At 46.1% G+C, this 140,921-nt stretch overlaps 10 protein-coding genes, 2 long non-coding RNA genes and 1 pseudogene across 28 annotated transcripts; 5 read left to right on the forward strand and 8 right to left on the reverse strand.

Moving 5' to 3' along the window:
• Positions 1-3,749: 3,749 nt before the first annotated feature.
• On the reverse strand, positions 3,750-5,632 carry LOC120659243. Its single transcript, XM_039937316.1, has 2 exons — positions 4,968-5,632; positions 3,750-4,249 (listed from the first exon to the last, which is right to left on the reverse strand). Exons 1-2 carry the CDS (start codon positions 5,527-5,529, stop codon positions 4,194-4,196), a joined length of 618 nt encoding a protein of 205 aa, XP_039793250.1. The 5' UTR covers positions 5,530-5,632; the 3' UTR covers positions 3,750-4,193.
• A 10,808-nt stretch (positions 5,633-16,440) lies between these two features.
• LOC120659244 (T-complex protein 1 subunit epsilon-like) lies at positions 16,441-21,188 on the reverse strand. Its single transcript, XM_039937317.1, has 9 exons — positions 20,853-21,188; positions 20,054-20,372; positions 19,058-19,406; positions 18,634-18,766; positions 18,493-18,545; positions 17,946-18,048; positions 17,326-17,492; positions 17,126-17,239; positions 16,441-16,876 (listed from the first exon to the last, which is right to left on the reverse strand). The coding sequence occupies exons 1-9, from the start codon at positions 21,049-21,051 to the stop codon at positions 16,706-16,708; spliced, it is 1,608 nt and encodes a 535-aa protein (XP_039793251.1). The 5' UTR covers positions 21,052-21,188; the 3' UTR covers positions 16,441-16,705.
• A 4,075-nt stretch (positions 21,189-25,263) lies between these two features.
• Positions 25,264-27,130, reverse strand: LOC120659245 (F-box/LRR-repeat protein At3g03360-like; the record flags this gene model as incomplete). Its single annotated transcript, XM_039937319.1, has 3 exons — positions 25,264-25,779; positions 25,894-26,028; positions 26,156-27,130. Coding segments are annotated over 3 exons (1,470 nt in total), but the record flags the coding sequence as incomplete, so codon positions are not given.
• Positions 27,131-35,802: 8,672 nt separating this feature from the next.
• Positions 35,803-39,388, forward strand: LOC120659247. Of its 4 annotated transcripts, XR_005668951.1 has the most exons (10): positions 35,803-35,995; positions 36,694-36,752; positions 36,842-37,096; positions 37,204-37,261; positions 37,364-37,488; positions 37,997-38,059; positions 38,137-38,261; positions 38,394-38,491; positions 38,746-38,840; positions 39,017-39,388. XR_005668951.1 is itself a non-coding variant. In XM_039937326.1 (9 exons), exons 1-9 carry the CDS (start codon positions 35,944-35,946, stop codon positions 39,088-39,090), a joined length of 909 nt encoding a protein of 302 aa, XP_039793260.1. In that variant the 5' UTR covers positions 35,803-35,943; the 3' UTR covers positions 39,091-39,388. The 4 variants fall into 4 exon arrangements, 2 of the variants coding, with proteins under 2 accessions (XP_039793260.1, XP_039793261.1); XR_005668950.1 differs by having other exon boundaries at positions 38,394-38,840; positions 39,017-39,379; XM_039937326.1 differs by lacking the exon at positions 38,746-38,840.
• A 545-nt stretch (positions 39,389-39,933) lies between these two features.
• On the forward strand, positions 39,934-59,859 carry LOC120659246 (U3 small nucleolar RNA-associated protein 25-like). 8 transcript variants are annotated; one of them, XM_039937320.1, is made up of 23 exons: positions 39,934-40,094; positions 40,197-40,286; positions 40,381-40,573; positions 41,018-41,159; positions 41,778-41,883; positions 43,690-43,790; positions 43,877-43,999; positions 46,317-46,397; positions 46,626-46,771; positions 47,400-47,472; positions 51,041-51,100; positions 56,592-56,630; positions 56,711-56,799; positions 56,955-57,019; positions 57,239-57,285; positions 57,394-57,453; positions 57,679-57,750; positions 58,196-58,225; positions 58,408-58,502; positions 58,613-58,718; positions 58,818-58,880; positions 58,976-59,047; positions 59,496-59,859. In XM_039937320.1, exons 1-23 carry the CDS (start codon positions 40,055-40,057, stop codon positions 59,568-59,570), a joined length of 1,968 nt encoding a protein of 655 aa, XP_039793254.1. In that variant the 5' UTR covers positions 39,934-40,054; the 3' UTR covers positions 59,571-59,859. The 8 variants fall into 8 exon arrangements, 6 of the variants coding, with proteins under 6 accessions (XP_039793254.1, XP_039793259.1, XP_039793255.1 ...); XM_039937325.1 differs by having other exon boundaries at positions 40,381-40,521; XM_039937321.1 differs by lacking the exon at positions 51,041-51,100.
• Positions 59,860-60,318: 459 nt separating this feature from the next.
• LOC120659075 lies at positions 60,319-63,651 on the reverse strand (annotated as a pseudogene).
• Positions 63,652-64,109: 458 nt separating this feature from the next.
• On the forward strand, positions 64,110-79,650 carry LOC120659077 (disease resistance protein RGA5-like). Its single transcript, XM_039937140.1, has 4 exons — positions 64,110-64,843; positions 70,727-71,258; positions 76,699-77,945; positions 78,662-79,650. Exons 1-4 carry the CDS (start codon positions 64,110-64,112, stop codon positions 79,128-79,130), a joined length of 2,982 nt encoding a protein of 993 aa, XP_039793074.1. The 3' UTR covers positions 79,131-79,650.
• LOC120659251 lies at positions 67,763-70,062 on the reverse strand. Its single transcript, XR_005668957.1, has 2 exons — positions 69,435-70,062; positions 67,763-68,171 (listed from the first exon to the last, which is right to left on the reverse strand). It is a non-coding gene; the product is annotated as an uncharacterized LOC120659251 (long non-coding RNA).
• On the reverse strand, positions 78,357-90,382 carry LOC120659249. 2 transcript variants are annotated; one of them, XM_039937329.1, is made up of 7 exons: positions 90,059-90,382; positions 89,842-89,937; positions 89,138-89,178; positions 81,118-81,229; positions 80,628-80,708; positions 79,696-79,987; positions 78,357-79,119 (listed from the first exon to the last, which is right to left on the reverse strand). In XM_039937329.1, exons 1-6 carry the CDS (start codon positions 90,275-90,277, stop codon positions 79,907-79,909), a joined length of 630 nt encoding a protein of 209 aa, XP_039793263.1. In that variant the 5' UTR covers positions 90,278-90,382; the 3' UTR covers positions 78,357-79,119; positions 79,696-79,906. The 2 variants fall into 2 exon arrangements, with proteins under 2 accessions (XP_039793263.1, XP_039793262.1); XM_039937328.1 differs by lacking the exon at positions 78,357-79,119 and adding an exon at positions 79,245-79,695 and having other exon boundaries at positions 79,783-79,987; positions 90,059-90,378.
• A 1,660-nt stretch (positions 90,383-92,042) lies between these two features.
• LOC120659250 lies at positions 92,043-96,840 on the reverse strand. Of its 5 annotated transcripts, XR_005668954.1 has the most exons (9): positions 96,466-96,840; positions 96,287-96,365; positions 96,098-96,187; positions 95,939-95,996; positions 94,751-94,833; positions 94,468-94,600; positions 94,352-94,384; positions 93,810-93,882; positions 92,043-92,949 (listed from the first exon to the last, which is right to left on the reverse strand). It is a non-coding gene; the product is annotated as an uncharacterized LOC120659250 (long non-coding RNA). The 5 variants fall into 5 exon arrangements; XR_005668952.1 differs by lacking the exon at positions 94,352-94,384 and having other exon boundaries at positions 94,468-94,512; XR_005668953.1 differs by lacking the exon at positions 94,352-94,384.
• Positions 96,841-103,977: 7,137 nt separating this feature from the next.
• LOC120659252 (disease resistance protein RGA5-like) lies at positions 103,978-109,302 on the forward strand. Its single transcript, XM_039937331.1, has 2 exons — positions 103,978-104,865; positions 108,269-109,302. Exons 1-2 carry the CDS (start codon positions 104,042-104,044, stop codon positions 109,038-109,040), a joined length of 1,596 nt encoding a protein of 531 aa, XP_039793265.1. The 5' UTR covers positions 103,978-104,041; the 3' UTR covers positions 109,041-109,302.
• A 14,941-nt stretch (positions 109,303-124,243) lies between these two features.
• Positions 124,244-127,111, forward strand: LOC120659254 (F-box/FBD/LRR-repeat protein At2g04230-like). 2 transcript variants are annotated; one of them, XM_039937334.1, is made up of 3 exons: positions 124,244-125,282; positions 125,928-126,003; positions 126,670-126,969. In XM_039937334.1, the coding sequence occupies exons 1-2, from the start codon at positions 124,299-124,301 to the stop codon at positions 126,000-126,002; spliced, it is 1,059 nt and encodes a 352-aa protein (XP_039793268.1). In that variant the 5' UTR covers positions 124,244-124,298; the 3' UTR covers position 126,003; positions 126,670-126,969. The 2 variants fall into 2 exon arrangements, with proteins under 2 accessions (XP_039793268.1, XP_039793267.1); XM_039937333.1 differs by having other exon boundaries at positions 124,252-125,282; positions 125,824-126,003; positions 126,670-127,111.
• An 89-nt stretch (positions 127,112-127,200) lies between these two features.
• LOC120659253 (mitogen-activated protein kinase kinase kinase 5-like) lies at positions 127,201-133,616 on the reverse strand. Its single transcript, XM_039937332.1, has 11 exons — positions 132,970-133,616; positions 131,582-132,229; positions 131,413-131,500; positions 130,964-131,026; positions 130,725-130,888; positions 130,042-130,117; positions 129,909-129,968; positions 129,176-129,295; positions 128,176-128,385; positions 128,011-128,087; positions 127,201-127,913 (listed from the first exon to the last, which is right to left on the reverse strand). The coding sequence occupies exons 1-11, from the start codon at positions 133,458-133,460 to the stop codon at positions 127,700-127,702; spliced, it is 2,211 nt and encodes a 736-aa protein (XP_039793266.1). The 5' UTR covers positions 133,461-133,616; the 3' UTR covers positions 127,201-127,699.
• Positions 133,617-140,921: the final 7,305 nt, after the last annotated feature.

The raw sequence follows: 140,921 nt of genomic DNA on the forward strand, positions 1-140,921 counted from the left end.
GTCACCACCCAGAACTAAAACTCTCGGGGTTACACCCGGGTGACAACCCTTGACTTAAATTCATAAACACAATTGAAAATAATGAATGCCATGATGCATGACATACAACAGAAACTTTCAATTGCAAAGGAAATATAATGACATGATGCATGAGCGTCCTACGTTAATCTCTCAACCAAACTGAACATCTACTCACGATTGTAACAACACTATACATGGCTATTACGAGTAATCCCACCAATATCATTAACAACTTTTATCCTAAGTCAGAAATTCATTTTTAATTTGTAATATCTGTAAATAAGTCATGCTCGTACCACCCCCAGTGTGTTTCGACTCTGATACCAGCTGTGACAGAACCGCCAAATTAAAATTCTAATTAAGCGTAATGACCGTCATTTGAACACATCGGGCACATTAGCTTAATGTCTTAATTTGGCGATCCTTTCTCAACCCACGGCCCGATCGAAACAACACCGGTAATCCCACGCGAAGGCGGGCGCAGATGGTACAAGCACAACAAATACTTGAAAATACAACACGTGACATAATAGGATAAAACACACTTTTACAAACCAACTTCGAATACAATAATTTTACAAATCGGGTTTAAATACATACTTGATATACAAGTCTTCCAACTATTAAAACTAGAATTTATGCCAAGAAAAAGACTATACTACACTGCCCCTAGAGGTTCAGCCTGACACCACTAGTCAGACCGGTGCATCCCACCGGTCAGACCGGTGTGCATGGGTTCCCCACGTAGACACCGGTCAGACCGGTCCCTCCGACCGGTTAGACCGGCCCCAGCAAACAGAGGGGCTGCACACTCCGCCCCAAGGGTGCAACCCGCCAAAACTCTAGTCTAGGGGTCTCGCTCCACCACTTCCCACCCCTCTGCATCTCTGCAGATAAATTTAACGCAGCAGGGGCAGAAATCCACGTCCGAGTGCCCTGGAATAAATTGGATAGCAACAAACCCTAAGCAACTAATACTCAGCAAGATTTACCCAACCAGTGGGTATAACTTAGCCCACATATCTAGACATGCAAGCCATTTGACTGGTGGTTTATTTTGCAGAAAAGCATCTAAAAGTGGATGTTTATTTTCAATATTTTAGCTCCAGGTTCTATATAGATTAACCTCAATCTAATATTTGCACAATTCAACTATTGCACACAAGGTGAAGCAATCATAATAATTCAAGGTGTTCAACATTATTTATATATATATATATATATATAATTCACCATCGAATATTTTGCTACGATGCAGCAAAGAAATCAAGGCCCTCATATCCGCGAGACACGGCGAATCGATTCGATTTAACCTTGCAAGGTGGACCTAACCAACACGGCACACAAAAGCCCCGTCGGACCCCACGCACCAACATTTCCCCTCCCCGTCTCGAACTACAGGAACCAGCCCAACGACATATGGTCAGCCGAGCTCAACGTGAGACCACCAAAAATAAACATATGCATCCTCAATTCTCCGCGACTACTCGACTCGCCCCAGGAGTTGGGTGCGGGTTCCTGTACTTTCGAAACAAAGCAGTACTCGGCTTACCGGTTTCGACTACCTCCTACTCCCGTATGCGGTTAGTACAGTTCAACCCCCGATCAGCACTGCCGACAACGACCGGTCCTTAATCGACACGGACGGAGCTAAGACACCCAGGAACCCTGTCTTGCTGCCATACCTATATATCATTACCATCCCCGTCCGGTCTCCAATTTCCATATCAAATTCAATAACTCTTGTACTGGAATATAATTATACCCTAAATCTCGCGAGTAACCGGAAATTACTCGACTTCTAAATATCCTATATCTCGCGAGTGACAAGAATCACTCGTCTTCTATCGAGAATTATTAGCATAACATTTCTATCATCCTATACATACTAGTATAACTCAAGAAAACCTAGGGATCATGCAACTAGGGTTCCAAACAATTTCTAAACCTAATGCACAAGTAATAGAAACATATATATAGGTGTCATAATTTAAAATAGTAGGATGTGCACCGGGGCTTGCCTTGCGTCTGCTGCTCAGCACTGGGGTGAGTTGGGCCTTGGACCGACTCCCCACGATCCTCCTGCTGCGGGGCTTGCCCCTGTGGCTCCGCAACCACCTCGTATACGACCTCCTCTGCGGCGGCTGCTACACGTGTGCATATGCACATGACATGAGAATGCATGTCCGCAACCACCTCGTATACGACCTCCTCTGCGGCAGCTGCTACACGTGTACATATGCACATGACATGAGAATGCATGCATGATTTATAAAAATTTGAAATAACCAATATCCAAATAAAATTGCTAACTAATTGCACTAAAAACTACTTAATTGACCCTCTCAGCCACTGCCCCACTGGTCAGACCGGTACCCCACACCGGTCAGACCGGTCCTACTTAACCTAGCCACGCTACCGGTCAGACCGGTCCATCCGACCGGTCAGACCGGTCCTGCTCAAACCAAAAGCTGGAATCCATGGTGCAGCGAAAATCACCCACCACTTCTAAAACCCTTCTAGACCCTGGTTCCTAGATACATTTGGACGTTTTTGACTAGAGGAAAATACCTAAAACCATCTAGAAAAGGAGATCGAACCATCCCTAGCTAAAATACCTTAGATGACCTTTTCCCCCGCGAAGAACATGGATCCTCAGCTCCCCAGGGAGGAAATCACGAAGAGGAAGCTCTCCCACGCCGGTTTGATCCTTCCTTGGCCTTATGAATCAAAGGAAAGGGAGGATTTGGGGAGTTTAGGGCTTGGGGCGGGATGAGCTCGGGGAGATTGAGGGAGAGAGCTGGTGATGATAAGCGAGTTGTTGGGAGAGAGAAGAGTGGTTTAAATGATGTGGGCCCAAAACCCACAAAACAGGTTCAACCGGTCAAACCGGTCCGACTGAACTGAGCCAAGAAATTTGATCAGTGAGTTTTGTCGTTTAGGTTTTTCTCAAAACTAATGGCTGGGCTTAGTCTTAATTATGGGTGATTAATATCTGAGGTGTTACAATCGTCGGCTCCGGCAACGAACTCGTGAGGTCTGCACACCCCCACCGTAGGGGATGTGGAGGATTGGATGCATGGGAAGAGGAAGACTGGTGGGCAGGAGCTGCCTGGCCGGCTCCGGCGCCGGAGAAGCGCGGGGTTCGTCCCCGACTGCGAGCTACAACGACTATCAGGTATCGGTTCCATTTGAAGCCTTGGTGCGTGGGAAGTTTCATCGGCTTGGGTTGTGTGCTTGCACCATCGTTTGTGTTCATGGGTGTTTTCCTTACCGTTTAATATAGACATTTTGCTCGAAAAAAAAGGTTTACATTTACCCAGCTTGTAGCTTGTGTTCACCACCTAAAGAGTGTCTGAAGACCACAGGGAATAACTAAAGAGTGTCTATCATGCACCTAAAACTAGAAACCACAGGGCACCTAAAAACCAAGCAATTGTGGTAATAACTATGCATGAGTGCAGTTAGCTGATTATCTTCCTAAACCTATTTTCCTTCCACAATCAATGAGGCAAATATTTCATTCTGAAGTACCAAAAAAATTAATAAGTTTCCTGCAAAAAAATGTGGGTTCAGTAATAAGTTCTATCCAACCAGTTTCAAGCCATAAAGTAACATGGTGGACATGCATATGCTAAGATTCCTGGGAAACAATACTTTCACATAAAGAAGTATATTCATTCTCACATAAAAAGCTGGCTGATTGAATAGTGTTCTGTGAGAGAGAATAAGCCGAAATAAGTTGAGATAAGCTTAAAGCAGACAAACCGAACTGATTGAGATTGCAAGCTCAAGTTCCGAAACAGAGCGAGAGGGGAGAGCGCAAAGCTCAAGTAAGCTTTACACCGACTAGGAAGTTACTAGCTTTAGAGAGAGCTATCAGCGACTCCTAACTACTCCGTACTCCTTACACCAAAGATTCAAAGGAGCTATTCCACCACACAACACCATTATTTACCAGGCACCACCTACGCCAAAGTTCAGGGGCACGCAGACCCAAAGCGAAACTACTAAGGAGCAACTAGAACTAACTAGCCGACTCGAACCACCACGGAAACGGGGCACACACGCAGCCTGAGGGCAACGACATGAAGAAAGCTTCCTGAGGCTACCTCCAAATCAGCGAAGAACGACACTTCATTCTTGGTTTAGAAGACCTTGCATTGGAATTTTCATGTACTCGAAGCACCAACTCCTGGTCCCACACCCGTAGAGACAGCCCCCAGTGCTGCAGAAAAAAACACATATATTCAGCAAACTGAGGAATCAAGTTGCCATCAACTAATTTTTGTCAGCAACCCCAATAAGAAACTGTAAAGGGCTAACTAAACAACTCCAGTTTATTATCAACAGCTCCGCAAGAAAATAACCACTGGACTGCAGAAGCTTAAGTAGGCAATGACCTTTTAGGTTTCTCTCTTGCTGTATACTACCTTGGCTTAGCTAACTTTGGAACAATCATCAGGATTACATAATTTGTCTGTACCATGTATGGTTCTTGGTTGACTGCATCAGCTGAGGATCATTGATGAATGCTTGTTTCTCATCACCAACCAAACAGCAGTAAATTATATACATATGAACTCATTAAGATAGTATTCCCTTAAGTTTAGCAGTAATATCAACATCCATTTGGATGGTGTAAGTAACATAGACAGATGAGATCTAATAAATTAGCATGATTGAGGATAGGGACAACACATCTGGAGTGTTGAGGCTCATCAAAGTTAATAACCTTTTTATTATCTCTGCTATGGCATACCTAAGTTGTAGGAACCCTACCATCTGAGACATTTAGGTAATCAGCTCGGTTTGATATCAGATTGCAATGTTGCACTTTCATGCATTCGTTATTATTGAGCCTTTTGTCCAAATTTCATGTTTGTAACTAAATTATTGCTCGTTTACAACATTGTTATAAAACCAAAATCCGTGCAAAGTTGTACCTGCAGTGAAGAAGCTCATGTAAGGAATAGCAGATTCGATGCGTCTGCCCTCAAAAACCTTCTTCACCTCATAGGTCTTTGTATCAGTCGTATAGAGCACACTGTCCGCCCTCAAGAAAATCACATCGATGCCATCTGCGAAGCCAACCACAACAGGTGGGGTCAAGAAGGCATCATTGGGGAGCAGCGTCTCAAGGTCACTGACCCTGTTCTCTGTCCACCCAGCATCCACTTCAGGACCAGCCTTCTTCCACAGGCAGAGCTTGAATTCATGTACGGTGGCTAATCCTAGCTCATTGTCGAGCACAACATGCCGCCAGATGCGGTATGTAAATGGCAGTGGATCTACAGATATTTCGTTTGATTCCAAGTCATACTTCAGAAGTGTTTTGCTGGCCATACACCCAAAGTAGAGTGCATTCCCCACAAGCAACGCTGGGCATGAAATTGACAAGTTTAGTGGGCTGCTCTGTGGAAATTGGGTCGCTCCATGTACCCGCATCGGATGAATAGGTGCAGACGACCAGCTCCCGAGAAGCATAGCCCAGCTCCACACAAGCATAGCCCATGTAAACCACGAGGAAAGGTCCACGGTGGCAATCGAGGTGGTCGCAGCGGCCGCAGCCGGCGCAGAGAACCGCGGCGTTCCAGCGCACCATGTAGCGCTGCAGAGGGGGAGTGGGCACCTGGCGCTCGCCGTCGGTCGGTGATGGGGTCCCAGACCATGAGGAAGCTCCCCGAATCCCCACGGCACTCGAGGAGGACACGGCCGTGGCGGGCGTCGAGCGCGCGGCAGAGGCGGAGGTCGGCGTCCGGCAAGCGGATGGCGACGGCCGCGGTGGGCACGAAGCGGGCTGATTCATTGTTGACGGGTTGAATCCAGTAATCCAGCATGATGTTGCCGACGAACCCTAGCATGGGCGGCGTGCGGAGGGACCCGTGGTGGCGCTTCCGGAACCTGCGCCGGAACCCGGGGCCGCTGACGAGGCGGAGCCAGCGGTTGCAGACGAGGGCGGCGCGGACGAGGAGCGCGGGCTCGAGCGGCGGGAGGCGGAGGAAGGGCTCCTCCTCCAGCTCCTCCGGCAGCGGCGGCGGCGGCGCCGGCATGCTGGCTTTTTTTTTTGAGATAATACCACCTTCAATTAAGAAATATAGTTGCTACAAACTCCATCCAGAGAAGCAAAAAGCCAGACATACCGTCCTACAGCTTCTTAGATCGAACTTCTAGCTAGTCTATGAGCATCACCATTAGAACTCCGACTTTCGTGAACGAATTGAGCGACCACAAACTGAGCCACCTCTGTCTTGATCTCCATAACGATATGGCCATAAAGTTCCATACCTTGCCCATATATGTTCTTCACCACATTGACACAGTCCGTGGCAATTCTGATCTTCTGCAGATCTAGATCCCATGCGAGAGCAAGTCCCTCCGGGCAAACCATTGCTTCCGCAACCTCTGGCGAGGTAATTCCCTCAACAACCAGAAATGATGCGCCAAGAAACATCTCTGTTTCATCTCTTGCCACCGCGGCCAGGGCTGCAATATCTGAATTCTTGGATAGGGCTGCATCAACATTCACCTTCAACACTCCCCGAGGAGGTGGGATCCAGCGCGGCACCAGAGGCATGATCCTCTCCCCTTGTCTCTGTTTTACCTCTATAGGAGTAGTTATTTCCAGGTCTGATAAGAACCGCTCAATAAAATTAAAGATTATGAGCTCGAAGTGCATTATCATCCGGGAAAGGCAAATGTAGTTGCCGATGCACTAAGTCGCAAAGCTCACCGTCATTGCATTTCAGTTAAACCATTAAGCGAGTCTCTTTGCTATTAAATGGAAAAGCTGAATTTAAGCATTGTACTACATGGCACATTGGCTCATCTAGAGCTTACTCCTACTCTTCGTGATCTCATCATCGCGGCACAAAAGCAAGATAAAGGGGTGAAAGAAATTCAGAGAAGACTATCAGAAGGAGACCCTAAAGTGAATTGCTTCCACCAAGATAGTGAGAATGTGTTATGGTTCAAAACCCGACTAGTGGTGTCAAAGGATTTTGAGCTCAGAAAACAAATTCTAGATGAGGCTCATACTTCTCGGCTATCAATCCATCCAGGTAGCAATAAAATGTATCAAGACCTGAGGCAACAATTTTGGTGGACGAGGATGAAGAGAGAAATTGCCAAGTATGTGTCAGGGTGTGATATCTGTCGAAGGGTTAAAGCCAGTCATCTCAGGCCAGCTGGAACTCTTCAACCCTTGAACATTCCTGAATGAAAATGGGAGGATATCAGCATGGATTTCATCGTCGGATTACCTCGAACTCAAAAGGGATACGACTCCATTTGGGTTGTGGTGGACAGACTAACCAAGTCAGCACATTTCCTGCCAGTCAAAACTCTATATCGAGCAAAGAAGTATGCCGAGTTGTACGTGGATCGCATACTATTTTTACATGGTGTACCAAAAACCATCATCTCTGATCGAGGGACTCAGTTCGTTGCTCGCTTTTGGGAGCAATTACATACTAGCTTGGGAACCCATCTTATTCGGAGCTCTGCATATCATCCTCAAACCGATGGCCAAACGGAGAGAATAAACCAAATCCTGGAGGATATGCTTCGTGCATGTGTCTTAACCTATCCACAGAAATGGGATGAATGTTTGCCATTAGCTGAATTCTCTTATAACAATAGTTATCAAGAAAGCATCAAAATGGCACCATTTGAAGCACTATACGGTCGTCGATGCCGTACACCTCTCAATTGGTCTGAAACCGGATAAAGAACTATCTTTGGGCCCGACATGGTTCAAGAGGCCGAAGAACAAGTCCGTCTTATCCAAGCAAACTTGAAGATCGCACAGTCTCGGCAGAAGAGCTATGCTGATAAAAGGAGTAGTCCACTCGTTTTTGAAGTCGGTGACCACGTCTATCTGAAAGTCTCACCTTGGAAAGGCGTGCAAAGGTTTGGAATAAAAGGGAAGTTAGCTCCCCGCTACATCGGTCCATATCCAATTGTGGAAAGATGCAGTCGTGTGGCTTAACGATTGAATCTTCCAGCAAATCTTTCTGCAGTTCATAACTTTTTCCATGTATCACAACTCAGAAAGTGCCTTAGAGTTCCGACTGAAGTTGTTGAAAGTGACTCGATTCAATTAGAGTCTGATCTCACCTATCCTGAGCATCATATCAAGATTATTGACCGCAAGGATCAAGTTACTCGTCGCACCACCAACCGATTCTATAAAGTTCAATGGAGCAATCACTCTGAAGAAGAAGCTACTTGGGAGAAAGAGGAATTTCTGAGATCCAAGTATCCGGACTTTTTAAACGCTCATCAAGGTACTTCATCTTCGAACCTTCTCACCTGTTTGTATTCTCTCGTGCCTGAATCTCGGGACGAGATTCTTTTAAGGGGGAAAGGCTGTAACACCCCGGTGTTAATTTTGACGCTAATAGCGTGCTTAATCGCTAATCGAGCCTAATCACCATCATTAGCGCCAAATCAGCTTTCGACTTAGCTACGTTCGATCTCATTTTTCTCCTTAATCCGAGCCCCAAATCAGCTTTCGCCCAAAACTAAAGTTGTAGATCTTCTTTTCCTCTACAACTTTTATTTTGGCCAAATTTCAAGTTGCTATATGAAACTTGGAGTTTTATTTGGTCAAAAATCAAGTCAAATTCATTCAAACGTGACACTATTCCTCTCCTGTGCTCGAAACTGTGTCGCCCCGGCGCCCATACCGCGACCGGCGACGCGCCGGCGACGCCACGCGTCGGCCATCGCGGCAGACGTCATCGCGCCTCGAAGCTTCACCGCTCTCCTCGACATTCGTATCCTTTTCCATTCGTTCTCCTCCTTTCCTCGAGCTCAGACGGAGCCGAGCTCGTGCAGCGCATCGCCGAGCCCTGCGCCGACCACCCCTCACCGTCCTGCCGCCGATTCACTGCGCCCTAGCCTCCCTCGCTTCACCCCGCACGCACACCGCCTCATCCCGAGCCCTATTGCGCCGTGCCACAGCCAGGTAGAGCTCCAGACCGCCGGCTGCCGTTGTCATCCTCGCCGAGCTCCGCCGCTCTCCGTCGATCCCCTACCTCCGGCCCTCCTTCGACCAAATCGAGCGCACGGTGAGCATCCACGCGACCTACTTATGCTCCCCGACCTCTTCCCCGCGCGAATCTACCACCGCCATCGCCGGAGTGCCGCCGCGCTGCCGTGGCCGCGCCGCCACCACTGCGCGCGCGCCGTGGGCCGCGCGCCCCGCAGTCGCCGGCCTCCGCAGCTCGCGCCCCCGCCGCCTGGCCCCGCCTCCGCCGCCGGCCGGGCCGGAACGCCGCGCGCCGCCGCCGCCCTTGGCCTGCACTGCCGTGGACCGCTCCGTGCGCGAGCCCTGCCGCGCCGCCGTGTGCGCCGGCCCTGCCGGGCTGCCCTGGCCGCGGGCGGGCCAGGCCGCGCCGCCGGTGTGCCGCGGCCCGGCGAGGACGCCGCCGCCGCCGCCCTGCTGGCCGCCGCGCCGGCCACGGTCGTGGCGCGCGGGCGCGCGCAAAGTAGGGGAAGGGGGTGACTGGGAGCTGGGCTCCCACTTACATGTGGGGCCCGGCTGTCAGGCCCCCCTTTAATGTTTTTCTTTATTGTTATTTCGGCTGCAGACTTTAAAAATGTGTAAAAAAATATAGAAAAATGTGAAAAATGCAAACTAAATTTTTTTTGGGTTTATAAAGTTAAGATCTTCTGAGGAAAAATACTCAAGCTTGTAAAATGTCACTTTTGCCCCTGCTAAAAATTTGGTTTGTGCTTAATCTAGTTTATTTGATACCGGTTGTTCTATTGCTCTAAAAATTATGAAATTTATTTAGTAGATTACTCTTTGTATGTGTAGTCCACTGAAAAATTTTCAGGTGCATAGCCTATGTGCATGTTTGTGGATCTGTTAGTGTTTGATTTCCTTTTCTAGGGCTAAAAGAAATGCTTTTCTATATCAGTAAATGTTGGTAATTTTATTTATGCACTCCTTATTAGTAGTTTTTCATGATAGAAAGGTTGTGCTACTAGATCCTTGTGGCGTGTTAAGTTTTGATCTTTAATTAGTTCCTAGCTTCGGTTGTTATCCCCGATTCTCATGGTTAGTTAAATTTTCAGTCCGTAGTTTATGTTTTCCTTGTGCTCGAGGTGTGCGATTAGTCGTCCTATGTAAGTTTAATAGCCTTGCTTGAAAGGAAACACTTCAGGCTAAACTAGGTTGGAAATTAAACTTGCCTAGCAGCGCCAAGCCGTTCCCTTTATTGCTTGGTTTCTTTGTTGTTCGTTAAAGGGTTGCCAGTCATGTCATCTTTTAATCATATTGCATTGCATCCTGGCCGCCATGCATCGTTTAAGTTAGTGCATGACATTCTTTTTCATACGTGTAGACGCCACGAACGAAGCCGTCTACGAGCTGGTTACTGAGCCGATCCCGGAGCCGCAAGCAGGGGAACCGCAAGCTGAAGCAACCGCCGAGCCAGATCCAGAAGACCTCGTTAACCCCGCTAACCTGCAAGGTAAGCCCCGGAGCATAACCCTAATTTAAGTATTCAATGTTTAATTAAGTAATTGTGCATTTACGTTCTAGGAGTTGTATGGAAATCTAGTATCATGTTCTCCCTAGGTACCCGAGGGTCAATACTAGTATGCAGATGTCGATAGAAATGCTCTGCTAAGTAGGATCCCGGTAGAAGTCGAGTGATTCCTGTCGCTCGCGAGATTTAAGATCTTGTTACTTGTGGCAATGTGGTTTGAGAGTGAATCAATGAGGAAAAAGAAATGAAGACCGGGCGGAGATGGAATGGGTTCTGGATATAAAATGGATGGAAATTAGCCTCCGCCTGTGTCGATTGAGGACCGTACCGTTGTTGGCATTGTTGATCGAGGACTGAACAGTACTAACGATATGCCGGAAGTAGGAGGTAGTCGAAACCATAAGCTGTGTACCGCTTTACAACGATAGTTTGAATTCCGACCTGCTACGCTGGGCGTGGGAGTTGGTGGGTGTTGGATAGGATGCCGCCTTCGGGTTCTCTGGGAGTTCACCGGGAGGGGCCCATCACCTGGGTTTTAGCAGGCGTGGTTCAGATGTCGTGGTAATGATGGAAACAGTTGACGCGCGTGGCCCGACGGGGCTTACATGTGTCGTGTTGGTTAGGTCCACCTTGCAAGGTTAAATCGGATCGATTCGCCGTAACTCGCGGATATGAGAGCCTTGGTCACTGTGTCACATCGTAGTAAGAAAGTGGAATGAGAACGGAATGGAAAAAGTTGGTTTGTGAGTTACTGAAGGATAATCTGATCCACCATGTGTGCTCTAGATACTTAAGCGAATTTAGTTAATACTCGCTATACTAAATGGAGCTAAAATATTAAAAGTAAGGATTCACTGCTAGCAGCCTTTCAGCAAAAAAACTCCAGAGCCAAAAAACTTTGCATGTCTAGGTAATGGGCTAAGTATACCCAGAGTCGGGTAAGCCTTGCTGAGTATTAGTATACTCAGGGTTGTTGTTGTAACCCTTCTGAGCAGGTTGTGTTCCCGCTAACTTCGAGGAGGTATGTGCGTCCTAGATTGGACAACCGCTTCCTCCAGGTTGGACCGTCGAGTGGGCCCCGTCTTCCCCGTGAAGATCGGGCAGGTTGGCATCACATCGGTGGGCAGGATGTGGAGCTCACCTTGTATCGTCGTCGTGGTTACCGTATTGTATTTCGAACTCGGTTTTTAAACTTCCGCTGTGTTTTTGAACTCTGTCGTTTGTATTTAAACCTTTTGTGTAAAACTCGTGTTGTAAATTAATTTGAGGTTTTCTGTATGCTTGTATCACCTGTGCTCGTCTTCGTACGGGTCTACTAGTGCAATTGTGATCCTGGAGTACAGTAGTTAATCGGGATTTACCCGACAGCCTGTCAGATTACACTGTTTTAAGTGCACAGTAACTTAATTAAGTATTAAGATGATGGTTAGTGCATTTAAGCCGGTCTAATTTAGGCTGTGCTGCTACAGCAAGCCATTGCTTCCGCAACCTCCGGCGAGGTAATTCCCTCAACAACCAGAGCTGATGCGCCAAGAAACATCTCTGTTTCATCTCTTGCCACCGCGGCCATGGCTGCAATATCTGAATTCTTGGATAGGGCTGCATTAACATTCACCTTCAACACTCCCCGAGGAGGTGGGATCCAGCGCGGCACCAGAGGCCTGATCCTCTCCCCTTGTCTCTGTTTTACCTCCGTAGGAGTAGTTGTTTCCAGGTCTGATAAGAACCGCTCAATAAAATTATGAGAAGATAACGGGCTTTGAAACATCTCCTCATGAATGACTTTCCTTCGAGCGTGCCAAATCGCCCACATCATGACTGTCAAACGCACAAGGTCTTCATGTCTTAAGTTTGCCACTGCCTTGTGTAGCCATCCCCTAGCATCCTCATGTTGTGCCTGACTTAGAAATTCCAGCACAGGTTCACCTTGCAAAACCCAGACACACTTGGCCATGTTGCACTCCAGCAAGGAGTGGCGCCAGGAATCCGGCCTTCCACATATGGAGCAGTTGTTGTGCTGTGCCATATTTCTATGATAACAGACATCACCGGTCGGGGTCGATTGTTTTGCAAGTCTCCACAAAAAAGACTCGAACTTTGGAAGGAACTTTGACACTCCATAAATCTGTCTAATCCTTATGTTTTGCTCTCATATCTGACTGACCTGGGTTGTGATCAATCCAATCAGTCTTTTGCTCTCGGTTAGACACCAACATTCGGTACGCAGAACGAACTGAGAAAACTCCTTATTTCTCATAGTGCCAGGCCCAAAAATCCTCCTGTCTTCGAGTGGATAGGGGTATACTCCTAATTACCTCCCAGTCCATCGGTATGAAGTGGAATTTCAGTTTATCCAGATCCCAAGACAAACTCACCGGATCAATCAGCTCACTGACCACTGTCGGCGATGTACTGCTCAAGCAGCAGATCGGCCTCATGAGGCCATCTCTTGGTAACCAATTTGTTCTCCACACATCTATGTTCTCACCCGTTCCAATTCTTTTGATCAGGCCTTGCTGTAGAACTCCCTTGCCGTCAATGATAGCTCTCCAAACTCTGGATGGAGATGGGCCAAGTTCTGCGTCAAGAAAGTCTGCATTAGGGAAGTAAACTGCCTTCAACACCCTCACGCTGAGCGTGACCGGCTCCTGCAAAATGCGCCAGGCCTGTCTCGCAAGTAGTGCAAGGTTGAAAAGCTCAATATCTCTGAATCCCAATCCTCCCATATATTTTGGTTTTGTCATCTCCTCCCATGCTACCCAGCATGTCTTCCTCTTCCCCTCCTTACTCCCCCACCAGAAGCCTCGCATCAAACTATCGATATGCTGACACAGCCCTCTCGGCAATCTGAAGCAAGACATGGAGAAGGTTGGCACCGCTTGTGCCACAGCCTTGATGAGCACTTTCTTTCCACCAGCTGACAGTGTTTGCTCCATCCACCCCTGGACCTTCTTCCAAACTCTATCTTTGAGATACATGAAAGCTCCATTCGTAGCAGTACCAACATTCATGGGCATTCCCAAGTACTTCTCACTTAGAGCTTCATTGTGCACATCCAGGGTCTCCATGATTTCCTCTCTGATGCCGCCACTCACCCCCTTGGCGAAGTGTATAGAAGATTTATCCATGTTGATCCTCTGACCCGAGGCCTGACAGTATGTGTTCAACACATCCGTCACCGTCTCCGCACTCTCCCTGTTTGCCTTGAAGAACAGCAGGCTGTCATCCGCGAACAATAAGTGGCTAACCATCGGGGCCGAGGCAGCCACTTTAATCCCACTGAGGCTCGATGACTGAATTTTGGACTTTAACAGGCACGAAAGACCCTCCGCTGCTAACAAGAACAAGTAAGGCGAGATTGGGTCTCCCTGATGGATTTCCCTTGTCGGAACAAAACTATCCAAACGATCTCCATTGAATAAGACAGAAAAAGACACCGTGGTGACCAGTCTCATAATCATCTCAACCCATATCTGGTGGAAACACAGCTTAATCATTATAGCCTTTAAATAGCTCCATTCCACACGGTCATATGCTTTCCTCACGTCCAGCTTCAGCGCACAAAATTTGTTATCTCTTGCTCTCTTCTTCTTCATAAAATGCATGCACTCATAAGCTGTAATTATATTATCTGTGATAAGTCGGCCTGGAACAAAAGCCGACTGTTCCTCAGAAATAATCTCTGGTAGAACAGACTTCATCCTATTCGCCATCACCTTTGAAGCTATCTTGTATATTACATTACATAGGCTAATAGGGCGAAACTGACTCAGTTCCTCCGGGCTCTCCACCTTTGGTATTAACACAATGCATGTGCAATTAATCAAAGATGGATCATCATCACCTCGCAAGACGCGAAGTACCACTTCAGTAACCTCGTCACCACATAGCTCCCAATGACGCTGAAAGAAATGTGCCAGCAAACCGTCAGGCCCCGGCGCTTTAGTAGGAAACATCTGAAACAACGCCCTCTTTATTTCATCTTTATCAAAAGGGCCCACCAAACTCTCATTCATAGCCGATGTCACCTTGGCTAGAACCGTATCAAGGACCAGGTTCATATTTACCGTCCCCTCTGACGTGTACAGCGTCCTATAGAAATCCGTTGCCATAACTCCCATCTCCACTTGATTATCAGTGAATTGACCATCCTGATTTTTCAGCTTGGAGATGTAATTTCTTCTCCGTCGCTAACTCGCCCTGAGATGAAAGAAGCGAGTATTCCTATCACCTTCCGTCAGCCACATGATTCTGGAGCGTTGCTTCCACATAATTTTTTCTCTGTGATTCAACTCCATAATTCGCTCCACCACTTTAATTTCCGCATGAGAAGGTCCCCCAGCCCGCGTGGTGTCTGATCTCATCCCTTCCAGTTCCTCATTCAAAGCTTTAAGCTCGCGGCGAACATGGCCAAAAGAATGAGCTCCCCATTCGCTCAGACTACCCGCCAAGCGTGCCACTTTCTCGTTTAGCTCCTGCAGAGTATGTGCCTTCCCTCCTCCCTGCCACGTTTGAGCCAACATAGCAATAAAATCTTCATGAGATTCCCACATCACCTCGTACCTGAAAATCTTCTTCTTTTTCTTTCGCCGATCACTCTCATCCTGCTCCCATCGGAGCAGTATTGGGCCGTGGTCCGACGCTGCTCCAGTAAGATGTGAAACCCTTGCCTCAGAGAAGCGCGAGCACCAATCCGCCGTGGCCAGAGCTCGATCAAGTCGAACTCGGCAGTACGAGCCACATGCAACTCTCTTTTCAAAAGTCCAGCTCCTTCCCTCATAACCGAGGTCATGAAAACCACACACGTCCACCACCTCGCGGAAGCCCGCGATCTGTGCGTGGCTACGCTCTTGCACCCCCTGGTGCTCCTCCCTCGGCAACACTTCATTAAAATCACCCATGCACATCCAGGGAAGATGTGATGAGGCTTTGATAAATTTCAGCATGTCCCACGTCTTATGGTGCTCGGCAGTTTGAGCATCACCATAAACACATATCAATCTCCAAGGCTCCTTCCCATATTCTGTCACAATTGCATCGATATGATATTGCGAGTACGGTAAAATTTCCACTCTAGTTTTATTATTCCAAAAGATACCAAGGCCACCACTGCGACCTGAACTACTGACAGCAAAGGAATTATCATACCCTAGAGTACCTTTTAACAACTCCACCCATGACTTGTGAATCTGAGTTTCTAAAACACATAGCACGGTCGGGGCATACTTCTTCGCAAGATTGCGAAGCTCACCAACTGTCGCGGCATTGCCCAAGCCGCGGCAGTTCCAGCTCAAGCAACTCATTGGTCCCGGCGGCACTCCGACACAGAGCCCGCCGATGAAGTAGGACAAGTGCCATCTTTGATCTCCTTTGCCTCTTCTTATCTGCCGCCATGATCCCACCCTTATTCCTACTCCCGCAAATCAAGCCGATACTCCGCTAAGGCCGGAAAACTGAGTCAGATCAGTCCCTTGGTCAGCCCGAGCGGAGGACAACTCAACCGGACGCGAGGAGAAGGATTGGTGTCGGTGGAAAACCTTCGTCGGCACAAATCGCCGCCGAAGTCGCCAAGCCCTAGAAACCTAGGTCATCGCCGCCGCGCACCGGCATGCTGGCTGGCTGCGCGAGGCAAGGGTTTGGTCAGCTCGGCTGCTTCGGCCCAAGGCCCAGCCCAACCGCAACCAACCTGTCGTCGACTGGCAGATGGGGCCTGGGCGACAGCTGCGCGTTCCCCGTTCCCCTCCCTCTCGCTCCGTGACACGTGGGTCCCACTATGCTCGGACCCACATGTCAGCTGACCCTGCGGGACTGCAGAGTAGACATCTGGTTCATGCCACTGGTGCGACCTGGGGGCTGCGGCTGCTCATCAGCATTGTAACAGAGTAGGCAACCATCTTTAGAGAGAGAAAACAGCACAGAAGACTTCTAAATCAAGCGTCTAGACTGATTTCAAAGGTATCCTTGGTGCTAACGTGCAATACAAACAAAATTTCGGCAAGCATCACACAAAACCAGGTAGGCAGCTAGCTCATTGTACACAACAAGCAGCCTGGGCAAGCCAGGACAGAGTACACCAACCACCACCCCAGCAGACACCAGTGCAGCCTAATAAACTGACTGCCTATCTGCCACCCAGCAGGCCAGCACAGCGCCACAGCCGTCCGGCTCCTTCCGAGGGTTCATCAGTACTCGGACGGTGAGATGACATCATCAATCTTGAGTATCATCTTCACCACCTGGGTGGCGAGCAGCATCTGTTGCTGCTTGCCGATCAGAGTCTCAAACACGTTCTGTTCCTTCATGTCGTTGGTGCCGACGTCGTTGCAGTCTATCCCGCAGTGGGGGTTGCTCTCCTGAAAAGGTGTGCAGCAATCGGACGTCATCAGAGTCTCCAAACAGCAATTAACAAAGAATGAAACAGCAAGTGCCAAAAGCTACACTACAAAGCGATTAAGATAACAATACTCAAGGGTACCAGCAACCGCATCAGGTATCGTGTAGCCATACTATGAATGAATGCACTTATTGCTTATTGGTAGTATCATGTATCAAGATGCCACAGCAGCTAACAAAACAGATTCAAAAGAAAAGGGTATACATACCTTAACTTGCTGAGCTTTCACTGCAGTTAAGGTATCAATTGGTGGCAAACCACTATTTTCAGCCAAGGCTAGTGGAACAGCATCTAATGCATCAGCAAATGACCTGATAGCATACTGTGAAAAAACACGCACACAATCATAAGGTATAAATTGCATCCTTATTCAAATAAGAAGAGAGAAGCTCCAAGGTCAACACATACCTGCTCAACTCCAGGATGCCGATCTGCAGCAGTTTCAACAGCAATTGAACAAGATATCTCTGCTGAACCGCCACCATACACAATTGAGTTATTGCGGATCAAATTCCTTGCCACACAAAGAGCATCATGAAGACTGCGCTTGGTCTCCTCAATCATCATTTTGTTTCCTATATAGCAGCAGTTAGTTTTATAATAAACTCAAATCAGGAATTATCCTTAAGCATAGGTGATAAATGAAATTAACTATTTAAGACACGATATGAGTAACACTGTAACAGCCAGCACAGTTTTAAAATGTTTGCTGTCCTCCATCAAATGATTATCTAAGTACCACTGCACATACTTGTGTACAATCTGGGTTCCAGATGCAGGGTCAATACTGAAAGTTGTTTGGAGGCAAAATCCTTGATTTGGCAGTGAAATTACCACAAAGCATGAGAAAAAATGAAATAGGAGAATCTCCCCTACTGACCATATAGCATCAAATCTTATGAAAGATTTACAAGCATTTTCACTTAGATTTACAAGCATTTTCACTTTACCCATTATGAATTATTAAGTGCCTCCAAATCAGATTAAAAAGTGATGTTGATATGAAAGAAGGAAACATGAGGACATACCACCACGAATGAAAATAGTTACAGCTCTGGAATTGGCACACTGCTCAATGTAAAGCATCCGGTCCTTTGTAGTTCCAAAGGACTTCTCTCGGACTAATCCAGCCTATTGAAAAATGGCAAGGAAAAATATGTAACAGGTTGTCACTTGCAATACAATAAAGGTGACAGCAGACTATTTTCTATATGCGGTAAAAATTAAAATGATATGGGTCTTTCAACTGGTGTGGTCAAGAAACCAAAGCTGCACCCAACATCCAAGGTACCAATATGGCATGATAGATGTTAATAAAGGTTAATATTCAGCTAATTTTTCCAGCTAAAAATCTAATCACCTTCACAAACTCAACACAAACCAGTAAAAAGTCAAGTGTATATACAATAGCAACTCAACAATAATTTGCTCATTATACAGTCAGAGACAATAAAGCACTTATTTCAAAATTCATATAACTAGAAAGGCAAACACTGCATCCAAAAAATGATACTAGTGTAACCATGCATATACCATATGGCTGAAAATAAACTATATAATACATAAGAGCGATACCTTTCCAAGCTTTTCCAGACTCAACTCTTGGAATCTCGGAACAATCCGTCCTCCTGCAGTCAGTTATGTTAGGTACTGGCGTACTGCCTTCACGAGATACTAATAATAAAAAAAGACAGTGAGATATAGGAGTATGTTTACCTGTAGCAATGGCAATCAACTCCAATTCAACACCACCAACCCATCTGACAGCTGGCAGATTTCTGTGCATCAACAAATGATTGGCTTCATCATCGAAACCCCATTGACAAATAACCAGGGTCGCACCAACATCCTACAAAAAAAATTGAATGGTATTTTAGCAAAGCAAATACCCCATTTGTCCATAATAACAAACGATAACTGGAACAGGATGTATTTCAAAATGTATCACTGCAATTACTACTAAACTATGGGAAATAAATGTAAATGGATTCTAAGCAAAATAACAAAATAAATATTTTGATTACAGATCACACAAGATCAACATGATAGCTATGCATGTACATCTGTACGAAACATTATTACTCAGGTTAGGTATCAACAGCATAGATATTCTATGTTATTAAAACAGTTTAGAGTTTACCTTGCACTTCTGAACCATTTCATCAAAGTATTTCTGCTCTTGCTCGCGCAGCGTCTGGAATTTCTCTACAGTGTCAATGTCAACCTTATGCTTTGTCTTCGGCTTCGGGGGCTCGAATGGGCACGTCAGGATGGCAATCTTAGCATCCTCAATTCTCTTCGGCATTTGCGGGTGGCTCATATCTTTGTCAACAACAACTCCATATATGAGTTCAGTGTCCTCCAGCTTACCACCAACCTTGCCTTCTACTTTAATTAAATCCAAGTTAACATCCTTCCTCTCCAAATCAGCAACCGCAAGGACTGCTTTCACAGCAATCTCTGCTAGTGCCCGCTTGCAACGGTTAACACTGCAGAATAAGAACAATGGAGACATCAGATATACTGTTAAGTACGTGAATCTACTGGAATCATTGCGAAGCAGTAGAAAACATGTTTTATGGTAAAAAATGGCAGGTGCAAAAAATTCACACTAGGTGCAGAACTATATGCTAGTTGCTAATGTTCTAAATACTAAAATACAGGGAAAGAAAGTTCAGATATGAATCAATTATTAGTAACATGAGGGGACTAATGAAATCTTCTAACCTACTCACTCCGTCCCAAAAAACAAGTCATCCTAAGAATTCTAGGACAAATTAACAAGAAGGTAAAATGACCATGGTTGTCCTATTTATTACCCAAATTTGGCACTAAATGATTCTTGCATGCACATGCACTTTCTAAATAGGGTAAGATGACTTGTTTTTTGGGACAAATTTTGAATCCTAGAATGACTTATTTTTTGGGACTGAGGAAGTAGTTCTATTACGCTGGCTCAAATAAAAGGGAAAAGCCTCAGAAGTTTCACGCTTAACAGTATTTTTTTCTGTTGTGCAAAAAAAAAGTGGCACAGAAACAGGCAAAAGAAATTTTCCTCTATGATACTCTGAGAACATATGTAGGGATTACTAAACAATAACCATAAGGCCAAATGAAATTAATAAGTTTGACTTACAACTTGGACGATAGAGTTGTCATGCAGGTCTGAACCAGTGGCTCGATATTGTCTGCACTGAACTCAAACTTCTGGGAGATGCGCTCTAGGTGTTCAAAAGCTATCCTTGACGCCATCTCATAGCCTTCAGCCACCCTAATTGGGTGAATACCGCGTTCCAGAAGCTTCTCAGCCTGCTCCAGGAGAGCCCCCGCCATGACAACAACCCCAGTGGTACCATCCCCGATTTCATAGTCTTGACTGCGGGACAGCTCCACCATCAGCTTTGCAATCTGGTTGTCAACATCCATCTGCTCCAGGATGGTTGCCCCGTCATTTGCTGGCAATTCACAAGGCAAGGCAGAATCTCAATGATGAACTGAGTACAAGAAGATTGAGATAGCTTATTTATGCAACTGAAAGCCAGTGAACACTGAGATAGCACCTCCAGTAAATAAACCAAACTAGAGCTCCAAATCAACAACTCCTCTCCTAACTGAGCCATGGCACAGATCCTAAACTGTAGGGGCGCCTCACTTGCATGGAGGCAGCTAAATTGGGGCAGCAGCTTGTAAAACTAGGGTGATACTGAAATGGGATTATGAACAACTACAGGAAATGGCGTGTCGCCAACAAACTTGACGCCGCCTAGACCGAATGAAGAGCCCCAGGACGAGCAAAGGTCCTGCGAAACCTAGATCCAAGCCCAGCACGCGCCACTAAAACCCTAGCCCCCCAAAACGCGACCCAAGCTAAACTAGAAGCTACCGTACACGTACTGGAGGAGAGGAAGAAAGAAGGGAGCGAAGCAGATGCGTACTTATGGTGACGTCGCCGTCGGGGGACTGGAGCATCTTGTCCATGCCCTTGGGTCCGAGCGAGGTGCGGAGGATCCGCGCGACGGCCTTGGCGGCGGCGATGTTGGCCTTCTGCGCGTCGAGGCCGCGCAGGCGCGTCTTCTTATCCTGCTCCCGGAGGATGATGAAGGGGCGCCCGAACTCGTCGAAGGCGAGCGCCATGGCCGGCGCCCGGTGGATCGGAGGGGCGGCGGCGGGGAGGGGAGGGGAGGCGGCGGAGTGCGGGCGGGGAAGGAGGAGCCGAGCCGAGTGAGGTGGAGTTTCTAGAGGTGGGGGAGTTCTCTATGGGCCTAGATACTCGCTGCTTGTGGGCCTCACCTGGATGGCCTTTGGTGGTGACAGGCCCGCCATTCTGGCCTTTGGATGCGAACAACGCAGCAATTGCAGGTGCAGGCATCGTACACTATCTCAAAAAAAAAAAGTTTCCCCTCAAAAAAAAAGTGCAGGCATGGTACGTGTCAATCTTTTCCTAGTAGGAACTAGGTAAAGGCCCGTGCGATGCTACGGGCATATAATTTTTAAATAAAATAAAATAATTTTAAAGAACTATGGCAAGAAAATAATATGGACATTGTCTAAATCATAAATTTCAGTAGCAAAATAATTGTCAAAGATGATGGAAAGAAAGTCTCAAACTTCTAATACAATTTTCTATAAATCATCTAAATAGAGAATGCTATATCAATTCATGCTCCTCCATTGTAAGGCTAATGTAGCGTCTAAGATAATCTTGTAGAACTTCAGGTATGTTGCAGACATACTGATTTTCTCTGTATGTCAATAGGTGTATTAAGAGGCGCTTCCTCAGTTCACAGGCATCCTGCACACATACTATATCAATAGTTGTATCAAAAACAATTAGGACCCATATACTAATAAGCATGTATCCATGTCCATGCAGAATACTCACCATGCAAGTTAGTGCTTGTAGCCTTTCACCATCCCATGCACGCATGAATAGAAGATCCTCATGAGTATAAGAAAGTGCTCCTCATGTGGTATGGTTTAATTTAAAGAATTTAAATTCAAAAATAGAAGTGGTTCAAGTTAAGTTGCAAATTCATATGAGAATAAAAACCTATAAAAGAAGAAATATTTTTTTTGCTTAAACATTACTCTGTAGTACAAATAAATCATTTGAACATAGAAACGTGTTTGAAATATGCAAACAAACTGAAATAGAAAAGACAGGTAGGGGGTGAAAAGTAAGCGATATACCACTCTCATTTAGCTATGTTTGAATGCTAATTACAATTTATTTCATCTAAACACTTGACTCCCGCTGAACATGAAAGTTGTAGTGCAAAGTGTCTACTTTATATTAGCCTACGCATGATAAGTACCTTTGAAAAATATAGTGAATGCTCAATTAATAGTCAAACTTTGGTCGAACCCTCTTTTCAGCACGAGTTAGAGAATTTCTTATATTTTTGTGCTAAACCTTAAAGGTTGAGGTTGCTTTTCTTTGAATTTTATCCAATCACTTGACATAGACTCAAACCAAGGTCCCATTTAGTTTCCGAAATTTTTCCTGCGCTGCAGTAACTTGGAACGTGGATCGTTCCAATGTTTGACCACTAATTAGAAGTATTAAATATGGATAAGTGACAAAATTCATTTCATAACCCCGGGTGAAATCGCGAGATGAATCTAATCAACCTAATTATATAGTGATTAGATAATGTCGTGCTACAGTAAACAACCTCTAATGATAGATTAATTAGGCTTAATAGATTCATCTCGTGATTTTCCGTCTATCTATATAATTAGTTTATAATTAATATATGTTTAATACTCCTAATTAATATTGTAAAGTGCCCAAAAGTTTTGGGTAACTAAACTGGCCCCAAATATCTCCAAGTGACGTGAGCTTGTTCTTCCATAGAATAAACTAGCACGTAATTTGACCGCTAATTATGGTGTCAAACAAAGTCAATTTACAAAACTAACTTCAGAACCCCGCGCTAGGAACCCTGAAAAATCTAATGAGGTCTTTGACCGCACGATTAGAGAACAGTTACTATAGCATCACTGTAACAAATCATCAATTAATTACCGTTATTAGATTTTTTTGTCGAAAAACATGCGAGCTAGGAAGGAGAGGAAAACAAACAGGGCCACACTCCACTTCCACGCTCCGTCGTTTTTTTATGAGAATCGCTTCGTCGCTAGGCTATCTCCAACCATTCCCCATCTCCAACTCCCCTCAAACGTACTATTTACCATATTTTATTACCTCCCTCCAAAAAATTCCTCCTCCTATAACTTCTCTCCAACCATTCCCCACATATCTATTCCCTTTATATACTATCACTCATTAATTAATTATTTATTTATTATTTTTGAATTTAAAAAATCATACAGTATTTGTACTATTATAATACACATTATCATCATGTTACGGGACTCAAACGGGATTAATATCATGAAAAACGGTGTGATTAAAATATAGAGGAGTTGAAACTCACACCCTACATACGAGATACGAGGGGATTTTCAACACGCCCGTACATATAGGGGGAGTTTGGGGAACCATCGGAGCAAGCCCTTACCAGAGAAGCAACCGGCCTCTTTCCCTCTCCCATTCTTCTTCTTCCTCTGTCCAAGAAAAGCAGACCGCCGCCAGACCAAATCCCCTCGTCGCCAGACCAAATCCCCGCCTAACCGAGCCATTTCCCCCGAATCCCCTACACACTGACCTCCTCCACCTGCTCAACCACGTCCCCAACCTCCTCTCAACCCCCGCCATGGATCTGCTCGCGGGGGATTGAGCCCTGCATGGAGAGAAGTGGATGGCGGGTTCGCGGCCGCAGCTTCTCGAGCGTGGAGAGCAGTGGCTCCTCGCCATCGAGCTCTTCTCCGGGGGCAAGCTTGTCCCGCTCCGCATCCCCATGCCGTCGGTGAGGACGAAGCGGCGACGGCGGTGGGGGCAATGACAAACGCAGTCGGCGCGACTGCCCGAAGCACGAACAGGCGTCGGCGCGGCGTCGACGTCGGTGGCGGTGTAGCGGCTGGGGATGCCCCGGGCGGAGGAGGCAAAGGGAGCGGCGGTGGTCAGTGGCGAGCAGCCCAAGATACCGGCGCAGATGCGGCGGGATCTCCTCCGGCTGCGGAAGCAACAGGCGTCGTTGGCGGTGAGTGCAGCGTCGAAGCCGAGGCCGCTGCACCGGCTCCTCCGCTGCGGGCCAAAGCCGTCGGAGCCGGAGACGTTCCTAACCCGCCGCTCCTCCGCGCGCGCACACACAAAACTTAGACCTGCGGGGGGAAGACCGCCCCCGCCCCCATGGCATTGTTTGAGAGGTGAATGATCTTCTCATAGCAGGCCAAGAAAACTCCCGACATACACAACAGATAAACATTGCAACCAATGCCAAAGACCACGAGTAAATCAAGATTCAGGCCTTGGTGAGACAAGAAACACAAATGCATATTAGATAAGAATTTATGTAGCTTTACTACCCGCAAAAAAAGAATATATAGCTTTACCTCCAAGTGAACCCAGCATCAACCTTATTAAGTTCTTATAACCAGAACACATCCTGAGAATGTGTTCATTTGCTAGGTACAATAACATGATATTGGGGCACAACTTCATGCCATCAATCAAGTACTGATAGTTTTTAATCTCCTGTGTGTCCACATAGGAAGTCAAAAACACAGGAGAAAACTTCCAAAATATACCCTGGAAACGTTGCAACCTTTGAATTCTACCTGGGATCCCAGATAACCAAGGAGTCTATACAGACTTGTAATATAACACGATATTGGAGAATTACCTCACTGGTGAGGTTGTGAATCCTCACTCCTCGGCAGTGATTATTTCCAATCTACCCCTCAACCAAGAAAAGAAATAGAAAAAGAAAGAAGCATAACCTCGCTACTTCTCTCTCAACGAGACAAGCACACAAACCTGATAAAGGAAAAATAAAGAGAACCTGCGAAACCAACTGTAGCATAGACTGAACCCATGTATAACATCAGTACATAACCAACACAATCCATTTACAAAAAAGGTAAATGAATTAGTAAGATATAGAGTTAAATGAAATTCAAGATATAAACGAGATTGCTTCCATTACATCTATGGCAAAGCAAGGAAGCTTAATGCAGGTCATCACAAAAATTCCACAAATGGTTGGAACAAGGTAAGCTTATGTGATATGGGCAATCACTCCAATGAGAGCCATTGTTGGAAATAATCACAATGACCACCTCAACTAGCTCTTCTTCTTCAACAACAACAACAACATAGCCTTTTGTCCCAAGCGAGTTGGGGTAGGCTAGAGATGAAACCCAAAAAATACAAAGGTCATGGTTCAGGCACGTTGATAGCTAGTCTCCAAGCGCTTCTATCCAAAACTAACTCCTCAGAGATATCCCAATCTCTCAACTAGCTCTTCTTCAGTTAAAAAAAATAGCATTTAGTCTGCTGACAGATTACAATATTCTAGGAACAGAGATATCAAATGTCAAAACACTGCAAACCAGAGACTAATCAAGCTTGGGTAAAACAGTATAGCCTAATGAGGCCTAGTCGTGGAACCTTACAAAGGGGTTGTCTGTTGACAAATCATGCGCTAGCTCAATGCCCGCCCAGCCAGGCCGACAGTGATGATACACAAAATCAAATTGTGCACCCCTAGAAGCCCTATTTTTGGTTTGGAGCAGGCTGTGCTGTTTTTCAGTCCACTCATTACTAATCATTCCTTCTTTCTCAAAAACCATTGACTCTAGCACTCTTGCATTCAGTACAAAGAATTTGGCAAAGTTAACATGCGATTTGTTGCCTCGATACCCTAACAACACAATCTTCTTCAGCCGAATATCAAGGGTGCCGATGAGATTCTGGTATTTACGACACCACACATTCTTCTCCCCCGGAAATACTGTCTGCAAAAGTAAAAATGAACGTAAAAACATTGAGAAGCTAGCTTTAGAACAAGTATCGATGCAACAGCAAGTGACAAAAGAATTAACACCCAACTATGAGGTAAGTTTTGTCACCTTGATGTACAACTTCTCCAAGCAGGGGAAGCATTTCATAAAGTTAATAACCACATCCAAACTAAGATGCCCATTCAGTAAAGCTAAAATCTTCACACTGGGCACCACCGTTATCAAGCTAATAGAGCGTGATCCCTGAGCTCAGCACAGAATAGTAAGGGAAACATCATGATCAGTCACAGGATTTGGGATTCCTCGTGAAGGTGAAAGTTTTTTCCGCCAAGAAATTTTAACGAAGGTGAAAGTGAGGACACAGATATACCTGAAAAACTGTGGCACCAAAGTCGAGTCTGGGGAATTTATCACTGAGTGGCCCCAAAGTATCCAATTTTGGAGCCGAAATTACTGAGATGTCCATTGCTCTGCTAACCCCAGATGAAAAATAAAGCAATCTTTCTAGAGAGGGAGCGTCCTCGAGGATGAGCTGCTGCAACCTGCAGTCTCCCCAAGCCGGGTGCACACCAATGCTTCTAAGGCTACGAGACACAATTCGGAGTCGACGGCAGCCGCTGTTGAAAGATAGCAGCAAGCTCTGCAAGACAGGGCAGCCGGCGAGCAAGGCATGCAGAGAGCTCTCCGAGATTGTAACATGTAAAAGGCTCAGCTGCTTGAGAACTGGAAAGTGGAGGGCGGTAGCGTTTCCGTCCGGGAAGCCGCAGCCGCCGAAGCTGGCGACGCGAAGAGTCGACGAGAAGCGGTACACTGATGCCGGTAGCAGCGGCGGCGGTGGCAGTGGACTCCCTCCACATGGAAACCTATCTCCGTAGTGGAAATCGAGCTCCTGGAGGTTGTCGAGGGCAGGAGACCGGAGCCAGTCGTCCAGGGTCGCGGCTGGGCGGTCCACGTCCTGCCCCAAGATGTACCTGGGGATGGAGAAGCGGCGTCCGGGGCCCAGGTGCGCCGAGAGGATGCCGGAGATCGCTCGGCCGACCAAGCGGCCGCAGGGATCGAGGTTGAGGGGAGCGGAACGCCATAGGGGGCGCCACCGGGAGGAGAGGACCTGCGTGCGGGCGCCATCCTTGGTGGGTAGAAGGGAGATGATTTCGCCGAGGACGGCGTCGGGGAGGCCGCTGATGCGGTCGAGGCGCTCCTCCTCTTCCTCCCCCTTCCAGCATTCTCCTCCTGCTACTCCTCGTCCTAGCCGTTGTGACCATCGCCATGGCGGAACGGCTGCCGGCGGCTGGCCGGGATCGGGGGCAAATCGGGAAGGGCAATACGACACTCGGGCTGTGGATAGTTATTGGTATAGATGTCCATCCGGGCCGTCCGGCCCGGCCCGAGCCCGAGCCCGAGCCCGTCCTAGCCCGGTCACCTTCGGGCCGTGCCTGGCCCGGCCCTACTCCTTAGCGGGCCATGTCGGGTCCGCCCACAAGCTGCGTCGACGGCCCAGGCACGGACCCACGGGCCTATTTCGTGCCGGGCCGGACCAAAAAGCCTGTACGCCGCCGCCGTGCTCGTGCCGTCCGCCGCCCGCCGGCCTCGCCGGCCCCACTTGCCGCGCACGCTCCCGCCGACGGCACCGGCCACGCCCGCCGGCCGACGCCGTCGCGGCCGCCCATCTCCTTGCCCGCCGACGCCACGCCCGTCGACCCCGCCCGCCGAGGCTGGCGGTCACGCCCGCAGGCCCCGTCGGACGACGCCACCACGCCGGCACGAGCCCTACCCCTGTGCCTGTTAGGCTAGATCTGCAGAGGAGCTCGCCAGCTCGGTCGAGTGGACTAGGAGCGGTCGAGCGGAGCAGGCGAGCGACGTCGATGGTAGAGGAGAGGAGGGGGCGGTGCCGAATGTGGAGGAGATGAGGGAAAGCAGCGCGCCGGCGCTAGAGGTGGAGAGGAGGGGAGCGTCGCGCGGTCGCGGCGGTATAGGAGAGGAAGGAGTTGACGAGGCAGCCGCCAAGAGAGGGAGTCACCAGAAGACAACGTAAGGGGGTAGAAGGATGAGGCGGGGGGAATTTATGTGGGCTATTGGGCTAGGTTGCCTTTCTGACCGTTGGGGCAGCGGGCCATTAACGGGCCGGCCTGCTCCCCCGTGCCGTGCCGAGCCGGGCCGCCCGACGTGCTGGGGTGGTAGCCCAAGCTCGGCACTATCATGCGGGCCGGGCTAGCCCGGGCACGGAACAGGACGGGCCAGGCCGGGCCGGGATTGGGCCGGGCCAAAAAACCGAGCTCATGGGCGGGCTGCCGGGCCTCGGGTTGCATGGACATCTATAGTTATTGGAAGGGAATTCAATTCCAAATTTCTAAACCGAATCTAATATTTTATGCCTGTGATTGATGTTCATTATTCAGAGTAGTATAAATTTAATTCCTAAACCATCGGGTTATAATTTCAATTTTCCTTATTTATGTAGCATTGCTAGCAAGAGAGTGAACTAGCTTCCCAGTCCCTGCGCTGCGTGGGTGTGAATGCGTAAGCCCTCGTCACCCATCTGGGGTGTGTCTCCTCCCTTTTAAGGGTCCGATACACAAGGGAAGTGAGATGAAAAGAGAAAAGACGATGGTGTCGGGCGTCCTCCGACCCCTTTCCTCCGTCCGCAGGTCCTAGTGAGTCTTGCATTGCAGCTATAGTTTTCCATCAGGCCCGTGGGCCGTGGGCCGGCCCGAAGCACGAGAATTGGGCCCGGTACACGGCCCGGCCCAGCACAGAGGTAAACGGGCCCGGCCCGGCCCGGCACGGGCGTCGTGTCGTGCCTAGGCCACGCCTCAGGCACGTGGGCCGGCCCGGCCCGGCACGGTTAGCGGCCGGCCCGACTCGGCACGTGGGCCGGCCCGTGAGCACGAAGCCCACGAAGCCCGCCAGCCCGAGCAGGCCGACCACATAAGGGGGAGGGGGCGGCCGCGGGCGCCGTTAACCCTAGCCCCCCTCCATTCCCCGCCCTGGCTCCTCCGCCTCGTCTCCTCCGCGCTCCGCCTCCCCCGCTCCTCGCCAGATCCGCTCCACGCCTCCACCCCGAGTCCCCGACCTCCACCGTCCACCCCACCTCTCCGGCCCCTCCATTCCCGTCCGCCTGGCCGTCGCCTCGTCTCCTCCGCCTCCCCCGCTCCTCGCCAGATCCGCTCCATCCCGACCTCCACCACACCTCTCCGGCGTAGATCCGCCGCTCTCCGACCTCCTCCTATCGCGCGGATCGCCGGTAACCCTAGCCCCCTCCATTCCCTGCCCGCCTGGCCGCCGCCTCGTCTCCTCCGCCTCTTCGCCTCCCCCGCTCCTCGCCAGATCCGCTCCACCCCGACCTGCACCCCACCTGTCCGGTGTAGATCCGCCGCTCTCCGACCTCCTCCGCCTCTCCTCGGCCAGATCCGCCGCTCCAGTGGACCTCCTCCGACTCTGCTCGGTCAGATCCGCCGGTCCCCTCAGGCCCTCACCTCCTCCCCTCTCCTTTCTTCTACTTCTTCCTCACAAATCCTCCTCTCCCCTCTTTGCGAGTCTGTGTGGCCTGCAACTCCGGTGAGGGCGTCGACGGCAACTTCGGTCTTCGGTGCTCTGGCCAAAGGTAAGTCAGAACTCGCCTTTCTTCTCCTTCTTCCTCACGAATCCCCCCTCACAGTCTCTCCTCCTTGTGCAGGCCGTGAGGGACCGAAGACCGGCGAAGGCCGCCGACGACTCCTACAACAATGAGTTGCGGTCGATGGGCTTTCGCAGAGATGATGAGGATGACCTGTCTGCGGATGCCGCTGAGCTGTTTGGCAGCAATGCTGCCATCGACCTGGATCCAGAAGGCCTTCCTCAGGGGACCGCCGCTGGATCTGGCACTGGCAGCACGAGCACCGCCGCTGCCACTGAGTCTGGCTCGACCAGGAAGAGGAGGGCGTCCACCTCCAAGGTCTGGAAAGACTTTGATGAGATCTATGAGGTAATTGATGGTAAGGAACATCGAACTGGTGCTAGATGCAAGCATTGCAAGAAAAACCTCACTGGTAAATCAACCCATGGTACTGGTCACTTGAAGCGGCACATTCCTATATGCCTTGTTTTGAAATCTCGTAATGCCATGACTCAATCTCAACTTAAGTTTAATCCTGATGGCTCTGTGCACCTTTGGGAGTACAAACCAGAAGTAGCTCGTACTGAGTTGTGTAGGTTAATTGCTCGTCTTGACCTGCCTATTTGCATTGGTGAGTCTGATGCTTTTGAAGAGTATGTTACTACTGCTCATAATCCTAAATTTGCTAAGGTGTCTAGGCAAACAACCACTAAAGATTTTGCCAAGTACTTCACTGAACGTCGTGCTCAGCTTGTTGAGTGCTTGAAGTCTGTATCCTCTGTTGCTCTTACTTCTGATATCTGGTCTGGCAATGCTAAGGATGATTATCTTAGTGTGGTTGCTCATTTTGCGAATGCTGATTGGCAACTAGAGAAAAGAATCTTAGGTCTCAGATTGATTAATGTGTCTCACAATACTGAGAATATTGTTGAGCGTATTACTTCTGTTATTGCTGATTATGGGTTAACTGATAAAATCTTTGCTGTTACACTGGACAATGCTGCTGCTAACACTAGGGCTATTAATCAACTTAATCATGTTTTGTCTGGTTATGTTGGTAGCTTGTTCCTGCATCAAAGATGTGCTTGTCATATCATAAATCTTATTGTTAAGGCTGGTCTTGAAGTGTTTAAGCCAATGCTTGGAGCATTTAGATCTGCTATATCATTTCTAAACTCATCTAACCAGCGCATTGCTGCATACAAGTCATATTGCATTGCTGTTGGTGAAAGACCTCGCAAGTTTGTCTTGGATATGGATGTGAGATGGAATTCTACTTATCTTATGTTAAAACATCTCCTGCCCCATAAGGCCACATTCTCTGTTTTCATCACTACTCAGCATCCTTTGGTTGATGGTCAGCCAATCCTGACAGACCAGCACTGGTATGCTGCTGAATTTTTTTTTGAATTCCATGAACAGTTCTATGATTCTACTGTTGTTATGTCTGGTGTTTATTACCCCACATCTCCATTAATATTGCATCATGTTCTTGAGATAGCTAGTCATCTAAATAATTATGAAAATGATAGAGACGTAAGATCAGTTGTGGTTCCTATGAAAGATAAGTTTTTGCAATACTGGTGTGACATACCCATGCTCTACTCCTTTGCATTTATACTAGACCCTAGGGCTAAGCTGAAAGGTTTCGCCAATGTTCTTAGACTTCTATCTCAGCTTAATGGTAATGATTACTCATGCTACTTGACTGAGGTAAGGGCTGAGTTGTCTGTTATTTTTGCTAAGTATGATGAGAAATTTGGTGGTGTAAGGTTGCAAAGGGCTGCCCAACCAGGCCCTACAGGTAAGAGAAAAACTGCTTGGGGAAGAATCTTTGGTGGTGAGTCTTCTTCTTCTGGTTCTAATTTGTCTGGTACTACTCTTGGTTCTGTTACTAGTCTTGGTTCTGGTTCTACTTCCTCCTTGCATAGAAGAACCTCTGCTAGTGCTCTGTTGCAAGCTGCAACTTATGGTGCTTCTCTATCATCTGGTTCTGAATTGTCTGCCTACCTGGACAGTGATACTGTTAACCAGTATGATGATGATTTCAATATCTTGAACTGGTGGCATGAGCATAAGCTATCATATCCTGTTCTTTCAATTCTAGCTAGAGATGTAATGACTGTTTCTGTTTCAACAATATCATCAGAATCTGCATTTAGTATGACTGGCAGGATTATCGAGGAGCGACGACGGCGTCTGGGCCCTGAGGTCGTGGAGATGTTGGCTCTGATCAAGAACTGGGAGCAAGCCGATGCAAGACTTCAGCATCTCATAGAGGATGAAGAACTTGAAGAATCATTTGAAAACTTATATCTAGATGTTGAATCTGTATAACTATGTAGTGTGGACTGTGGACTTGAACTTGTGATGAACATTTGATCATTTAGAGCTGGCTGTACTCTTTTCCTTTGTAGGGTTTTGTCCTCACGAGGTGTGAGGTTTTACATACAAAGGTTTTTAACGAGGCAGCACCCAAAACAGCTCAATAAATTTGTTATCATGAAATATGCTTCTGTTTTGTGATCTTTTATGAATTTGAATCTTAGATTTGAAATCTTAAAATCATTCTGAGTTGAGGGAGTGGCGGCCTGGTGCAGATGCCTAGCCGGGCTCGGGCTGGCACGGCCCACGAAGCCCGCCTGGTATATCGGGCCGGCCTGGCACGCCAAATAGGCCCCCGTGTCGTGCTCGTGCACAGAGCTGGGCACGTGGGCCGGCCCGGCCCGGCACGATTAGTTATCCGGGCTAATCGTGCCGGGCGGGATCGGACCCGTGCCGGGTCGGGCCGGGCTCGGCCCGTTGGACAACTATACTTGCATCCCCCGCTGATGGTGACGGAGGGTGTCCGTTCCCTCCCTGGCCCTGTGCCGGTCGCGGCAGACTGGGATGGGTATGGCGTACTGTCGATGACGTAGCTGCCTGCAGGTGATAGCCGATCGGTCATGTCTTTTGTCATGACGTACTGATCCAGTCTAGAAAAGTGGATCCACATGAATCACTCCTTCCAGGCTTGGATTGGATTCGGAGGGTGAGAGATCTGATTGCAACGAGGTGATTTTCCACGCAGCAACGCGGGACTTTGAAATATAGAAGAAAAATTATTTTAACTAAATAAAAGTTAACGACAAAATAGCACTCCTTTCCTCACATCAGAAAACCATAAAAAAAGAGATTGAAAACCAAATATTTTGAAGATGAGCGTAAATAGCACCAAAGACTTTTCATCTCCTTTTTCCTAGATGCTGTTTTGGTTGGGGAGCGGACGGCGGGCATAGATGTTGCAGCCCTGTAGCACGGCGGCGGTGTTACTGAAGATGAAGTCAATGGTACCCTTAGCTACAGCCATGCTGAGTAGGGCAGGTAAGTCTGGACGAAAAGCTCGTGGCTCGCTCGGCTCGGATCGGCTCGTTGAAAAAAATTAACAAGCCGAGCCAAGGTTTTAGCTCGGCATTTTATCGAGCCAGCTCGAGCCGGCTCGCAAGCCGCTCGCGAGCTGAAACGAGCCAGCCCAAGTTACTAAGTCGGCCCAAGAACCAAGCGAACCAGCTGCCCAACGCCCCCCAAAGGCCCAACCAACGAAACGTTGAAACCCTAAACTCCCAGCCCCTCCCTTCCCCTGCACTGCACGGCGGTGGCTGCACCCTGCGCCCCCTCCCAGCCCCTCCCTTCCCCCTGCGCTTCTTGCGCAAGCCGCCACATAGCACCGCCCTGCAGTCCCACACCCCCGCCGGCCGCCGCCACCGGCCCTGTAGCCCCGCTCGCTGCCCGCCAGGCCGCCACAGCGACGCACTGCACAGTCTACACTGCACCCCCATCGCCACCGGCCTGCTCCTTGCCCGCCATGCCGCCATAGCGCCGCACCGCCGCCCTGCACCCCTGGCGCCACCGGCCACGGCTCTGGTTCTATCTTGCCGTCCTGTGCGCCTCCGGCGATCCGGCCTGCCCCCTGCACTGCCTAGCCCCTACGCTACTCGGCGTGATGGCGACCGGGGCTGGCCCCCTCTCCCCACAGCCATGGAGGAAGACCCTCGAGACCAAGCGCAGGAGAACCCAGACTCTAGGCTTTGGCTCGGCTAGCTGGCTGGTTTTTTTCGAGCTGGCTCACGAGCCAAACGAGCTAGCTCGAGCTGCTAAACGAGCCGAGCCGAGCCTGACTTTTAGCCCGGTCTGGTAATGAGCCGAGCCGAGCCAGCTCGTTACCATAATGAGCCAGCTCGAGCTGAGCCGAGCCGAGCCAAGCCGGCTCAATAGCCAGCCTTAAGGGCAGAGCATGCCGGAGGTGGAGTAGAGTTATTTAAACTCAATTGTAGGGACGATTTTTGGGTTTCTTCGTATTGCAGTGACAGCCTTTGGTTTTCTTCAGCCGCTTTCAAGTGTGTTTGTTGTGGTGTAGGAATTATTTGAGCTAGAATTGATGGCTTACAATAGTGACTTGCGGTTGTGCACAGAAAATCAGTACGAGTCATAAATAGAAAGTCCTAGTGGATGATGATGTGCATAGCTTGTATGTTGAGAGAAATAGAATTAATGACTTTTAGTGGGGACTAACTTTATAGGTATTATAGATTATAAATCCGGGCTAGATGAGGAAGAGGGATGCCAAACCGAACTCACTCCCAAAGTTCACTGGAGTCATATCTAAGTAATATTGGATCTAGCAAAAAATACCAACATGTTATTTGAGCTACTGGAAAGTAGGTATTTGTAGTAATAGATCTTAGCCCTTGCATCAGTAAGCACAATTCTTTTTAGGGCCAAGGAAATAATTCTTTCTATAACAATTGATGTTGTTATACCATTTTCTATCAAATGTTTCGTAAAATTGTAGAAGTTTAAGTACTTTTGCATGTATTTTACTATTGAAATATGTGGCTTAGACATGTTAGTGTATGTTGCTATCCTTCTGCAATCATAATCAAATTTAGTTTTACAATAATATTTTGCCCAAATTATATATATGCCTGTAGCATGATAGCATCGGTGATGTATAAAAAAGAAATCCAAAAAAGAAGAAAATCGTGGGCTATGGCCCATGGGCTCTTAGCCTTAGCCCGTAGCCCATGCTTACTCCCCTCCAGTTTCGGATTTTTTTTTTCATTTTTGTATTTAAAAAAAATTAAAATTTCAAAAATATATGGCGGTTTCGAAAAATTTCAAAACTATACCCCTGTCGCCCCTTGCCTGGGCGACAGGGGGACTGTCGCCCTCTGACTGGGCGACAGGACCTAAATGTAAAAAAAAATTACATTTAGGTCCTGGCACCCGGGACGCATTAAATAGCGAACTTGTAAAATCGATATAAAATCGTATAAAAATCGGAAAAATACAAACTCAACTGTTCTGGATTCTATGAAACAATATCTACAACTTTTGTTATATAAAGTTTTTCATTTGATCAATGTATCTTGCTCTATTTTAAATACTAGTTTAATGCACTTTTATTTAAATCTCAAGATCCATCCTTTGGATGTAGGTCACCTTTGGCTAAAGTGTTTCATATGGTGAGCATAGACTTGTACAAAATTGGTAGATCCAGAAAAAATTTCTAGAATAAGTTTTTAAATTAAATCTTGCAATATGTCTAGTTTAAATGAGTTATTTATCCATGCTGCTATACTGAGTTTTAGAAGTCATAACTTTTACAGTACCATTATTTTATTTCCTAAGAGCTATAAAAAAAGTTTGGTAAATTTTAGATAAGCACGACTAGACCAAATGAATTATGACTAAGGTAAATGCACTAAATCAAGAAAAATAGTTCTTGTACCTAGAAAAATTTGAAATAATTCATTTGGTCTAGTTGTGCTTATCTAAAATTTACCAAACTTTTTTTGTAGCTCTTAGGAAATAAAATAATGGTACTGTAAAAGTTATGGCTTCTAAAACTCAGTATAGCAGCATGGATAAATAACTCATTTAAACTAGACATGTTGCAAGATTTAATTTAAAAACTTATTCTAGAAATGTTTTCTGGGCCTACCAATTTTGTACAAATATATGCTTACCATATGCAACACTCTGGCCAAAGATGACATGCATCCAAAGGATGAATCTTGAGATTTAAATAAAAGTGCATTAAACTAGTATTTAAAATAGAGCAAGATACATTGATGAAATGAAAAACTTTATATAACAAAAGTTGTAGATCTTGTTTCATAGAATCCAGAACAGTTGAGTTTGTATTTTTCCGATTTTTCTATAATTTTATATCTATTTTATAAGTTCGCTGTTTAATGCGTCCCGGGCGCCAGGACCTAAATATAATTTTTTTTTACATTTAGGTCCTGTCGCCCTCGTATAGTTTTGAAATTTTTCGAAACCGCCGTATATTTTTGAAATTTTAATTTTTTAAAATACAAAAATGAAAAAACCGCTCCAGTTTCCACCACACAAAAACGGCGGAGAGGAGATAGTTGTTGCCTGCTCCGGTGTTCCCCTGCCTTTTCAGTTCTGATGATGAAAAGAGGTGGTGGTAAAACTGAAACATTCTTCTTCCCCAGCAATCCATAGCTCGGAGCCCCGGTTCTCTGCACAGCTCGTCCGTGTCCGTCCAGCCGCTGTGGATGACGCTCGCAGCGAGCGCACTCTCGTGCCGCCTCCCACTCCCCACCAAAGGTGCGTTCTGTCATCCATCTTCCCGTGTTCTTGGTCCGACTAATTCTCTGCATCCGATAGCTTCACGTCGTGCGAGATTTCATTCTCCACGGTCCGTTGCCTTGATGCGAAAATACCTAGATTTCCCCTTTGCCATTTTGGAGATTGATTGGATTAGATCCGTTGGTGATGTCAGCCCATTCATTGTTGCCCTCTAACGAAATGTTAGGTGCTTTGGATTCATCAGTCATCCACTTGTTCTTGGGATGTTTCCTTTTCTTCAGCCACAACAGTTGTTGGAGAAAAGGGAGACCCACCAATGAAAAAGAACATGCTAACTGAAACCTAAGGGACTAGAATCTTAAAAAAGTTACTGCAGCAACTGGAGGAATCATTGCTGCAAGCGCCTTACTGTAAAGTTGATCTCGATGGAATCAAAATGACATCCTTGGTACAACTGTAATCATACAGACAGGCGGCAATTGGTGCTGTAGCAGCTATTCCGTTACAATTTATATTCATGTCAGAATTAAGGAGGATGAACATAGTCACAAAGAGTCTTAACTTTTTTCTGTGTCAACAGATATTCTTGCCTTCTTGGCATGTGTTTTACTATATGTCTTGTCATGTGCAAATGTATTTGCATATCATTCTTTTTTTTAGAAACTATTGCTTATATCATTCTGGTATCCTTACATTGCCAGATGATACTTGATTAGGTTGGAAATGGCAAAGCACGGTTGCTACATGGAAACATAAGCGTTCTGGCCGACATAATGTAAGCACTGTTCTGCCACGTGACTGACTTTTATTTAGTACCTCTCGATGTATATATGCATGGCATACAGACGTTATTTCATATTGAAGGCGGTCATAACATTTGCGACAAAGAGTACTAAAAGGGAAAGGAGAAATTTTCAGAAGAAGTCAAAAGATTCACTGTTGACAAGTGATGAAGCTTCTTCAGGCGGTGGAGGAAGCGCCAGCACAAGCCTCAAGGTCAATAGCGAGGATGTTGCTGCTACTGATGATCAAATTTCAGGTGCCCCAAGGACTGCTGTTCTTCAGGCATACACTATCACATCAGGCTTGCTGCTTGCTGGAGGACTTCTGCTTCGCCAGGTAAATGCTGTAGTTTTGCAGCATCCTGAACTCTTTAGGATTCCAGATTCCTTACTTTTTTTTTGGCTGAATTTCATATGATAAAAATGACTGATTGTCTACTGCAGGCATCACACCTTGCATCTTTAAATGGATGGCCAATTTCTGATCCTACAGATGTTTCATGTTAGTTTTTTTTCCTCCATCTTTGTGAATAAATGAGATCAATGTAATATTGCTGACTTGGCGAAATGCCTTGTAGTGTAGTAACTACTGTTTTTTCTGCAGTCAATTTTGAAACATGGCATCTCGAGTTGGTAGCAGGGCTTGTAATAGTAATCTCCTCTAGCAGATACATTCTGCTACAAACATGGTCAGATTTCAGAGATTCCAGTGAAGCTGCAAATACACAAGTATATAACTGTGTGCATCCTTTGAAGTTTGAAGATAGTTCTCTTTTGTAGGAGTTAATGGTGTCACATTTTAACTTGCTGATAAGGAACAGTTCTATATCTCATAGAGGTTCTTCATAATGAGAAGCATTCTGTTAAACACTGAAAGATATAGTTGTTTCACAAATTGTATGTTCTAGTCTGTTATCCTAATGAAACATAGAGCATTTTTGACTGCCTGGCACCAGAAGAACCCATTATATTTGTCTGACGAAAAGAACTCAGCACAACATGCAGTCTTTCATCAACTTATTCTTCACTCCCATCACTTTTGCATATTTGCAGCTACTCTGCAGGTGTAGGATACTAGTATCTCTTTTCATTCTATGGTCAACAATTAGAGTGTGATGTCTTCTACTGATGTCATTTTTGGACTGCAACCCTGCCAAGCTTACTCTACATTTTTTAGATACTGCAAATATCTTCATTGAAATACACACTGATCAATTAATTTCTTTTCTCCCATCAGATCCTTAGTTCGCTAGAGCCTTTGGACTACATTGTTGTTGCTTGTCTCCCTGGGATAAGTGAGGTGAGCACATCGATTCAAAAAGATTTCTTAAGAACACTGGTTTGATGAATAAAAAACTTTATGCATACTTATAACAGGAGTTGCTCTTTCCAGGGGCACTGATGCCTATCTTGGGATTGAACTGGATTAGTGCCCTTATAATCGGAACCATTTTTGGTGTTCTTCACTTGGGCAATGGCAGGAAATATTCATTTGCGATCTGGTAAATACTTTTTTGCAGTATTTTCGCATATCTGCAATGGGGAAAGGTTTCATGAATCATTTCCTGCTATCCACATAAGTAACATGGTGATAAGCTTCAGATGTGCTCTTACACATATTTTTATGTTTCCAGGGCAACATTTGTTGGCTTTGCCTATGGTATAGGAGCTATAGCTTCCTCGAGCATTATAGTTCCAATGGCTTCTCACTCCGTAAACAATATTATTGGAGGTTTACTTTGGTGCTTTACCAAGAACTCACAAAAATAAATATATAATACCCTCAGTAGTCATCCCTGGAAGATCTTGCACTAGTTTAGCCTCACCTTACTAGTTCTGTTGTTACTTATAACTACTAGCGTTCCACTGTTGCTTCATTCATGTATTTTCAGTAGCTTGTAGTAATTTTCCATGTTCTCGTTTGCCTACGACCATAAGGAAAATGAAGTTAAACATCACCACTGACCTATGGAAAACAAAATGCAGGGTCATGAGCATTTAAAACTCAACCGTTGAGCCTTTAGCAGTAAATTACTGACGAGTGTTGGTAAAAGCACATAGAATTTCAAATGGAAACTAAGGTTGGTTCTGGAACAAAATTCTCGTATTTTCTTTCCAAAGTTGGAATATTTATTAAGTTTCCCCCTCTTCTGGCTTTCCACAAAGTTTGAGAAACTTACACCTAAACGACAAATACCCTGTACAAATAAGAGAAATCCTTACCTGGCATGACCACCATGGTTGCAACTGATTCCAGGATCAGGAACATGCAGGCCATGTTTTGTTAAGCCCTTGCCATGGGTTGCTTGCTACGAATATGCAAAGCTGTAATGTTCTCTTCTGGGTGATGAAGAATGCTTTTATGTATGTATATATAGGCCTGATAGGATTAGTTACTGCATTGCAGCGGTACTAGCTAACTGTATGTATGAGCTGTCTTGAAACATCACAACTTATGGCCAGTGTATGATCCAATTTTCAACTATCCAAGCACCCAGCTTATAAAAGGATATGAGAGGGCTTCCCTAGCCACTACACCTTATAATGAGCTAGCTGAGTGAGTTGTCCTAAGCTGTAGGTTGCACTTACACCTGCAATTAAAATTCATAATTCGCTGTTTACATTTTGAGTTTTCCTCTGTCTATCTCTCGGATGTCAGCAAAATCTGAAGAAGCTTGTAGCATGCAATATATAGTACTTAAGTAGTTGTATTTCTAATTTGGGTGTGAGATCAATAAAAGCAGAGAATGTCTCCTTTTCCAAAAAAAAGAAAAATTGTTCTTATAAATAACTGAAATTTCATCTCAAAATAGTGAATTCCAATAGTTTAGAAATATAAATTCTAGGCTCCAAAGTTTTGACCCTTTTACGACTTATTATTATTACGAAGTTTTGCAGAAAAGGATAATCTTATCCTACTTTCGTATAGTTTTGCCCTTGCGTTCTGGAAACAAAAAGCTAGAAGCACAACTAGCTCATGCGAGCTTTCAAAACAAGCAGGCTGGCCCAAAAGCAGAAAGCACGCAGACCACCAACCCCAAAGGCCCAAATCCCCCCTACTCAAAGGGCTTCACAATGGGCCCATAACTTGAAGAGAACAGGCCACGGCCCACGTAGCACCCAGCCCTTCACGCCCGCACCCTCTCCTCCCGTCCCCTCTCCCTCCATACTCCATCAGCGCCGCGCCGCCGCCGCCGCCTCCGCCGCCGCCTCCGCCGCCTCCTCCTCTCCGCCTCTGCCGTGTGCACCCTCCCCCTCCGCCACCCTTTGTTGCCGCCGCCATCCTCACGGCAGGATGGGGAAGCGCAAGTCCATGCCTTCCGCCACCGCTCGAGGTACGAAACCCTGCCCCCAACCAATGCGGCGCCACCTCCTTCTCTCTATCGAAGTTGTCTTGACGCGCTCTCCCTCCTTGTTTGCTGCTGCTGCAATCGCAGGAGCCAAGAGCCGGCCAAAGAGGCCAAGGTCCGCGAAGCAGGGAGCCGAGTTACGGGAGGAGAATCCCCAACTGCCGGAGCACGACGACGGTCTGTTCTTCTCGCATTGGATTCTTTTCCTTCCGCTTCCTGCAACAAAGTAGTGCTTGCGCTCGTTCCTACTGAACTTGGGCACCGTGTGCAGCTGAAACTGTAGATACTGAACCGAGAGCGGCGGAGACTGTTCAGCATGAGAAAGAATCTAATGGAGGCTTTCAAGCTGTAGTGCAGGGTGATGAAGATGACACAGAAGATGACCTAGACGCTTCTAGTGGTGATGATCCAGGTGATACAATAAACAAGGGAAACAATTGTTTCGATGAAACAGAGACTTCATGGTTTGTGATGCCCATTTAAGGCTTTTTGCATTTAATTTGTTCAGCATCTATCACATTGCCTTTATGGAGTATTATGGTTCCATGTTTGCATTCAGAATGTTAACTTAATGTCACCTGTTTACTTTATTTCTCTTTTTTTCTTCTAAGCATACAATTTGTATAGTCCTTATATCAGTAACAAGATGATCAGCAGATCACTTCATTTTTTACTACTTCATTCTGTAGCTATTTTTATCTGAGGTGTTATCTTTTTAGACCGATCTGAGGAGGTTACCCTCATTATTTTTATTTCCGGGATAGAATTGAACTTTGCGATTTTCCTTTCAAATTCCATCTATCATTATCAGTATGGAGATGTGACAAAAGATTCATATCCTTTCTATTTGTTGCGATTTCCTGTTCTTGCATCCATTTCACCACTGCCTCCCTTTATCTATTTTGCAGTTCATTTCATCGTCATGTAAGCCGTGTCCTAACAAATGAAGAAGTCAAGGCATTGATAAAGCAGAACTCTAAATTTAAATGGGAAATTCCTGCTGTGGACATTCCAAGGTCCAAATGGGTTGGAACAGGTGAAAAAATGCAGGTAGAGTTTTGGTTAGTCCTTATGTCTTGTATTTTGAATTTTATATGCCAGTCATCTGAAATTTCTAGATGATGGTGTATTTTCCAGTCTTGAGGTATGCTATAGTATGTTTCAAGGACCAATACTATATCGCCCTGGAGTAATAGCTATGCCTAATTCTCTATGAGAAAAACAACTATGCCTAATGGCAGTACCTGTTATAAAGCCTATAGGGCCACCTACTAATGTTTTTTCATAAGTGAGTTGAGTTATTTTGATAATGCATTTGTATTTTGTGCACTTTTTATACACGTCCTCAACTGTCTATCACTCATCTTACAAGCTAGAGCTGAGGAACTGTAAATAAATGTTTGGGGGGAGGAAACATCGATCATTGTTTGTGTATCAAGCAACACTGGTTTCTGTGATTCCTTAATATTTTTATGGTACACGTATCGTGAAGTCATGCAAATTTTGTTGAGCACAAGACCCGCTAAAATATCGCTATTGTTCATTTTGGTTTGTCTAATAAATGCCAAATCATTCAAATAGCTTTGTGATTGGTTATCTTACCTATTGTACATGACAAGTTCTGGGATGATTAATTTTACGGGCAACCTCTATGCTTTGTTTTTTCAGGAAGGTTGTGATGATCATCTTGATGATGTCAAAGGAAAGTTGAGAGACCATTGGCAACATACGCTTTCTGATCATCTAAATTCTCGAATGAGCTTCTTCTCTCTTTGTAAGTTCTTTTTATTGCAATAAACAGCATCTCTTTCTTGTCTGCCTTGATCACAGCTGTGAAGTTCATGGTTCTTTCTTGTCTTTCATACTTATTAGGGCCTGTTTGGGAGAGCTCCAACTCCTATAGTATCCCATAATACAGAGTTGTAGGTTAAAATGAAGTGTTTGAAGCTTCTGTTTTATTAGTCTTAAATGAGAACAATATAGCTCAATGAAACACCAACCCACAGTCTACCCTCAGCTCCTGCTCCAAGAATTGGATCCAGGAATACCCAGATCCACAAATTGGTTGAGCTGGAGTTCTCCCAAACAGGCCTTTATGACTGCTGAGTTTGGCATTGGTAGCAGTTTGCCCTATCTATTTCTGGAGAATATATTATTAATAACACTATAACAGTTATCTTAGCCTAGAGCGAATAAAGTTCCAATTATCAGATTTTGTGATAGGGCACAGCAATATTAGAATAATAAATGTGTGCCTCAGTTCCCTTTATTGCAATAAACAGCAACTCTGCCTGATTGTAGCTGTGAAGGTCCTCGTTCTTTTCTAGAATGATACTTATGGTCTGTTTGGGAGAGCAGAGAGCTCCGACTCACATAACCTACGTAGTAGTCTAAAATGAGACAGTAAGGTTCACTGGGATACCCCGCTCCACAAATTCTTGGAGCTGGAGCTCTCCCTAACAAACCCTTATGGCTGCTTCAGATTGGTGGCTTTAAAGCACTTTACCTTCACTATTTCTGCATTATATGTTATTTAATAACAGATAATATTGACTAGATCGAATTAAGGTTCCTATTATCAGATTTTTTGGTAGGTCCTGGCAGTGCTAAGTGTACAGGTAGTTGTATCATGACTTCATATATCCAGTGCACATGGTTATACATTTTCTTTTACATGACTAATATTTCTTATCAACTAATCCATTGAACATTAGTACATAAATATATGTGCCTATGTAGAAACATAGATATCACATAAAAGGTTTCAAAACAGGTGGTATTAAGAATATCTCTTGTTTTACGGGATAAATGATCAAATTTCACAAGACCACGAAGGACCTCAGGCCCTGCCAAAATATCATCATTTTGACAATCAACCTAGGCTCAAATTTTCCTATATCTTTCTTTGGTTTTAGTCATCCCTTCACAGCAAATGATTGATTCGGAAATGCTATGTTTGAGATAGCAGTCACCATATGCTACTGTAGTTACCCAAAAATCCTAATGTGGAAGAAACCACGGGTTATATGCTTGGCCGCATGGCGAATTTGATTCTGCTAATGTATTAGCTAGATGTGTTGAGCTTAAGTTGCCTGAGTCCAGTCTTAATTGGTCATACATCCATGTCAACCTTACTGATTCAATGCAGCTATTCACCGATCTCAGCAACAATACAAATTATATATTTAATATAACACCTCCGGTTGGTTTGTCTAGAACCTAGCATGAATTAGCTGTTGCTTGGTGCATTCTTTATACTGTTATTTAAGTATTGTTCTTACCCTTGGGGCCTTGTGTTAATATTTGTATATGGAACAATAAAGCACTTCTAGTTCTTAAAGAGTGAAGTTTATGCATAGTGTATGCCTATTCAATCCTTATCCTAATCATATTCAATGAAAATAAGGGCTATTGGTACAGTTTTAGGATTTTCAGTTAATTCACAACCCAACATTCTCCTAGACAGTGATGAATAAGAGAAGGGCTGTATCTTGCCAAATTTCCTCACCAGTATAATGTATGGTATACTTTCTATTTTCTTTTTGTTAGATATAATTTTGTTCTTAATGAATTACTGCAGGTAATAGTTATCGTGACATAATGCATTGTAATAAGAAGCCATTTTATCTGAAACGTAATGGTGTGGATTCCAGTACTATGGACGCATATATTATGCATGCTGTAAGTTTTACTCTCTTTTTGATCATGATATTATTCTTGAATCTCTTATGGTGCTGGCTAATCTGCAAAGCTTACTACTTCTGCAGTTGAATCATGTTCATAGGACACGGGATGTTGTCATTAGAAATGACGCTAAGCTTAGGAATGATGCCAACAGAGACATTTCGGATGATAACACATACCTTGATCAGGGTTTTACGCGCCCAAAGGTATATCACATCAAGAATGTTGAAATATTGAGCATCTGCTAGGTTGAGACATCAACTGAGATTCCATTACTAGATTCTTTTAGTTGTTTATTAGTGTGCTATGCTGCAGTTATTTTGCAACTTTTTCTTTGTGATCAATGTTTAAAATCTCCGGCTATGGCACTTAGCGGCTGGATTCTACAGCAGCTAAAAACGCTATAGCTGGCTATAGCGTCCGCTAATCCAGTTTAGCGGTTTTGTTTAAACACAGCAGAAATCAATGAAAACAAGACAAAAAACAGGAGAGCAATCTGGAATTCACGACCATTACTTGACATAACAAGTCACAAGCTCCAAAATCTGTCACTACCCTTTATACATCAGCTCCAAACTCCATCTATCCAGCATTGAATCTAGCAATCTAATGCAAAGAAAAGAACAATAAGAACAGAGCACACAACAGCAAGAAGAGGAGAGGGAACTTGCACGTCTGTTGCTAAGGCTGGGATAAACACGTAGTGTTACTTCGGTTGGGACAGAAGACGCTGCAGCTTGGTCTTTTCCTTGCCGCCGGTCACAGCCGCCGCAACCACCAGTCGAACTGGTCGCCATCGCCGAAGCTATTTTGGGGGCAGAGGAGAGGTCGTCAACTCACTGGTCTTCGTCGCCACAGGTAGCAGGCGTCATCCCGCCGGTTGCAGTTGCCGCCGCCACCGCCACCGCCTGTCAGAGCAGCAGCTGCCGCCGCCGGTCGGGGAGAGGATTTGAGCATTTGTTTTGGCTAGGGTTGGGTCGTAGTCGAGTGTGGATGCTTTTTGGGCCGCGCCTGCAGGTTTTGGGCCTGACGCTCTTGATTTCGGCCCGAATAAGCAACGTAGCGGCGCTAAATTGTCTGCGTTTTAGCGGCAATAGCGCGCTAACTGCCGCTATTTGCTCCAGCGATTGCATAGCATTAAACTGTTTCTATCTTAGCTGTGGTGCTGCTCAGACGCTATAGCCGGCTATAGCGAAAGCTATAGCCGGCTATTTAAAACATTGTTTGTGATGTGTGTTGGCACATCTAAGTGAATAGTATCTAATTGGGCACTGCACGCTATAGAAATTTATTGTCCATAGATAATTGTGGGAGTGCAATTACACTCCAGTATAAAGTAAGAATCATTTTGGATATGCAGATTTTGATTACTAATTACATTTTCTGTTTTGAGTACAGTATTTGAAAATTGATACAGGTATATTTGTCTCTGAAAGAGAATATGTCCAGGAATTGTAGATTGATTGATAGAGAGTACAATGGAGGTACACATATATAGGCAAGGATCCCAAGGGCTTATAGAAACAGAGCCAATAAAGGGGTGCCTTGCCTAGTCTAGCAATCAGACCTAATCTCCTAGGGTCGGTGGCAGCAACCAACAAGGCTGGTGCGCCTGGCACCCTTGGCCCGTAGGCCAGCCCAACACAGCAGCCCATAGAGGGAATATACAATCTTCTAACACGCCCCCGCAGTCTGATCGGCAGCACCGCGAACGCTCAGACTGGACCTGAACTCACTGAAGACCAACGAAGTTAGCCCCTTGGTGAAGATGTCGGCGTACTGTGATGTGGTGGGCACATGAAGGACGCGAACATCACCACATGCAACCCGCTCTCTGACGAAGTGGAGGTCGATCTCGATGTGCTTGGTATGCTGATGCTGAATGTGAGGGAGAGGTCTTGAGTTTGAATCTTGGTTAGCGCAATTAAATAAAAAAAGTGCTGCTCGCTCCTATTCCATGTCTGAGGCCTGGGGGAGCCTCCACGTGAGGGGGAGTGTTGGAATATAAGTGAATTGCCCACCTGTCCTCATCAGATTAAGCTTTTGGGTTGAACTGGTTGGTGCATGCAACTCAATATGGTATCAAAGCTAGAGGTCTCGAGTTCGAATCCTAGTTTGCACAATTAAATAAAAAAAATTGCTGCTCGCTCCTATTCCACGTCTGAGGCATGGGGGAGCCTCCACGTGAGGCGGAGTGTTGGAATATAAGTGTATTGCCTCTCTCCCATCGGCTTAAGCTTTTGGATTGAATTGGTCGGTGCATGCAACTCAATAGTCTCAAATGTTTGACAACAACATACATTTGCTGTACTCATAAATATATTTACAAATATTAGTAGTCATATTTGTGTTTTGGGGGTCATGTCGTTGCCCAAAATGGCACTTATTATGACTGGATGTATGTAAACCTAGCTGGCATGTTATCCTATGGTGGTCATATAGCGTTCATTTCCTGTACTATAAATCCAGTCTTAAGCTACCCTCATATCTATCCTCATTTCTTTTGTCTAAATATATATTTAGGTTCTTTTCTTGTTACCGTTAAAAAGTTTTGCACGACGCATTGTGAAGAGATTGATCCAGCTTTCCCCGTTGCAGCAAAAGGTAGAATTTCATTATTCTTATATTTATATATGCAGTGATTTGGATTCTGTTTTCTTCGAGATATGAAGCAAATTTGTAAAATGAATTCTAATCGCCCCTTTGCATACATTTGATCCTGCATAATATTGTATACTATATTGCTATCTGCTGATACTGTTATATACAACTATGCCTGCTCTTATATGTTTTTGTTTCTGGGACTAAGTGATATCTTTCTCTCTTCTGCAGAATGCCATGGGACCATTTAAAAAGGAGTTTGGTGAATCAGATGATGAAATGGAGGTGCCTGAACATGGCACAAAACCTGCAGACTTTGACCTTCTTTTTTCTGGAGATATCGACGATCACTTTCTTTTTGGCATAAAATTAACGAAGTAAGTATGGTATATAATAATCAAGATTATTTAATTTGCTTATAATAAAATTTCAGATTCAGAGTTTCAGACTTCAGTTTGTCTCTCACCACTTTCCACGTATAGTTAAACTAGTTTTTCGTCCTTTTACTATCACATGCCTGGAAGTGAAAGTTTGGATTCCAATGGATATTGAGTTGTGGATATATAACTCTATATTTCACTATGTTCCCACTTAGAGTTTCAGTCAGCAGCTTTTATCTTAGTCCTCTGTTGGAAATCCGCTCATTTCATAATCTTATTTTCATCAGTACAATATTCGATAGTCATCCATTTGCCTGGACTTTCATCATTACAATAATGCTACCTAATGGTGTTTGTAGTGTGTCCTTATGAACATGACATTATCACTATCAATAAATATATTATAAGAGAAATTTATGCTCAAAGTTTAGTTTGGAAGCTGCCATGAGTCATACCATGCTTTATATTTTGAAATAGAGAGAATATAATTAGATGCCATTTTAAATAACCAAAATGTTGTTTCAGAAAGTAGTGTTCTGAGAACATAAGATCAAATTAATTGTTTCTAGCACATTGATTAAGAAGAACGTCTTAATAGTTAATGTTTGAACTATTTTTTTTGCAGGAAATCTATCAAGCTGTACAGTAATTTCTATTCTTCTGATATCATTATTGCATCTCCTTTAGCACTTAAACGTGTAAGTATCTTTTTTTAAACGACAGTTCTTCATAAGACTTTGTTACCTGTACTTATGTCCAGCAGCTGCACATTACTCTTATTCTGGGATGAACTATTACCCTCTTGGTCAAGAACTTTATGTACTCTTGAAAATCATAAGGAGCATACTTAGTTTATGACACTGCAAATGAGATGATCCAGCAAAAAAAATGCTGTCAGCTTATTAGGAAACTTCCTCTCAATGGCCCATCTTCCTTATTTGCCGAATTGCTCATGCTAGTCCTAGGAAACAAAAAGGAAATGCCTAATTGATAGGTCACAAAATTTGTTTGGGATCCAAACAACCTGAGAAGTCCATCTGAAATCTTTCGTATACCACAACATTATAAGTAGCTGTATAGCGGTCAAAAAATTCGATCAGTGCTGTCTTTTGTTTTGTTGTTTATTAGAGTATATTTGGTAGTTGTAGACATGGTTTTAAAGGCGTCGCCTAGGCGTCGCCTAGGCGTCCGGGCGGAAAAAAAGTCTGGGCGTCCGCCGCCGCCTTGCCAAAATCAAGGAGAAATAGCCAGGGATGAATGGAGGAAGAGGAGAAGAACGGGAGGGGAGCAGCAGGTCAAGAAGCGGCTGCCTCACCATCTCTTGGCAGCTCGGTCGGCGGTGACTAGTGCAGAGAGGTGCGGACCTCCTTCTGGTGAGCGGCGGCGGCTGGTTTGGAAGGGGACCGGCGGCGGCGGCGGCGGTCGATTCAGAAGGGGAGTGGCAGCAGGGACCCATCCAAGGGCCGGGTAAGAGGGGGAAGAGGCAGATGCTTGGAGGAAGGCGAGAGATTGGAGCGGCGGCGCAGCTGCTGCGAGAGAGATGCGAGAAAGAGCGACGGGAAGAGCTGCGAGAGAGAGATGCGAGAGAGAGCGGCGGCGCTGCTGCTGCGAAGAAGAGGGCGCAGAGGGGTTGAGGGTGGTTGCTACCTGGGCCTGGGCTGCCTAAGGAGGGGTAAGATATGGGCCTCTTCGTGGGCTAGGCCAGTCTCCTTCTCCTTTCCCTTCTTTCCTTTTTCTTTTTCCTCTTTCTTCTATCCTTCCTGCTGTTTCTGGACAGTCATAAGGCGTCGCCTTGCCTCGCCTAGGCGTCGCCTAGACTTCGCCTAGGCGTCCGGAAGGTGGGTGAACGCCGCAACTCGCCTTACCGCCTTAAGAACTATGGTTGTAGATATATGTATCGTAGACTACCATATGTATCCCGGGGAGTCTTGCCCCCCAAGTCATGTACTCTTATATATACCGGCCGAAGCCTCAATGCAATACAACAATCCATCATTACACCAATTCTATTCCCTTCTACATGGTATCACGAGATTAGGGTTTGAGATCCTAGACTATCTTCCGCTGTCCTAACCCTAGCGCCCGGCGCCCCTCCTGCCTCCTGCGCGCCGCCGGCCGTCCCCCACGGCTCCCATCCAGGGCGCCCCCTCGACGGCCTCCTAACGCGCCCCCGGGGAGGTCCCCCATGACCTCCGCCGGGGGCAGCGCCCTCCATCGCGGCGGATCGAGTTAATCCGCCGCCGTCCTCCCGTCTAGCAGCAGCAGATCGTGACGTACCTCGCCACCACCGCCATGAAAGCTATTGTCGACGACCCCGATCCGCGCTGCCGTGGTGGCAGCCGCAGTCTCCTCCGGCGTCTGTGCCCTACCCCATGCTGCCGTGGTGGCAGCAGGGGCCCCGACACAGCGCGTCGACCTCGTCGCCGGCGGCATGCATGACGACGCCGCCCCTTCACCGCGTGGGCTCCAACCGCCTCTCCCCGCGCGGGCTCCAGCCGCCGCAAGGGAGGGAGCCGCCCGGCTTCAACCGCCCCTCCACGGCCCCTCCCGGCGGGGAGCCGCTCGGCGCAGGACCTCCAGCGCCGCCACAGGGAGCCGGCCGCCCGCCTCCCTCATCGCTGTCCGCCGTCCCTCTCTCACTCTGTTTCTTCCGCTTCAGATGCGGTCATTGACCGTGACGGGAGAGAAAGAAAAAGAAGAGATTGAGAGGATTGCGCTATGCGCACCCAGAGGTGCTACACGAGCTGCTGCTAGTTTATTTTTGGTTAGTTTCTCTGATTTTTACTCGATCACTGATCGAGATTGAGTCGCCCACCGCCCGTCGACCTCGCGCCTCTACTTCGACGTCGGCGTCGACTTCACCGGCCTCTTCTTCGTCTTCGACATGCGACATGGTGACATGGACGGTGCCCTAGGGGACGCCCATCTACACTGCCCTCCTCGCCGCTTTGTTCGCACGTCGACCTTCGCCGGCTCGTCGTCGCCTTCACCGATCGGGACGCCTTCACCGACTTCGCCCACCGTCGTCTCGCCTCACGCTACTCGTCTGATCAGCCGATGTGCGTGATCCACCCGGCTCCCGTGATGTCCGTCCTCGTACTGCGCGCCTCTTCCCCGAGTATGGAGGGCTGCCGCTGCTTCGCCTCTTCGGGCAGCCGCGGCGCCACCCGTGGTCTCCTTCGCCGTTGCATCCTCACCGCTGCCGACTACGTCAACAACCTCATCGTCGACTTATCGCTGCGCGTCCCGCGCATGGTCTTCGTCAAGCTGTACGGGTTCTTCGCCATCTCTTTCGAGCACCGCCGCCGTGCAATCCGGATCATTCGGCCTTGTGCTGGAAAATCTGGGTTCCCTTCCTCACTTCGTCTAGCACAACCACGTCGCCAGCATCGCCATCTCGTCCCCGACTACTTCGTCTACTCCAGCAACAGCAGGCATTGGCACCTTCTACCTCGCCTTCTTCTGCGCCTGCGACCGCCATGGAAGCCTTCTCTGCTGGTCCCCCTCGGCGACGGCGTCTGGTTGTGCATCCTCCCTTGCATGTTCGGTAGTGGCAACACCGGTGCGTGCCCATCGTCCCCGATGCGTTCCCGAGCCTGGCAAACTCGGGCATGTGTCGCCTGATGGCCTAACTTCATCGACTTCGGCATCGCTCCCTCTACGACTGCCTCGACGCGTCGCCATCTTCGTCTCCGGCGTCTTCTCCATTATGCCACCACCATGGCGCCTCTTCGTGCGCCCGCGGCTTCATGTGCGGCTACCTCGTCTTCGGCAACTTCGACAGCTCTACGTCGACCACGGCTACTCTACGCATGGCATCTTCGACCATGGCTCCTTCAGCTCGGCTATCTCGACATCAGCACAAAAGGGCTACCATCCGCATGAGTTACTCGCCGGTTTTCTCTCCAGTCGCAGCATCCGCACCACACCGACGTTATGACTGCGGGGGGGTGTTAGTCCGTTGGCTACTGCTTTCGGCTTCTTCTCCAGTCTCACCGTTTGCGGTGCTCCCGTTGTGACTGCGGGGGAGTATTAGAGTATATTTGGTAGTTGTAGATATATGTATCGTAGACTGCCATATGTATCCCGGGGAGTCTTACCCCCCAAGTCATGTACTCTTATATATACCGGCCGAAGCCTCAATGCAATACAACAATCCATCATTACACCAATTCTATTCCCTTCTACATTGTTAAATGCCAGTTTTACATGTAGGACATATAGTTATAGTTCTGTTATTTATACTTTATGCTTTTCTGTTATCAGAAAATTGATGGAGGAGAACATGGCAAGGAGAAGGATTTTGATTTCCTATCATCAATTGAAGTAAGTTCCTTTGAACATATGATCTATTTGCCACCCATTACTAGATACAAGTATTTTTGTTGAACCATAAATATATGTCCACAATCAGATTCACATGAAAAAAAACTGAAAGAGATGTAATTTGTGTGGAATAATTGATTGATTAATTGGGAGATACACAGGTTACATATATAGGGCTGAGAATAGCTTGGGGCTAAAGGAAACCCCGAAACCAAATCTACTCAGGACTCTAACTAACCATATCTCTAGCTTGGGGCTAAAGGAAACCCCGAAACCAAATCTACTCAGGACTCTAACTAACCATATCTCCCTAACCAAACACAGGGCCGGCCGGCTTATACATGCCTAGCGCAGGACCCACACACAAGTATATACAGAATCTGTCTAACACGCCCCCGCAGTCAAATCGTCGGGTGACCGAACATTAAGACTGGACCTAAACTCCGTGAAGACGGATGAAGGCAACCCCTTGGTGAAGATGTCGGCGAACTGAGATGTCGTCGGGACATGAAGAACACGCACATCACCAAGTGCAACACGCTCCCGAACGAAATGAAGATCGATCTCCACATGTTTGGTGCGCTGATGCTGAATGGGATTGGAGGACATATAGACAGCACTGATGTTGTCGCAGTACACCAAGATTGTCTTGCGCAAAGGAGTGTGCAGCTCAGACAGGAGTTGGCGTAACCAGGTGGCTTCAGCAACTGCATTAGCGACAGCTCGATACTCAGCCTCTGCACTGGAGCGAGAAACAGTGTTCTGACGCTTGGACGACCAGGAGATCAGATTATCACCAAGGAAAACCGCATAGCCTGAGGTAGACTTGCGTGTATCTGAACAGCCAGCCCAATCAGCATCAGAGTAGACCACCAAATCTGACTGAGAAGAGGGGCGCAGGAACAAACCCATATGTAATGTGCCACGGACGTAACGCAGAATGCGCTTCAGAGCAGTGAGATGAGGCTCCCGGGGATCATGCATGTGAAGACAGACTTGCTGAACTGCATAAGAGATATCTGGCCTAGTGAAAGTAAGATACTGGAGGGCACCAGCAAGACTACGAAAATCCGTGGGATCTGAAACAGGAGCACCATCAGCTGACAACTTGGGATTCATGTCTACAGGAGTCGCACAGGGCTTGCAATCTGCCATGCCAGCCCGCTCAAGGATCTCAATCATGTACTGCCGTTGAGATAGAAAGAGATCTGAACCCACTCGTTGAACCTGCATGCCAAGGAACTGATGAAGGGCGCCAAGATCCTTCAGTGAGAATTCCTGTTGGAGAGAGGTGATGGTGCGCCTCAGAAGATCAGCGGAGGAAGCCGTCAAGACAATATCATCAACATACAACAAAAGATAGACCACATCTTCGCCACGATGGTAGATGAACAAAGAAGTGTCTGACTTAGTTTCGACAAAACCAAGCTGCAGAAGATGTGAAGCAAACCGGCTGTACCATGCACGAGGCGCCTGCTTAAGACCATAAAGTGAGCGATTAAGCCGACACACATAATCTGGATGTGCGGAGTCCTCGAATCCAGAAGGCTGAGCGCAATAGACCGTCTCAGACAGATTGCCTTGCAAGAAAGCATTGTTGACATCAAGCTGATGAACAGGCCAGGAGCGTGACAGAGCCAGAGATAGAACCGTCCGAACTGTAGCAGGCTTGACCACCGGACTGAAGGTTTCAACAAAATCAATTCCAGGACGCTGAGTGAATCCACGAAGTACCCAACGAGCTTTATAGCGCTCAAAAGATCCATCAGTCTTGAATTTATGCTTGAAAATCCACTTGCCGGTGACAACATTACACTGAGATGGTCGAGGAAGAAGATCCCATGTATTATTAGACAGGAGGGCAGAGTACTCAGCTTCCATTGCAGCACGCCAATTGGGATCAGCGAGGGCGGCACGATACGTCCGAGGAATCGGCGATAAGGGCGTCGCATGATACAGAGCCGGCAGGCGAATACCACGCTTGGCCCTAGTGACCATGGCATGCTGGTTGGTCACAGGGTTGACTCGGACGGCGCCACGAGGGAGGGGAGCAGCAGGTGTAGTCGTGACGGGCGCTGGAGCAACAGGCTGAACCGCGGGGCGCCGGGAGTACACCAAGCCAAAGCGTCCCAGTGGCTGTGCAGCATCAGGACCACTGGGGGAGGATGAAGCCGTGGGTGGCGACGGTGCCGTGCATGGCGCAGCTGAACTCGGTGAAGAAGCCGCGCATGGCGCAGCAGAGGGCGTCGTGGCCGTGCGTGGCGCAACAGGGGGGGTCGAGGCCGCGCGTGGCGCAGCAAAGGGCGTCGAGGCCGCGCGTGGCGCAGCGGGAGACGTCGGGGCTGCGCATGGCGCAGCTGGTGCAGGGACCGCAGGTGGCGTAGGAGGTACATCGCTGGGAAGGGTAGCAACCATGCGGGACTGCATGTTGCTTACAGTAGTACCTGCAGGCAGCAAATGCGGTGATGGTGGAAAAGGAACCACCACCGGATTAGTGAACTCGTCCAAAAAATCGAAATCCGCACGTGAGGGAGAGGGAGATGTTTCCGCAAAGGGAAAGGAAGTCTCCTAAAAAATCACATGGCGAGAGATGATGATCCGATTAGTATGACGGTCAAGACAGAGATAGCCCTTGTGGTGAGGAGAATAGCCAAGGAATACACACAAGGCGGAACGAGGAGCGAGTTTATTTGTGGCGGTGGCAGAAAGGTTAGGGTAGCACTTACACCCAAAGACGCGCAGGTGGTCATATGACGGTGGTGTCCCAAAGAGGGAGAGATGTGGAGTAGAAAAATCGAGCGTCTTGGTGGGTAGAATATTCAAGAGATATGTAGCAGTATTAAGTGCGGCAGCCTAAAACCTGGGGGGATGCTAGCCTGAAACAGAAGGGAGCGAACGACATTATTAATGGAACGAATAATGCGTTCAGCCTTACCATTCTGTGGTGAAGTATGGGGGCAGGACATGCGCAGACGAACGCCATTGGCGAGGAAGAAGATGCGCGAGCTGGAGTTATCAAACTCCCTGCCATTGTCACACTGAAGGCCCTGCACACTGGTGTTAAATTGTGTGCGCACATAGGAAAAGAAATCAGACAAGGTGGAGAAGGTGTCAGACTTAAGGCGGAGAGGGAAGGTCCATAAATAGTGAGAAAAATCATCAAGAATAACGAGGTAATATTTATGACCCGAGACGCTAGTAACTGGCAAGGTCCAGAGATCACAATGTATTAACTCAAAGGGGCGCGAGGCGCGAGGCGCGGGATGATGACATATGAAAGGGAAGACGAACATGACGACCAAGTTGACACGCATGACAAATAGAGTTGCTAGCACTTTTATTACAGCGAATGGCAGAAGAGTGTGCTAATCTAGACAAAACTTCATGACCAGGGTGCCCGAGACGCTGATGCCAAAGCGAGGAGGTGCTAGATGCTAGGAGGGCGGATGCCGGAAGCTGCAACGGATAGAGAGGTCCGGAGCTGTTACATTTGATGATCTCGTTCCGAGTGGGAAGATCCTTCACAGAGCAACCAAAGGGATCAAATTCCACAGTGCAATTATTGTCGATAGTGAATTGACGAACGGAAATAAGATTCTTAATAAGGTTAGGAGAAACCAAAACTTTATTAAGATGGAGGTTATGTGGAAGGACATTACTGCCGGTGGAGACCACGGGAAGGAGATTCCCATTGCCAACGATGATAGATGAAGGAGAGTGACTAGAAGGAATAGTGGAGGTCGAGAGTATACCAGCATCGGAAGCCATATGAGTGGTAGCACCGGTATCAAAATACCAATCTTGTTGCGGCGGCTGTTGGAGCGACATGGTCTAGAATTGGGCCGCTAGGGCCTGTTGATCCCAGCCCGGAGACAGAGGCGCAGCAGGGGAGGGAACACCCCACTGGCCAGCCCATTGGCCAGGTGGGCCGGCGACGTAGGTCTGGTGTTGAGCTGGAGGAGCGGCCCGCGGAGGCATCGGGGCCCGTGGACCCGGCCACATGTAGATCGCGCCGGTCCACGGGTTGTAGAAGCTGGTGCCGGTCGGTGGAGCCGTCGCAGGCGAGGAGCCGCCGCCAGATGCGTTGCCGGAGGTGTCGCCAGCGGAGGAACCCCCGCCGCCGCCGCCTTTGTTGAAGCGCTTGCCGCCGCGCTTGCCGCGCTGGAAGCCGCCGCCCCCGGAGTTGGACGCCGACTGCTGTGGCGTCTTCGGGGAGGAGTCCTGCTGCTGGGGTGGTCGAGGCGGCGCTGGGGTGGGTGGCTTGGATCCGCCAGAGCCGGAGAGGGCGGTGAGGGCAGCGGCGGGGGGAGCTTTGGCCATGGTCAGCTCCTCGAGACGAAGGTCGTCGCGCACCTGGAGGAAGGAAGGGAGAGGGGTGCTGCGGCGAAGATGAAGACCAAGGGCGCTGAAGCGCTCATTGAGCCCACAGATGATGTTGAGGACGAGCGTCTCCTCGGGGATCGGTTGGCCGAGGTCCCGAAGATCTACTGCCATGCGTTTGAAGCGGCGGCAGTAGTCGATGACGGAGAGATCGCCTTGGGAAAAGGCCCGGAACTCTTGGTCGGCGTAGAGAGCAGCGGGACGAGAGTCCGGATGTTCTGGACAGAGACAGCTTGCGCATGGAGATTGAGGAGGACGGCGGCCTCCTGTTGGAGAAGAGCGGCCTGGAGGTCGATGTCGTCTTCGCCATGGTGGAAGGCGTCGGCGTCATCTTCCTTGGAGGGCGCGGCCGCGGCACGTTCGGCAGCAGCGCGCTCCTGCGCGGCACGGAGACGAGCGGCGGCGGCGTCGAGATCGGCCTGAGCGGAGGCGGCCTCCCGCTCAGCTTCCTCGGCGCGGGCCAAAGCAGCAGCTCGGGCTGCCTCGGCTGCGCGTGCTTCCTCGTCGCGTGCAGCGTCAGCGTCGGCAGCAGGTTTGGCGGCGTCATCGTCGCCAGAAGTCATGGCGCTAGGCCGGGCGGGCGCGCAAAGTGCAGCGCCGGCGGGCAGCGCAGAGGCGCGCTAGGAGCAGCGCTGGTGAGGTGGGGCGCGCGTACAGCGGCGCCAACAGTGGAAGGAGAAAACCTAGTCTCGTGATACCATGAAAGAGATGTAATTTGTGTGGAATAATTGCTTGATTAATTGGGAGATACACAGGTTACATATATAGGGCTGAGAATAGCTTGGGGCTAAAGGAAACCCCGAAACCAAATCTACTCAGGACTCTAACTAACCATATCTCCCTAACCAAACACAGGGCCGGCCGGCTTATACATGCCTAGCGCAGGACCCACACACAAGTATATACAGAATCTGTCTAACAAAAACATTATCGGATCCTTCATCACAAGTACTCAGAATATTTTACCTTGCAGGTTGCTAATGTATTAGATCAGAACTATTGCAAAAAATTGTATACATAGACTTTTATTTAGGAATGGAATAGTGTATTTTGTCCTGGTGTTTCTCCTTTATCCTTGTTTATTTATTTCTAAACAACTGTTTGTATGCAGATAGTGGTTGTCGATCATGCAGATGTGATATCGATGCAGGTAAACTTCAAGGTTTATATATTTTTCTACTTGTTTGGTGATAACTTTTGGTACAAATGACAGTTTATGCGTGGATGTAGAACTGGGCGCATCTGGAGGCTGTGTTTGAGCAACTTAATCATTTGCCATCAAAAGAACATGGAACCAATGTGATGCGAATTAGGCCATGGTAGTTCTGTTTCCTTGAATACTTTTATGTTCACGATATGATAACATCAACTCTGTATTATGGACAGTCAGTTGTCATGGCAATTTATTATTTATTATCTGCATATGCTCTCAAACTATATTCATATTAATTAAGCTTGTATATTGATGTTCAAGGTACTTGGATCAGCATGCACAGTACTATCGGCAGACAATACTGTTAAGCTCATATCTTACACCAGGTATGGATTGAGCCCCCCCCCCCCTCCCCCCGGCCTCTTGTTTTTCAGAAATGTAGAGAACAGAAAAGCTCAAAGCGACTAATTATGCATGGGAATTGCATTGATTAGTTAATAGGTTAAAAATTTAATGGTGCTATGCAGACTTTTCCTTAACATCTGTTGCATAGTTGTCCATTTGTATGTACATTTCAAATTTCAATTGTTTGCCATGTTATGCAGAGATTAATGCTTTATTTAATGGATTATGCTTCAATTATGAAGGAAAGGTATATGCCATTCTTGAATCAGAGTCAAGCTGTTTCCTTTGTTTTTCCCTCTAGGGTGTGTAGGTGACTCTTATATTGTTGAACTTATAGTTTTACAACTTTTCCCAGATTAAAATGGTGACCGAGCATGCAGGTGTTCTTCCCAAAATACAACTTGAAGCTCGGCAGGTGAGCTGAATGCTCTTATCTATCTTGATTCTGTCATGTTCTTGCATATGTAGTGAATGAAACATAAAATTTACAGATATTTTTATATAAACAAGGTTTTAATGCCATGGATTCAGAATCCTCCGAGTTGTAGTAGACTAAAGTTCATGCATAATTTCATATCTTATTTACCAAATTAGTTCTGCTTTACTAATCTAATCTTTTCCACGTGCAAATGCTAAACAGGTCTATGAACGGTTCGATGCATCTTCTATTGCCGAAGCTGACGATGCCCGCTTTGATTATTTCTGCAACAAGGTCTGTTCTTTATGCTTGTATAGGATATCTGCCATTGCACTCGCATTAGTTCAAATAGTACATTTCTTATAATGAAAGGATTTACTAGTTTCAGAATAATCTGAGCGACTTTGTGCAATCCTTCGAAGTGAACTGAGGTTTGTCCAAATTCTACAAACATCCTAAAAAATCGGTCTATCTTGATAATTAAAGCCAGCTAATTTATCAACTTGACTAACTTAATTTCTAAGTAGCAAGCAGTTAGACTAGCATACTCAGCTGGGCTAACTGAGTTAGGCTTCTTGGTGTGCTGTCTGTAGGTTTGGCCCACCTTGACAGTCTCTTGGGTTACTGTCAAAAAATGTAATTTTCATTTCACCACTTTTTGTAGTCTATTTCATATAAATGTGATTTATATATTATTCAATATGTCTTTTCTTTATATATATTTTATTATGTGTTACAGGTATATCCAAAGATTCAGGACTTGGATGAGGTATTGCTTCTGTATTTGCAAAGTTTCCACATTCAGTTGTGTTTGATACTTTTGAAAAATGTTGTAGGAGCATCACTTTTTTAATGCTCCGCATGCACCATTCTCCTGTAAAATTTGATAATCTTCACGCTCCTATAATGACCATCTCTTCCAATGTTCGCTAATTGTCTAGTGCAATGCAGGGTGGATTGTTGCTCTTCGTTAGTTCGTACTTTGAATATATTCGAATAAAGAATTTCTTAAAATCTAAGGAAGCGTCTTTTTGTCGAATTGGAGAGTGAGTAGATCTTCCTTCTTGTTATAGATTATTCTATTAGTTCAATTTAAAATACCCGCTCTTAATCTTAAGACAAGTGGTAACTGTGTCTCAATCTACACCCAAATCAGGGCTACATCACAACAAGACATATCTCGTTCAAGACTCTGGTTTTTTGAGGGCAAGAAAAAGATCTTGCTTTATAGTGAGAGATCTCACTTCTACCACCGATATAAGGTAAAAACAAAGCCTGGAGCATTACTTGTTATCCTGCACAGTTCTTGTTATTTTTGTGTTAGTTTTCTAGGATATTCATCATTATTTCTTAACATGCAGATCAGGGGTACAAATCATTTGCTAATTTATTCATTGCCAGGGCGAAAAGAATTTTATCCAGAGGTATTGACTAATTGCCATTCCATATGCGTAGTCTCAAGTTTTATGGTGAAGAGGTTTGAAATTTAATGCCTTTCGGGTTTGTACCTTCCTTTCAGCTTGTAAATATGCTAGGTGAATCAGAAAACCCGAAGTGCAATGTCCTTTTTTCTCGTCTGGACCTTCTTAAGGTGAGTTGCTGTTTCACATAGTTTGGTTCCATAACGGAAATTGTAATCTTGTTGCTATTAGTTTCATACTCTGTAGAAACATTCATCTCATGCACTTTGTGTTCCATTCCATTGTACCATGCAGTTCAGCTATTCAGTTAGCAGCATGAACAAATTTAATTTAATGCTGTACTCACAGTATCACAGTGAATTCAAGAGGAAAATCACGAGCTTTTGGTTTTTGAGCCTGTGTTTGAAAATTTGTCTCACCTAATTTTAGTTAGTACTCAACGGCGATCTACATGTTCTGCATGCAGTTCTCTCATAATCGACTGGTAGCTCTTGTACATATCCAATTTCTTAAGTTTTACATCTTAGAAGTTCATATGCATTCCTTTACTCCATTGAGTTAATCTACACCAGCATAGTAGTTATCCTTGGAGTGAACTGACTTGTTGCTAACTTGCAGTTAGAGCGGATTATTGGGACATCTTCCGCACGAAGGTTGGTTTCCTCTGACAAGAGCATGTTCGTCTTCTGCTGATGTAGACATGTAGTAGCCTAATAGGATTGTGGCCATCTGAGCGATAAAGTTTTGTTGGCACTACGTGCTCTTATGGCTATTTTTCCTAGCTCGCCGCAGTGGCAATTCATCTGTTAAGCTGCTGTAAACTCACCATTCCACAAATATTCGCTTGCTAGTAACAGTAATTCATCATGCCATGGAATTGATTATTGATTGATGTTGTCTACTCTCCATATTATTCATACATGAGAAAGGAAGGGCTAGAACAGATGGTTGTTGACACTTTGAGGATCCCCATGGGTTTTAAGGTTGTGGATGAGATTGCCACTCTGTTCCTTCGATAAAATTCATGTTTCAGATCAAAAGATCGAATCAATTCTTCAGAAACCTATTCAGATTCTCTGTGGGGTCATGCCTTGAATCATGACCAATTATTGCTACCTCAAATTTGTCACTTACAATTTATCTCCAAAGCAATTGGCAAAGACATAAGCAGGCGCTCCGTCGCTTTTCTACATCGAATCTGACAAGATTCAGTAGGAAAGCTGTTGGGCAACACAGTAATCCCTCCCTAAATTACCGTAGTGAGGTTGAACTGGAATAATCAAGATGACTTCTTTTGAATGCCGTTTAGTTTGGTGGATAGATCTCGATGTATTCGAACAATTGGATTTGGATCTTCACTCCAGGCATCATCGCAGTCCCCGATGATCGACGGGGACCCATCAGCGACGGCTCACCCTGCCGGACATGCCGCCGCCGTTATTCATTCCTGGGCTCCTGGCACTGAGCTTGGTGGCGAAGCGATAGTGTTGGCTAACGGGCCTAACTTCAGAGCCAATTTTCTCTCTTTGCCACATGCATTCTCAGGAATCTCATCCACCTTACGCTTGCCCATCTGACGACAGTTATCTACAGCTCTAATTGCAGTGTTTGTCACAGTAGTATTCTTATATATATCTAGAGAAGATGATTCCTTGATCACGACCCCTGCCTTCTGATATTCTGAAAACCTTTTATGTCTCTGAAAGTTTTTGTCTTCCCCATCATCTTCGTCGCCAATCTGATGATTAGGTTCTTTTATCTTCCCATGAACACCAGCACTTTGCGATGGCTTTCCATGTTTCAGACCACAAACAGTAGGGCTTTTAGAATTCGGACAGATCTCACCCCTGTTCTCTTGGGCAGCATGTAACTCCTGATCATTCATCATCTCCTGCATGACAGAACATTCTGCCTCATGCTCAGGTCCCCTGGCAGCAACATATTTCACCATGGAACCCATTCCCTGCGGATCAACCCTTTTGAGGTACCAAACCCTTGGCCTCCTTGGGGTGCTTCTTAGCTGCATCTTCCCAAACCATTTTTGCTTCCTTGTTCATCTTAGAATCAAGAGCAACTTCCTGGAGCTGCTCATGCCTTCCGATTTCGATGCCAGATACGTCACCTAGATCTTCACTGAGAAGCTGAAGTGAGACGAGATTCCGTAAGTGAAAGTGATCGGGTGCTCTAGCCTAAGAGGGGGAGGGGGTGAATTAGGCTCTAATAAAAACTTAGACCTATGGCTCCAACTAGTTTGCACAAAGCTTAAACTAAAACAAGCTATCTAGATGTGCAACTAGGTTGTTCTAGTGTAAAACCCCTATCCCAAAAGAGTTTAGCAACCTATAGCCTTTTCTATCAAGAAACTATTCTATGAAAGTAAAGGCATACAAATTACTAGAATGAAATGCGGAAGCTTAAAGAGCGGGATAGGGGATAGCAAACTCTTGACGCGGGTGTTTATCCCGTGGTTCGGTTAGCCACAAAGGCACACCTACATCCACGTTGTTGTAGCACTCACTAAGAGTATTGCTACTCGGCCACCAAGTCTCTTCCGTGAACACAATCACGGTCACCTTGGCCCCGGGTTCCACTAAGGAGCTTCTCCACAAAGGATGGGGGTCTCCACGTCCCCCGCACAAAGGTGTCGTCGCCGCTCCACACCAAGTCGGAGGGTCGATGACGTTGCCGGCGAGCTCCACGCTCCAAGGTGCCGGCGCACCAAGCTCTTGTTTTGGTTCACTAATGAACCACAGCACAAAGGCTCTAAGCCTTGCAAACTCACTCACTAAGAGCTAATCCTTTACACAACACTCTCAAAGTGTGCTAAGGGCTAAGGATATGATCTTGATGCTTTTGTATGGCTTGGAGATGTTCTTGGGTGTGTGTGGGATGTCCAGCAACTCCAGCAATCTTCAAATGGCCGGGGTGAGGCGTATATATAGGCCACCAAGTCTTGTAGCCGTTGCTCCAACGGTTAGCTGAAAATCTGCGTACCACCGGAAGAACCGATGCCTCTTGGCAGGGTAGCGTCGGTTCATCCGGTCACTCATAACACGAAGTAGCCGTTGGACTCCTGATGGCTGACGCAGAGACCACCGGTTGAACCGATGCTTTGCACCGATGCCTCACCGGTTCAACCGGTGCTGAAGGAATCTTCTCCTGGACGCTGACGTCATTACACCGGTGGTATGCACCGATGCACCGTCGGTTGAACCGGTGCTGAAGACACTTCTACTGGGCACTTGACATCGTCTCTGGTACAAAGGACGCCCAATGCACCGATGCCCTATTTTGGACCGTCGGTTCAACCGGTGCCTATAGGCTGACTTGGCTTCGATTCCCTTCTGCACCAAGGTATTATGGCGTCGGTTCTTCCGACTACCACCGGATGCTCCGATGCCCTGGCGTCGGTTCTTCCGGTGCTCCTGAATCGAAGAGCTTTCAGGGCGCTGCCCTGAGACCCGCGAGGGGCGGCTCCCCCTCGACCCCCGTCCGCTAACCGGGTAGCGGAACCCCCGTAGGGGCTGCCCTTCGGGCCTTGCTACGCCTATTTTCTCTTTCTCTTTGTCATCACTTGAACCTAAAAGCCTGAGAATGATCATCTTAACAATCATATTAGTCCAAGTGTTGTGTTGTCATTCGATCACCAAAATCACTCGAAATGGCATAAATGGTGCCATGTTCGTTACAGTAAGGATCCTTCTTCAGTTGAAGGGAGGGTTGGACTCTGCACAAGGCATAGGCGTAGCAGTCTTGGGAAATCCTGTCTTCTGATGATAAAGCCTCCAAGGCTGACTCTCACCAGTTTCTGGTACTCCAAGTGGATCAACTTGCGCAGGTTTAATATCTCAGCGCTAATCAGACTATTGGTCGATGAAAGGCACAACTCGGTGAGACCACATAGCGATGTAGCAAACTGAGTCAGTCCACTCAGTGCCCCGTGTAGTTTCAGGGAGCTGAGGTAGCCAAACGAATTCTCTAGACAATGCACGATGTTCACCGAGGAATTCTTGAGATGTAGCGATAGAGAGCGGGCACCGATACTTGCGTCCAACTGTTCCTCAACAAACTTCTTGATACCTGTCGAAAGTTGAGCTAGAGCTGGACTATTACTCTCATCTTCATCGCACCAGATCTTAACCTTTCTCAACTTGTTCATACGAACCATTGGCATGGGAAAACCAGGGTTGTTGTCTGTCACAAATCCTGCTAGAGTCTGCAAGTTGCTCTCTTTCGGCAAGAACTTGAATGATTCGCTCATCTTCCAGTCCCTCTTCCCAAGTTTGAACTTTCCCAGTATGTGAGCTAGGTGGGGCAGCTTTAAGACTTCCACAGGCAATACTTCTACCATGGCATTCCTCATGTCAAGTGTCTCTAAGCAATGCAGTTTCTCAATTTTCCTTGGAAGGAGGCTAACGGTGGCCCCGAGACTTAGATACTTCAGATGCCACAGCTTGTGTATGCCGTCCATATGATCGTCCTTCAGATCCTTGCATTCTTCCAGATCCAAGACTCGAAGCAGCTCACAGTTGGCAAAATCCACAGCAGCTTCTCCTGCACTCCCACAGATCGTCAGAGAATGAGCACGCAGTTTCTCATCGCCAGGCTTCCCTCGATGGTTCACGTTTGATACCCTGCCACTGGAAGTTGCAGGGCGTCCATCCATAAAGAGGTGACGGTAATTGCTTCTCTGTGGATCACCAAGAGATGTGATGAACTTTGCAGACATGGACAAGTGCAGCATGAACTCGTGCAGGATGCCATGAGCTCGCATCTCTTGTCGACGAGCTTGGCCACCCGCTCCGCCACGTTCTGCGTGGCGGCGCTCACCACGGCGCCCACCGCAGCGCCCACGACGGCAGGCACCATCCTGTTCCTCCTCCTCCTTAGCTTTAATTTGGCCGCTCCAATTGGTACGGTGTCAGATTCAGACGACGATCTAGCTGTCTTGGCCTCTTGGTTTGGGGATAGCAAAGACTCCTCGAGACCTTCGTCGGTCGTCCATGTCCATCTTTGTCCGATCCCATGGCGGCCGGCTTTGTCCTCCCCCGACGGAGAAATCGTGCTCCACGCCGGAGTCCGGATATCTTCTTCTTATTTATTCATTCAGGTATAACAGCAGCTTATATAGTTTCATATATATGTGCCCTCTTCTTCTTTCATTGCAGAGAAATCAACTGAGACAAGAGATAAAAACAAATGGCAGTTCTGAATTGCGCATCGACAGGTGCCATGGGCTCCATCCTTGGGAAGCTCGACGATCAGCTCCTGCTGCGTGCTGATGAAGACGAGGCAGCAGTACAGGCCATCCGGCAGCTCAGGGACGGTGTTGCCACCATAGGCACCAAGCTGGCGGAGCTATCAGAGGTACACGACCCTCCACTCACAGTGACTCACTGGATGAGGGACGCCCGAGAGTTGTCCTACGACATAGAGGACTGCGTCGACCTGTTCGCCGTGGCGTGGGTCGACGAGGTCTCGGGATTATTCAGGACTCGTGTGGAGGAGGTGATGGAACGCTACCACAGGTTCAGGCTTGAACACATCCTCATCAGAAGTCGTCGTCGTCCTCCTCAAGCTGCAACAAAAACTGAGATTGAGATTGCCTCTGATGAGGATCCTGATACTACTGTCGCCCCTGTCGGCATGGAAGGCCCAAGAGCTGAGATTGTCACGTTGCTGATGAAGCCAAAGGGTGACGATGAAAAAGAGCTGCGGCAGCTCAAGGTTGTGTCTATTCTTGGTGTTGAAGGAGTCGGTAAGAGCACGCTTGCTCAAGAACTGTGGCGTTTTTTGGGGGAAGATCAGTTCGAATGCCGCGCGTTCGTGAAGGCGTCGAAAAAGCCTAACATGAGGATGATTCTCAGAAGCATACTCGTACAAGTCCGCCCAAACCAACAACTGTCGGAAGCTTGCCGAGTGCCAGACCTCATTCACGATATCACCAAGCATCTCCAAGATAAGAGGTTTTATTTTTTTCTCTTACTTGGCCCTATACATATATATCACCTTATGTTATGCAGGATCTATTGTTTCATAAGTTTAATCTTCTTCATTGGATTATGGCAAACTAGTCTATCAACTCGTACTCCCGCACGAGCTAATTAGAACTAATGTAAGAATAAGGTTAATAATTATAATTATCTATTTTACACCCTTTTCATCTATTAAATATTCTAACACAAACTCTAAAATATATATTTTCATTATTTAGTTATAATAGATTTCATTTTGTGCACCTCCATATATATTCAATATATGTTTAGTTGAACTATTTGTTTGTGAACGGGTATTCTTATCTCTTCCATTATACATGAATATATGGTGACATATATCGTGGGTAGTATTTTTATATAAATAGTAATATAAATAATATATTAATAATGATAGAAATATAATTTTATATTAGTGCACTTTAATATATTATTATAATTATATAATTTAGATTCACGAGTAATTTAACTTGCAATAACAATGACATAATTGGAATAATTTATATGCAAATTTAGGAGGTATTTATATTATTTTTATAATGGCATAGGTGGATAATTTACACAAAGATTAGGGGGTTACTTTAGATTTTTTATAATGACAGAGGTGGGTAATTTAGATACATCTTTAGGGGTTTATTTTAGTCTATTTTTATAATGGCAGAGGTGGGTAATTTATTAGGCAAGATAACAGATCTGATGGTTATTATAGTTAGAGTTGTTGGATAGATGGCTGGATGTTTCTGATTTTTGTGAGAATTTATAAGATTTCTCTATTTTTTAGAGTGTCCACCTAGGATCATAGGTGGCTTCACGTGAAGGCTCCAAAAGAGCCTCCAATTAGTAATAGTAAGATAGACTCAAGTTTCAGTAATTAACTGGATGTCCATCCAGTGGACAGATTATTTTATTTGCTGCTTATGCTTCGTGTGATATCCCTTGGTGTATGCTCTTTGCTGATGATATGATGCTAGTTGACGAGAGTAGGGCAAGGGTTAATAGGAAGTTAGAGCTGTGGAGACGCACGTTAGAGTAGAAAGAGTTTAGACTTAGTAGGACCAAGACTGAGTACATGATGTGCGATTTTAGCGCGACTAGGCAATAGGCATGAAGGGGGAGACGTTAGTCTAGATGAGCAAGTGGTGGCCCATACAGATACTTTTAAGTATTTAGGATCGATGCTACAAAAGGATGGCTACATTGATGAAAATATTAGGCATAGAATTTCAGCTGGCTGGTTGAAATTGCATCAAGTTTCTGGCATCCTTTGTGCCAAAGAGGGTGCCACAAAAGCTAAAAGGCAAGTTCTATAGGACAACGATTTGCACGGCGACGTTATACGATGCTGAATGTTGGCCTACAAAAGGCGACATGTCCAACAACTGAGTGTAGCAGAGATGCGGATGTTGTGGTGGTTTTGCGGGCACACAAGGAGGGATAGAGTCCGGAATGAAGCTATTCGGGATAGGGTCGGGTGGCACCAATTGAGGAGAAACTTACCCGACATCGGTTGAGTTTGAACATGTCCAACGGAGGCCTCTTGAGGCACCGGTGCGTAGTGGGGTTCTAGAGCAGGTCGATAATGTAAAGAGGGGTAGAGGTAGATCTAAACTGACTTGGGATGAGTCGTTTAAAAAAGATCTTTAAGGATTAGAATATCTCTAAAGAGATAGTTTTGGATAGGAGTGCTTGGAGACTAGATATCAGTGTGCCTGAACCATGATCTTTATTTCTTTTGGGTTTCATCTGTAGCCTACTATAGCAGAACCGCCCAAATTAAACCGGCTTAAGTGTGCTAACTATCATCTTAATGGTTAATCAAGTTACCACGCACTTAAAACGGTGTAATCCGGTCGTCTGTCGGGTTAAGGATCGAAAAACACTGGAAGTCTCGTACGAAGACGAGCACAGATGATTACAAGCAGACAAAAGTTCTCAAAGTTAATTTACAATGCGGAGTTTTACAAACAAGTTTTCGTAAAATATCAGAGTTCAAAATGCAGCGGAAGTTAAATAGAAGTTTAGTTTAGAAAAACAACAATAACTACGGTGACGTGAGGACGTCACATCGAGCCCACCAATATGAATCCTGGTTAGCTCCAGCCAACAGTAGTTACCTGAAAATAGGGTGATAACAAACCCTGAGTATACTAATACTCAGCAAGGCTTACCCGACATGGGTATACTTAGCCCACTATCTAGACATACGAGCTTTTTGGCTCTGGAGTTTATTTTGTGGAAAAGCTACTAATAGTGTATCCTTTACTTTCAATGTTTTAGCTCAAATTTAATTTCACAAGTACCAATTAGATTTGCCTGAATATCTAAAGCAAGCATGGTTGATCACATTATATTTTCCAAGAGTATCATAAACATATCTCATCACATTGCCATTCTCGTTCAACTTGTTTACTACGATGTGACAGAGAGATCAAGGCTCTCATAACCGCGAGTCACGGCGAATCGATCCGATTTAACCTTGCAAGGTGGACCTAACTCACACGACACATGCAAACCATGCCAGGCCACACGCGTCAGTTGTTCCCATCATTACCACGACATCGGAACTACGCCTGCTAAAACTCAGGTGAATGGCCCCTCACGGTGAACTCCTAGAGAACCCGGAGGCGACATCCAATCCAACACCCGCCATCATCCCACGCCCAGCGTAGCAGGACAGAATTCAAAGTATCATCGTAAAGCAGTACACAGTTTATCAGTTTCGACTACCTCCTACTTCCGGTATGTGGTTAGTACTGTTCAATCCTTGATCAATAGTGCCAACAATGGTACGGTCCTCAATCGACACAGGCGGAGATTTATTTTTCATCCATTCCATACCCATAATCCAATTCCTCTCTGTCCGGTCTCCATTTTTCTTTTCTCACAGATTCATTCTCAAACCACTTTGTCATAAGTAACCGGATCTTAAATCTCGCGAGTGACAGGAATCACTCAACTTCTACCGAGATCCTACTTAGCAAAGCATTTCTAACGACATCTATACTAGTATGGACTTATAGGTACCTAGGGAGAATATGCATACTAGGGTGTCATACAACTCCTAGAACGTAAATACACAATTACTTAAATAAACATTGAATACTTAAATTAGGGTTATGCTCTGGGGCTTGTCTGGGATTAACACTAAGTCAGTGTTAGCTAGATGATACTCGCTTGGCGAGCATCTGCCTTCGGTCATGCATGTCGGGATCCATCCATCCATCTTCTGGATATGTCCACCAAACATCGTGTTCGACTTCGGCTCCAACAGCACGTCCTTTACATGGTTCATCTATCATACCTAAATGAGATGCAACAATGCATATGTATAAACATAAGAAAAACACATGATGCAATACAATGCAATCAAACAGACATGGCTAGGACAACATAGACATGGCTAGGACAACATTTACTGATTAACCATAGCAACAAAACAAACAAGCTGAAAAGGAAAACGGTTTGTTGCTGATGTAAGATTTCAGATTTCAAACACTTCAGCCTTAAGTGATTCCTTCGAAAAGCATTACTAAACGTTATTTAGAAAAGCCAAGCAATGCTATAAAGCAATAAGGATTAACTAGAGACTTTATTTAACTAATAAGCAAGCATAAGCAAGTTAAATAAAACCAATCATATTCTAGTATAACCAGGTTAACATGATTTACACATGAATAAGAATTTAGTTGCTGTATTTAAACATTCAAAAAACATTTCTTAGCAACAATATAAAAGGAAAACTAACACTAGAAACCAAACAAAAAGTAAAAAACTTAACTTGCAATCATAAACTGGTTACCAAATTTCTCCAGCACGATAAGCTACTGAGGAGTGTAAAAAAAACCATTAACCAACATTTATTGATAACATAAAGCATTTAAGTTAGCCCCAACAAGACAAACAGAACAAAAACAGATTTACAAATATGCACATAGCTTTTGGATATGAAATTTTTACAGTGAACTAAGCATGCAAAGAGTAAGCTACTGCATAAATTTCATAATTTTTCAACATTCAGACCTGTAGATATTAAATAAACACGCTTAAACAAGCATTATTCATGATTAAATCAATATATCATAAAAACATTAAACAACCAGCAGGTTAAATATTTTTCCTAAGTTCTACAAGTCAAAAAAAACTAATCCAACTAGTTTTACATTTTTGCAATTTTTCTACTATTTACTATGCATTTTCAAAGCTTTCAACTACTTAAACTAACATTATTGCTAGAGCAAAAACTATTTAGAAACTGAAGATCAACCTGTAAGGAAAGTTGTAGATCTTAGGACAAGGAATCCAACAAATTTTAGTTTGCACTTTTCTGATTTTTCTACGATTTACTATGATTTTCCAAAGTTTCATCCGATTATTGCAAAACAACCCTTCGCAGCACTATTCATTTGAGTCTATAGCTATGCAGATAACCCCCTGAACTTGTTTCAATTCTTGCCCGTGGTCCCTTATGTGGATTTGGAACAGAGGAGTGCTCAGGGAGCTCGATTTCGGTGGGGGAAGGTCGTGCCGGCGGTCGGGGAGTGGTGGGGAAGCACGAGGGGCTCACCTAGGGCCGGATCGAAGTAAGAGTTGGAGCCGGGGATAGTTGGAGGAGGGGCGTCGGCGGTGCAGCAGCACGAGCGGCGATGGCGGCGGTGCCCTCGCCTGCGGCGAGGTAGGTTGGTGATGGGGCAGCCACGGGAGGGTTCGACAGGGCCGGGCGGACTGGGGGTGCTCGGCGGTGCGGCGCAGGGGCGCGTGCGCGCGGCTCGCGGCGAGCAGCAGCATGTCGGCGATGACATGGCTGGAGAACGAGCGCGGAAACAACGGGAACGCGCAAGAACGAGGAGAGCATGAGCTTTAAGGAGTCGAGGGGAGTCGATTTCAGCCGTTGGTTGGTGGAAACGGTGGCTGGGAGGTGGAGTTCGACGGCGGCCTGAGTTTCGACGAAACTTTAATGGATGCTGGTGGTACGAGGTGTCGATTCCGGCTGGGGTAGGGCGCGGCCGGGCTCGGGGAGGCGTGGCAGAGGTGGAGGAGGAGGAGGGAAAGGCTTGGGCGCGAGGAATCGAGGAACGGTGGGTCGAGCTGGTCGGAATCGACGAACGGGCGGCGGCCTGCGCTGCTCCTGCTCGGCTCGACTCAAGCTGGAGGAGAAGCAAGAGAGGGGAGAAACGAGGATGGGGTTGCTGGGAGGATAAGGCCGAGGACGGCTGGCATGGGCGGCACAGGGCGACGGCGAGCGGGCGCTCGCCGCGCGTCGAGCGTGCACGGGGCCGGACGGGAGCAGTGAAGATTTTTTTTTACTCCTTGTACATAAACTTGACTCGATTTTGACTAGAGAAAACTCCAAATTTTATATTGGAACTTGAAATTCGGTCAAAACGAAAGTTGTAGAGGAAGAAAAGTTCTACAACATTGATGTTGGACAAAAGTTGATTTGAGTTTTGGATTAGAGAGAAAAAAGTGCTTAAAGCTCGGCCAAGATTGAAATAGACCAAAACCAGCTTGATTAACACTAATGACCATACTTAAGTGACGATTAGAGACTAATGCATGAAATTAACACCTAGGGTGTTACACCTACCTCAACTTGCTTGGGAAAAAATGCTATGTTGTTGCTGCTGCTGCTGCTGCTTATGCTTCGTCAAAGATAATTGATCTTACAAATAGACATCCATTTCGGTTTTGATAAACATAATCATCCAAAGTACTATTTTTAGATGAAATAGGAAAAATAGGCAATCTTGTCCTTGAACTTTTACTACTGGTATTAGTTTCTGATATTAAGCGATTTTATTCTATTTCTGGTTACCATGAATCTTGCAAAACATGTTAATGTGTAAGGAAATATGCCAGGTACTTCATTATAATCGATGACTTATGGGCTGTATCAGTATGGGATACAGTCAGCCGTGCTTTTCCGGAGGGTAATTGTTGCAGCAGAATAGTAACAACAACAACATTTAAGGAAGTAGCCCTGGCATGTTGCAGTTATGACCCTGAAAATATTTTCAAGATGAAATCGCTCAGTCATGATCACTCTACAGAGTTATTTGTTAGAACAGTTTTTGGCTCTGGAAAAGAATGTCCACAAAAGTTTCATGATGTTTCAGATGAGATCACAGGAAAATGTGGTGGTTTACCCCTAGCCATTATCTGCCTAGCTACACTTGTATCAAGCAAACCGGAAGCAGGACATCAATGGGAATACATACAGAACTTTCTGCGTGAAAATTTGAGAACAAATCCAACTTCAGTGGAAATTCTGAAGCAAGTACTGAATCTCTGCTACAGTAGTCTTCCTCGTGGTTTGAGGACATGTCTTCTGTATCTTAGTGTATACCCTGAGAACTACTTTATTCTGAAGGAAGAATTAGTGAAGCAGTGTGTCACGAACCTGATCAAAGCATCGCCAAGGCCCATGAGGGAGAAGAAGCCCAACACTCGCGTTGCCGGACCAAACTGGACCAAGTAGTGGTAGGCCCATGAAACGGGCGACCGCAGCTGTCGCTCGGTCTGTATTCTGCTTATATACTCTTTTGTGCGGAAAGGGAAAACTTGATTTGGAACTCGACGGCACTGGCGGCGGCGAGCTTCGGCTCGAGTACTCCGGCAAGTCCACTTCCTTGTATCCGAAACTTGAGAAATACCAGAGCAGACCTCGTAGCTAGTTCCCGTGTGTTACAAATTGGTATCCAGAGCCTAGATCCACTTCCACCTCCGTGATCCAATCCTGGATCCAATCCACTCCCATCTCACCCGGTTCCAAGTCAAAGCAGGAGCGATGGCGCCGCCGTCCGATCTCGCCACCGTTCTCCAGAAGTTGGAGGAGTTGGGGAAGAAGATGGACCATACCAACACCAAGACGGAGGAGATGAACCGGAAGATCGAGGAGATGCAGCTGACGATCAAGCAGAACACTGAGGAGCAGAACTCTCTGATCACTTGGAAGCCGGGCATGGAGGACAGGGTAACAGATCTCCAGAACTCGGTGTACGATCTGAAGCAGAAGATCGACCTCTTCATCCATGAGATCCCGAAGAAGAAGGAAGTGGAGGAAGATCCCAGTTCCTCGAGGGCGCCTGCTCCTGCCCATCTGGGAGCTGCTGCTGACGCAGAGGCGCTCGGGCCTAATGGCCACCGTGAAGACAAGAACCACCGGAGTGTGGGCGCTGGGGTTGTCACAACCCTAGTGCCAGCTCCGGTCAAAGGTGCGATCCAATCATCCTTTGTTTCACCTGTTCCCTTTCGCGGATTCGATTCTGGAGGAATTTCCACTTTCTCTCAGCCCAGTAATTTTGGACACACATTGCCGCAACTAGAGTTTCCTAAATTTGATGGTTCTAACCCCAAAATCTGGGTCAAGCGATGTGAGAATTACTTTGATATCTGTGATGTACCTTATGAAAATTGGGTCAAGTTAGCAACCATGTACTTTAGTGGTTCTGCTGCCTTTTGGATGCAATCCATAGAATTAGATATCAGGAAATTGAGTTGGGAAAATCTGAGTAAGGCTGTCGTAGATCGCTTTCAGAGAGATCAATTGAATCTGGTGATTAGGCAATTTTTCCATGTCAGGCAGTCTGGGTCAGTTTCTGAATATATCGAAATCTTTGATGAAATTGTGCATCAACTCCTTGCCCATGATCCTGGTTTTAATCCTTCTGTGATAACCAGTAGGTTTGTAGATGGTTTGAGGAATGATATCAAAGCAGTTGTATTAGTTCATAGGCCAAAGGATCTCGATACTGCTAGCTCCTTGGCTATTTTGCAGGAAGAAGTTCTGCTGGGAAGTTCAAGCAAAGAGGTGAAACGATTTGAAGCATATACCTCTGGGAAACCAATGTCCATGTCTTGGGGCCAGTCTGTACCTATCAAACAGGCTGATCAGGCACAACTAGAAGACAAGAAGCTTTCTGCTACACCCAAGAGCAAACCTCAGAGTGAGAAGATAGCAGCATTGATGGCCTATAGGAAAGCCAAAGGGCTGTGTTACAAGTGTGGAAACAAATGGGGGCCTCAGCACCATTGCCCAGAATCTGTCTCTCTTCATGTGGTAGAGGAGTTGTGGCAAATGTTTTCAGAAGGTGATGAATCTCCAACACTCAGTTCTCAAGGTGCAGAATCTGATTCAGGGGATGATCTTATGGCACTATCTGCATATGCTGCTACTGGTATCAATTCTGGCAAGACAATTAAGCTTCAGGCATCCATACTCCGGCACAAGGCTTTAGTGTTACTTGACTCAGGAAGTTCTCACAGTTTTATTAGTGAGCAGATGGCTGCTCTCTTGCCATATAGAAGACAACTGAAACATCCAGTAAAGGTGCAAGTTGCTGATGGTGGGATACTACTTTGTACTCATGAGGTGAAAGATTGTCCTTGGCTTTTGCAGGGGACTCAGTTAACCACTTCCTTTAAAATCCTGCCACTGAAGTGTTATGATGTTATCCTAGGCATGGATTGGTTGGAACAGCACAGCCCAATGCAAGTACAGTGGGCAGAAAAATGGTTTTCATTCAGTCATCAAGGGAGGAACCTTAAGTTTTCTGGTATCCAGGAGTTTGATGGAAAATGTCAAGTCATAAATGGTGATCAATTGGTTGCTTTGCACAAGCAAGATGAGATTTGGTGCATTGTGCATCTTTATGCCATGGAAGAAAACATCACCAATGAGCAGATACCTCCAGAGCTTCAAGCAATCCTTTCTCAGTACTCAGATGTTTTTACTGAACCCACTGGTGTACCTCCCAGCAGACCAAAGGATCATACTATACCCCTCCTTTCTGGAACACAGCCATTTCGTTTGAGGCCCTATAGATACACACCGTTCCAAAAGGATGAAATCGAAAAACAAGTTGCCCAGTTGCTGAAGAATAACTGGATTCAAGCTAGTAACAGTCCTTATGCCTCACCAGTTTTGTTGGTAAAGAAGAAGACAGGAGAATGGAGGCTATGTGTTGACTTTAGGAGGCTAAATGCCTATACAATCAAAAACAAATTTCCTCTGCCAATCATAGAAGAATTATTTGAGGAATTGTTTGGTGCTCAATGGTTCACTACTTTGGACCTCAGGTCTGGTTTCCATCAGATATTAGTGGCAGAATCAGACAGGCATAAGACTGCTTTCCAAACTCATTTTGGGCACTATGAGTACAAGGTCATGCCATATGGTTTGACAGGGGCACCAGCTACATTCCAAGCTATCATGAATCATATTCTTGCTCCCTTATTAAGGAAGTGTGTGGTGGTATTCATTGATGATATACTCATTTACAGTAAGACTCTCTCAGAGCATAGGCAGCATGTAAAACAAGTGTTTGATCTTTTGAGGGAACATCACTTTAAGGTCAGATTGTCCAAGTGCTCTTTTGCTAAGCAACAACTCAATTACCTAGGGCATGTTATCAGTCCATCAGGGGTTGCTACAGACCCAAAGAAGGTCTCCATAGTTCAAGATTGGCCTACCCCTACTTCAGTCAAGGAGGTTAGGAGCTTTTTGGGTCTAGCTGGGTACTACAGAAGATTTGTAAGGAACTTTGGATTGTTGGCTAAACCTCTCACAGAGCTTTTGAAAAAGGGGCAAACCTTTGCTTGGACAACTATTACTGAGCAGTCTTTCCAGGCTTTAAAATCAGCACTAATTTCTGCACCTGTGTTAGCACTGCCAGATTTCAATCAACCGTTTGTGGTAGAGACTGACGCCTCTGACAAGGGTATTGGGGCCGTGTTGCAACAAAATGGTCACCCAATAGCTTATGTAAGCAAGGCATTGGGCCCCAAGAATCAAGGACTGTCTACATATGAGAAGGAGAGCTTGGCAATACTCATGGCTGTCGATCATTGGAGGTCCTATTTACAACCTGCTGAATTTATTATTCAGACTGATCAGAGAAGCTTGATTCATCTGGATGATCAAAGGCTTAACACTTACTGGCAGCAAAAGGCTCTCACCAAACTAATGGGTTTGCAATACAAGATCTGTTACAAAAAGGGTTCCACAAACAATGCTGCTGATGCTCTATCTCGACTCCCGGTTTCCCCTACTAGCGAAATTCTAGCTATTTCTACTGCCCAACCTGCATGGTTACAAGACCTCCAAGCTAGCTATGCTGACAGCCACCAGGCCAGTGAACTTCTGTCTGGACTTGCAGTTCATCCTGAACAAGGTCAATTCAAATTGGTCCGTGGAATCATCAGATTCAAGGACAGAATTTGGTTGGGTCACTCTGAATCATTACAGCAGCAAGTGATGCATGCCCTCCACTCCAGTCCCATTGGAGGACATTCTGGGTTCCTAGTTACTTACACCAGAATTAAAAAGCTTTTCAGCTGGCCACAAATGAAGAAACATATTCAAGCTTTTGTTGCATCATGTTCTATTTGTCAACAGGCCAAAACTGAGAGAGTCCATTATCCAGGGTTGCTTCAGCCTCTAGCTGTTCCTGACCAAGCATGGCAAATAGTATCACTAGATTTCATTGAAGGTTTACCACCCTCTCTTTCCTTCAACTGCATTCTGGTTGTAGTGGACAAGTTCTCCAAGTACTCACATTTCATCAAATTGAAGCATCCTTTCACAGCTCTCAAGGTTGCTCAGCTGTTTCTGGACAACATTTACAAGTTACATGGTATGCCTCAGGCCATCATCTCTGACAGAGACAAGGTTTTTACTAGTCTTTTATGGCAAGAATTATTTCGTCTTTCTGGTACTGAACTAAGGATGAGCTCAGCCTATCATCCTCAAACGGATGGTCAAACTGAAAGAGTAAATCAGAGTGTTGAAGCTTATCTTCGCTGTTTTATTCAAGCGTGCCCTTCCCAGTGGTCAAAATGGCTATCACTCGCTGAATTCTGGTACAATACCAACTATCACTCTTCACTGACCAAGTCACCGTTTGAAATACTCTATGGTCAAGAACCACGCCACTTTGGCATCACGGGAGTTCCTGTCTGTACCAATTCTGACTTGGAAGCTTGGCTCAAGGAACGTGACCAGATTGCTGACATTCTGAAATGGCAGTTGACAAGAGTGCAGCACCGCATGAAACAACAGGCTGACAAGAAGCGTTCTGAGCGATCTTTTGCTGTGGGGGATCGAGTATGGCTCAAATTGCAACCTTATGTTCAGACATCTGTGGCTCCGAGGGCAAATCACAAGCTATCTTTTCGCTACTTTGGCCCCTATGAAGTGGAGAGTAAGATTGGTTCCGTTGCATATAAACTGAAGCTACCAGAGCACAACTCCGTTCATCCTGTGTTCCATGTTTCATTACTGAAGAGAGCCATAGGTAACACTACACTTGTTTCTTCTACTCTACCACCAGACACTACTTCGATGCAGGAACCGGAATGCATTCTTGATCGCCGTCTGAAGAACAAGGGACGCCGCACCATCTCTCAGCTGTTGATCCAATGGGCTGGCTGGCCACCAGAACTTGCCACCTGGGAAGATGAAGACCAGGTACGCCATTTGCTACCATCTACAACGGCTTGCGGTCAAGCCGTTTCTCAAGGAGGGAAGAATGTCACGAACCTGATCAAAGCATCGCCAAGGCCCATGAGGGAGAAGAAGCCCAACACTCGCGTTGCCGGACCAAACTGGACCAAGTAGTGGTAGGCCCATGAAACGGGCGACCGCAGCTGTCGCTCGGTCTGTATTCTGCTTATATACTCTTTCGTGCGGAAAGGGAAAACTTGATTTGGAACTCGACGGCACTGGCGGCGGCGAGCTTCGGCTCGAGTACTCCGGCGAGTCCACTTCCTTGTATCCGAAACTTGAGAAATACCAGAGCAGACCTCGTAGCTAGTTCCCGTGTGTTACACAGTGGATAGCCGAAGACTTTATCTGTGCAAAGGCAGAGGATGACATTGTAGAAGTTGCCAGCAGCTATTTTGATGAGCTCGTAAGTTTGGTCCTGATCCAACGAATGGATATCAACCGTAACAAAAAGGGGTTGCACTTGCACTATGTAGTGCACCCTATGGTATTTGAGTTTATAACATGCAAATCCATAGAAGATAATTTCATCACTGTCATCGATTATTCTCAGTCGACAGTAGCACTCACTGAAAAGATTCGTCGACTGTCACTCCACTTCGGCAGTGCAACTTATGCATCTATACCAGAAAGTATGGCAAGATCTCAAATCCGATCACTCAGTTTTATGGGACTATTGAACTGCATGCCTTCACTTGCGGATTTTGAGCTTGTTCGTGTTGTAATCCTACATGTCCTGGTTGATAATGGAGACAAAAGTTTCCCCCTCACGGGAATAGGTGGACTGCTGTTCTTGAGATACTTGCAGGTCAGATGCAACGTCACCGTAGAATTGCCGGAGGAGATCGGATGCCTGAAACACTTGGAAACACTGGAAATACAAAGAGTAGCAGCTATTCCATCAGAAATTGTCCGTCTTGAAAGCTTCAAGATGAAAAGATTTGATCGAATTGATGGAGAATATGATCCTTTTTTAAAGAAGAAGAACTGGATCCATGAGATGGGGCTTTCAAATGAGCGAGATGATGTCGTGAAGATACTACATGCAGTCAGCAAGGAAGACTTGTCAGATGATCGACCTGCAGGAGTTGTAGGGAAAATGCCAGGGGATGATGCCTTGTCAAATGATCAACCTGGAGGAGTTCTAGGAAAAATGACATGGGAAGATGACTTTCCAAATGATCAACCTGGAGGAGTTCTAGGAGAAATGCTAGGGGATGATGCCTTGTCGTCAAATGATCAACCTGGAGGAGTTCTAGGAAAAATGACATGGGAAGATGGCTTTCCAAATGATCAACCTGGAGTTCTTGGAGAAATGCCAGGGGATGATGCCTTGTCGTCAAATGATCAACCTGGAGGAGTTCTAGGAAAAATGACATGGGAAGATGACTTTCCAAGTGATCAACCTGGAGGAGTTCTAGGAAAAATGACATGGGAAGATGACTTGCCAAATGATCAACCCGCAAGAGTTTTAGGGAAAATGCCGTGGGAAGATGACTTATCAAATGATCAACCTGGAGGAGTTCTAGGAAACATGGAGGGGGAATATATGAATAAATATGATGCATATACCAGGTATGCACTCAATGGCTCTCCTCCCCCTGATTTTTGGCAAAATTTGTGCCACTTCCCATGCCTTTTAAGTTTTTCTAAAGCCCCATGCATACCCCTGCGTTAATTGTGAATTTTTATGATCACCACAAGCCCTTTTCTGATATATATCCTCAATTATTCCATATCCCTGATTGGTTTTCAAAGCCATGACCCCTGTTCTATTGTACGTGTGCTTTGTGAAACTGTTCATATCTCTGCTTGGTTGATTAATATCTGATGCACCTGAGTGCTGTCAGCTTTTGTTCATCCCAGACCTGAGATTAATTTAGCGCCATTAGTTCAAACTAGATTATTGAGCAACGTACTATCACAATAGAACTCAACTCTTTAGGTCTTGTTCGGTCAGACATGGATTCATTTCGGACAGGGAACGATAGAAACAATAAAAAATATAACAAGAGATCCGAATTCATCCCGGATAAAAAAATAGTTGCAATAAATAGACCCATAATTGGTACAACAAGAGAACGGGATTGATTCCACACCTCTAGAGTTAATTCCCTGTCTTTATCATAAGCTTATTTTATAGCAATTAGCTTTTGACTCGGAATGAAACCTGATCTCTTGTTATATTTCTTATTGTTTCTATCATCCCGAGTTCGGAATGAATTCATGTCTAACCGAACAAACCCTTATGTGTCGGTAATTTTTTTTTTTCTTCTCTGCTGATTCTATAGGGTGATGGAGCTGGCGTCGAAGCGTGCGGTGGTGGTGTTCACGCTGAGTTCCTGCGTCATGTCCCACACGGTGAGGCGGCTGATGGCTGACCTGGGCGTGAACCCGCTGGTGCACGAGCTGGACAGCGACCCCAGTGGAAAGGAGTTGGAGCGCGCGCTGCTCAAGATGCTCGGCGGGAGAAGGTTGTCCGCCGTCCCTGCCGTCTTCATCGGCGGCACCGACAGGGTCATGTCGCTCCACCTCGCTGGCGAGCTCGTGCCCATGCTCAGGGACGCTGCCGCGCTCTGGGCAGTGGTGGAAGCGGTAGATCGCCGCCGGCTCGGGGTGCGAGTGCAACGGTTGCCCCCACGACAGCACCACCGACGGCAGTGCCGCGAGCTCGCAGATGGCCTTCTCGAACCTGGGGATGCCGCCCGGCCCGGCGACGCAGTGGCAGAACCGTTGCCTCGCCCAAAACCTGCTCGATGAAATGCCGTCAGCGCTAGATGCACACTTGAAGGCTGGTAAAGAGATACAAAAACCTGAGAAAAATGCATGCCTTCAAGATATGCAGAGAGCAGTTGTAAACTGGATGATTGTGCAGGGAAGGAAGAGCATGGCGAGATTAGTATCTGCTTTCAACAACTGTTCAAGCTCCAACCCAATTTGCTTTTCCTAAGATAGGTAATTTGAAAACATACCACCCAAAGAATCTATGGCCCTGTATGTTTTAGCTTCTGTCTAACTTTAAAGGCTCGATTTTGGAAAATCCAAAAGTCAGATGACAAGCTTACACAAAGTTGCTTGAACTCATGACTCGGAACAAAAACCTTACACGAAGTTCAGGGGACCTATTCAGCAACATACATGACAAGCTTACACGAGGTCAGCACGGTACATCACACACATGCCATACACGAGGTCAGTAGGGTACATCACACACATGCCGTAGTCTAACTGAAACAACATACTATTCCCAGGGCAATGAATCAATGCAATGCTTCGAAAACAGAAATCCACAATTCAGCTGAAAACAAGAGGAAAACCGCAATACCTGTCCGTTAATAGCATCGCGTTAGCAACAAACATCCATAATTCTGCATCAGTAATAAAACAAGTAGAATCAAGGATTCACACTTACAGAGGAACTAATGAAGATACACTTCAACAAAAATGACTTCTGGATGAACGCCATCACCAAGCAGTATGCTATCATCAGAAAAGACAGTTATCTACAACAGAAGAGAGACATTAGATCATTGTGGTCAGCCTTCAGACCAGCTCAGAGCCTCAGACCGCTCAGCAATTAACAGCGCCTCAAGTTCTTCTCTCCGTCTCTCCAGCTCCTGAAACACCATGCACGCATTGAGGAAATGAGGAATGATCAACAGGCTGTGATGGAGTGCAGGATATAAATTATTGCCTTTACTATTTTGAATCTTCCCTTTAACTATGAAAGTAAGACGAGCAATTTTTGCAGTGTGCTATTCAATAGACAATTGCCTGGCTCTGGTAGTCTGATCAACAAAAAAACAATGGTTTCAAGCCTCCTTTTCAGGTTGTGAATACCCTCTTCTATAGAAACAAATGCCTTCTCTTGTGAACATATTTTACTATAACTTTGCATTCTAACTTTTGGAAAAGAAATTTTGCGTAACAGGGTCACAAGCTGTTTTGAGCTGCAAAAGGGACCACCTATTTTCAGGTTTCTGTATTTCTTATGTGCTACACCTACACTTGCTTTTCAGCTACAGCTACAGATTCTCCTAAATTGTCCATAAAAGCAAAATAAGCAGGACAAGAAGAATCTTATGGCACATCTATGAACTAGAGTAACTGAAGATCAAACTAAGCCACACTGGGACAGTTAGGCATGAGCAACAGAAAGGGTGTCTTACAAACTGGGAAGACCATGGATCAAACACAGAAATGTCCAGTCTCAGGATTCCATGCTGTGACAGGTAAAATTATGAACCAAGTACTCACCTGCAGATCCTTGACTGCTTGCTCCCTTGATGTCACTTTCTGCTGCCTAGAACGTTTTAGCACACCGATGCACAATATCCCCTACATATTCAAAGTTTCTTAGTTAAAGGTATATGCAACGATGCAATAAAAGAAGGAAATGTTGACCATTTGTTCACCGTACATCATAAGATCATATTTTTCTATACTAGACATAGCTGGTAGGGAAAACTTTATGAATAATCATGATACTATTTAGAGAAGGTGTTTGTATGAGAAATTTCAGCCTGTACTGCAAACATTCAACTGGTTCATAATGTTATGCAACTGAATAAATACGGTTGGTTATTACTGTAATAAATTCCCAAACAAAAGATGACTGAATATAAATGCATAAATGTCCTACAAGATTTAGTGTGCAACCATTTTACATTGTCATATCTAAAATTTCAGAATTGTTAAGTCAGTTACACAGTCTGTCAGCACATATGAACATCCAAAATTCTCTTACCGAGATAACATAGACAGCTCCACATGTAAGAAGCATATAGCTGGCAATCTCCTGGAGCAAAATCAGATCATTCCTTTCAATACTTGGGTATGCCTTTGTCATGACAGCAACACTGCCAGGAACCAAAAGCAAAATGACATCAAGAGATGAATAGGCATGTAATACAATTCAGCATGTGCAAAAACAATTGATAGTATTCTTCCAACATGTCCCTGTGTATGTGACACTGCTTGCAGGCAGGAATTTCAAAAGATGTTCATGATATCAGTGCTTATATTGCAGCTGAATGTAACTGACACAAATTCTTGGTGCATGCAATTGTAATGTGAATATGAATAGATCAATCTGCTCAATACCAGCTGGATAACAAGAGTATTACTCTGAATCAATGTTTTAAATAGCCGGCTGTAGCGTCTGAGCAGCACCACAGCTAAGATAGATGCATTTAACGCTATGCAATCGCTGGAGCAAATAGCGGCAGTTAGCACGCTATTGCCGCTAAAACGCAGACAATTTAGCCGCTACGTTGCTTATTCGGGCCGAAATCAAGAGCGTCAGGCCCAAAACCTGCAGGCGCGGCCCAAAAAGCATCCACACTCGACTACGACCCAACCCTAGCCAAAACAAATGCCCAAATCCTCTCCCCGACCGGCGGCGGCAGCTGCTGCTCTGACAGGCGGTGGCGGTGGCGGCGGCAATTGCAACCGGCGGGATGACACCTGCTACCTGTGGCGACGAAGACCAGCGAGTTGACGACCTCTCCTCTGCCCCCAAAATAGCTTCGGCAATGGCGACCAGTTCGACTGGTGGTTGCAGCGGCTGTGACTGGCAGCAAGGAAAGGACCAAGCTGCAGCGTCTTCTGTCCCAACCGAAGTAACACTACGTGTTTGTCCCAGCCTTAGCAACAGACGTGCAAGTTCCCTCTCTTCTTGCTGTTGTGTGCTCTGTTCTTATTGTTCTTTTCTTTGCGTTAGACTGCTAGATTCAATGCTGGATAGATGGAGTTTGGAGCTGATGTATAAAGGGTAGTGACAGATTTTGGAGCTTGTGACTTGTTATGTCAAGTAATGGTCCTGAATTCCAGATTGCTCTCCTGTTTTTTGCCTTGTTTTCATTGATTTCTGCTGTGTTTAAACAAAACCGCTAAACTGGATTAGCGGACGCTATAGCCAGCTATAGCGTTTTTAGCTGCTGTAGAATCCAGCCGCTAAGTGCCATAGCCGGAGATTTTAAACATTGCTCTGAATTCATGGTAAGAACTCTGAATTGCAAAAAAAAAAAAAAAAAAAAAAACTCATCCCAGCATTCTGAAACATCGAATCAAGTGTGTACATGTAACATTATTCTTTCACTTGTAATTACCCTGGTTGAAACCATGTTATATTTTAGAGAACCAAGATTAACAGGAGAGACATTTTAGGCAAAGCGAAGATGACATTCCACCCTTGGTTACCCATAAAGGTATTCTTGTAACAGTGAATGCTAATATAGACAAGAGAAGCCTGAACATGTGACGACCACAATGCTCCGACAGAATAATAAAACTCTATGTAACCGACATTGATACAACACAGATATGCATGAGAGAATATCAAAGTAATGTATGAGGATTATAATTGCTCATAGCTGACCTTAATACGACACTTATATGGCATAAGAGAATATCAAGTAATGTATGAGGATTAGAATTGCTCATAGCTGACCCTGACTGTTGGAGTATATTAAGCCCATATGTATAAAGGCCCATCTAGAGGCCCATGTATTGGATCCATATATACCCACCCATCTAGGGTTGGAGGAATAGAGGAATTAGGAATAGAGGAATTATTCCCGTCATTATGGTATCAATAGCCTAGGTTAAGGTTTTCCCCTCTGTTTCCAGCCGCCGGTTCTCTGCTGCCTGCCGCCGCCGGCTCATGGCCGCCGGCGCCGCCGGCCTCCGCCTCCTCCTCCTTCCCACCCCTCACTTCCTCTCCCTCCTCTGCTCCCGCTCGCGCGGATCTGGGCGCCTGGGCCCGGCCGCCGCCGCCCGGGTTTCCTGCCGCCGCCGCTCGGCCATGGACACCCCCGGCCGCTGCGCTCGTCCTTGCGGGCGCGCCGGTCGGGGACGCCGCCGGCCCGGGCGCCGCCACTGGAGCCGCTGGCGCGGGCAACGCCGCACGCGCCGCAGGCACGGGAGCCGCGGGATCCTCTGCTCCGGCTGATCCTCTGCTCCAGGCCGCCGCGGGAACCTCCGCTCCAGACCACGCTCTGCTCCAGGCGCCGCGGGAGCCACAGCTACAGGGGCCGCCGCCCGCACTGGGCCCCCTGCAGCCTGCCCTGGCCCCCCTGCAGCCCGACGCCGCCGCAGCTACGGGCGCGGGCGTCGGGGCTGCGGGGCCCCAGCAGCGCGCCACCGTCGATCAGGCCGCCCTGCGGGCCGCAGCGCAGCTGCTGCAAGCCGCGGGTGCCGATCCGGCCGCCCTGCAGGCTGCAGCGCAGCTGTTGCAGACCGCGGGCGCCGATCCAGCAGCCGCCGCTGCGGCCCACCGCGCCGCCGTCGCCGCCGGGAAGCAGCCCACTGACGCCGCGCCCGATCCCACGTGGTCGGGCCTCGGGATGTCTCCCGCGGATGCGACGCTCGCCGCCGCCGCCATACGCGGGCAGCAGGCCGACGCCGCTCTGGCTGCGGCCCTCCTCGCCGCCAAGTCGGAGGCTTCGGCGGCCCAGGAGCGGGTCCGCGTGGCTGCCCTCGCCTGGGAGCGCGAGCGCGCCACGGCCGACGCTCTCGCTCTCCGGGTCGCCGAGGCGGAGCGCTTCTTCCGCGTCTCCTCCGGCCAGCCTGTCGACCCCGAGCACGGCGCCTCGTCCTCCCACCAGGCCCCCCCACTGGATCTGGAGCCCGGTACGACCCGACCGACCCCATGGTCGCCCAGCTCCACCTACAGGCCGCCGGCGTCCAGAACATCAGGGCCCTGGTCTCCGTCATCCTCGACCCCGCGTCCTCCTCCTACGGCCGCTGGCGGGACCAGGTCCTCCTCACCCTTCGCCGCTACGCCCTCGACGACCACGTCCTCGTCGACTCGCCGATCGAGGCGCGGGACGTGACGTGGCTGCGCCTCGACAGCGTCGCCCTGTCCTGGATCTTCGGGACCATCTCCCTGGATCTTCAGGACCTCGTCAGGACACACGGCGGCACCGCGCGGCAGGCCTGGGTGGCGCTCGAGGGGCAGTTCCTCGGCAACGCCGAGTACCGCGCCCTCCAGCTCGACGCCACCTTCCGCACCTTCGTGCAGGGGGACCTCTCCGTCGGTGAGTACTGCCGGCGGATGAAGAGCATGGCCGATGCTCTTCACGACCTCGGGGATCCGGTGTCCAATCGGGTCTTGGTGCTCAATGTCCTACGGGGACTGAGCAGCACCTACGACCACCTGAAGAGCTGGATCGCCCGCCAGAGGCCCTTCCCCACCTTCCTGCAGGTCCGGGACGACCTCGCCCTCGAGGAGATCACCAGGGGTCTCGCGCCCGGATCGTCCTCGCCCACCCCCGCCGCGCTCGTTGCTACTCCACCGACCTCCTCCACTGTTACTCCTCCCGTTGGGCAGAACGGAGGAGGGGGAGGCCGTGGACGTCGCCGGCGACGGGGTGGTGGTGGCGGCACTGGTGGCCCTGCCTCTGGCAACACCGGTACCGGTGGGGGCCGTCGGGGCGGCGCGTCGACACCGGCTCCGGCTCCCGCTCCCACCCCTGCTGCTGGAGGTACGCCCTGGCCATCCTTCAGCAACCCATGGTCAGGGCGCATCTCGATGTGGCCGTTCCAGGGTCCGGGAGGGGGGCCTCGTCCTCAGCTCCAGCCGGCGGCCATGTTCACTGGCGCTGCTCCACTCTTCGCGCCTTCCTGGACCCCGCCCGCTCAGTCCAGCCAGCAGCCGACCTGGCCTGGGGGGTGGGACCAGGCCGCTCTGGCGCAGTCCTTCAGCACCATGGGACTGACGCCGCCGACCAGCACCGAGTGGATCGCCGACTCGGGCGCCTCGTTCCACACCACTCCCGATGCTGGTATCCTCTCTTCTGTCCGACCCCCACACCCCTCTTGTCCTTCTTCTATCATGGTTGGTGATGGGTCTTGCCTTCCTGTCACCGCCGTGGGTTCTGCTCCTCGTCTTCCTCATGTTCTTGTTGCTCCTCAAATGGTTCACAACCTTCTTTCTATTCGTCAGTTTACTGCCGACAACTCATGTTCTATCGAATTTGACTCTTCTGGTCTTACTGTGAAGGATTCGGCTTCCCGGCGTCCACTTCTCCGATGTGACAGCCCGGGGCCCCTTTACACTCTTCGGCTTCCTGCTTCCGCTGCCTCGCCTTCGGCTTCTTCGTCTTCTGCTTTTGCCGTGACGCCTTCTTCCACCACCTGGCACCGCCGGCTTGGTCACCCCGGCCGCGACGTTTTGGCTCAGCTTCGCCGTAGTACCGATGTTCCATGTACTAGGGCTCCTGCTGAGCACCTCTGTCATGCGTGCCAGTTAGGTCGTCATGTTAGACTTCCGTTTTCTGTTTCTTCTTCGCATGCTGCGCATGCTTTTGATCTCATTCACTGTGACCTGTGGACATCTCCTGTACTCAGCATGTCTGGCTATAGATATTATCTGGTCATTGTTGATGATTTCTCTCATTACTCTTGGACTTTCCCTTTGCGCGCTAAGTCTGAGACCTTCCCCACCCTCCTCCACTTCTTTGCCTGGGTGTCCACTCAGTTCGGCCTCACCGTTAAGGCCGTCCAGTGTGACAACGGGCGGGAGTTCGATAACTCCACCTCCCGGTCTTTCTTCCTGTCTCGGGGTGTTCAGCTGCGTATGTTTTGTCCGTATACCTCTCCTCAGAACGGCAAGGCTGAGCAGATGATTCGCACGACGAACGACGTCGTGCGCACCCTTCTGATCCAGGCTTCTCTCCCCCCACACTTCTGGGCTGAGAGCCTCCACACCGCCACCTACCTGCTCAACCGCCTTCCGTCCACTGCTTCTCCTGCTCCCACTCCACACCACGCTCTTTTCGGTACCCCTCCTCGCTACGACCACCTTCGGGTCTTCGGGTGTGCGTGTTACCCTAACACCTCCGCCACCGCTTCTCACAAGCTGGCGCCCCGCTCGACTCGTTGTGTGTTCCTTGGGTACTCCCCTGACCACAAGGGGTACCGATGCTTTGACCTCACCTCTCGCCGCGTTCTGATCTCCCGACACGTCGTCTTCGACGAGTCGGATTTCCCCTACTCCACCTCCTCCACACCTTCTCCTGATCCCGAGCTCGCGTCTCTGTTTCCGACTGACCCGGTGGTTCAGCCACCGTTACCTGTCTGTCCTTTTCCTGCAGGTTTTCACGGCGCACCGGCACCGCTTCCGGTGATCCCTGCTGCGCCGAGCGCGGCCCCGGGGCCAGCGGTCGAGCCACGCGCGGTCCCCGGACCTCCGGTTGTGCCGCGCACGGACCCGGTGTCTTCTGCTGCGCCTCGCGCGGCCCCGGTGCCTTCCCCGGCACCTGAGCGGTACGCTCAGCCGGTGCAGGTGTACCGGCGTCATCCGGCGCCGAACCCGGCGCCGCAGCGGTACGCTGAGCCGGTGCAGGTGTACCGGCGTCGTTCCGCGCCGACACCGGCTCCGGCTCCTGCTCCGGAGGCTCCTGCGACGCCGACACCGGAGCCGCCGCCGCCGCCGCCGGCTCCCCCTCGCGCAGAGCCGGAGGTGTACCACCCGCCGGTCATCCATCGGGATCCTCGACATATCCATCCCATGGTGACTCGGCGGATGGCGTCCCAGGCCGCGACTCTCTCCGCCACCGAGGGAGAGCCGCGGGTCTCTCCGGTACCCTCCTCTGTCCGCGACGCCTTGGCGGATCCTCACTGGCGTCGCGCGATGGAAGAGGAGTACGGGGCTCTTCTTGCCAACCAGACGTGGGACCTCGTGCCGCGTCCGTCTGGTTGCAATGTGGTGACTGGCAAGTGGATCTGGACGCATAAACGTCGGGCTGACGGCACACTGGAGCGCTACAAGGCTCGCTGGGTTCTCCGGGGGTTCACTCAGCGGCCTGGTGTGGACTATGATGAGACTTTCAGCCCGGTTGTGAAGCCCGCTACGGTGCGCACGGTCCTCTCGCTTGCTTTCTCGCGCACTTGGCCTGTGCACCAGCTGGACGTGAAGAATGCATTTCTTCACGGCACCTTGTCAGAGACTGTTTACTGCTCTCAGCCTGTGGGATTTGTGGACTCGAGTCGTCCGGATATGGTCTGCCGGCTCAACAAGTCTCTCTATGGACTGAAGCAGGCTCCACGGGCTTGGTACTCTCGGTTCGCCACATTCTTGCTGACACTGGGGTTCACCGAGGCGAAGTCTGACACGTCTCTCTTCATCTACCGCCGTGGAGATGAGACGGCATATCTGCTGCTATATGTCGATGACATTGTGCTCACAGCTTCCAGTCAGCAGTTGCTTCAGAGTGTCATCTCCTCTCTGCAGCAGGAGTTCGCTATGAAGGATCTTGGTCAGCTCCACCACTTATTGGGCGTCACTGTTGAGCCTTGCCCGTCTGGTCTCCTTCTGCACCAGCGGCAGTACGACCTCGATATTCTGGAGCGGGCTGGGATGACAGATTGCAAGCCCTGCTCCACTCCAGTCGACACTCAGGCGAAGCTATCTGCTGATCTGGGTGATCCAGTGGCAGACCCTACAACCTACCGGAGTCTGGCCGGCGCTTTGCAGTACCTCACCTTCACCAGGCCGGACCTCACCTATGCTGTTCAGCAGGTCTGTCTCCACATGCATGATCCCCGGGTGTCCCACCTTGCTGCGCTGAAGCGTCTCCTCCGGTACGTCCGTGGCACTGTGGACCTCGGCCTGGTACTTCACCGCTCGTCCTCTGCTGAGCTGGTGGTCTACACCGACGCTGACTGGGCTGGCTGCCCGGACACTCGTCGCTCCACCTCCGGCTACGCCGTCTTCCTGGGCGGCAACCTGGTCTCCTGGTCGTCCAAGCGGCAGCCGGTTGTCTCCCGCTCCAGTGCCGAGGCAGAGTACCGGGCTGTCGCTAACGGCGTGGCGGAGGCGTCCTGGCTGCGACAGCTCTTGGCGGAGCTCCACAGCCCGCTCGCCAAGAGCACTCTCGTCTACTGCGACAACGTCAGCGCCGTGTATCTCTCCACCAACCCCGTCCAGCATCAGCGGACGAAGCACGTGGAGATCGACCTACACTTCGTGCGCGACAGAGTCGCCATCGGCGATGTTCGGGTACTCCATGTCCCGACTACCTCCCAGTTTGCTGACATCTTCACGAAGGGGCTGCCCTCGTCGACATTCTCGGAGTTTCGATCCAGCCTCAACGTAGCCGGTGGCTAGTTGTGGCTGCGGGGGGTTTTTAGCCCTTTTGTGCTCTACTTGTACTCTCATCTTGTCCAGTCTTGAACACCGCTGCGTCGGTTGTTCAGACTGCGGGGGGTGTTAGCTTTCTTGTTGTCCAGTCTTGAACACCGCTGCGCCGGTAGTTCAGACTGCGGGGGGGTGTTGGAGTATATTAAGCCCATATGTATAAAGGCCCATCTAGAGGCCCGTGTATTGGATCCATATATACCCACCCATCTAGGGTTGGAGGAATAGAGGAATTATTCCCGTCATTACTGACCTTAATACAACACTATGGCCTCAATATCAAAGTAATATGATGATTAGTGTTGTTCATCAAATCTTGGTCCAGATTTGTAGAGAAAGCAAGTTTTGGCTTAGCATTGTATTTTCTGTTTAACGAAACAAAACAACCAACTGAATAATAAAAATCAATGCCTCACATTCATGTTTGCAATTTTGTCTGATCTCTATTTTGTTGGATTACTTGCAATAAAGAATAAACAAACACATTGTACCATAGCTAAGGTAATATCTAGATGAGCACCAAGCATAAGCAGTTCACTTAATTGTACATTCAAATAAATATGAACGAATTGTGCTGAGTTTTGGAAACATAATTTGGAGGAATATGTTCATGTAGAATACTTACAAGATCTGTAGCATTCCCCGTGCAGGCCAGTATTCAAATATCTGACCACAATAAAAGTGAAAAAACATCACTAAATTCATAAATAGTAAGCTACCCTCACTAAACTGCAGATCCAAGGATCACATTGCACAATGTTCCTAAGCAAAGGGCAATCTAATAAATTGTACTGACTGAAACATTAAAGGCCATTATGAAAAATTGGAAAAGAGCATCAGAACAGAACAAATGCAGTGAAACATTGTGCACCCATATGCCACAGTCCACAAGTGATCCATGATACCAAACAAATACCATGCAGTTCAAACACCATAAGTGTGAGTTGGAAACTGACCCAAAATCGATCATATGGTGCACTGCCTATACAAATCAGACACGTCCATCGAATCAGATACTGGAAGTATTAAATTACTAACAGATTTGTAAATTAACCAGCAAGGCAACTCAAACGAACAGAAATGCTCACATCAGACACAGTACCGAGACAACCAGACTACTAGAAAGCTCGCAACAGTGGCGCAGTCTACTAATAAGTGCCCCCAATTAATTAAATTGGATGACATCATATATCACATAGCATTCCATAACCGACCGGTTAGCGACCAATTAGGCTCTAATTTAATAAATCCATCGTTTCGAAAGCAATAGGGCAACCAATTCGCAATCTCTGACATTCCAAATCGAGAAATGGGCGGAAGAAAGCGGACCTTCCAGAACTTGATGATGAATCCCCATTCGGTCTCGAGGACGCCGACGAAGAGCGAGAACACCACCGCGTAGCACCGGAATATGCCCCCGAATATCTGGGAAACACAGCAGCGCACACGCACCACCCGGGTTCAGCTCGTCATCGCCACTCGTCACCGCGCGCGCAGCGCGAAACAGGCGCTCGCGAACGAGGGAGGGAGGGAGAGCGAGGCTTACGTTGGAGCCGGCGCGGAAGGCGTGGACGGCGGAGAGGACGTTGACGGCGACGCAGAGGAGCGCGGTGGCGGCCGTGACGACGCTGAAGCAGCCGCAGACGATGAGGAGCGGGTCGGAGCCGGCGCGCGGGGGTCGGCGCTGCTGCGGCGCGTCCCCGCCCCCGCCGGCCTGCGGCGAGGACGAGGAGGAAGGCCCGGCCGCCGCCGACGAGTTCGCCATGGCTAGGGTTCAGGCCCGCGGCGGTTCCCCCCTTGGGCGGCGAGGTGAGGTGGGGTGGGGTGGGAGCGAGTGGAAGGAATCGGTAGCGAGGCGCGTGAGGTGGGAAGCCGGAGCGTGCAGAGCGGAGGAGGAGCACGAAGGGCCCGTGGGCGCGGCCTACGGGCACTACTGGTGGGCCCGGGATGGCGGAAGTCTGCAGCGTTGGTGGACCTGGTGCAGGAGAGCAGCGAAGGCCCGAGGTGGGGGTGTCAGACCGTGGGGCCAGACGCGATTCGACACGTGGGCACGTGACTGGGCTCGTGGTGCCCGGTCATTTTTAAAAAAAATAAGAATACAGTCAGTGTTAGCCTGATAGCTACAGGCTACAGCTACCCATCTTATGGCTTAAAAAAAGACGTAGCTATATTACGAATATAGACGGCTAGCACGGCCGCTTCCATTTTAGGAAGGAGACAAAACCTGTATTACTAGTTTCCTTTTTTGGCATCACAATTTTTTATCCTATCCTGCGTTGTTTAGTGCGCAGTAAACAAGGTCCTAGCTCACATCTTGTCCGCATCGAGTAAAAATTGCATTAAATATTGCCTGTGAGATGTATTTATGGTATGAAAAACTGCTAAACAAAAGTTTTCTTTGCACGTGCACTCTGTAGCATTCTGTTGCTGGTAATTCATTCAAATCAACTGATACAATAAAGCAAATTTGAAGAACCTCATAAGCAAAGTTTATATAAATTATGATCACATTAGAACATGGACAAAAGCATTTACAACCGGGACTAACACTAGGGCCACCAATTCATCTCCTCCAGGTTAGGTAGTAACACAGCTAGATCTGGAATCTATCTGCCGAGTTAACTTGTCATGACGCTGTTGATCTCGGACACAGACTTGGTTCCGGTAAAACAAGTCGATTTTCCTATACTATTTTGTCACCTATTGTTAGGAGGATTCAGGCTAGAACTGCGTGGCGGGCTTGCGGCCGCTGGCTTCTGTGGTTTACTTCTTAAGAAACTCTTTGTGTACAGTGCTCCGAATACAATTGGCTGGTAATACAGAAAGTTATTCATTGCTGAAACAGAACCATGTAAGGTGATTGGTGACTCACTGCACCAAGCCACTACATCCAGCCGAGAGGATGTACAAACCAGATGCAGGACAACAATATTCTCACCAGCTACAACATGTATGGACAACTATTGTTAGAACAAAAAAAGTTGAATAATAGGAATGTGCAAGAATACCACACTGATGAGATCAATACCTACCTGTCTAGTTGTCATTATCGTAGCAAATGTGAGGGTCTCAAATGTTCGAATGGTGTAGGATATGAAGAACTGACTAACCAGACAACCTGGAATAATATAGAATGTAATTCCCATAACAAAAGGATAAGCTATCTTTGGTATTCAAACAAAAAAAACAGCATAGTTTTCTATGTGGGTGCGGGAGAGGAAAATTAAAAAAACTGACACTATTTTGTTGATATATTTTTCCACAGCATTAAAAATTTCACGATGTCTATCAATCAATTTATTTCATCTCCATTCACCATGCTAACTCTCCATTACATCTATCCATCTATACTCAAGTGGATTTACCTTCACTTGGTCACTTGGAAAGGAGGAGCAAGCAATAGTGAAGAATTACAAATAACGAGGTAAGGCTTACACTAGATAGGATTACGACGTCAGAGAAGCAATCTAGATGACAAAACATAAAGTCCACAGCTGGAATCAGATGATTATGGAGTATCAGACCTGTAAAAAGAAAGTAACAGAGATGTATAAACACAATCATCGCAACTGTTAACATGTACTGAACTACTGATATATTTTAACAAAACATTGTTAGAATAATTGGATGAATAGAACTGCTAATCAAATTCTAGCATGTTAGTACATGTCATCAAGCAATTACTAGTTAAACTAAGAAGACATGAGCACATTGTCATGTAGAATATGTGGTTGTGTATTTCCATGTCATACACTTTGAAGAGTTTATGTATAAACGTGCTTGTGCACTAATCAAAACTACACATCTAGGAAACAAAAACATAGATCAAATTAGCAGCCTGAGTGTCAAAGGTGGCGTAAGAAAGTAGCAAACCAGTGAGTTTTATAAGCCAGTAGTGCTCTGTACAATTTGTATATGTAATGAAAGTCAATCTATATATGGATGTTTTATGAGCCTGAGTTTTATTCCAATTAAGCATTTTAGATGTCCATTCCAAGTAGTTTATGGCCTAATGAAGTATATTGATTTGTATAATCTAAAATCATAATATGTCCTGATTCCCTCCCATATTGCCTAGGTGGGAACCTTAATTTTGCATAACAAAGTACATTGTTTTTTCTAGTCATAACTATTAAATTGTATAATCAGAACCATGTTATTGCCTATTGAACTATATTATTTTTGAAAATTGGCCTAATACACCATCATAGCTCTAAGAAAAAGATATAGCAAAATGGTGGACTTGTTACCCGCACCACCAAGATCAAAAACATACTAACAGAAATGTTATGATTAGGTTCAGCTGTACTTTATGCAGAGTTAGTGCTTTTCACAAATATTTACTACATATCTTTATTGATGATATTCTCATACAAAACAATGCTAAACTAATAATGCACAATCTCCTTGAGTCCTTGTTGATTTAGCATAGGCAACCTACAAATGAATTCCAGTAAACCGAATGTTTAATCAATAAATTATGTTATTGTCTAATAAATACAATATTACTGCCTATACCGGATTACTAAATTGCTACTGAATAATCACTAAACAGCTTAGCTCAACTTAAATGCTAGACATGATATATATGATCATGAACAATAGCAAGAAGAGATGTGGTCTAATATGTGATCTAAGGGGATGAATGCTTAGGCAAAGAGGAAGAAGTGCAGGGATTTGCAAGTCAATCATGCCGCACTGCTCCAAAAATGTATAGGGAAAATAAGCAAGGAACTTTTGATTCGGAAAAAGGCTTTTGCCTATTCATCTATTGGAACCTAGTCTATTTGTCCAGTGATTGTAATGATGTAAAAGACTTGGTTCCAGAAAAAAGAGAGTCTATCAGTTGTTACATGAGATGTATGAAAATGTTTTAAAAAAAATTTCTTGAACTGAACATTTAAAATGCTTTCCTAATAGTATTTAAATGCCTATTTAAATTTATTGAAATGCTTCTAATAATGCTAGTAGAAAAGTTTGTGGGTCGCAAGCATCCAACATGTAGTTTTGCACTTGCTTAGTCAAGCCCCTACAATAGGTTCCTTTTTCTCCACAAACGCGTAATAGGAGTCTAAAATGAATAGGTTTAAAACGGAATAAATATAGATGCAATTGCTTTGTCATTTTTTAGATAAAAAGTTTTACAAATATAATGTTAATTTCAACTAGAAAAAAATCAAATATAGTACTACTACCATATCTAGAAACATAAAAACACATAGTGCAGGGGCTGTGGGGATAGTCCGTTGCCTCATGAGACTACAAATGCAAAAAAAAAAGTGATGAGGACAGCTCACCTAGAATTCCAGCCAAAACAGTACCTCCAACTGATCCCAGCGTATGTGCTTTGGTGCTACTTACAGAAGGCAACTAATAAAAAAATAAATTATGAGGTATTCCAACAAAATTGTTTTAATGACGTGTACTGTTATGCCTCGTAGAATAATATTATTGCTTATTGGGAACCATTATTATTGCCTCTATGGAACAATTTTGTTGGGAACCAACATTACTGCCTACATAGGACAACATTATTGCCTAATTTCTCCCATATTATTGCCTAATTTAGAGCCAACTTATTGTCCAATGAAAAATGGAATGGAAAGATATTCATTGTTCTTCAATTGTTCTTCAAGCTGCAGCTGCCTGCATCTACAGAATACCAGTAAAAAGCTACTTGATAGGTCAAATGAGATGAAGAAAAAGCATATGAGCTAAAACTCATGTTATTGAATAAACTAAACAACTATTCAGTTCACAGGCCAAAAGCAAGCAAGCCATGATTAAACAATGTAACTAGCAGTTGCATCACTATAGCATGAAAATGACATCTGGAAACCTTGTTTATTGCTTAGCTGCTTCCTTGCCCAAGCTGATGAAGCAAGCAAGCCATGATTAAACAATGTAACCAGCAGATGGCAAAATCGAAGAAACAAGATAGAGAGATGGATTCACCTTATTGTGCACCCCTCTTTAGCGCTCTCTAATTTCCACTACCCTCTGCATCAAAAATCATAGCCCGCTGATCTTTAGATATGTATTCATATAACTTCACAAGTCTAGCAGGGGATGCCCTGTATCTAATGTTCTGCGCACATTTGGACAAAAAAAAAATACATAGGGGACTCAGGAAAAATTGCCTAATAAGATGCATGAATTTGCTCTACTAAATCAGAATTATTGCCAAACTGTGACTTGGGGCTATTGCATGAAAAAAAGGGGGGAGAGGAGAACATACTGCATTGGATGATGCCGCACGTGCATGTCGCTGCTTCTGTGCTCTTGGCATTGTAATTGGTGTGTGTTTCAGAGAGACAAAAACTGCACATTACACAAACGAAGAAGTAAAATAATGGTGCTAGTGGTGGTGTTAACAAATGAATAAGCAAGTAATGGTGCTGGCGGTGCTGCTGTGTGGGAGTCAATGTTTAAAGTAACATGCAGTGTCTAGTCTCTTAAAAACCTTGATCCATAGCGGGGCAATGTGCATAGTAGGACAAGGTGTGCGCTTATGCAAAATAAAACTAGACATGTTCAGGTTTAATTGTCTGAAAATCAAGGTTTTAAAAAACGCTTGACGCTAGGCGAACGCTTGCCTATGGTTTAGAGTTTTTTGTGATTAAACGTAGATTGAACATGATTAAATGTGTGTTGTGATTAAACGACACTGTGATTAAACACAACGCTTAGCCACCGTTCAGCGTTTAATCAAGATTAAACGATGTTTAAAAACGTTTTTTAAAACACTGCTGAAAATACAGAGAAGCTAATAACAAGGCATGTTCAGATTTAGCTAGATAAATAACTAGACATGTTCAGATAATTAGTGATGGCGCTGACAATGGTGCTGTGTTCAGATAATTAAATCTGAATATGTTCAGAAAAGTAAGCATGTATATAGACCGCTAATTACAATGTTCAGCAAAAAAAAACCTTAACTGAATTGAAAAGTTGATAACTTGACATGTTCAGATTTAATTATCTGAATACAGAAATTTAGTAGTTCGGAAGCATCGGCAGATTCAGATTTAATTATATAACACGTGAGACAAAAAAGCTAAAAAATCACAGAGCCATAGCAGTTCGGAAGCATCAGCAGGAGCGCAACAACATATTCTCATTTTCTCAGAGCTATAGCAGTTCAGTTTTTGTCTTCTTTAATGAGCAGCGACAGCAGCCTGATGCCCTGATGCTTGCTTGTTGGATTTACTTGGTTGAATTAGCAAATATTTAATCCATTCATTTGCCTGAACATTCACGAGCTATTCAGTGCTCTAAGTTTTTCAATATGACCTTTCTAGCTAATTCCTATATGCTTGTTGGTGCTGATTGGCTAGTTCACAGTAGGAGCACACATCACAGTCTGACATCAGCAGCATGTTTGAAAATTTGATTTGGTCAGGATGGGGGCATTGAGTTGACTCACCTAGTGAAAATTTTCTCCTGATCCGATGTGAGCCTTCCCCTTGTGAGAAGGACTTCGACTTCACAAAACAGAAAAAATCAGGCCCCAAAACACATCACGGATGAGAGAACTCAAACGGAATCCAGTGTGGAGGCACTGGAAGACTGGGAAATCGTTCACCTATTTCAGACCTGAGATACCGCCGAACCCCCGGGGTGATTTGCAGTTCTAGTCGATCACGGACCCCCTGCAGATGTGCTTGCCGATGAGCTCCACCAAACCAAAAACAAACAAAAAGGATTAGATGCAGGGAGGAAGGGGCGCATGGATTTGAGGGTTGGTTGGGTGGTGCACGGGGCACGACCTCACCTACACTGATCTGCAAAATTCCTGACCACCCCCCTCGATTCCAAAGAGATCTCCAATTCCAAATGACCTCGATGATAACCTTCACCAAAAAACAACCCCAAAATCAAAATCGCTGCATGCGTGATGAGGGAATCAGATGCAGCGAAATGGGGAAAAACAAACGAAAAGGATAGGATCACCTCCGCGTGAGAAAGCCTCGAAAAATCCAACACTCCTGCGGATGAGAGACATGGATTCGAGAGGGTGGTGGGCGGGTCATGTACTCACCTACACTGATCTGCACTTCCCTGCCAAAACTTGATTCTAAATGACCTCAACGAGGGGAGCATATGCAGCAAAAATCAGAAGAATGAACCCTAGAGGGAGTAGATGCAGCAAACGGGGCGCAAAAAAGGGGCGATGGTTCGATCCCACTCGGAGATGCTCTCGCGAGAGCCCAAAAGTGCCCGCGGATGGTGGTGGATTGGAGCAAATCCTTCATTGGCGGATGAGAGAGAGGGGATGAGCAGAAGAAATGACGGAGACGGAAGGGGACGAACAGAGGAAATGAACGGGTGGGCAAATCGATGTTTTGAATAAAAAATCTCCGCTGCTGCTGATATGTAGGTCCGCCAGATCAGATGTGCTGCGGATGCAATCATGCACCCGCCGTGCGACAGGACTATATTACGGCAGATTGTAATGAAGTCTTTACCTAAAAGGGAAAAAATATTAGATTCGATTTAGAACTTTGGAATTAAAAATTCCCTTCCAATAATCGTACAATCTCGGTCCACAGCCCGAGTGTCCTACTGCCCTTTCCGATTTGCCCCCGATCCTGTCCGGCCGCCGGCAGCCGTTCTACCATGGCGATGGTCACAACGGCTAGGACAAGGAGTAGCAGGAGGAGAATGCTGGAAGGGGAGGAAGAGGAGGAGCGCCTCGACCGTATCAGCGGCCTCCCTTCTACCCACCAAGGGTGGCGTCCGCACGCAGGTGCTCTCCTCCCGGTGGCGCCCCCTATGGCGCTCCGCTCCCCTCAACCTCGATCCCTGCGGCCTCTCGGACTACCGAGAGATCTCCCGCATCCTCTCGGCGCACCTGGGCCCCGGACGCCGCTTCTTCATCCCCAGGTACATCTTGGGCCAGGACGTGGACCGCCCAGCCGCGACCCTGGACGACTGGCTCCGGTCTCCTGCCCTCGACAACCTCCAGGAGCTCGGTTTCAACTACGGAGATAGGTTTCCACGTGATCTCTGTCCACTGCCACCGCCGCCGCTGCTACCAGCATCAGTGCACCGCTTCTCGTCGACTCTTCGCGTCGCCAGCTTCGGCGGCTGCGGCTTCCCGGACGGAATCGTGCCGCCCTCCACTTTCCACTTCTCAAGCAGCTGAGCCTTTTACAAGTATATCGGGATCTACTCGGGCTGTTATAAGAAAGAAGGCCGGGTAAGATCCCTAAGAATCAGGTGTCTTGTTGGAGTCTTCATCCTAATCCGCAGGGGACCCTTCCATCACGCAGTCGAGTTCCTGCGTGCCAGATAGTTGATGCCGAGTTACCGAGCAGGGTAGCCGCCCGGACACGGGTACCCTACTCGGCAGGGAAGTACCTGGATCTATCTCCGTCAGCCTCTCTGCTGGATTCCTCCTGAAACCGTATTGTAGAAATTCTTTGCCCTCATGGGACAGATTTTCTGGAATTGGTGGATCCTTATGTAAAACCTTAAACATTGCGGCAGGCTGCAGGACACCGAGGGAAACATATAATAAGGTACTTTAGAATCAAAGTTTAATGTTAATACCAAGAATACAGTGACAAATAAAAGCATGCAAGGTAGTAGAGAGCAAGGTTAAGAGATGATCAATGACACTCATAACATTGTGCTTGTCTCATCATTCTATGCCTTTATGTTATCTGGAGCCCTCCTTTGAAATTTCTCTATGACAGCATAATCAGGCTATTAGACACATTTTCTTCAGGCATGAGAACAAAAACTTTGTCACGCTCGGGCTTTTTGTGTAGAATGGCGAGCATTATTGACATGATATAGTTTCACAAATTCTTGAGGCGTTGAGCAATTAGATGGCATCATCTGTTATGCAAACATATATATAAGACTATTAGCATGGCAAGCATGTAGCTCAAATACTACCTCCATACCAACAATTTTGGTTGGCCGAGGATCCCAATGGATCTGGGGCAAATACTATAAGTATGTAAAGAGAGGAGCTCAGATGGCACAGGGGAAGGACAGCCTTAGAAGAAAGATGTGCATAAACTTTTTAGGAATAAAATAAATTGTATCCTGCATAGAAATAACCATACGCCCTTCTCCAAGTAAAGAGTTTGTTTAATAGATAGAATGCAGCACAACATGAAGTAAGTAATCTTATTGTTGAACATCAGATGAAGGTAACAGTACCACAGTTGCCTGCATATCACAGGGGAAGTGCTCCATTTCAGGCGGCACACTAGGAAGGCTTAATTAAGTCATGCAATGCATGCTAGAATTTACTGAAAATACAAGCATGCTTCAACTTATTACCCCTTCAAGATCACTCAAAGGAGGCTTTCCATCGAATATTTCTATGATGGTGCAGCCAAGACTCCATATATCAACAGCGAGATCATAGCCTACATCTTTCATTAGTGTAGCCTGAACCATCTGAAGAATAAACAAATTTCTTCAACACAACATTGCAGCTAAATTTATAGTCACAATCATGTTAACTAAATTTCATCTGAAAATTAAATCATGAAGTGCAAAAATAGTGTAATAGGCTCATTTGTGAAAGGACAAATTGACTTTTGATTAAGGACAATAAAAAAATAACTGCCATCCAAGCTGTGAACCAGAGAAATGAAGTGCTGTTGTTCTATTTTGTATCTGGTGCTGCCTGCGTAACTGTCCAGTTGTGAAACCATGTACCAAATGTTGCTATATGATTGCAAAGATTAATTCATTTTGTACAAAATAAAGAAAAGTCTATATCCCAACATCTTAAGATCATGTTCCTAATTCCTAAGTTGCACACACTGACTTTAAGCCGCCCATGCAGCTGTGGGCTTCCACTGTACTTTGCAGTTTCAGTAAGTACAGAGCTTCAAAAAAAAACAGAGCCCTCACACCGCCGGCCAGGAAGGGGGAAGGAGGAGGCGCCAAATTCAGCCGCGGCAGAGCTCGAGGAGGGAGCTGGGGAGAGATGGGGCTCGGCATCCGCCTCCGCGTGCTGCCCCACGCCGCGCCGGCCTCCGCGTGCCACGGCTCCACCACCACGCCGCGTCGCACGCCTCTGCCACTCGCCGCCACGCGCCCCCGCCACCCGCGTGGTGTGGCCACGGCGGGGCCAGTGGATGGCAGTGAGCGGCGGAGCAGCGCTGGATCCGGGTGCCGCCGTCGTGAGAGAAAGAGAGGAGCAGGAGGGATGGAGAAGTGAGCGAGGCCCTGCCACTGCTCTGCGTAGGCCCGTGTCGGTCCCACTGCCGCTCTGTGCACGGGATCAAGCAGGGGAGGGAGGAGGAGTGCGTGGTGGGGGAGGTGGAGCGAGGAGGGCCGGCGGTGGTGGGGCGGAGGGTGCTCGCCGGCAAGGGAGGAGGAAGGGGGCGCCGCGGGAAAGAAGCAGTGGGTGGGAGAGAATGTGGGAGGGAGGGTGGGGGCGTCGGTTGGGGATAAAAAAATTATGACATATGGTCTCGTGACTGGTAGTTGATATGGAGGAAAGATATATGTTGATTGTTAGTTGATATAGAGGATAAATGGGTGAAGAGAAATTTGATTTAGAGGAGAGAATCTCGATGAACAGACCGGAATATTCCCTTCAGAGGATGGATATAGAGAAGGATGAGAATGGATAGCCTTAGTGTTCTTGCTCTTAGAGGTTGCTATTGTATTGTTTAATTTTTGATTGAGTTGTGCGTGCGTCATGTTATGTGAGCCTTAGTAATGCAAGCTAGGATCGGCAATGTTCACTTCAATTGGAGCAGGCCAAAATTTAAGGGTTAGTTGGATCCATGCCACTACAACTTCTTGAAATTGGATTTCATGTTGAAATCCATGCCATTGAGTGGCATGATTTTCAACGTGAAACCCAATTTCACGGAGTTGTGGTGGCATGAATCGAATTTTCCCAAAATTTAATGATCCCTGTCACATTCGACACCATTTTCCAACAAATTCAATAGGGTTGCTCTTGCTCGTGTTGTCTCGCTGCTCATGCCCTCCTTCTTTGTACTTTTTTCCACAAGGGAAGCTTTTATTAAGCAAGATAATTACATCGAGTTGACACAATAATCTTGAAGCACTCTTGTGGCCTCTGTATAACATTTCCAAATAATGAGATTTCGCGGAAAACTGTCCTTTGGTATGCAAGTTCCAGCCAAACTGGTCTTCTTGTTGCCTCAACATAATATTAGTGATACGTGGAAGTAAATTGTGCCACGCTACCAATTTAATTATGTCCTATTAGATCTCTACGCCATGAAAAATTATTAGGCTCTCCGCACTGGGTGCGCTAAAGCACCCGGGACGCCACCCTTGGGTACTGGTGTAGCGTAAAAATTGCTGCACCAGGTACTATAAACACATACGCTATTATCACGGACGGAGTCGCGCACTGGAAATACAACGTGGTATGGATGAGACACTAGCCTGCCGTGCGCGGCCCCCCTTCATCCTTCCGCGCCTGTCCCCAGCTGCTACCGCTCCGCTTGCAGCTCGTCCGGGCCACCGGTCCTACCCCGTGGCGGAGCTTGGCTACCGGCGCCATGGAGCTCGGAGCACTGCGGCAAGGGCGGGAGGAGGGAGAATGGCCGGAGGAGCACGAGCTCAAGAGAGACGCTGCCTTGATCCGCCCCTGCTCGCCGCCGCTGGACCAACGAATCTCGCTCCCACGCCATATCTGCCATCACCATGAAGCCGCGCGCTAGCATGGAGCTCGAGGCCGCCAGATCCGACTGCAGCCGCCATGCCCCGAGCACGAGGCCGCCGGATCTGACCGGCCCTGCCTATTTCCCTCTAGCTCGGCGAAGCTCGAGCTCGCCGGCCGCCGTAGTCCCGTGCGCAAGCCTCCGCTCGGCCGACCTTCGCCGCGCCACGCCTGCGCCGACCTCCGTCGAGCCACGCCTCCTCCACCGCGCGCAGCGGTGAGGGTGGGGGATGAAGAAAATTATGTTGGACCTTCATAAGGCTAGCCAAAAAATGCGAGCCCCCATTTTTCCATTGAACTTGAGATAGTGGCTTCGAACCTCGATATATGTTGCGGATAATCAGTTGCCATGTTCCCTCGGTCGTTAGCAATTTAATTTATAGAGCCATTTGCTAAGTCGAGCTGTATTTTTAACATCCAGATTGTGTTTTCCTAGACTGCCTTTGTTCTTTTGTTCATTTGGCTGGCACAGAACATCCCATCTAGCTAGTCGATAATAAAAGTCAAACTTTAAAATCTTTGATTAATAATTTAATGTATAATATTTAATTTTTATAATACAATCTTGATATGGTTATATTTGTAATCAAATATACCCTCTAACAATAGTGAGTCTAATCATAATATAATATAAAATAAATAAATGGTCAAAGTGTAAGTTGGGAGACCGTTCCAAAAGTTAGACTTGGCCTTATAACGAAAAATGGAGGGAGTACTCCATTTTAGTGCTGGCGATGTCAGCTGATACAATCGATCGATAATTATCTCGTTACTGAGAATTTATTCCTTTTGAAGGGCTGCTTTGCTTTGACGATGGTACCCTGATCGAGATGTAGGTTACTTTTTAATTATTACCTTGGAGTTGGAGCCGCCCAAACTCTTAGGGCATCCGCAACAATAGAGAGAGCTTGCTCTCTATACCGGCATCCATGTAGGATATAGCAAGAAGTATAGACCACCTGTCCAACAGTTATGCTATAACACAAATTCCTATACCAGTGTGGACCCCACCTGTCCACCGTTTTCTCCCTCTATCTCGTCCTAGGGAGGCCCACTCAGCATTTGGTCGAGTGCAAACGGCTCTCGCCAGCTCTAGCGACACCATCTTCTCTTTCCTCGTTTCTCTTTCCTACGTGGGAGTTCTGTAGAGAGTCTATCGACCCCGCTGCGGCCGCCCTTAGCAAGCAGCTGGGAAGCCTTGGAGCGACGACATGATGCCAGCTAGTTGCTCCTGTCCGTTTTCAGATAGTATTTTTTAGGACATGGATCGAGATTTATTAAGGTGTTCACAATAGTAATGCTAGTATTAACTATTTAGTTAGCTGATGTGGAGTGGGAGAAAAAAAACTATTTTATAATATGAACCCACACGTTTCTCTCACATGTTCTTGGGTTACGTGAAATAGATCAGTTATTTGCTTGTCACTAATGACTACTCTCTCTTATTTTAAAAGGAAAACATCTCTCTTTCAATCACAAGTGATGTGTAGGCGGGGTGGTAAGAAAGGTACGCATGAGGTAAGAGGTTACGAGTCTTTTGGTAGTCTTTTGGTACCGGGTAAATGACCCAGTGATGAAAACCGAGATTTTTGATCCGTTTCGTAGTATTGGTTGGGAAAAAAAAACGGTGCCGATGTCCTCTTCTACCCCGCAGTGATATGATGGCAAATTTTTTAGCAGTGGGACATTTAGCCATGGTGGTACGTTGCCAAGCAGGTGATGGGTTTAATTTGGTGGCGATCGAGAAACTAACCGAGAATAGGATGGAGGCATGGCATACCTTGAAATAATAGCAGCAAATATATTATTAGCATTACGTATTTGGAATCATGTGATGATTAACTTAAACTAGCTAGTGTGTTGCTATCTCCAAGGTGTTGAACGTGACTCCATCGGATACGTACATATGAAACGAACAAGAAAGATTAGTTGTCTACTCATGCTCAGCCGGCCGCGTGACTGGCGCCTGGAAATGCATCTTTAGGGGTGTTCCTGTAAACCGTCATTTTTTAGCAGCAAAAAGCAAGGGCGGTTGAGCCGTCCGCGCCTAAAAATGGCGTTTTGCCCGCTTCTACAAACCGTCCTGCAGTATTGGTTGTGTATTGACCGGCTATGATACAAGTGAACTGACGTGGGGCTCTACTGTAGCTGCTCTTGCATTTGGGATCGATCTATGGGTTGGTAACAGGGTCATCTACGGGTTACTTCGAAAGAAAAAAATATATTTTTTTCCATCACAAGTAATGTGTATAGGTGATATGGTAAGAAAGATATATATGCACGAGGTAAGAGGTTATGGACCTTTTGGTACATGGTAAATAACACGGTGATAAGACCAAGATATTTTGTCTCGATTTCGTAGTACCGGTTGGAAAATCGGTATCGATGTCCTCTTCTGCTCGGCACCGATGGCCAATTTTCTAGTAGTGGGATTAGGTAGCCATGGTGGTACGTCGCAAAGCAGGAGATGGGTTTAACTTAAACTAGCTAGTGTGTTGCTACGTCCAAGGTGTTGAACGGGACTCGATCGGATACGTATATATGAAACAAACAATAGAGATTAGTTGTGTACTCTTGCTCAGCCGGCCGCGTGACTGGCGCTCTGTCTGCTAGCTCTTCTCTCTCTCTTCCTTTCTCGATTCTCCCTTCCCCAGTTGTGTATTGATCGCCTACAATACAAGTGGACTGACGTGTGGCTCCACTGTAGCTGCTCTTGCATTTGGGATCGATCCGACTTAGGGGAGTAGTCGCCTTACTCACCTACCCTGCTAGTAGTCCATCTTTTAAGCAAGCAAAGGTAGAACAGCCGCCATCGTCCACCTAGCTCTCCTCCGTTGGAATTCATGCGTCATGGAGAGAGCGATTGTGAGCGCAGCGGCCGGAGTAATGAGCTCCGTCCTCGGAAAGCTGGCGGATCTGCTCCACGAGGAGTACAAGCTTGCCAAGGGCGTCCGCAAGGACATCGAGTTCCTCAGGTCCGAGCTGAGCGCCATGAACGACCTGCTGTACGTGCTGGCGGAAGTCGAGGAGCTTGACGCCATCAACAAGGGGTGGCGCGACAGGGTGCGGGAGCTGGCCTACGACGTCGAGGATTGCATCGATCTCTCCGTCGCCCGGCTCGGTCGTGCTGACGATGCCAGAGAAGCAGGTCGCCTCGGTGCCAAGCTGGCGCGCAAGTTCAAGAAGATCAGAGTGTCCCACCAGGTCGCTCACCAGATCAAAGAGCTCAAGGATCGTGCCATCGAGGAGAGCAAGAGGCAGAAGAGATACAAGCTCGACGGCCTCGTCGGTGCTTCTCCTAGCAACAAGGTTGACCTCCGGATGCGCGCGCTATGGGAGGAGACCGAGAAGCTCGTCGGGCTCGACGGACCCAGGGATGAGATCATCCGCTGCCTGATGCCAGAGGGAGAGGAGGAGCCCTCGCAGGCGCAGCAAATCAGGGCTCTGGCCATCGTTGGGTGTGCAGGCCTGGGCAAGACCACTCTCGCCAATCAGGTCTACCAAAAGATTAAAGGAGATTTTGAGTGCAACGCCTTTGTATCGGTATCCCAGAATCCTCACTTGAGGGATGTGCTGATGAAGATCTGTTCTCAAGTTGGAGCAACCGCCGACAGCATGGCGGATGATGAGCTCATTCTCGTCGGCAAGCTCAGAGAAAGACTCCAGAATAAAAGGTGTGTGTTTGCCTTCGACCATACATATCGTTTTTTTTTTGTTGGTATCTATACAATAACTAGTAACAATGCCTGCGCGTGCCGGCACGTGCAAGTTGATATGCTAATAATGGAAAAAGTCTACATAACCTTCCACCTATTGGCAGTCGATAAACCCCAAACCTATAAAACCGGGTTTTGTCTTTTTCTTTTATTCATTTCGGATGAATCATCAAAAAATTATAGTAAATTATAGAAAAATCATAAAATAGAAATTCCAATCTAGTTGAACTCCACATGAGCAGATCTACACAGTGAATATATAACATGGTATGTTATAGTACAAAATTTTGTTGTAGATTTTGATCTATTATCTTCTATAATTAGTTTGAATAATTCATAACTATAGTTTCTATGGTCTGCGCCTCTGCGGTGAAATTTTTATGGTGGCATAACTATTGTATGGTTGAACGGTTGTAAAAACTTCGTACTTATTGGATCATATATAACTTAGTTATAGATTTAACAAGCATAAATCCTAAATAAATAATATATGATCTAATGAGTATGAAATTTTTACTACAGTTCATTCATACAATAATTAGATCACCATAATATTTCACCACAATCGAACTATAGAAACTGCAGTATTAATTATTCCAATTAATTATAAAAAATAGATAATTTTTTTAAAAAAATTATTAAAACATACTATATTATATGTTCACTGTGTAGTTCTGCTCATTTGGAGTCCAACGAAATTGGACTTTCCAATTTATGATTTTTCTATGATTTACTATAATTTCTTTATGATTCAGTCGAAATAAATAAAAACGAAAAAGACAAAACCACAGCCCAAAACCGCTTGAGGGGGTTATTTGTCCGGTTTTGAAATGATTCGGGTGTGGAATACCAAGTTTTATAACTTGGGGAGTTAAGTAGTCGACTGTCGATAGGTGTTGGGGTTATGTAGACTTTTTCCTGATAATAATTAAAACTTTGATGTATTGAATGAATCTTTTTTCTACTCCTTAAATATACCAAAATCAATAACCTTGGATTCAAACAAACATGAGACGAGCATAGATTCAAGATACGCTAAATGAAAACGCAAATATAATGTTTTCATAGAAAAACTAAATAATGGAGTCATGGAAACGAACTTAAGGTACTATACTAAAAAAACAGCATGTATAAAGATTTGAAGTTATAGCTGGCAACCTAATAAGGGAGAATTTGAGTAACGAGTACAGATCACAGAGTAAAAAGAACATACAAACAGATTATAAGTTACATTTTCAAGTTTAACCATGAACTGCTCCTGGTGTTTTCCATAGGATTAATCATATATCAGGAACTTCAAATATGCCTCTATGATGGTGTCAGGTTTATCTCAACAAACTTGAGAGAGAGACACTCCTCATGGTTCCTCTCTTCGTCCATCTCATATTTTTCCCCCTGTCTAAAAACACAACACAAAAATGATTGTGATTTCGCTCCACCCATGAATAGGGATGTAAATGGATTGGATACCTACGGATACAAATACAGATAGTCACTATTCTTCTCGGATTCGGATCGAGTACGGATAGTGTCAAATTTGTTGAATAAGATATAAATAGGTATCAACATCATAAAAATCTAGATTTCATTTTCGGATTCAGATATGGTGTCGGATACTGAATATCCGGAGTCGAATATGTATGGATATTAACCCCTCTAGACGAATTTGAACTCGAATACGAACGGATATTATATGTATACCGTTTACACCCCTACCCATGAAGCTATGATTAACCACCATTGTAGCCCCACATGCACCCACCAAATTTCACCAAGCAGGGAATAATTCAAGCAACAAGTAATGACACATGCAATGCAAAAATCCTATGCAATAAGTAGTGTGCCCATCGTACCAGTGAGACAATTTGCTGCTTGTGCGAATAAAAAACAAAGTGATAGATGGAGGTGATCACCAATGTTTCTTAGGTAGTTAGGTGCCGTATCACCCCCATCTGTAGGCACAGGGAGCATAGTTTGAGAAGGCATGGGAATTAACAATCTTGAGGGTGACCCACATGACCTAATTATCTGGAGGAAAAATAAAAATCGGGGAGAGGAAATGACCTGATGAGCAATACTAGTATATATGTATGTGTCATATCCAATGTTTAAAATCTCCAGCTATAGCGCTTAGCGGCTGGATTCTACAACAGCTAAAAACGCTTTAGCTGGCTATTTAAAACATTGGTCATATCCAGACCATTAGGGCCTAGGTGATGGAGTGTAATGCAGCAGGCTTAAGCATCAGCGGTTTTTTCAGTCAGCGAGAAAACCAATTAAAACCCTGAACCTTTCATCAGGCTTCATTTAAAGCAAAACAGTAAAGCACTAACGACATATCCAACCAGGAAACTTGATAGTATTGAAGGGTGATCACTTGAGCAAGAAAAGAAAGATCAGTTAATACAGACACCAAAAACTCCATGTGGATTAAAACAGATAAAAATAGAAATCAGCAAACTCCTTATAGATATAAGTCAGACTCTTGAAGATTGTTGCTATAAAACTTCCATAGAGAACAGATGAAACTTGAGGTTAAACGAGATTTATATATGAACTTATATCCTCATGGATAGGCCCTCCCATGCATGGTGACATGGATCGACGTCTGAATTAGCATCCCAGTAAGAATCATATCATACAAGACATATGATGGACAGAATTATATTATACTTACAAGCTAGTCAAACAATTATGTGGGCTTTCCAAGATTTGGAGGAATAAACCCAGTTAAAAGATAGCTAGGTTCCCTGAAAATAGATGATGTGTAACTGGAAAGAATGTTAATTAATGAACTATGAAAAGCAAAGCAACACATAAAATACACCCTTATAGGTAATGCAGTGTCGACATATAATAACTAAGCTCTGACGATACCGGGGTCCAGTTACCTATTGCCTTGCAGGTATCTACCAGCAAAAAAAACTATGAATCAGCCTTACTATTATAAAATGGTTTGATGAAATCTAGATCGAAAGTTATTCTTATGGTGTTGAGGCACCTATAGGAAGTCCAGTGTAACCTCTGACTAGTGCCTATCGGATCGGAAGTGGCGATCCCCAACATTCACATCGTCCAATTTGAACACGAAACATTCTATACTGCAAAAACAACCATCCTAGGCCAACTGGAGATAAATTTCTGTTCTACATGGCGAATCATATATTTATGTTCCTGCTACGTACCTAGAATAGCTGTATTTTTCTCATATTAATGCTATATAAAGGTTTTTATTTTTCTTTACTATTCCACTAGATCAAGAATAATGCATGCAACTACCAGTACATACACATAGTTTCTCCCTTACCACGCATGCAGTAGTAGTTTTATAAGATTAATTAGAATCGCATATTCGTGGCAGGTACATTGTTGTAGTGGATGACATATGGCACTCCGATCCATGGGAGGTCATTGGACTAGCATTGATCAAAACAAGCCCTGGAAGCATAATAATCATCACAACACGTCTGAAAGATGTGGCCCAATCATGCTGCTCTTCTCATAGTGGCCGTGTTTATGATATGAAACCTCTTGACGACGACAACTCTAAAAGGTTGTTTTTCAAAAGAATTTTTGACTCTGAAGACAAGTGTCCGCATGAACTGGAAAGTGCTTCTAAAGATATACTGAAAAAGTGTAACGGAATACCGCTCGCAATCATTTCGATATCCAACTTCTTGGCAGCTGGTGTACCACAGTCACCTGATCACTGGAACAAGGTGAAAGAATCTATCAGTTCTCCACTACATGGAAATAAGCCTGTTGACACAATGAAATCAGTATTATCACTCAGCTACTTTAATCTCCCACACCATCTAAGAACGTCCCTGTTGTACTTGAGTGTTCCGGAGGACTGCGAAATTGAAAGGGATCGCCTCGTATGCAGATGGGGTGCAGAAGGATTTGTCAATCCAAAACCAGGAGAGAGTCCATATGAAGCAGGGCTAAGGCATTTCAACATTCTGATAAACCGGAGCTTGATCCAACCATGGAAAGAGGAGAACGGCGTGGTGCTGAGCTGTCGAGTCCACGACGTCATTGGAGGAAAACTTTCTGACCTTGCTGGACCCATCCGGGCTCCTCCCACTTTCTTCTCTGCATTGCAAGGTTCGCCGCCTCTCTCTCCAGAATAGCAACCAAGAGAATCTTTGGATAAAGTCGATCAAGCCTCATGTCCGGTCAGTTGCATGTTTTGTGGACTGCAAAGAATTGCATCCTCTTACAGAATTTGAAGTGTTACGCGTGTTAGACCTGGACACTACTACAAAAACAGCATTTTGTCCCGGTTCCACAGGGCCATTTGTCCCGGTTTTGGAACCGGGATTCGCCTTCCGGGACAAAAGGCTGGAGGCTTTTGTCTCGGGTGGCAAAACCGGGACAAAATGTCCCACACGCTAAAATTTTTTTTTGCACCCCGCGGGATTCGATCCCAGACCTCTTGTCTAGTACATTGTTTCCTTGCCAACTCACCTAAGTAGTACATGTGACTCAGTATAGAATAACTTCATTTTGAACTATCACGTGGAGGGGACTTTTTATCTGGGTTGGTAACACCAACCGGGACAAAAGGGTCCTTTTGTCCGGGTTGGTGTTACCAACCAAGGGTTGGGCCTTTTGTCCCGGGTGGAGCCACCAACCGCCGGGTTAGTGCCTCCAACCGAGACAAAAGGCCCATGTCCCCCAGCTAGCCCGGCTAGCCGTTGGACCCGGGACAAAAGCCACCTATTGTCCCGGGCCCAAAGTCAACCGGGACAAATGGCCTGGAACAAAGGTCTGTTCTGTAGTAGTGGGAAAACTATGGGTCATTGAGAAATATCCACCTTGCAAATATTGAAATGTTACTTCAGTTGCGGTACCTGAGCATTAGAGGAACAAGTGTCAGTGAGCTCCCTGCTGGAATTGGACAAGTCCAGCATTTGGATACATTGGACATAAGAGAGACAAAAGTGGGCCAATTGCCGTCTACTATTGTTCTACTTGAAAAGCTGGCACACCTTTTCGTCAGTCCGGGGGTCATGTTCCCAGCAGAAGGCATCAGCAAGATGAAAGGTCTGGAGCAACTAATACGTTTCTCGATCCACAGGCAACCACTGGGCTTTCTGAAAGAGCTAGGGCAGCTTACCAACCTGAGAATTCTTCAAGCATTGTGGGAGGACCGACGTTATTGAGGAGTGGGAGAACTATTATCAAGGTAGCGAGGGGGAGACTTTCACCTCTTCGCTCCGTGCCCTTGGTAGCCATAAACTTCGTTCTCTAGATTTTAGTATGAGAATGAATGAGAGTACGATCCCCATCCCCACGGATTCATCGTTCCCTGCTCTGCCAAGGCTCCGAGCATTTTCCATAGGCCCCATAAGCAGTCTCCCTATTTGGATGGGCTCACTAGCCAATCTCGAGCTGTTACAGTTCGGTACTCACAAATTTACTCCAGAGGATCTGCAAGTGCTTGGAGATATGCCGGCTCTCGAGACTCTTGTCCTAGACGTAGGCAGGTATGTGTAGGGAAACGAGGTAGGCTACGCTAGCACCACTACCGCATATACCCAAGACGCTTGCGAATAGAAGATCATAGATCGTTACCACTAGACGCGCAGCGCAGCGGAAGAAGTCGCGCGTCGATGTAGAGGAAGTAGTCGATCACGTCCCACGAACCGAGCTCCTCGTACTTGATCCCAGCTGCCGATCAGCGCAGCAGTCGCAGCAGCGCCTCCACGGAGTCCACACGTACGGGGATGAAACGCCGGGCGTCGGTGTGCTAGCACCGCACGCACGGCAAGGGCGGCGGCCGAGAGAGAGGGAGGGGCGGCGGCTAGGGAGGTGGCGCAGCTCAGGGTTTCGCCCCCTAGCCCCTCCCTCGTATATATAGGGTGTACTATTGGGCTTCTATCTCATAGGCCCATTAGTAACCCTAATCCCTCTTGGATCAATATCCTTTTGGGCCTTTAAACCGTATTGTGATGATGGGCTCTTGGGCATATCACCAACAATCTCCCACTTGCACTAGAGACAATCATACATGCAAGCTTTCCAACATTCCAAACCCCTTAAGTGTGTGACCCGTTAGGTTCATGTGTAGGTGGTCGTGATCGGAAATCATTTCCGAATCACAAGTCAATAGCGGCACCTAGCAGGGCATAGTGACTCACAAATACACATAAAGATCATATCGGCCGAACCTTTGCCACACGATACCAGTCAAGCTCAAAGCGAGATGCGTGCCACCTTTGTGATAGCTCGACCATTCTCTCGATCTAATAGTAGATTCTATTCATAACTAACCTTTAGTCATCATGATTAACTCTTTAATTACTTTGGCATGGCCATGCACTTTCAAATCCAACTATCTCGAGGGGCCCAGAGATATCTCTCCCGTTATCTAGGAGGGGCAAATTCCATCTTGATCCGCTCACATCTCATTTCATGTTTCATGACACACCTGTAAGCTACTTTTGTAACTACCCAGTCACAGAGTAGCGTTTAGTAGCCCCAAGATGCACCACTACATACAGTGAGAAACAATGGCGATCTCAGGTCTAAGGATCCAGTAGGTATAACACTCAAGAACAACTGATGGCACATACAAAATAACAATCCCAACATTGTCTTGGAGTGGGTCAATCCAACACCATATTCACCAACATGTGTCCACATCATTAATCCGATATCTCCATATCCATGATCCGTGAAACATGATCATCAATTAATGCATGTGCAAGTCTCAACGTCGTTGTTGTCCCACACAACGACATAAACTAGGGATAATTTAGAATCATATCATTGTCAACAAAGAGTTTCACGAACAAGTCACATACTTGATAATCAATGTAAAAATAATCATCCATGGAACAAATAACAATTATTTATCATTACATAAACATACTCATGACACAAAATCTCCCACGCACACTAGAATCACTAATGTAAGTATCTAATACCCATAGATCTCATGTGCGCCTCATGCTTTGGTTGTGGGAGAGGCTTCGTCAACGGATCAGCAACGTTTGAATCCGTGTGCACCTTGCAAACCTTCACATCACCTCTCTCAACAAAGTTACGGATGAGTTGATACTTCCGCAGTATATGTCTGGACTTCTTAGTTGTTCTAGGCTCCTTTGCTAGTGCAACGGCACCACTATTATCACAATAGAGGTCCACTGGACTGGACGCACTAGGAACAACACCCAAGTCAGAAACAAACTTTCTGATCCAAACAGCTTCTTTTGTAGCTTCGGAAGCTGCAATATACTCGGCCTCTGTTGTCGAATCAGCCACCGTATCTTGCTTGGAACTCTTCCAGCTCACTGCCCCACCATTGAGGCAGAAAACAAAACCGGATTGTGATTTGGAGTCATCTTTATCTGTTTGAAAACTAGCATAGGTGTAACCCTTTACAAGGAGCTCATCTTCGCCTCCAAATATTAGGAACATATCCTTAGTTCTTCTCAAGTACTTAAGGATACTCTTTACAATTGTCCAGTGAGCTTCACCGAAATCTGACTGATACCTGCTCGTAACACTTAGAGCAAAGGAAACATCTGGGCGCGTGCAAAGCATAGCATACATGGCCGACCCTATGGCTGAAGCATAAGGAATCGTACTCATCCTCTTTTGCTCATCAGGTGTCGTAGCACACTGACTCTTGCTTAGAGTAATGTCATGTGACATTGGCAAGAAACCTTTCTTGGAATCTTGCATATTGAACCGATTCAATATCTTGTCAATGTACGTGTCTTGGCTTAATCCAATTAGTCTTTTTGATCTATCTCTATAGATCCTAATACCCAGAATATAAGCCGCCTCTCCTAAATCCTTCATCGAAAAACTCCTTTTCAATGAGGTTTTAACGGCTTCAAGCATTGGAATATCATTTCCGATCAGTAATATGTCATCCACATATAGGACCAGAAACACAAGTGCGCTCCCACTAGCCTTTTTGTAAACACAAGGCTCATCTTCATTCTTGATGAAGCCAAACCCTTTGACTACTTCATCAAAACGAATATTCCAACTCCAAGATGCTTGCTTCAATCCATAGATGGACCTCTGAAGCTTACATATTTTCCCAGCATTTTTAGGATCAACAAAACCTTCAGGCTGTGTCATATACACATCCTCACTTAGATGTCCATTAAGGAAAACGGTTTTGACATCCATTTGCCATATCTCATAGTCATAATATGCGGCAATTGCTAGGAGAATCCGAACAGACTTTAGCATTGCGACGGGCGAAAAGGTTTCCTCATAGTCAACACCTTGAATTTGTCGGAAATCTTTCGCCACCAATCGTGCCTTATAGATGTGAACATTTCCATCCATGTCTAATTTTTTCTTAAAAATCCACTTACAGTCGACAGGTCTCACACTGTCAATTTGATAGACCAAGTTCCAAACTTGATTATCATCCATGGATTTTAACTCGGATTCCATGGCTTCAAGCCATTTGTCGGAGTCGGGTCCCATCATTGCTTCTTTGTAGGTCAAGGGCTCATCATTTTCCATCAATAATATGTGGCGCTCCTCCGTAATAAGGAGGTTGAGCTTGTCAGTAGCGCGACGTACCCTTATAGACCTTCGTGGGGCTGGTGCCTCAACTACGGGTTGTGCAACATCTTGCACATCCCGTGGATGTTCAGTGGTTGCTGAAACAGTTTCGGGTGTTTTCTGAATTTCTTCAAGTTGCACCTTACTCCCACTAAATCCTTTTGAGAGAAACTCATTTTCTAATAAAACACCATTGCGAGCGACAAACACTTTGCCTTCCGCCTTATTGTAAAAATAATATCCTTTGGTTTCCCTAGGATACCCCACAAAAAAGCATTTGTCTGACTTTGGAGTGAGCTTATCTGACATCAAACGTTTGACATAAGCCTCACATCCCCAAACTTTGAGAAAAGATAATCCGGGACGCTTCCCAGTCCATATCTCATATGGTGTCTTCTCAACAGACTTACTTGGAACCCTATTCAGTGTGAACGCAGCAGTTTCAAGAGCATAACCCCAAAATGACAATGGAAGATCAGCTTGACTCATCATGGACCTAACCATGTCCAACAAGGTTTGGTTCCTCCGTTCGGATACCCCATTACATTGAGGCGTTCCGGGCGGAGTTAGCTGCGGAATAATTCCACATTGCTTCAAAAGATCACCAAATTCAAGGCTCAAATATTCTCCTCCACGATCATATCGCAGAAATTTAATTGTCTTGCCTAATTGATTTTGTACTTCATTCTGAAATTCTTTGAATTTTTCAAACAATTCAGACTTGTGCCTCATTAAGTAGATATAGCCATATCTACTAAAGTCATCAGTGAAAGTAATAAAGTACTGATAACCACCTCTGGCTATTGAGCTCATTGGTCCACATACATCGGTATGTACAAGCTCCAACAAGTCACTCGCCCTCTCACTCTAACCAGTGAAAGGTGCTTTGGTCATCTTTCCAAGCAAACAAGACTCACATGTGTCAAATGATTCAAAATCAAATGAGCTTAACAATCCATCTTTATGGAGTTGTTCAATGCGCTTCTCATTTATATGACCTAAGTGACAATGCCAAATAAAAGTGGGATTCAAATCATTTGGTCTAAGCCTCTTAGTATTAATGTTACAGACAGATTTATCCTCAAGATCAAGAACATATAATCCATTCACCAATGGACAATGAGCATAAAAAATACCATTGCAAAAAATAGAACAACATTTGTTCTCTATTACAATCTTAAAATCACCAACTTCTTCCAAACATGAAGAAGAAATAATGTTCTTGCACAAAGCAGGAATGCAATAACAATTATTTAATTCCAAAACTAATCCGGAGGGTAGAGACAAGTGGTAGGTGCCGACCGCCAACACCGCAACCTTTGCGCCATTGCCGACACGAACGTCCAACTCGCCTCTTGCAAATCTTCTAGTCTCACTTAGACCCTGCAACGATTTGCAAGTGTGAATCATCGATCCAGTATCAAATACCCATGATTCACTAGAAGATAATGCAATATTTATTTCTATAACATTTATACTTGAAGTGGAAGTCTCACTTCCCTTCTTCTTCTTCTTTTCTTCCAAGTACTTCTTGCAGTTTCTAGACCAATGTCCCTTTTCATGACAGTGGAAGCATTCATCCTCAGAAGTAGGGCCAGATTTGGCCTTAGGTGCTGGCTTTAGCTTAGAGCCCGAGGACTCACCACCGGAACTCTTTTCCTTGCCTTTACCCTTGGGATTAGGAGGCGTCCAACGCTTCCTCTTTTTGTTCCCCTTCTGAATCATCATCACATGATTGGGATTCTTCTTAATGCTCTCCTCTGCTGTCTTTAGCATCCCATGCAACTCACTCAATGTTTTATCCAAGCCATTCATCTGAAAGTTCATGATAAAAGGCTCATCGCTCGCCGGGAGCGACTGGAGAATAACATCAGTAGCCAAGTCTTGGTGAAGTTCAGAACCAAGTCTGTCCAAAGTCTCAATGTAACCAATCATTTTGATCACATGAGGACTGACCGGGCTACCTTCTGCCAGCTTGCACGCAAACAAGGACTTTGAGATATTGAACCTCTCAGTCCTGGCTTGGTTCTGAAACAACCCACGCAGCCCCTCGATCATGGTATGAGCATCCGCATGCTCATACTGCTTCTGCAGATCAGGGGACATGGTGGCGAGCATCAGACAGCTGACATCAAGTGAGTCATTGCAGTGCTTCTCATAAGCTCTGTGATCAGCAGCAGTTGCATTGTCAGGGAGATCATCAGGATATGGCTGCTCAAGAACATACTCCTTTTTCTCTTGCCTGAGAACAATTCTCAGGTTGCGGTACCAATCAATAAAGTTTGTTCCATTCAACTTTTCGTTCTCAAGAACAGAACGCAAATTAAAAGCGGAATTGTTACTGGCACACATGATCTACAACATTAAAGTAAAGCAAGATTTCCGCACTAAGTTTATGTAAAGACTTTCATTAACTGATTTAACAAAAGACAACCTACTATATCAAAGTCATCTTCCCTCTAATGACATATAGTGGTTCAAGATCCATAATCACTAAAATTCTAGTGAGCTTTAGCATCACGGCTAGAAAAGTAGTGATACAGGTAAGTAACAAATTACTAATCACATCTCTATGTGACTCTTGTTTGTTGGGTGGCATCCAATGCCCCGACCCCAACCCTATGCCTTAAAGCTCAAAACTGTTTTGATAGCTTTGCTGAGTAAACCAATACTATGCTTGTGAATGTCCGACATCCACCCTATACAAAAGTGATAGCTGAGGGTACTCTACTTTGGTAAACCTACCACACAACGATCAAAATTTATAGGTGCAGCTATTGGTAAAAGGCATAAAAAACTCAACCTTTTCTGAGGGAAGCTATTCTATCATGATTAAAGCATCCACCATATGTAAAAGCATGAAAGAATAGTATGACAGGAAAATAAACATCACAGGCATATAATCATATTATATTGTGAATAGTATGGCCTCTTGCATCACAATGGGCTCCATCGCCATGGCTCCAAGGTGACCTCCATTGCCATCCGTCCTGTCTTGTGGTGATCATCATCGCCATCATGATTGAAGCCTCCATGAAAAGATACTAAGCTACTACATCTAATAGCTAGTGAAATAATTACATGAGGATTCAAACATCACAAGTCGACACGCAGGTCGTTATACAATAATGGTGCAACCTCAACCCGGTTGTGTTAATTTGCGACACGCAGGCCGCACAAATCATCACATACATCATCACATGACATTGAGGCCATACCATCCACATCACACCCTGCAAAAATAAGTTAGGCGTACGACGTGTTCTACCAAAGTAGCGCTTGGGAAGCCGCTACAGCGAGAAAGCAACGGCGGTCCCGCTGACCGGTCAGTGGGCGGGGGGTCTAGGGGGAGCCGCCCCCCGCGGGTCTCAGGGCAGCGCCCTGAAAACCTCACGGAATTACACATATCGCATCTATGGAATCCCTATGAAAATCCCATCAGAGTGATCGCATCACCTCAAATCCGAGCCATTCATAATGCCTCAATTTTCACTAGGTCAATCACCTTGACCGTGCAAACTTTGCACTTGAGAAGACTGCATCTACACATGACCTTGATCTGTTGGTTCAATCTGCTGATTATGCACACAGTTAGTCCCGATGGTGATTCCAGCCGGTAGGGACATGTCGTATGCATAACAGAGAAAGAACACAAACTAATCTTTTGTCACATGCCGCGCAATCAACTCGCTCCAGTTTTAACCCCTTATGACCAATTGATCTAATCAAACCGTGCAAAAGTAATAGATCCAATCTACTACAACAACATATCACCTATATGCAAAAGATACAGACAAAAAACTATGCAAGATGGCTCTGGTACCACTGTAGGGATACAAGGTAGGCTACGCTAGCACCACTACCGCATATACCCAAGACGCTTGCGAGTAGAAGATCATAGATCGTTACCACTAGACGCGCAGCGCAGCGGAAGAAGTCGCGCGTCGATGTAGAGGAAGTAGTCGATCATGTCCCACGAACCGAGCTCCTCGTACTTGATCTCAGCAGCCGATCAGCGCAGCAGTCGCAGCAGCGCCTCCACAGAGTCCACACGTACGGGGATGAAACGCCGGGCGTCGGTGTGCTAGCACCGCACGCACGGCAAGGGCGGCGGCCGAGAGAGAGAGGGAGGGGCGGCAGCTAGGGAGGTGGCGCAGCTCAGGGTTTCGCCCCCTAGCCCCTCCCTCGTATATATAGGGCGTACTAATGGGCTTCTATCTCATAGGCCCATTAGTAACTCTAATCCCTCTTGGATCAATATCTTTTTTGGCCTTTAAACCGTATTGTGATGATGGGCTCTTGGGCATATCACCAACAGTATGCAGGTCCTTTCACCATTGGCAGTGGAGCATTCCAACGTCTCAAATCATTCAGGGTCGATCAGCTCTACCAACTACTGTTTATGCCTGGGTCTATGCCTAACCTGAAACACCTTGACATCAAACTTATCTACACTAGTGGTAGTAACATTGATCTCGGCATCCAGCACCTCACTAGTCTCATCAAGGTCGAAATTTTTGTCAACGCCTAGCGTAATAGTAGAGGAGGCGTCCAAGCTCTGGAGGCCAAAACCCGGAGCTTTCTTGATGCTCATCCCAATCGTCCCAGGCTAACCTTCAATTCTTGGTTTACCAAGCACGATCACTATTCATCACGAGCAAGGTGGGAACAATGAATAATTATTCCCAAGTCACAGGAGCTTCAGGATAGCAAGGTAATTAATTGTCCTTCCTTAATTTATTATTGCCTGCTATGTTGATAGTAAAAAGTTGTTATTGTATTTTTTGGTGAACAGAGCAGGATCCTGGTCGACCAGTCTTTTGGTTATTTCGTGCGGTCTTGCTTACTAGCTGTGAGGAGGAGGCATCAAGCTAAGGCCAGCATGTGTTTGTTCACTACTATATACACTCGTTTAATTTCATTCATAGCATTTGCAGAATTTCATTATTCATGCTCTATGAGAGTTGTTTAGTTGCTCCGCTTTTACTGTTCTTGAATAAGCAATACTGTTTTAACGGAACTTGATTACGCCCTTGTTTGCAACGTTTTGACATTTGGTATCTCTATTCCTATTATATTGTAATTTGTGAACCGATCGACTGATAAGAGATAGACTAGTTGAGGTGTCCATTGTGATTTTCCTACATGGTTATCTTGCTGTCATTGAAAAAGTTGCACATATCACACATACGTCAGGCATGTTGCTTTCAAATCCCTTTGGCATCCATGTAAAAAGAAACCTTTCTGGTGCCAGCATGATTGTATCTTATCATTCACTGTAGCACCAACTTGACCATCTGTGGAATTTTTGTGATAACCTACCTCTCACTAACTCATTTACCTAAATAGCCTGTGTTGGTTATGTCAGTGGCAGATCTTGAAAAGATACTAGAAGGGGTTGTTTCACATCATCTTCTACCTATAGCTACTCCTCTCAAGCTTTAATGGTTACAAATTTATAAGAGGGGCTCCATGCTTCTAGCATGGGTAGGAGGGGCTCGAGCCCCGCTGACCCGGTACTAGATCCGCTGCTGGTGTACATTATAATAAGTTGAACCTAGATCACTGGCAAAAAAAAATTGAAACTAAATGGACACGACATATTTTGGGCATATGGCTTTCTTTTTCTGTGGTCCATATTTCACCATGACCTGATGGTGTCGCCCAAGCACTAGTTTCAGCATTTCCATACATCCTTGAAACTGAACATATTTATAGTTGGGGTAATGGTTCAGTTTTGAGTGACACAAGTTTGCATGTACTGACAGTTATCTTCAGCTGTTGGTTTCTCTGTAAAAGACCAAAAAAAATTCCTGTTGGGGCTACCAGGCTACAACTGAAGACAGTGAATGCACACGATCGAGAACGGTTTCGTCTCTGGACCCGGCCTGGTCCAATATTTTGAGCTGGTTCCTGAATCCTGATGGTGTGCATAATGCTTTGATCCCTGCTGGACGGGCCAGTGGCTGATGCGATCCCTTGGGGGAGGTGGCGGCGGCAGACAGAATGCTGGTGGGAGACGGATCGAATTACTGCTGTAAATTAAGGATCACGTGGTTCAATTTTTTTACTAACGTGGACACCGTGTGATTGGTATGGAAGGGCGCCGCATTTGATAAGTTTTAATTTTAGAATTATGGTAATGGATCATGGCTCTAATGCTCTCTTCACAATCTTAGTTGGCCTTTAATTTTTTTAGCTCAAAATTGAATAAAATTAGAGCCCGATTCTTTTAGGACCCGGCCCTTAGATTATCTAGACAAAAAATTATAGCCCTTTAACACCCCTGTGCACACCATCAGGAACCAGCTCAAAATATTGAACCAGGCCAGCTAGAGTTTAGTTGATGGACCACCAACTAAACTCTAGCTGGCTTGTATGGGCTAAGAGAGTCTTGGGTGGCTTGGGTGGGAAGGGTAGAGAGTCTTTTGGTCATCCATGACCACTTTTAGCTCTACTTTGCCCACCTTTGAGGGGCTAGGTGATAGGTGCCGATATAAACTGGCACAAGAATGGTCCGATCTTCACGACATTAGCTTCAAGAACAAGGGTAACTTTGCTGCGAACAGCGGATAAATAACTTTATACCGATGCGACCAAGCGATGAGGAGAGAGACACTGAAACCTTGAGAACTTCGACTAGATCTCCGAACGATCGCAAAACAACAAACCGGGACTAATCCGCACAAAACAGCGCAGCCGAACTGGCAACCGTATAGCATGAAGTAGGGGAGCTCAGAGAGATCTTCCTCACAAGTCCAAGAAGAACTCGCAAGAATAAAGATGTGTAAGACACTCAGCAACGTGGCTGCAATACCATATCGGTTTATCAAATGATCAAAAGTTATTTTCTGAGTACATACATATGATATTTATACTAGGAACATCCCTCCTAGATAGGTATGAACTGAAGTCTCCACGTTAAAAGGTGGAAGGCCAATTGGTGAAGCATTCACGAGATGGTCTTCAATTCCCTTGCGCGTCTTCTGAGCTTATGTGCAGTTCTCAGTAAAATGGTCATAACTCTCTAATCGGAAGTCGAAATGACGAGCCATTTATTGGGTGTGAAACTAGACTTGACAAGCTTTCCAGGCATGGGCCATATGCATCATGAAACTTGTATAATTATACAGTCTTGCATAGAAAGTTGAGCAAATATAAATCCTCGAGCAGACTATTGACCTTCTTACCAGTCTTTAATGTTTTGTTAACTCCTTATTGAAAAGTCCAAACGATGTGAGGTTTGCTGGATTGGAAAGTAGACTTGATAAGTTTTGCAAAGAGTACTCATGAGTCTTCATATCTTCTGGAAATAAAGAGTTAGGACTGTTTCTTTTGGTGTCGGTGTCCCGACCTGGGGGCCTGGATCCCAACTAGTAAATGCTGCGTGTTTCCTCGTCCCAGATGATGATGCAAGAGGCAATCACAGTAACGCATGATTTATCCTGGTTCCGGCCGCGGGGCCGTACGTCCAGCAAAGGGGGTGTGCGAGGGCACTGTATTATCTTGCACCCGGAGTGCTTGTAGTAGGGGATACAAGCGAGGCGAGAGAGGGAGGGGAGCTCCCAAGTCTTAGCTAGGAGTGAAGTCGGTTGAGATGAGTGCTCAGTAGTCACTGAACGTCCTCCTGGAGAGAGAAGCCAGAAAACCAGAGCCGAGCCAGCCCGTCTAAAGGAAGCCCGCCTCCTCCTTTTATAGTCACAAGGAGGGGCGGTGCACATGAGTGGGGGCATGGAAGTCGTCGTTTTCCCCTGAATCGCGGGGGTACAGTGGTCGGATACTGTAGGAAGTATACTGTGGGAAGGCGGCGCGCGTCGCTGTCGTCCTGGATTTCGTCCTTGGTTCTGCGAAGATTGCGCCGGTCGTCCTGCAGTGTCCCTGCAGGCGGCGTGGTCGAGGTTGATGTATGGTTTATCATATACGGCGCGGCGGCGCTCGGTGGGCCCTACGGACTAGAGTCCCGCATGCACCAGCGGCGGTGGGGTGCGTGGCAGCCCCGGGCCCCCCGGTCGGAGTGCGGGCGTGCACACTAGGAGGTCCAGGGGACGCGCGGCGGTCCCGGACTCCACAAGGGGGGAGGTCCGGGACTCCGCCCGTGCGTGCTGAGTGCCCCTCTTAGAAGGACACGTGACATCGCCGGACCCCTTCCCCAGTGGGAGGTGAGTCCGGATGGTCGGTGTCGGCAGAACAGTAACGGGAGCAGTGCCGGACCCGTCTTGTCCCGCGTCGCATGTCCCACAGTGCTGCTACAGCCTCCGGGACGGCGGAGCGGTGACCGAAGTCAGTGGATGGGACCCCGGTCACATCCACTGTGGGAGTGGTGGCCTGACGCCGCATGCCCTTTGAGCCGTGGCAGAGTGGCTGGCTTTCAATGCCTTCGTACGGCGAGCGGTTGGGCGGCGGGGCCGTTTGTCCCTTGTGCTGAGAGACGGCCTCGAGCGAGGCGGAGAATGAGTCACCGCTCGAGGGTAGATCCGCTACCCTCGAGCGAGGCGGAGGTGCGTTACGTGATCGAGGGTCCCGAAGGGAGCCCTCGAGCGAGGCGGAGAATGAGTCACCGCCCGAGGGTAGATCCGCTACCCTCGAGCGAGGCGGAGATTGTCCAGCGGGCTCGAGAGGGACCCTCGAGCGAGGCGGAGATCGTTCCGCGGGTTCGAGGGGGATGTGAATGGGCCGCGTGCTGGGCTTTATTGAGTCCTTTCCTTTCTTCCAGATTGGAAGGAGGCCGTGGGCCTAGTTGCCTTAACAGGTGTTTGCGTTTTTAAAAGCGGTCTTAGTACCCAGATTAGAGTGTCCCTAATTGTGATACCCGACATTTGGTGGTCCAAGAAATAATGGAACCATCACCTTTACTTTTGGTTTATTCGGAATTATTCACTATTGAACCAGGCTGGCCCATACCCGCCCTGAATTCATTCGTCGTGCACATTGATCTTTTTTTACTTTTTTTTCTTTTCAAATGTGTTAGCTTATCTCTATATACGATTCACACAAAAAAAACCGCGGCCTGGGAGTGTGGCCACGTCGTTGGCAAATCCCGGCCGTCAGATTGGTTGGGTGGACAGCCGAGATCGAGCTTTCCTCCCCCATTTTACAAAAAGACCCTCAAAACTTTCACGAAATAAAACCCAGCGTCCATCCCTCTCTCAGAAAATTTTGCGAAGAATCCCCTCAAATTTTTCTGAAACCAACACGCAGTCCACCACCACCCGGCCAGCAACATTTTCAAAAGACTCCCTGTATTTTCTTAAAATCAACCCGCCGTCCTTTCTCTCTCTCAGGAACTTTCTTTGAATGACCCTCGAATTTTACTCAAATCATGTAACAATTCATTCCATTTGTTACTACTACAATAGCAATACTATACGTATAATTCGATCACCAAGACATGTTCAAACCAAAATAAAATTTACTTAACATTAAAAATATACAATTTTAGTATAGAGCACATTTTAAACTCAAAACACTTCCACAATTCATTCGTACAAATGTTCAAATGCGACCCGTCATACTTACAACTCAAACACCAAAACGTCCTCAAATTAATAAGTGTTCGATAGAGAAAATAATCAAAAATTCAAACCTAAATCTTTCGTATGCATCAAAATTTCAAATTCAAAGTGTTCTCGTAAATCGTTCACACAAATGCTTATACGAGATCCATTGCACTTACGGACGGTAAAAAATCTTCAAATTAAAAAATGTTGAACGTGGAAGCAGGACTCAATTTTCTAATTTTTCTATTATAGTTAACATCCGAACACCAAATCACTTTTAAATTAACAACTTTTCAACAATAAATATAATCCAAATTCAAAAAACTACAAATTTCATATAAAGCAAATAGAATTCATTGCTCCTTTCCAAAAGCAGTTTTTCGTGCTCAATTTTCTAATTTCCCCATTATAGTTAACATCCGAACACCAAATCATTTTTAAATTAACAACTTTTCAACATAAAATTTACTCAAAATTCAAAAATCTACAAATTTCATATAAAGCAAATAGAATTCATTGCTCCTTTCCAATTCTCTTGCACAAATTTTTACATTTCAACTGAAGATACACTTCAAAACAAAATATACTTAATATTCCAAAATCTACAACATCTCCACATAGCGTTTCTACAGCCTCAATGTACTCTGGCATTTATTTCCAAAAAGAATGTTTATCCAACCACACGTAAAAAAAATCGTACCACATGTACATCCACTGACCACCCGCAGCAATGCAGCGGCCCTTTCTAGTTACTTCTATAAGACTATAGGTAAAAGTTTTTGTTATTTCATCCTATCTAGGATCTTCTTTTTATTAATATATGAGACAACTCTCCTCCTGTATCGTTTAAAAAAATTTAGAAGCGTCTAACAACATCTAAAGTATCGAATCCATATTTGACATGCACAGATCTTAAAAAAAAATTGAAAATCAGTGATACGCAAGCCCCATGGCATTACTGGCAGGTGGGATTCATTTTGCATACACATTTTACATTTGGGATATTTATTCAAATGGATTCAAGATCTACAATGTGAGTTCTAAAGTTTTCAAACAGAGACCCGATGATTCGCAAACTCAAATTCTACTTGGATTAGACAAGTTAAAACACGTTTTATTGATTATTTGTTAATTAAGGTGAAATTTGATTATCCAAGCAAAGTTTAAGGGCGACTTGGAGTTCTCCAAAGAACAAAGGTGTGAAAAGGGAATAATGGGTAATGGAAGATGACAAATTTTGTGAGCCGTGCCGAAATTTCTCCCAAATTCAAACGCGAAAATGCTGTCGTGTGACTCGAGAAATTTCTCCCGAATTCCACTCCGTTCCGTCCCCATTCTCGAATTCGAATCTCGATGGAGCTGGGCGGTGGCGGCGGCGACGAGAGCGCCGCCAAGCGCGCGAAGCTCTCCTCCGGCGAGGACCGCCTCAGCGCGCTCCCCGACGACGTCCTCGTCCTCATCCTCCTCCGCCTCGGCACCACCGCCGCCACCCGGACAAGCGTCCTCTCCCGCCGCTGGCGCCGCGTCTGGGCCCTCCTCCCGGAGCTCTGCATCCCCGTCGCCCCCGAGCCCCACCGCTTCCGCGACGCCCTCGACGCCCACGAGGTGCCCCTCCGGGACCTCCTTGTCGTGGTCGAGGGCGCCGAAGCCCTGGCGGTCTGGCTCCCCGCCGCCGCGCGCCGCGTCTCCGGCAACCTAGCCCTTGTCAACTTTGATCCGGAGAAAAATGCCGAGGAGGAGGAGGCCGCGCAAGGAGGCGCCTTTGAGTTGCCCTGCTTCGACAAGGCCACCTCGATCTCGCTCATCCTAGGGTTCCACGGCCTTGCCATGCCAACCGCCGGCGTCTTCGCCCAGCTCACCGGGGTCTACCTGAGCCGCGTCCGGTTCCATGGCCCGTGCGCGCTCGGCGATGCCGTGTCCTCGCCGCGGTGCCCGTGCTTGCAGAAGCTCACCGTCACCGACTCCCGTGGTCTGGGCAATCTCACCATCAACTCCGAGTCGCTGCTGCGGATGGAGCTCAGCAACCTGCGCGGGCTGTGGCAGATCACTGTTGTGGCACCGGCGCTCACGGAACTAACTGTGATATACTGCTTTAGCAACGATGAGACGCAACCGGTTGCCAACATCTCAGCCCCTCAGCTGCTGAGCCTCGTGTGGAGAGATGCATATGATCCGAGCTCCGTCCAGCTTGGCAAGATGACACATCTCCGATTGCTGGGCACCTTCTTTTATCTTGTATATGGACACGATGGCCTTAGTCACAATCACTCCTGTTTAACGCTCTTGCAGCGCTTTGAGGCCATCGAAACCCTTTTTCTAACACTGGCGTATATACGGGTGAGTTTACTTCTCTTATTATCTGGAATTATGCCATTGTAGTATCAATGTATCATACTGGTGTGCAATTGCAGCATCTTTGATTGGCTCGGTACAGTTTTGAAATTGGACACCAAGATCCATCATTTGGCTACCACTGTAAAATTTGCTCAGCCATACTGCGTATGAGTCTTCATTTAGAAAAACTTCAACTTGTATGCAACATGTAGATATATAATTGTCTTTGATGGTGGTGGTATTCAAGAATCACTGTCAAAATATTCTCACTTGTTTTGCTTTGCAACATTGCTGAGCACACTTAGTCATCCCTCTTTTCCGATATATCTTGGTGATACATGAGGTTCATAGCATTTTTCTAGACAATTAGCAGTAATTTTTTAAGAAGCTTGCGATGGCTAGGTTTTGTTTAAGAAACCCAAGGTAAGGTTGATAGCTGACAACAACAATTTCCTGCTTGCTCAGAGCCTCAGACAATAATAGACAGCTTGCGACAATCACTTGAAGTAGTAATATGTTTCTTTCTCTTTCTATGAACACATAGGAGATAGAGAACTACGAATACTTGATGGAGGACATGACAGTGCTACCTAACACTACGATTTTGTGCCTGGTTGTAATTGCAAATGGACATGCCTTTGGGGCCAGCGCATTCCATGTTCTGAGATTGTGCACTGGCATAAGAAGACTGATGCTGCTATTTGCTGCTCCTGTTGGCTTTGAGGTAAAACTATCCTTTTTGACCAGCGGTAAAGCTATCCTTTCTTTAATATTCCCTCTAAGCACAAAAAAGTGACATTTTGGATATTTTGAATTTCTCTTTTCTCCCCATGCTTGACGTATCTGTGGTATGCATATGGCCTATTTATCTCCTAATAATGACACTATATATAGTTTTAACTGAGAGATATTCAATTTGGGACGTAAGTAGTTATTTTGTCAGCCCGTTTGAAATATGTGCCAGTGGTCAGAAAGTTGAATGTGTTGTTGAATGGCAGTATAGCAGCTATAAGGAGTAGTTAAGAGATAATTTGGAGTTCACAGAAAGTAGAATATGTTTCTTTTTTGAAAATATCCTTACATGTTATGGTAGTACCTTACATGTTATAGCTAATGTTCCTTACATCCATTGATAACATATAATAAGGTTAATTGGAAATCTCCTTGAATTTGGGCTACTGATTGCATGTTATGGTGGTACCTGGGAATATTGTGATTTTATAAAAGAAATATGGCCGTTTGTGCTATCTTCTCTCCCCACAACCAGTTGATGACATATTGGCATATCTCAACAGCATCAAGGAATTTGTCCTCGTCAATTTAACATTTCCTCTGTTTTTGGCATTCATAATCAGTTAATCTTATTAATTTGATGTGCTCCTTGTGTTAGGCACAAACTGTATGCCCATCAGGTTGCATTTGTGATCAGCCAGGAGAGTGGGAAACCGAGGAATTATCATTGAGCCACCTCGAAGAATTTGAAATCCGTGACCTGAGAGGATCTGTCCGTGAAGTTGCTTTTCTGAAGCAGTTTTTCAGTTGGGCGACAGTGCTAAAACAGATGGAAGTAACTTTCTACTATAAAATCCCTGAAATCAAGGCCAAGGAATTGTACCAAATGCTTTGGAGCTTCTCTAGGCCAGGAATACGCATGACATTTTATATCTATCGGAAATTTAGGAAGGTAGTATATGTGCCTGAGGACTAGTGCACCAGGTGTCCAGGTTGTCGCTCTAGTTTAAGCACTTATCGTTTGTGTTTTCTCAGTATGAAGTGCACTGCCTGAGAAATGCGAGCATATCTTTATTTTGTCTATCTATCCAGTGATTCTATGCTCTGGTTTGCTGTTTACATTTTACAAACATAAACAACGTAATTTATAGCACAGATAAAAATATTCACATATTTACACAACCTGACCTGTTTTGTACACAGATAAGCCTGTGTGCCGCTGATATTTTGGCCAGAAATGAATAATCAATGATACAGTGAAAATATGATTACAGGGGAGCGGCAAAAGCAACAGAGCTGCACCTAATTCCTATTGACCGAAAAATGGGGAACTTTCAGTTTTACATACAGCTAGTCCTAATTCTATGTTACACAAAAAATTCCATCAACAATTTCTGGATATAATTTACATCTGTGCTTTCATGAATCTCTCATACAAAACCCTGGTAAACTGTACAAATTCATATGGTTATCTATCCTTGCTCAAAAATGGTTAGTTAAGAGAAGCTACATCCTGCAGGTGAAACGCCATAGAAGCTCCTTCACCAGGCTGTTAGCCGAGTTCTTCTGGATTGCAGTGCTCTCTGAGCAATCAATGCCCTAACTGCGGTGGATTCTCCAAGGCATGTTTAAACTAGAACTGCATCTGCAGCAATAGCAATCTGCATAGCATGCAGCACCATCCACAATTAGAACAAAACTTCCTTCCCGTTAGGCCTTGGCAATGGACTAGGCTGAGGGTTTGCACTTGGAAAATGCATGGTGTTCACAAAATTCGTCGTTGAACCGATATTGTTGCCGAAACCTAAAGGCCGAGGCGACAAATTTTGAGTAGTTTCCTGGATTGTTAGTGGTGCCAATCGAAAAGTTGATTCAGAAGACCTAGCAGCTCTGCTTGGCTCCCTGGCAACAAAAAGAACTTGTTCAGATCTAGCGATGAAAAACTAACAGTTCTTTTTAACCATGATAGCACAACCATAATTCAAAGGAAACTACTCACATATTAGTATTTTTGCCTTTCATGCTCGAGTCACTCTTCGAGGTTGGTTTGTTGTCTCTTGAACTGTGAGCAATATCCTGTAATACAGCATTGGCATCATATATATGCCATTCTCAGGTTTCTTTTTACCCCTCATTGGTCATGCGAGAAAAAAAAAGTACTTACATTGACTTTAATCCCTGCAAATGAATGTATGGAGCCATGCTTGTTGTAGTGACTTGAATTGCGGATGAATGGATGGTCCAGCAGCTCGCTTGCAGTTGGCCTCTCTGCTGGATTCCTCCTGAAACAGCATTGTAGAAATTCTTTGCCCTCATGGGACAGATTTTCTGGAATTGGTGGATCCTTATGTAAAACCTTAAACATTGCGGCAGGCTGCAGGACACCGAGGGAAACATATAATAAGGAACTTTAGAATCAAAGTTTAATGTTAATACCAAGAATACAGTGACAAATAAAAGCATGCAAGGTAGTAGAGAGCAGGGTTAAGAGATGATCAATGACACTCATAACAGTGTGCTTGTCTCATCATTCTGTCTTCATGTTATCTGGAGCCCTCCTTTGAAATTTCTCTATGACAGCATAATCAGGCTATTAGACACATTTTCTTCAGGCATGAGAACAGAAATTTAGTCACGCTCGGGCTTTTTGTGTAGAATGGCGAGCATTATTGACACGATATAGTTTCACAAATTCTTGAGGCTTTGAGCAATTAGATGGCATCATCTGTTATGCAAACATATATAGGACTATTAGCATGGCAAGCATGTAGCTCAAATACTACCTCCATACCAACAATTTTGGTTGGCCGAGGATCCTGATGGATCGGGGGCAAAAAGTATGTAACGAGAGGAGCTCAGATGGCACAGGGGAAGGACAGCCTTAGAAGAAAGATTTGCATAAACTTTTTAGGAAGAAAATATATTTTATCCTGCATAGAAATAACCATACGCCCTTCTCCAAGTAAAGAGTTTGTTTAATAGAGAGAATGCAGCACAACATGAAGTAAATAATCTTATTGTTGAACATCACATGAAGGTAAAGTACCACAGCTGCCTGCATATCACAGGGGAAGTGCTCCATTTCAGGCGGCACACTAGGAAGACTTAAGTCATGCAATGCATGCTAGAATTTACTGAAATGCAAGCATGCTTCAACTTATTACCCCTTCAAGATCACTCCAAGGAGGCTTTCCATCGAACATTTCTATGATGGTGCAGCCAAGACTCCATATATCAACAGCGAGATCATAGCCTACATCTTTCATTAGTGTAGCCTGAACCATCTGAAGAATAAACAAATTTCTTCAACACAACATTGCAGCTAAATTTATAGTCACAAGCATGTTAACTAAATTTCATCTGAAAATTAAAACATGAAGTGCAAAAATAGTGTAATTGGCTCATTTGTGAAAGGACAAATTGACTTTTGATTAAGGACAATAAAAAATAACTGCCATCCAAGCTGTGAACTAGAGAAATGAAGTGCTGTTGTTTTATTTTGTATCTGGTGCTGCCTGCGTAACTGTCCAGTTGTGAAACCATGTACCAAACATTGCTATATGATTGCAAAGCTTAATTCATTTTGTACAAAATAAAGAAAAGTCCATATCCCAACATCTTAAGATCCTGTTCCTATTTCTAAGTTGCACACACTGACTTTAAGCCGCCGTACTTTGCAGTTTCAGTAAGTACAGAGCTTCAAAAAAAAAAAAACAGCGGCTCACACTGCCGAAAGGGCAGTGTTAAAAAAACGTAAGGTTAGATAAGAATCATAGTACTACTGTACTATGCAACATTACAACACTATACAGAATCAAAGGTTTTTTTTACATGTCTTGCATAGAAAACTTGGTCACATGAGAAGTTGGTAGTAATACAAGGAATATCGCAGAATACCTCTGGGGCCATCCAATATGGAGTTCCCTTCAGTGAAAGATTTGGGGCTGCAGTACTTAACTGATAAAAGAACAAAATACTGTCAACTGTGCCACATGAAAAATGTTACTGAACTCCATATGAGGCGACTTACATGTTTGGCCATTCCAAAGTCAGCCAATTTGACTACACCTTGAACATCAACTAGTAGATTTGCTCCTTTGATATCCCTGGGAGTGTAGATTTTTAATTTACCTTTTACAGGAATGTATAGCAGTCAAAACAGTTCTGATACGTTCACTCAATTTTACTGTATTGAAAGCTTTGATTAGTTTGAGGTTGCTCAACTTTGATACATGACCCATGCACTCCATCTTTTCAAAATATTTTCCTAGTTGAGCAAAGGCATCAAACAAGAAGCTTGACATTTATTTCTGCTCATGTTGTCTTAGACACCTTCAACAAAGTTCCTATCTTTATGTACTTTCAGGAGTAAAAAAATGATTTGAGATCATAGCTCCTCCATCGCCCATCCTTTATGTTTAAATGACTAGGGAAATTACAAGGTCTCATGATAAGTGATACATAGACAGAACATACTGACATAAACTAAAGGAGGCAGATAGAGTATGAAGATTCATGTGAGAAAATTTCAACAACAAGGGATTTTTGAAGGAAAGTTTTTCCTAGAAAAGTTTATTCGGGAAATTCTAAAATAGAAAGAGCTTACTGGAAGCTCCCAAGCAGGAGAAGAAGGGAAGCAAGCCAAGAGTTACCACAACAGTTGACCTGGTATTAAAAGAAAATGCATTTGAACAATGACAGAGATTTGCACACCTATGCATAATCTTTTGGCCATGCAAAAATGCAAGACCCCTTAGAATATGGCGGGTGAAGTTGCGAACAACTGATTCAGTCATTGCTCCATAATGTTGTTTGACATACTTATTAATTGAACCCGGATGAACATATTCCAGGTAAATGTAAAAACGATCGTCAATCTGCAAGACACTGCAAAATTACATGATGAACTAACAAGCAGAGTTACTGAACTCAGATTACAGAGGGGAACTTACAATGTCACTGCCATAATACTGCACTATGTTTTCATGCTTAAATTGGCTTAAGAACTTTATTTCCTGAAACAATATGAATGTATGTCAGGAAAGGCTACTGCAAAGCTTGCATGTAGGTCATTAGTCATTAACTCATTACAGAGGAGGAAAACAGGGTTTCACTAAACCACTATTAAAATTTACAAGGAGAATTAGGAGAACACTCTCATATGGATGGTCTGAGTGGAGTTGTCTAGACATACTATACAGATGCTGCAGGTAATATTTAAAAGACGCAATAGACTCAAGCAGCTAGAGGCTTCAAGGCATAAAGAAAAACACTCAACAGGAATAATAACATAGGAAACTATTCTGATAAGGAACAAAAGGCGCCTAAAAATTAAATATTACTCATTTCTGCTAACGAAAAGTATGGGTATTATGTACGATATACTGTCAAATTTAGTAACCTGCTCTAGCTGCTTCAAGGACTCAGCAGATTTAGCATCATCAGGAATTATGTTGACTTCTTTCATTGCACAGAGAGCTCCAGTATTCCTGCAAGTAAATGGCAGTAGAAACCTTCAGAGTTTAACATGACGTGCTAGCCGTAGTGATTGACCAAATACACTTACATACCTGTTGGTAGCTTCATACACACAGCCAAATGTGCCACTACCGAGAAGTCTTCCTTTTTGCCACTGACCAGCCACTGAGGGCATTTCGACTTTTGGAGCAGGCTGATTGCTGAAACCTGTTTGCATTGGAGTTAAAGCGCCAGGAGGGAGTGGTAATGGGTGAAAGCTGACAGCCCCATTTCCCTCCATGCGTGAAATATTGTTATCTGGGTACAATTTAGAGTGCATAGGTGACGGAGGGGCACTGGTATTCCTTGGCATGAGAATAGGACTTCTCAATGCACTAGAGTGAGAATAGTGGTCTGGAAACCCTGCATGCTTTTCAGGTGAAGTTCGAGGGGACGAAGCTCCAATAAAATCTATATGTCGGATAGATGGAGCAGAACATGCTAGGTGTTCTTGAGGAGGTGCCGCAGTAGATGAGAAGTCAGCATAGCTCAATCGTCGAGGGCTGCACACAGGACTTGAAAAGCCACTGCTTGGAGCACTTTTAGCTGGAATGTTCAACCGGAAGTTCATTTCTGCTGAACTCTTATCCTGGAATTTCTCACGAAATGCATTCCTGTGGTGACTAAAGGTAGCCCGCTTTGTTCCATTTGGCAATGATTCATTTTGCTCAGGAAACTTTTGTACTGTTTGGCTTGTGAACCTATAACCACAAAACTCATAAGCATGAGGAAATAACTCAAAGTAATGAAAAAATAACTCATAGTACATATATACAAATTATCCATTTTGAATATATGAAAACAAGTGCCGATTATACATGGAAAGGAAAAGGATTAGTCAGAAAAGGGACAATCAGGTGGTGCATAGTGCAACGCTATTTTTCAAGTGCCTCTGTGTCAAACTGGGCTAAATCAATTTATAGAAACTGCAAACACCATCACAAATGCTCTTTCATTAACTTCTGACCAGAACAGATGGAACGTGGGACAAGAGGATGAATGTCCATTTTGAGCAATTATCAAGTGCTCGCAATCCAGTTGAAAGTTCAGTTCCGACAAACATTCTAGTACAGAGGCCATTCTGATCCCCCCCTGTTCCTACATTTCCACGCCACAATAAATGCAAACGATCCCCGGAATAATCATAGAGAACCTATCAACTACTGAAAGCAACATTTCCACCTGTTGGTTGGAACCACTGAATACTGATGTCTTCAGTATTTGGTGAATCGTACCGAAACTACGCTATGTTGCCATGGTAAAATGCCAGATGCAAATTGACTGCGAATGTAGCACCTTCCTCACCAACGAACGGTTAGATTGGCAGACAATTGCAATTGCCCGTAAATAACAACAATCTCTGAGGAACAATCAATTCAGATGAAATTGGGCCAAAGAAGAAACGGACTCTGTCTTGTCTGAAGAAAGGAGATGAGGGCACCTGGGCGCGTACGTCGTCGTCCTGTCGCCCCACCCGTCGGCGACGCCGGGCGGGTCCTGCGGGTCGAGGTCGGCGGGCCTCGGCGAGGGCAGCGGCAGCGGGTGCAGCACAGGCGAGGACGCGGACCTGGGCGGCTGCGCGACGGCCTCCCTGGTGCTGGAGGACCTGGAGACCGGGGTGGAGCCCGGGATCCCGACGGCCTCGGACGCGCGGCCCCTCTGCAGCGGGGGCGAGGACGAGGCCCTGCGGCCGGCCTCGGCGACGACGAGGTCCCCGAGCGCGACGTCGATGGCGTCGACGTGGCGCAGCTTCCGCTGGCGCGTGAGCTTGGGCGGCGCGACGAGAAGGTCGCTCTCCCCGTCGGCGCCGCGCCGCCCGCCGGGCTGCGCGCGCGAGGTGGAGGCCCGCGCGGGGGAGGCCGGCGTGGAGGAGGCCGGGGTGACGGAGGAGCGGTGGAACGCGGACTTGGAGCGCTTCCACCACGACGGCATCGTCACGCAGGAGGAGGAGGGGGAGGGGACGAAACCCTAGCCGCCGTGCGCGTAGGGTTAATGGCATTGGAGGCGGAGCGGGCGGACGGCGACGGCGACTGCCGCGGCGACGACGACCTCCTCCTCCATTTGGGGGGCGCGCCTCCTTTTTTTGCCCTTTCCTTTTCTTTTTATTTTTTTTGTCGTTTTGGGAGGCGGTCGTTGGTTTCGCGGGGTTCCGTTAGGATGGCTGACATCGTCACGCTCACGCGGCCTGCCGCCTGCCCAAACAAAGTCAAACCAGTCAACAATTGTGTTCATTCTTGGTCTTTAATAATTCTTACCTTCACTCCCTGTCGCGTTCACACGTCTTTCAGCATTTTTAAAAGCGTCAATGCCTGTTGTGTTCAAATTAGTTTGGTGTGGAAAAAAGTTTTAAAAGCATACTATTTGAATACACCGCCGTTGAAACGAACAAGGGTGTTTTTGATCCGTACTCAAAATGTATCCAAGCCAGATTGCCAACTTTCTCTTTCATTCTGTTTGTGGGCTCGTGGGTTTGTTCGTCTTTCTCTTCCTAGATTTTGCGACGAACATAGATGCATGGTAAAAATTATGCATTTAAATTTGCTAAAAAAACCTACAATTCTGAAACAGGATGTGTAGTTCTTCAATTTTTTTGGAATTTCTAACAATCACCTAGCTAAAAATTGTTTTCTATCGTCAATCGATTTTTATTCGTCGAATCCCATGCCGCCCGGCCATGGAACATGCACCCATATGGGCCGGCCATTGTATGATGGCCCAACTGCTGTCGGGATGTTGAGGCTAATAAATAGCCTGTTATTGTTTTTAATCCGATAAATTAGGTGGATGTTTTTTGGCCTATTTGTATTTTATCTTATGGGACCTGCGATGTATTTTTCATTCCATGTATCCACCCCCCCACCTACTTTTCTTGTAATATTTTGTAAGGCCGACATATGTTTTAAATTTTTTGTTTGTCTCTGTATCCATCAGTTTTTCATCCCCTTCATATTATTTCCATATACTTTTTTTCACCCATCCCAGCTGCCATGATTCTTTGTTCCAGCAGGCACAAATTTTAGCTGATGCAGGCCCAATTTTTCCACCGGTTTTCCTTGGTGTGGTTGATTACAAAAATTGACTGATTTTTAGCTTCTCATCACTTGGATTTTGCCAACTAGATGGTCCCACGTGGCAGTACTTTACGTGCCCAAAAAATCGACTGATGCTTAGAATTTTTTTACTGGGCTGTTGTAGAATCATTCTTTTATTTAGCGGTACTAGTTCTTGCGGTTTTTTCTTTTTTATATTTTTTAAAAATTAAAATTTCAAAAATATATGTCTGTTTTCAAATATTTCAAAAATATACCCCGGTCGCCCTCCCATAGGGCGACAGGCCCAATGTGTAATTTTTTTTTCAAATTTGCAACGAAGTCCCTAGAGAGAAAAAAAAAGGCGGGGGACCTGTCGCCCCCAACGGGCGACAGGGGCCTGTCGCCCTCCCCTCGGGCGACAGGCCCCTGTCGCCCATTGGGGGGGCGACAGGCCCCCCCTTTTTTTTCTCGGACTTTTATTTTTGCAGGGACCTATTTTGAGCTATTCGGGCGTGTATTCGTCATCATCGTCGGCAAGATCTCGGCCGCTAACTCCTACCGCACGTTACTTGTCCTTCATTAAATCACGGAAAAAAATCGCAAGAACTTCCCTTATTTCACGAGCATTATGGAACCCACAAACATAATAACATTGTATTCACCATAAAATACTTGAAACTGCATTTTGCTCGACATATCTGTATATCACATAATACTTATCGAGTTATACTCTTTACTTCACTACCTTATTCAATAATCCGTAAAAACTAAGTATGGAATTCAACTATAACGTATAAGTATTCATAACTACGTGATGACTCTCGAATTCTATACTGCATATGTCAAATTCTATTCTAAATCATAATTAATTTATAAACATGTCTCTAATAGCACTGCAATTGTAATAATAAATGCGTAGAACTAATTTTCTAAACTAATTTACTACTACGTAACTACAAACTAAAGTATCATTGAACTCCTACTTAAATGGATCTACTATAGCACTAATTAAATTAAATTACTCATATTTAAATACGTAGTACTTAAATATAACAATATTTAAACTAAATGTACTAACCTGCAGATCACAAGTGCTGAATCCGGCAGGGCTTCGCCGCTTTCCTTCTCCTCACTCCTCTCTTTTTTTTCTGGATTTTTGGTGGAATTTTCGGGCTCAAATGCGGAGGGAAGGGGAGGGCTGGGGCTTTTATAAGGGGAGACCCCGGTCGCCCGCGGGGGGGGGGGGGGGGGGGGGGGGGGCGACAGGCCCCCTGCCGCGACTGTGGGCCGGGCCCAGCGGCGGTCGCCCGTGGGCCGGGCGACGGGCCCCTGTCGCCCCCCCCCCAACGGGCGACAGGGCTTGTTTTTTTTTTCTCCAGGGACTTCGTTGCAAATTTGAAAAAAAAATTACACATTGGGCCTGTCGCCCTATGGGAGGGCGACCGGGGTATATTTTTGAATTTTTTGAAAACGGACATATATTTTTGAAATTTTAATTTTTTTAAATATAAAAAAGAAAAAACGGCCTAGTTCTTTGCATGGGATCCTATCTTTTTCATGTGGGCCGAACAGGGTAGGGCCCAGGACGTTCCAACGAACCATCCAACTGAAACCCTGCAGCTGCAGGCCAGCCTATGGGCTACCAGCCTAGTGGCCTGCTTTGTAATTGGGTCAGATTCCGCATGGAGAATTCTTAGAAGGCTTCGACTGGGCCAAACTTCCCACTTGGGCCCAAATCAGCTTATTCACCTCTGCAACACTTCTCGTTCTTGCAGCACAGCAGTCAGCAGCAGCACCGAAGCAGTTGATTCATCGGTGACACTTTAGGATGGCAATTATAGCGACGTGGGTAGTCAATTTGATGGGTAAGAATATAGGTATAAAATTTTATCCACGGTATAGAATTTACCCGTGAACGCAGCACGGGTAAAAATTCTTACTCGTGGGTACCCGAAATATAATAAATAATTTAGTGGATTTATAATAAAATTGCGTGAACTAATAGACGTGAAAATGACATTAATATTTTGCTTATTGTTTGTAGTGAAGTTGCATCATTGTTGCAATTTTGGATGAAATAGTAGCTAGAATTGAACGCATTTACTTACAGACAACTAAGAAAAAACGATGCAGGATGAATCGTTTAGTTTTCTATATTTACTAATGTTTTGCATTCACTTGTATGATAAATTCAAAACCTGCTAGTCTATGTGACCAAATAATATATTATTTATACTATCATTAGTATACCCAAGGTACCTGAAACCCGACCCATACCCGATGGGTACGAGTACAGGTATAAAATTCTACCCGCTAGATTTCGCAGTTACAGATATACCATAGAGTTTCAGGTATTGTCATGAACAGGTATTTACTCTACCCATATTTTACCCGACCCGTTGCCATACACTGTCCGTGGATTGGATGGACTGTGCCGCGGCGAGTCGTTGTCGACTGCGAGTTGGCCGTCGTCGTCGTTCCCCCGCCCGGCCGCCATTGTCGCGGATAGATGGATGCAGGCAAGGTCCGGACGAACAGGACGAATCGGGTGCTGTCGCCTCCACGTGATGTGGGGTCGGGCCCTCCGTTTCTTCTCCTTCATTCCGCCCAACAGCGTCTTGGGTTGGAGGTTGGAACGGGAGAGGGACCAGTGCCATGGCACCCACCATGGACTCCACTGAACAAGGTTTAGTCAGGCGAGATCCAAGCTAGAATTTGACGATCAGTTCGACTGGGAAGATCATTCATGATGATCACGAGGAGGAGGACGTCGCGATCAGGTCGCTGTGATCAGCGGCTGGATTCTAGCTAGCTATTGGGCGTCCATGTCGCCGGAGATTGTGGGCCAGATTCCAAGATCCATCCCACTATCCCCGTCCATCCTGCTCCAGCCTCTAGAACGTGAATAATGCCTGATCACAAGATTCAGTGGAGAATCCATGCATGGCTCATTCAATCCCAGTAGCAGCATTATTCCTGTTCCAGAGATGGATTGTTTTTTTGCTTCTTAATTATTGGACCAAATTGTGTCGCAGTGAAGTGATGCCTTCTGTTATAATAAGTACATGTTCTGCTATTTGCAGAGCTATGGATTCTTGTTCTTGGGCGCCCATCTTTTACGGTGAAAACGACTCTTGTGCAGAGATAGAACAGGTTCATGATCGATCAGTCTCTCAAGTCGGACGGGGTGAAGAAGACCGTGGATCGGTTCGTTCTTGAAGCTACCTACCTGCATCTGATCCTATTCCAAGACGCTGTCAATTTCTGAACCTGGCATTGTTTGCACTGATTCTTGCTGCCCATTTTTACGGCGAAAACGACCCGCGTGCAGAAACCAGCAGGTTCTTCAGTCTTTCACTTGCATTAACAATCTAACAACAAAACGGAATGACTGAATGGCATCTACCACAAAACTTACTCTCTCTCTCTCTCTCTCTCTCTCTCAATTCATTCACCTAGCATCTGCAAACTTTTTGCCTGAAACAAACATGTGGCTCCACTGCCCTGCACGTTTCTGATAAGAGTTCTGTTGATCCACCCATGCCATGGTCCAGCCATGGGCCGGCGCGTTTCTCTATGGTATACACACATGTTGACACTGCTGCCGCTGGCATTTCCAGCAACTACAGATGTAGTAGGCCAGTAGCGGCAGCTGGAGTGCATGCACGGATGCATGAGAAAGTTTGTGCCGGGGTGCAGTCCAGAACAGAAACACTGGCCTTGGCCTTGCCCTGCGGGGGACCAGAAGAAAGAATCAGATAGAAAGAGAGGTGGCCGTGTTGAAAGGTAGGAGAAGGTCAGACGTCAGAGTCTACTCTCCCTACTCGGAGTAGGTAAATATCTTCTTGTATCTGCACAGTACAGCAGCAGCAGCAGCTGCTGTGCTGTGCTTGGGAGAGTTCAGTTCAGCAGGACACATGACTGACAAAGGTGGCGGCTTTCTGGCCTACTCTGGTTGTGCCGTGGAGATTTGGTGGCGTTTTCAGGCCTGCCAAAGCCAAAAGGGCCTCTGGATCAAAAGGGCTCTGAAAAAAAAAACAGTGGCGCCCCTTCATTCAGTTTCTCCCCCACTCCACTTGCAGCAGCACAAGGAGAAACGGCTTTTTCATCTTCAGACCTTTCAGGCTAGGGCCACTGCCTCTTCTGGACTAGTATACGTACTTCGATTCTGGTGACAATGTAGGCAAAGTCAATTGACTTTGAAGATTGTAAAAAATGCTGGGTTGGGGATGGTTAATTCACAAATCACTAAAATTGTATATAGTATAGTGTATTGTGCAAAGTCAAACCTTTTTGTTTCCAGGTCAAAAACTTTGTTTAGAGGGTACTAGTTTATTAGGATAAGGGTAACAGATACCTTGTGAAGGGAGGTGAGGTTTTTTTCTTTTTATGTTATGTGATGATGAACATGGAAGTGAAAGAGGGTTAGGTTCATGTGGAAATGAGGAATGCATCCTTGTGTCCTTTAGTTTTGTTTTTTACACTAATCCAGCTAATTAACAGCAATATGCATGCCTTGTGCAGCAATTAGGTGTTGAAATGGACGTATGAGGGCTTGCAGGCCGGGAGGATTAAGTGTTTTTCATTGCTCTTCTTTTGCAAGCTCCTTTAGAGCTGTATTCATTCAGTTCGATGCAAACAAGAGGAACAGATGAACATGGACAGGGGCGGAGCCTAGTGGAGGCCAAGCTGGGCTCCGCCCCCCTTGCTTGGTGAAATTTTGCATGTCTGTCTCCTCCTCCTGAACTCTTACTGCACATATGCATGACCGCATGCAGCATAGCAACAGCTGCACGCCACTCCTGATTAATGATTCTCTCTGGCTGGATGCTAGTTGCACTTGTTTATACTGTCAAAAATTTTCTACATAAACTTTTGTATAGGTGTCTTAGTTGGCGCTATGAACTGGCCCCCCTAGTTTTTCTTCACGCTCCGCCACTGAACATGGATGCTAAAACGGTTAAATACCTGATGCATGCAACCTGCTGGTTATCCCTGAGGTCTACTACTGCCCAGTTGTTCACCACACATATATGCTAATCCGATTTACATATATGCTAATCCGATTTATTTGTAGCGTCACACAACGCTTATTAGAAAAGAGCCGCCCTAAAAATTATATACACAACCGGAGACCACAAGTTCGCCGTGTGCTCGAGGCACACGGCGAAGACCCGTAGGCACATGGCGAAGACTTCGCCAACGGTGGCCGACGGCAACCACGGGGATGGCAAATGCCTTATTTGCCGTGTGCCAAAAGTCGGGCACACGGCAAACCTTTTTCTCGTGTGTGTATATAGGCGCACGGCCAGCTGACGGCGTCGGCGGCTGTTCGCTGTGTGCCCGGACGGCAGGCACACAGCAACGCTCCCATATTCGCCGTGTGCCCGGACGGCAGGCACACGATAACGCTCCCAGATTCGCCGTGTGCCCGGACAGCAGGCACACGGCAACGCTGCCAGATTCGCCGTGTGCCCGGATGGCAGGCACATGGCAACGCTGCCAGATTCGCTGTGTGCCCTTACCAAGGGCACACGGCAAACTATGGTCAGTTCGCCGTGTGCACTGCCTAGGCACACGACAAACTTGGTGTCCAGAGCTGGCCATATGGTCACTTTGCCGTGTGCCTAGTCCCTGGCACACGGAAAAGTGACCAAACAAATCCTTTTTTTCACATATAAAGGACCTCATATCACAACATATGTATCACATGTATTACATATCACATATATATCACAACAAACATCACAAGCACTATATATCACAATATATATATATATATCACAACTAGCCACAAATAACTTCAAACACATCCAGAAGTCCAATGCAAAGTCCTGCAAGTTCACAACATATTCAGAAGTTCACAAATACATATCCAGAAGTTCACAAGTCCATAAATATTGAAATAAACTAGTTTATGGCTGCGGTGGGCCGTCGAACGGTGGTGGGCCGCCGAACTGAGGTGGGAACAAGTGCTGTGGGAGCGTCGGTGAGATGCCCGGCGACAAGTCTGGCGTATTCGATGCCGCCGATAGATTCTGCAAAAAATGTAAGACAGTAAATTGCAGGTGAGACAAAAACCAAGTTCTCAAGTTATAATCTAAACAAGTCTAAATATGTAGGTCCCCTAAATCGTAAAGTGAGTAATATAAGTCACAATCTCTAAGTCTAAAGTTCTCTAAGTATCTAATACTTCAAAAGAAACTAAAGGATTTTCAAGATACTTACCGGAGTAGTAGGAGCATGAACCACAGGGAAGGCTGGGATGGGATTGCCCATTTGGACAGAAAGACTTCGAATGTAGTTGTACATCTGGGCCATCTCGGCCGCCTGCTTCTGCTCGTTCTCTTGTCGTAATCTC

This window comes from Panicum virgatum, chromosome 2N (assembly GCF_016808335.1).
Source record: "Panicum virgatum strain AP13 chromosome 2N, P.virgatum_v5, whole genome shotgun sequence".
Classification (NCBI taxonomy): Eukaryota; Viridiplantae; Streptophyta; class Magnoliopsida; order Poales; family Poaceae; genus Panicum; species Panicum virgatum.

Coding starts and splice junctions, on each gene's coding strand:
- LOC120659254 (XM_039937333.1), top strand. CDS start 124,299: ATGGAGCTGGGCGGTGGCGGCGGCGACGAGAGCGCCGCCAAGCGCGCG. Junction 125,283..125,823: donor TAACACTGGCGTATATACGG/GTGAGTTTACTT, acceptor ATGAACACATAG/GAGATAGAGAACTACGAATA. Junction 126,004..126,669: donor CTGCTCCTGTTGGCTTTGAG/GTAAAACTATCC, acceptor TCCTTGTGTTAG/GCACAAACTGTATGCCCATC.
- LOC120659246 (XM_039937320.1), top strand. CDS start 40,055: ATGGGGAAGCGCAAGTCCATGCCTTCCGCCACCGCTCGAG. Junction 56,631..56,710: donor CAGATGTGATATCGATGCAG/GTAAACTTCAAG, acceptor GCGTGGATGTAG/AACTGGGCGCATCTGGAGGC. Junction 56,800..56,954: donor GTGATGCGAATTAGGCCATG/GTAGTTCTGTTT, acceptor TTGATGTTCAAG/GTACTTGGATCAGCATGCAC.
- LOC120659249 (XM_039937329.1), bottom strand. CDS start 90,277: ATGGCGAACTCGTCGGCGGCGGCCGGGCCTTCCTCCTCGTCCTCGCCG. Junction 89,179..89,841: donor TCATCATCAAGTTCTGGAAG/GTCCGCTTTCTT, acceptor TATTGTGGTCAG/ATATTTGAATACTGGCCTGC. Junction 79,988..80,627: donor AAGCAGTCAAGGATCTGCAG/GTGAGTACTTGG, acceptor ATGGTGTTTCAG/GAGCTGGAGAGACGGAGAGA.
- LOC120659244 (XM_039937317.1), bottom strand. CDS start 21,051: ATGGCGCTCGCCTTCGACGAGTTCGGGCGCCCCTTCATCATCCTCCGG. Junction 19,407..20,053: donor ACAACTCTATCGTCCAAGTT/GTAAGTCAAACT, acceptor CTTATTCTGCAG/TGTTAACCGTTGCAAGCGGG. Junction 17,493..17,945: donor AACTATTTTCATTCGTGGTG/GTATGTCCTCAT, acceptor GCTGCTATATAG/GAAACAAAATGATGATTGAG.
- LOC120659243 (XM_039937316.1), bottom strand. CDS start 5,529: ATGCTTGTGTGGAGCTGGGCTATGCTTCTCGGGAGCTGGTCGTCTGCA. Junction 4,250..4,967: donor CATGAGCTTCTTCACTGCAG/GTACAACTTTGC, acceptor TTTTTTCTGCAG/CACTGGGGGCTGTCTCTACG.
- LOC120659247 (XM_039937326.1), top strand. CDS start 35,944: ATGACGCTCGCAGCGAGCGCACTCTCGTGCCGCCTCCCACTCCCCACC. Junction 35,996..36,693: donor CCTCCCACTCCCCACCAAAG/GTGCGTTCTGTC, acceptor ATACTTGATTAG/GTTGGAAATGGCAAAGCACG. Junction 37,489..37,996: donor GTGAAGCTGCAAATACACAA/GTATATAACTGT, acceptor TTCTCCCATCAG/ATCCTTAGTTCGCTAGAGCC.
- LOC120659253 (XM_039937332.1), bottom strand. CDS start 133,460: ATGCCGTCGTGGTGGAAGCGCTCCAAGTCCGCGTTCCACCGCTCCTCC. Junction 132,230..132,969: donor ACGACGACGTACGCGCCCAG/GTGCCCTCATCT, acceptor TTGTGGTTATAG/GTTCACAAGCCAAACAGTAC. Junction 131,501..131,581: donor GTGTATGAAGCTACCAACAG/GTATGTAAGTGT, acceptor ATTTACTTGCAG/GAATACTGGAGCTCTCTGTG.
- LOC120659252 (XM_039937331.1), top strand. CDS start 104,042: ATGGAGAGAGCGATTGTGAGCGCAGCGGCCGGAGTAATGAGCTCCGTC. Junction 104,866..108,268: donor GAAAGACTCCAGAATAAAAG/GTGTGTGTTTGC, acceptor TATTCGTGGCAG/GTACATTGTTGTAGTGGATG.
- LOC120659077 (XM_039937140.1), top strand. CDS start 64,110: ATGGGCTCCATCCTTGGGAAGCTCGACGATCAGCTCCTGCTGCGTGCT. Junction 64,844..70,726: donor AAGCATCTCCAAGATAAGAG/GTTTTATTTTTT, acceptor GAAATATGCCAG/GTACTTCATTATAATCGATG. Junction 71,259..76,698: donor AAGAATTAGTGAAGCAGTGT/GTCACGAACCTG, acceptor TGTGTTACACAG/TGGATAGCCGAAGACTTTAT.